This window comes from Somniosus microcephalus, chromosome 6, assembly GCF_052327205.1.
Source record: "Somniosus microcephalus isolate GS21.2 chromosome 6, FLI_Smic_1.0, whole genome shotgun sequence".
NCBI classification, from domain to species: domain Eukaryota; kingdom Metazoa; phylum Chordata; class Chondrichthyes; order Squaliformes; family Somniosidae; genus Somniosus; species Somniosus microcephalus.
In genome coordinates this window covers 6,583,419-6,718,049 of record NC_140992.1, presented here as the reverse complement: position 1 = coordinate 6,718,049, position 134,631 = coordinate 6,583,419, and the positions used below count along the sequence as shown (strand labels likewise).

At 48.9% G+C, this 134,631-nt stretch overlaps 1 protein-coding gene across 2 annotated transcripts; it reads left to right on the top strand.

Annotated features, from left to right (window-relative positions):
* The first annotated feature begins 13,004 nt into the window (after nucleotides 1-13,004).
* Nucleotides 13,005-88,480, top strand: LOC147115408 (ski-like protein). Of its 2 annotated transcripts, none has more exons than XM_085989657.1 (7): nucleotides 13,005-15,381; nucleotides 65,335-65,424; nucleotides 66,119-66,219; nucleotides 68,905-69,146; nucleotides 70,733-70,986; nucleotides 73,133-73,360; nucleotides 78,536-88,480. In XM_085989657.1, exons 1-7 carry the CDS (start codon nucleotides 14,266-14,268, stop codon nucleotides 78,716-78,718), a joined length of 2,214 nt encoding a protein of 737 aa, XP_085845783.1. In that variant the 5' UTR covers nucleotides 13,005-14,265; the 3' UTR covers nucleotides 78,719-88,480. The 2 variants fall into 2 exon arrangements, with proteins under 2 accessions (XP_085845783.1, XP_085845782.1); XM_085989656.1 differs by having other exon boundaries at nucleotides 13,006-15,381; nucleotides 65,332-65,424.
* The last annotated feature ends 46,151 nt before the right edge of the window (nucleotides 88,481-134,631 follow it).

Genomic DNA, 134,631 nt, shown 5'->3' with positions numbered 1-134,631 from the left:
CTCCCTCTCCCGCAGGTCCGCTCTCGTGTCTATTAACTTAGAGACCTTGGGTTCTGTGGCTCCACTCCTGCTTTTCAGTTAGACGTTTCACCCGCCTTCCTCCTCGCCACCGAATTGCTGCGCTCACCAAATTCTTCCACTCTGCTTGCGATCCGCTCTGTTTGCATTCTCCCAGCTCTGTCTCCAAGATCTGTGCTCAAGCTGCCGCGTTTCCTACATTACAACAGTGACTACACTTCAAAAGTACTTCATTGGCTGTGTCAGCTGTGGCTCAGTGGGTAGCACACTCGCCTCTGAGTCATGAAGGTTGTTGGTTTAAGTCCCATTCCAGGGACTTGAGCACATAAAGCTAGGCTGACACTCCAGTGCAGTGCTGAGGGAGTGCTGCACTGTTGGAGGTGCCGTCTTTCGGATGAGACGTTAAACCGAGGCCCTATCTGCCTTTCAGGTGGATGTAAAAGATCCCAAGGCACCATTTCGAAGAAGAGTAGGGGGGGGGGGGGGACAGAGAGCGGGTGAGGGAGGGAAAGAGGGAGGGAGAGCTCGCCGCCTTCCTTCCTTCCTTCACAGGGGTCCATCGGGCCAGGTCTGAGGCGCTCCTTCCCCCCCTCTCTCTCCAGGCTAATCCCGAACTAAATCCAGCACACTCAATTCAATTCAATTCCAATCTCTCCCCCATCTCTCTCTTCCCCCCGTGTCGCTCTTCCCCCCCCGTGTCGCTCTTCCCCCCCCCCGTGTCGCTCTTCCCCCCCCGTGTCGCTCTTCCCCCCCCGTGTCGCTCTTCCCCCCCCCGTGTCGCTCTTCCCCCCCCGTGTCGCTCTTCCCCCCCGTGTCGCTCTTCCCCCCCGTGTCGCTCTTCCCCCCCGTGTCGCTCTTCCCCCCCGTGTCGCTCTTCCCCCCCCGGTGTCGCTCTTCCCCCCGTGTCGCTCTTCCCCCCGTGTCGCTCTTCCCCCCGTGTCGCTCTTCCCCCCCGTGTCGCTCTTCCCCCCCCCCGTGTCGCTCTTCCCCCCCCCCCCCCCCCCGGGTCGCTCTTCCCCCCCCCCCGTGTCGCTCTTCCCCCCCCCCCCCCGTGTCGCTCTTCCCCCCCCCCCCGTGTCGCTCTTCCCCCCCCGGTGTCGCTCTTCCCCCCCGGTGTCGCTCTTCCCCCCCGGTGTCGCTCTTCCCCCCCGGTGTCGCTCTTCCCCCCCGGTGTCGCTCTTCCCCCCCGGTGTCGCTCTTCCCCCCGGTGTCGCTCTTCCCCCCCGGTGTCGCTCTTCCCCCCCGGTGTCGCTCTTCCCCCCCGGTGTCGCTCTTCCCCCCCGGTGTCGCTCTTCCCCCCCGGTGTCGCTCTTCCCCCCCGGTGTCGCTCTTCCCCCCCGGTGTCGCTCTTCCCCCCCGGTGTCGCTCTTCCCCCCCGGTGTCGCTCTTCCCCCCCGGTGTCGCTCTTCCCCCCCGTGTCGCTCTTCCCCCCCGTGTCGCTCTTCCCCCCCGTGTCGCTCTTCCCCCCCGTGTCGCTCTTCCCCCCCGTGTCGCTCTTCCCCCCCGTGTCGCTCTTCCCCCCCGTGTCGCTCTTCCCCCCGTGTCGCTCTTCCCCCCGTGTCGCTCTTCCCCCCGTGTCGCTCTTCCCCCCGTGTCGCTCTTCCCCCCGTGTCGCTCTTCCCCCCGTGTCGCTCTTCCCCCCGTGTCGCTCTTCCCCCCGTGTCGCTCTTCCCCCCGTGTCGCTCTTCCCCCCGTGTCGCTCTTCCCCCCGTGTCGCTCTTCCCCCGTGTCGCTCTTCCCCCGTGTCGCTCTTCCCCCCGTGTCGCTCTTCCCCCCGTGTCGCTCTTCCCCCCGTGTCGCTCTTCCCCCCGTGTCGCTCTTCCCCCCGTGTCGCTCTTCCCCCCGTGTCGCTCTTCCCCCCGTGTCGCTCTTCCCCCCGTGTCGCTCTTCCCCCCGTGTCGCTCTTCCCCCCGTGTCGCTCTTCCCCCCGTGTCGCTCTTACCCCCGTGTCGCTCTTACCCCCGTGTCGCTCTTACCCCCGTGTCGCTCTTACCCCCGTGTCTCTCTTCCCCCCGTGTCTCTCTTCCCCCCGTGTCTCTCTTCCCCCCGTGTCTCTCCTCCCCCCGTGTCTCTCCTCCCCCCGTGTCTCTCCTCCCCCCGTGTCTCTCCTCCCCCCGTGTCTCTCCTCCCCCCGTGTCTCTCCTCCCCCCGTGTCTCTCCTCCCCCGTGTCTCTCCTCCCCCGTGTCTCTCTTCCCCCCCCGTGTCTCTCTTCCCCCCCCGTGTCTCTCTTCCCCCCCGTGTCTCTCTTCCCCCCCCGTGTCTCTCTTCCCCCCCCGTGTCTCTCTTCCCCCCCCGTGTCTCTCTTCCCCCCCCGTGTCTCTCTTCCCCCCCCGTGTCTCTCTTCCCCCCCCGTGTCTCTCTTCCCCCCCCGTGTCTCTCTTCCCCCCCCGTGTCTCTCTTCCCCCCCCGTGTCTCTCTTCCCCCCCGTGTCTCTCTTCCCCCCCCGTGTATCTCTTCCCCCCCGTGTCTCTCTTCCCCCCCCGTGTCTCTCTTCCCCCCCCGTGTCTCTCTTCCCCCCCCCGTGTCTCTCTTCCCCCCCCGTGTCTCTCTTCCCCCCCCGTGTCTCTCTTCCCCCCCCGTGTCTCTCTTCCCCCCCCCGTGTCTCTCTTCCCCCCCCGTGTCTCTCTTCCCCCCCCGTGTCTCTCTTCCCCCCCCGTGTCTCTCTTCCCCCCCCGTGTCTCTCTTCCCCCCCCGTGTCTCTCTTCCCCCCCCCGTGTCTCTCTTCCCCCCCCGTGTCTCTCTTCCCCCCCCGTGTCTCTCTTCCCCCCCCGTGTCTCTCTTCCCCCCCCGTGTCTCTCTTCCCCCCCCGTGTCTCTCTTCCCCCCCCGTGTCTCTCTTCCCCCCCCGTGTCTCTCTTCCCCCCCCGTGTCTCTCTTCCCCCCCCCGTGTCTCTCTTCCCCCCCCCGTGTCTCTCTTCCCCCCCCCGTGTCTCTCTTCCCCCCCCCCGTGTCTCTCTTCCCCCCCCCGTGTCTCTCTTCCCGCCCCGTGTCTCTCTTCCCGCCCCGTGTCTCTCTTCCCGCCCCGTGTCTCTCTTCCCGCCCCGTGTCTCTCTTCCCGCCCCGTGTCTCTCTTCCCGCCCCGTGTCTCTCTTCCCCCCCCCGTGTCTCTCTTCCCCCCCCCCGTGTCTCTCTTCCCCCCCCCCGTGTCTCTCTTCCCCCCCCCCCGTGTCTCTCTTCCCCCCCCCCCGTGTCTCTCTTCCCCCCCCCCGTGTCTCTCTTCCCCCCCCCCGTGTCTCTCTTCCCCCCCCGTGTCTCTCTTCCCCCCCCGTGTCTCTCTTCCCCCCCCGTGTCTCTCTTCCCCCCCCGTGTCTCTCTTCCCCCCCGTGTCTCTCTTCCCCCCCCGTGTCTCTCTTCCCCCCCCCGTGTCTCTCTTCCCCCCCCCCGTGTCTCTCTTCCCCCCCCGTGTCTCTCTTCCCCCCCCGTGTCTCTCTTCCCCCCCCCGTGTCTCTCTTCCCCCCCCGTGTCTCTCTTCCCCCCCCGTGTCTCTCTTCCCCCCCCGTGTCTCTCTTCCCCCCCCGTGTCTCTCTTCCCCCCCCGTGTCTCTCTTCCCCCCCCGTGTCTCTCTTCCCCCCCCGTGTCTCTCTTCCCCCCCCGTGTCTCTCTTCCCCCCCCGTGTCTCTCTTCCCCCCCCGTGTCTCTCTTCCCCCCCCGTGTCTCTCTTCCCCCCCCCGTGTCTCTCTTCCCCCCCCGTGTCTCTCTTCCCCCCCCGTGTCTCTCTTCCCCCCCCGTGTCTCTCTTCCCCCCCCGTGTCTCTCTTCCCCCCCCGTGTCTCTCTTCCCCCCCCGTGTCTCTCTTCCCCCCCCGTGTCTCTCTTCCCCCCCCCGTGTCTCTCTTCCCCCCCCCGTGTCTCTCTTCCCGCCCCGTGTCTCTCTTCCCGCCCCGTGTCTCTCTTCCCGCCCCGTGTCTCTCTTCCCGCCCCGTGTCTCTCTTCCCGCCCCGTGTCTCTCTTCCCGCCCCGTGTCTCTCTTCCCGCCCCGTGTCTCTCTTCCCCGCCCCGTGTCTCTCTTCCCGCCCCGTGTCTCTCTTCCCCCCCCCGTGTCTCTCTTCCCCCCCCCGTGTCTCTCTTCCCCCCCCCCCGTGTCTCTCTTCCCCCCCCCCCCGTGTCTCTCTTCCCCCCCCCCCCGTGTCTCTCTTTCCCCCCCCCCGTGTCTCTCTTTCCCCCCCCCCCGTGTCTCTCTTTCCCCCCCCCCGTGTCTCTCTTTCCCCCCCCCCGTGTCTCTCTTTCCCCCCCCCCCGTGTCTCTCTTTCCCCCCCCCCGTGTCTCTCTTTCCCCCCCCCCGTGTCTCTCTTTCCCCCCCCCCGTGTCTCTCTTTCCCCCCCCCCCCGTGTCTCTCTTTCCCCCCCCCCCCCGTGTCTCTCTTCCCCCCCCGTGTCTCTCTTCCCCCGGTCGCACTTCCCCCCCCACCCCCCCCCGTCGCTCTCTCCCCACCCCCCACGCCGCTCTCTCCCCACCCCCCGTCGCTCTCTCCCCACCCCCCGTCGCTCTCTCCCCACCCCCCCGTCGCTCTCTCCCCACCCCCCCGTCGCTCTCTCCCCACCCCCCCGTCGCTCTCTCCCCACACCCCCCGTCGCTCTCTCCCCACACCCCCCGTCGCTCTCTCCCCACACCCCCCGTCGCTCTCTCCCCACACCCCCCGTCGCTCTCTCCCCACACCCCCCGTCGCTCTCCTCCCCACCCCCCCCGTCGCTCTCCTCCCCACCCCCCCGCCGCTCTCTCCCCACCCCCCCCGCCGCTCTCTCCCCACCCCCCCGCCGCTCTCTCCCCACCCCCCCGCCGCTCTCTCCCCACCCCCCCGCCGCTCTCTCCCCACCCCCCCGCCGCTCTCTTCCCCACCCCCCCGCCGCTCTCTCCCCACCCCCCCGCCGCTCTCTCCCCACCCCCCCGCCGCTCTCTCCCCACCCCCCCGCCGCTCTCTCCCCACCCCCCCGCCGCTCTCTCCCCACCCCCCCCGCCGCTCTCTCCCCACCCCCCCGCCGCTCTCTCCCCACCCCCCCCGCCGCTCTCTCCCCACCCCCCCGCCGCTCTCTCCCCACCCCCCCGCCGCTCTCTCCCCACCCCCCCGCCGCTCTCTCCCCACCCCCCCGCCGCTCTCTCCCCACCCCCCCGCCGCTCTCTCCCCACCCCCCCGCCGCTCTCTCCCCACCCCCCCGCCGCTCTCTCCCCACCCCCCCGCCGCTCTCTCCCCACCCCCCCGCCGCGCTCTCCCCACCCCCCCGCCGCGCTCTCCCCACCCCCCCGCCGCGCTCTCCCCACCCCCCCGCCGCGCTCTCCCCACCCCCCCGCCGCGCTCTCCCCACCCCCCCGCCGCGCTCTCCCCACCCCCCCGCCGCGCTCTCCCCCACCCCCCCGCCGCGCTCTCCCCACCCCCCCGCCGCGCTCTCCCCACCCCCCCCGCCGCGCTCTCCCCCACCCCCCCGCCGCGCTCTCCCCACCCCCCCGCCGCGCTCTCCCCACCCCCCGCCGCGCTCTCCCCACCCCCCGCCGCGCTCTCCCCACCCCCCGCCGCGCTCTCCCCACCCCCCCGCCGCGCTCTCCCCACCCCCCCGCCGCGCTCTCCCCACCCCCCCGCCGCGCTCTCCCCACCCCCCCGCCGCGCTCTCCCCACCCCCCCCGCCGCGCTCTCCCCACCCCCCCGCCGCGCTCTCCCCACCCCCCCGCCGCGCTCTCCCCACCCCCCCGCCGCGCTCTCCCCACCCCCCGCCGCGCTCTCCCCACCCCCCGCCGCGCTCTCCCCACCCCCCGCCGCGCTCTCCCCACCCCCCGCCGCGCTCTCCCCACCCCCCGCCGCGCTCTCCCCACCCCCCGCCGCGCTCTCCCCACCCCCCGCCGCGCTCTCCCCCACCCCCCGCCGCGCTCTCCCCACCCCCCGCCGCGCTCTCCCCACCCCCCCGCCGCGCTCTCCCCACCCCCCGCCGCGCTCTCCCCACCCCCCGCCGCGCTCTCCCCACCCCCCCGCCGCGCTCTCCCCACCCCCCCGCCGCGCTCTCCCCACCCCCCCCGCCGCGCTCTCCCCACCCCCCCGCCGCGCTCTCCCCACCCCCCCGCCGCGCTCTCCCCACCCCCCCGCCGCGCTCTCCCCACCCCCCCGCCGCGCTCTCCCCACCCCCCCGCCGCGCTCTCCCCACCCCCCCGCCGCGCTCTCCCCACCCCCCCCGCCGCGCTCTCCCCACCCCCCCGCCGCGCTCTCCCCACCCCCCCGCCGCGCTCTCCCCACCCCCCCGCCGCTCTCTCCCCACCCCCCCGCCGCTCTCTCCCCACCCCCCCGCCGCTCTCTCCCCACCCCCCCCCGCCGCTCTCTCCCCACCCCCCCCGCCGCGCTCTCCCCACCCCCCCCGCCGCTCTCTCCCCACCCCCCCCGCCGCTCTCTCCCCACCCCCCCCGCCGCTCTCTCCCCACCCCCCCCGCCGCTCTCTCCCCACCCCCCCCGCCGCTCTCTCCCCACCCCCCCCGCCGCTCTCTCCCCACCCCCCCCGCCGCTCTCTCCCCACCCCCCCGCCGCTCTCTCCCCACCCCCCCCCGCCGCTCTCTCCCCACCCCCCCGCCGCTCTCTCCCCACCCCCCCCGCCGCTCTCTCCCCACCCCCCGCCGCTCTCTCCCACCCCCCCGCCGCTCTCTCCCCACCCCCCCGCCGCTCTCTCCCCCACTCCCCCCGCCGCTCTCTCCCCACCCCCCCCGCCGCTCTCTCCCCACCCCCCCCGCCGCTCTCTCCCCACCCCCCCGCCGCTCTCTCCCCACCCCCCCGCCGCTCTCTCCCCACCCCCCCCGCCGCTCTCTCCCCACCCCCCCGCCGCTCTCTCCCCACCCCCCCGCCGCTCTCTCCCCACCCCCCCCGCCGCTCTCTCCCCACCCCCCCGCCGCTCTCTCCCCACCCCCCCGCCGCTCTCTCCCCCACCCCCCCGCCGCTCTCTCCCCACCCCCCCCGCCGCTCTCTCCCCACCCCCCCGCCGCTCTCTCCCCACCCCCCCGCCGCTCTCTCCCCACCCCCCCGCCGCTCTCTCCCCACCCCCCCGCCGCTCTCTCCCCACCCCCCCGCCGCTCTCTCCCCACCCCCCCCGCCGCTCTCTCCCCACCCCCCCGCCGCTCTCTCCCCACCCCCCGCCGCTCTCTCCCCACCCCCCCGCCGCTCTCTCCCCACCCCCCCGCCGCTCTCTCCCCACCCCCCCGCCGCTCTCTCCCCACCCCCCCGCCGCTCTCTCCCCACCCCCCCCGCCGCTCTCTCCCCACCCCCCCGCCGCTCTCTCCCCACCCCCCCCGCCGCTCTCTCCCCACCCCCCCCGCCGCTCTCTCCCCACCCCCCCCGCCGCTCTCTCCCCACCCCCCCGCCGCTCTCTCCCCACCCCCCCGCCGCTCTCTCCCCCACCCCCCCGCCGCTCTCTCCCCACCCCCCCCGCCGCTCTCTCCCCACCCCCCCGCCGCTCTCTCCCCACCCCCCCGCCGCTCTCTCCCCACCCCCCCCGCCGCTCTCTCCCCACCCCCCCGCCGCTCTCTCCCCACCCCCCCGCCGCTCTCTCCCCACCCCCCCGCCGCTCTCTCCCCACCCCCCCGCCGCTCTCTCCCCACCCCCCCGCCGCTCTCTCCCCACCCCCCCGCCGCTCTCTCCCCACCCCCCCGCCGCTCTCTCCCACCCCCCCGCCGCTCTCTCCCCACCCCCCCGCCGCTCTCTCCCCACCCCCCCGCCGCTCTCTCCCCACCCCCCCGCCGCTCTCTCCCCACCCCCCCGCCGCCCTCTCCCCCACCCCCCCGCCGCCCTCTCCCCACCCCCCCGCCGCCCTCTCCCCACCCCCCCGCCGCCCTCTCCCCCACCCCCCCGCCGCCCTCTCCCCACCCCCCCCGCCGCCCTCTCCCCACCCCCCCCGCCGCCCTCTCCCCACCCCCCCCGCCGCCCTCTCCCCACCCCCCCGCCGCCCTCTCCCCACCCCCCCGCCGCCCTCTCCCCACCCCCCCGCCGCCCTCTCCCCACCCCCCCGCCGCCCTCTCCCCACCCCCCCGCCGCCCTCTCCCCACCCCCCCGCCGCCCTCTCCCCACCCCCCCGCCGCCCTCTCCCCACCCCCCCGCCGCCCTCTCCCCACCCCCCCCGCCGCCCTCTCCCCACCCCCCCGCCGCCCTCTCCCCACCCCCCCGCCGCCCTCTCCCCACCCCCCCGCCGCCCTCTCCCCCACCCCCCCGCCGCCCTCTCCCCACCCCCCCGCCGCCCTCTCCCCACCCCCCCGCCGCCCTCTCCCCACCCCCCCGCCGCCCTCTCCCCACCCCCCCGCCGCCCTCTCCCCACCCCCCGCCGCCCTCTCCCCACCCCCCGCCGCCCTCTCCCCACCCCCCCGCCGCCCTCTCCCCACCCCCCCGCCGCCCTCTCCCCACCCGCCGCCGCCCTCTTCCCCCCCCCCCAACTCGCCCTCTCCCCCCCCCAAGTCGCTCTCTCCCCCCCCACCCCCCCCAGTCGCTCCCACCCCCCCCCAGTCGCTCTCTCCCCCCCCACCCCCCCCCAGTCGCTCTCTCCCCCCCCACCCCCCCCAGTCGCGCTCTCCCCCCCCACCCCCCCCCAGTCGCTCTCTCCCCCCCCACCCCCCCCCAGTCGCTCTCTCCCCCCCACCCCCCCCCAGTCGCTCTCTCCCCCCCCACCCCCCCCCAGTCGCTCTCTCCCCCCCCACCCCCCCCCAGTCGCTCTCTCCCCCCCACCCCCCCCAGTCGCCCTCTCCCCACCCCCCCGCCGCCCTCTCCCCACCCCCCCGCCGCCCTCTCCCCACCCCCCCGCCGCCCTCTCCCCACCCCCCCGCCGCCCTCTCCCCACCCCCCCGCCGCCCTCTCCCCACCCCCCCCGCCGCCCTCTCCCCACCCCCCCGCCGCCCTCTCCCCACCCCCCCGCCGCCCTCTCCCCACCCCCCCGCCGCCCTCTCCCCACCCCCCCGCCGCCCTCTCCCCACCGCCCCGCCGCCCTCTCCCCACCCGCCCCGCCGCCCTCTCCCCACCGGCCCCGCCGCCCTCTCCCCACCCCGCCCCCCCGCCGCCCTCTCCCCACCCCCCCGCCGCCCTCTCCCCACCCCCCCGCCGCCCTCTCCCCACCCCCCCGCCGCCCTCTCCCCACCCCCCCGCCGCCCTCTCCCCACCCCCCCCGCCGCCCTCTCCCCACCCCCCCCGCCGCCCTCTCCCCACCCCCCCGCCGCCCTCATCCCCACCCCCCCGCCGCCCTCTCCCCACCCCCCCGCCGCCCTCTCCCCACCCCCCCGCCGCCCTCTCCCCACCCCCCCGCCGCCCTCTCCCCACCCCCCCGCCGCCCTCTCCCCACCCCCCCGCCGCCGCTCTCCCCACCCCCCCGCCGCCCTCTCCCCACCCCCCCGCCGCGCTCTCCCCACCCCCCCGCCGCCCTCTCCCCACCCCCCCGCCGCGCTCTCCCCACCCCCCCGCCGCGCTCTCCCCACCCCCCCGCCGCGCTCTCCCCACCCCCCCGCCGCGCTCTCCCCACCCCCCCGCCGCGCTCTCCCCACCCCCCCGCCGCGCTCTCCCCACCCCCCCGCCGCGCTCTCCCCACCCCCCCGCCGCGCTCTCCCCACCCCCCCGCCGCGCTCTCCCCACCCCCCCGCCGCGCTCTCCCCACCCCCCCGCCCGCGCTCTCCCCACCCCCCCCGCCGCGCTCTCCCCACCCCCCCGCCGCGCTCTCCCCACCCCCCCGCCGCGCTCTCCCCCACCCCCCCGCCGCGCTCTCCCCACCCCCCCGCCGCGCTCTCCCCACCCCCCCGCCGCGCTCTCCCCACCCCCCCGCCGCGCTCTCCCCACCCCCCCGCCGCGCTCTCCCCACCCCCCCGCCGCGCTCTCCCCACCCCCCCCGCCGCGCTCTCCCCACCCCCCCGCCGCGCTCTCCCCACCCCCCCGCCGCGCTCTCCCCACCCCCCCGCCGCGCTCTCCCCACCCCCCCCGCCGCGCTCTCCCCACCCCCCCGCCGCGCTCTCCCCACCCCCCCGCCGCGCTCTCCCCACCCCCCCGCCGCGCTCTCCCCACCCCCCCCGCCGCGCTCTCCCCACCCCCCCGCCGCGCTCTCCCCACCCCCCCCGCCGCGCTCTCCCCCACCCCCCCGCCGCGCTCTCCCCACCCCCCCGCCGCGCTCTCCCCACCCCCCCGCCGCGCTCTCCCCACCCCCCGCCGCTCTCCCCACCCCCCCGCCGCGCTCTCCCCACCCCCCCGCCGCGCTCTCCCCACCCCCCCGCCGCGCTCTCCCCACCCCCCCGCCGCGCTCTCCCCACCCCCCCGGCCGCGCTCTCCCCACCCCCCCCGCCGCGCTCTCCCCACCCCCCCGCCGCGCTCTCCCCACCCCCCCGCCGCGCTCTCCCCACCCCCCCGCCGCGCTCTCCCCACCCCCCCGCCGCGCTCTCCCCACCCCCCCGCCGCGCTCTCCCCACCCCCCCCGCCGCGCTCTCCCCACCCCCCCCGCCGCGCTCTCCCCACCCCCCCCGCCGCGCTCTCCCCACCCCCCCCGCCGCTCTCTCCCCACCCCCCCCGCCGCTCTCTCCCCACCCCCCCCGCCGCTCTCTCCCCACCCCCCCCGCCGCTCTCTCCCCACCCCCCCCGCCGCTCTCTCCCCACCCCCCCCGCCGCTCTCTCCCCACCCCCCCCCGCCGCTCTCTCCCCACCCCCCCCGCCGCTCTCTCCCCACCCCCCCCGCCGCTCTCTCCCCACCCCCCCCGCCGCTCTCTCCCCACCCCCCCCGCCGCTCTCTCCCCACCCCCCCCGCCGCTCTCTCCCCACCCCCCCCGCCGCTCTCTCCCCACCCCCCCCGCCGCTCTCTCCCCACCCCCCCCGCCGCTCTCTCCCCACCCCCCCGCCGCTCTCTCCCCACCCCCCCCGCCGCTCTCTCCCCACCCCCCCCGCCGCTCTCTCCCCACCCCCCCCGCCGCTCTCTCCCACCCCCCCGCCGCTCTCTCCCCACCCCCCCCGCCGCTCTCTCCCCACCCCCCCCCGCCGCTCTCTCCCCACCCCCCCCGCCGCTCTCTCCCCACCCCCCCCGCCGCTCTCTCCCCACCCCCCCCGCCGCTCTCTCCCCACCCCCCCCGCCGCTCTCTCCCCACCCCCCCCGCCGCTCTCTCCCCACCCCCCCCGCCGCTCTCTCCCCACCCCCCCCGCCGCTCTCTCCCCACCCCCCCCCGCCGCTCTCTCCCCACCCCCCCCCGCCGCTCTCTCCCCACCCCCCCCGCCGCTCTCTCCCCACCCCCCCCCCTCCCCCCCCCGCCGCTCTCTCCCCACCCCCCCCGCCGCTCTCTCCCCACCCCCCCCCGCCGCTCTCTCCCCACCCCCCCCCGCCGCTCTCTCCCCACCCCCCCCGCCGCTCTCTCCCCACCCCCCCCGCCGCTCTCTCCCCACCCCCCCCGCCGCTCTCTCCCCACCCCCCCCGCCGCTCTCTCCCCACCCCCCCCCGCCGCTCTCTCCCCACCCCCCCCGCCGCTCTCTCCCCCACCCCCCCCGCCGCTCTCTCCCCACCCCCCCGCCGCTGTCTCCCCACCCCCCCGCCGCTCTCTCCCCACCCCCCCGCCGCTCTCTCCCCACCCCCCCCGCCGCTCTCTCCCCACCCCCCCGCCGCTCTCTCCCCACCCCCCCGCCGCTCTCTCCCCACCCCCCCCGCCGCTCTCTCCCCACCCCCCCGCCGCTCTCTCCCCACCCCCCCCGCCGCTCTCTCCCACCCCCCCGCCGCTCTCTCCCCACCCCCCCGTCGCTCTCTCCCCCCCACCCCCCCCAGTCGCTCTCTCCCCCCCCCACCCCCCCCCCAGTCGCTCTCTCCCCCCCCACCCCCCCCAGTCGCTCTCTCCCCCCCCACCCCCCCCAGTCGCTCTCTCCCCCCCACCCCCCCCAGTCGCTCTCTCCCCCCCACCCCCCCCCAGTCGCTCTCTCCCCCCCACCCCCCCCCAGTCGCTATCTCCCCCCCACCCCCCCCAGTCGCTCTCTCCCCCCCACCCCCCCCAGTCGCTCTCTCCCCCCCACCCCCCCAGTCGCTCTCTCCCCCCCACCCCCCCCAGTCGCTCTCTCCCCCCCACCCCCCCAGTCGCTCTCTCCCCCCCACCCCCCCCCAGTCGCTCTCTCCCCCCCACCCCCCCCAGTCGCTATCTCCCCCCCACCCCCCCCAGTCGCTCTCTCCCCCCCACCCCCCCCAGTCGCTCTCTCCCCCCCCACCCCCCCCAGTCGCTCTCTCCCCCCCCACCCCCCCAGTCGCTCTCTCCCCCCCCACCCCCCCCCAGTCGCTCTCTCCCCCCCACCCCCCCCCAGTCGCTCTCTCCCCCCCACCCCCCCCCAGTCGCTCTCTCCCCCCCACCCCAGTCGCTCTCTCCCCCCCCCACCCCAGTCGCTCTCTCCCCCCCACCCCAGTCGCTCTCTCCCCCCCACCCCAGTCGCTCTCTCCCCCCCCAGTCGCTCTCTCTCTTCCAACAACAACATGCCCTCAAAAAACCTTCGGCACCACCGGGCACTCCAGCTAGTTAAATATATTCAAGACGGAGTTGGATATAGTTCTTAAGGCTAAAGAGATCAAGGGATATGGGGAGAAAGCAGCGACAAGGTACTGAATTTGGATGATCAGCCATGATCTCATTGAATTGCGGAACAGGCTCGAGGGGCCGAATGGCCTACTCCTGCTATCTTCTATGTTTGTATGTACTTCATTAGCTGTAAACTGCTTTGAGCCATCTGGTGGTTGTGAAAGTTGCTGTAGAAGTTCTTTCTTTTTAAAACGTCTTTCTTTCTTTGTGTAACATCCTCGTAAATCTACTGTGTACCCTCTCTATAGTGCAATGACCTCTTTCCTGAACCGTAGGCGGTGCTCCAGCTGTGACCGACCCAGTGGGGTTTTTCTTTGGGACATTGCTCTTGCGCTTGTCACAGTGTGGTTGTCCCTTTAAATTTAAAAAACACGCCCACGGGCTGGATGACGCGGCGCGCAGGGCCCGGTCGTCTGACGTGAGCGTTTCGTGCGTGGGCGACGCTGACGTCGGCGCTTTGCGCGCGGCGGTGACGTCAGCAAGTGTCAGGCGGCGGCGGCGAGACAGACAGAGCGGCGCCGGGCCGGGGCGGACCACACCAGAGCAGAGCAGACCGCGGGCAGAGAGGCCGGGCCACACCAGAGCAGAGCAGACCGCGGGCAGAGAGGCCGGGCCGGACCAGACCAGACCGCGGGCAGAGAGGCCGGGCCACACCAGAGCAGACCAGACCGCGGGCAGAGAGGCCAGGCCGGGAGACTCCAGAGCAGAGCAAACCGCAGGCAGAGAGGCCGGGCCGGGAGACTCCAGAGCGGGAGCGTGTTTTTTTTTTAGCGTGAAGCGGCGGCGGCGCTCGAGCGCCAACAGTCCCGGGCGGACGGCCGGCCTCCCCTCAGTCAGACCGGGCGGCGGCTCCCGGCTCCTCACTCACTCGGCATTATATCGACAGGGAGGCGCCGGGCTGTCAGCCGGCCATCCTCCCCCCGGCCCTCCTCCTCCTCCCGGGCGCGCTCTGATCCGCAGCGGGAACCAACCGCTCCTGGAGCGCCGTCGTCAACCAACAGCTCGGGGCTGACCCGGGCCGAGGGTTCAGCCCGCAGACACTCGGGACATTGAGCCTGCCACAGGGAGAGCGGAGTGAGGGGGGAAAATCATCTTTATTCGGGAGAGTACAGCTACTGTGGGGTCCTGTTCCTTTTTTTCTCTCACCCCCTTTCGAATATAAGGAGCCCAATGCCGGTCTTCAGTGAGCCGCAGAGGTTGTGCTTCGGGTTGAAGTGCGCTCACATCCAGTTGTGAAAAGGAAGGCAGAGAAGATTGGCGATTTGAGAAGACTTTGCATTTGGCACATCCCACGTGAACCCTAGTGATCCAAGTGCTTGCTGGTTTAGAAGGTGTGTTTCCTCCCATCTGGCGGATGATCAAGATCAAATCAGTGCTGAGAAATTTCAAATGAGGACAGGTTGGTTCGCCACCTGCTGAGCAGAGTGTGTGTGTGGTCTTCAAGTCTGAATATTGTGAGCGGAATGGGACTGTAAAACTCGGCACTGTGCAGATTGGATTAATTCGACAGAGAAGTATAAATGTGGAAGCCTTAAGTAACTTGGTGACATAGAGATTATTGAGAAATTGTTCACGGCATTCCAGTCTTTTTCAGTGATGTGTGACTATAACGTGATGAAATGCTCACAGAACATAATTGTGTGCTGATTTTGTAGGAGAAAGCCGTTTAATCTAAAATTGTGGCTGTAAATTTTTAAAAAAACGCACATCATCTGGCAGTTTTCCCAGCAACGATGGCAAGTGTAAAAGGAGCTTTGAGACTGATGGATGCAGTAACCTTGGGTGACATAATGGTGAAAAAAGAGCCTGTGTGTGATGGAGTGGGAGAGAGAAAGAACACAGGAAAGGAATTGGATGGCAGAATTACAAATGTGCTCAAAACTCTAGGAGTGAAGCAGGAAAGTGGGCAGGGCCTTGGAGTGGAGGAGACAGTACACACAGACATGGGTGTGCCCAAAACATGCCTGTTGTCAGGTGTTCGTCCATTGGACCTTAACCCTGCCCTCAAACACACATTGGCACAGTTCCACTTGAGCAGTCAGAGCTCCCTAGGTGGGCCAGCAACATTCTCGGCCCGTTGTTCCCAAGAGTGTATGTCACCAGGAGGGCTTGTACCCATGACGTCACCCCCAGTGCTGCCAGGACCACTGCTTATACCCTCGGACAGTTCAACCGAGCTCACTCACACGTTACTGGAGGGAGAGACCATCTCGTGCTTCATGGTTGGCGGGGAGAAGAGGCTATGTTTACCACAGGTCCTAAATTCAGTGCTTCGAGATTTCTCTCTTCAACAGATCAACACTGTCTGTGATGAATTGTACATTTACTGCTCAAGATGTGCAGCAGAACAGCTCCAGATTCTCAAGGTCCTGGGCATCTTGCCTTTCAATGCTCCATCTTGTGGACTTATAACCCAGACTGATGCTCAGAGGTTATGTAACGCCCTGGTTCATCCAGGCATCCTCCCCCCAGACGCCAACAAACTCCCTGGCAAGGCTTGCCGTGCCCAGCTACAGAACACTGGCTTCAGCTTTGAGGTGGAACATTGGTGTCTTGGGAAATGCCAAGGTTTATTTGCGCCCCAATTTTACAACCACCCTGACGCCGCCTGCATTCAGTGTCTGGACTGCCACATGTTGTTTTCTCCCCCGAAGTTTGTGCTGCATTCGCACAGGTCTCCAGATAAGAGAACCTGCCACTGGGGCTTTGATTCAGCCAAGTGGCGCTGCTACATGCAGCTGAGCCGTAAATATGCAGAAACATCTGATGAAAAGTTCTTGCAGCAATATCTGGAAGAAATGAAAGAGAGGTTCAACTTCAATAACCAGCAGAAAAGAATGCTTGCAAAGGTAAGTTCCAAATTTGACTTCAAGGTTAACTTTGCTAATGATATAAATAACTTTTGAGCAAGTATTTCCTGGCCAACATTTGTCGCTCAACCACCATCACTAAAATAGATTTTCTGGTCACTATCACATTGCTGTTTGTGGGAGCTTGCTGTGCACAAATTGTCTGCTGTGTTTCCTGACATTACAACAGTGACTACACTCCAAAAGTACTACATTGGCTGTAAAGTACTTTGGGACATCCTGAGGCTGTGAACAGTGCTGTATAAATGCTAGTCTTTTCCTTTTTCTAAGATGACATAAATCTGTTGTGTGTGTGAACTGGGTGATGCAGCAGTACAGACACTGGCCTTTCACCTCTAACCCTAACCCTAAATGCAAGTTCAAACCCGGCCCAGACTGACGGGACGAAAGTCGTCTCCTCCTGCTGACTGAAGGGTCCTTTGTGCAAAGAGATTGGATAGTCACAGAATCACAGAATCCCCACAGTGCAGATAGAGGCCATTTCGGCCCATCGAGCCTGCACCGACACATATCCCACCCTATCCCCGTAACCCCACGTATTTAATCCCCTAACACTAAGGGTCAATTTTATCATAGCCAAATCAACCTAACCCGCACATGTTAGGGTTAGGGTTTTGAAGAAGGGTCCAACCCGAAACGTCAACTCAAATTTCTCTCCACGGATGTTGCCTGACCTGCTGAGTTTTTCCAGCATTTTCTGTTGTTATTCCGCACATCTTTGGATGCTCCAGTTCCCAGTGAGCATCGGCGCAAAACTGGCCCTAACCTGTCAATCTCACTCCGAAACCACAGGATTACTGGTGTGGGAAATGGAAAACCAAATGTCACATGGGTGCAGTTGCAGGTGCTCTGTTGAGGTTGGGGCTGAGGCATATTTGGGCAGAGTAGAGGCTGGGATATTGACTTTGCATCTGATTGTGTTATACCTGACCTGGGAGTGCTTGATGCTGACTGTGGGTACTTGAAATGGGAAGAGTTTCATTTCACAGAAACATAGAAGATAGGAGCAGGAGTAGGCCATTCGGCCCCTCGAGCCTGCTCCGCCATTCAATGAGATCATAGCTGATCATCCAAATTCAGTAACCTGTCCCTGCCTTCTCCCCATATCCCTTGATCCCTTTAGCCTTAAGAAATATATCTAACTCCTTCTTGAATATATTTAATGAATTGGCCTCCACTGCCTTCTGTGGTAGAGAATTCCACAGGTTCACCACTCTCTGGGTGAAGAAATTCCTCCGCATCTCTGTCCTAAATGGCTTACCCCTTATCCTTAGACTGTGACCCCTGGTTCTGGACTCCCCCGCCATCAGGAACATCCTTCCTGCATCTAGTCTGTCTAGTCCTGTTAGAATTTTATAAGTTTCAATGAGATCCCCTCTTATTCTTCTAAACTCCAGCGAGTATAAGCCCAATCGACCCAATCTCTCCTCTTATGTCATTCCTGCCATCCCAGATATCAGTCTGGTAACCTTGCATTTATCCACATTATACTGCATCTGCCATCCTTCTGCCCAATCACCCAACCTGTCCAAATCATGCTGGAGTTTCTCGGCATCCTCCTCACAGCACACATGCCCACCCAGCTTTGTGTCATCTGCAAACTTGGAGATATTACATCTAGTTCCCTCGTCTAGGTCATTTATATATATTGTGAATAGCTGGGGTCCTAGGACCGATCCCTGCGGTACCCCACTAGTCACTGCCTGCCACTCGGAAAAAGAGCCGTTTATTCCAACTCTTTGCTTCCTGTCTGCCAACCAGTTTTTTATCCAAGTCAATACCTTACCCCCAATCCCATGTGCCTTAACTTTACACGCTAATCTCTTATGCGGGACCTTATCGAAAGCCTTCTGAAAGTCCAAATACACCACATCCACTGGTTCTCCCTTATCTATTCTACCAGTTACATCCTCAAAAAATTCCAGTAGATTAGTCAAGCACGATTTACCTTTTGTAAATCCATGTTGACTTTGTCCGATCCTGTCACTGTTTTCCAAGTGCTCTGCTATTACATCTTTTATAATGGACTCTAGCATTTTCCCCACTACCGATGTCAGGCTTACCGGCCTATAATTCCCCGTTTTCTCTCTACCACCTTTTTTGAATTCCAACACACACATTTTTCACCTTGATGAGCACAAACATGGAGGTTGGGGAGGAGCCTATGGTTTACAGTAGTATAAAACATGGTGGGGTTGCCCATTTGGAGAGATACATGAAGAATGCACATGACTGTATAACATGAAGAAGCTATTCCTAAGTCTGCTTGACATTGGACCCAGATGTTTTGTAAACATTGCACACTGACTCCTTTGGGCTGAAAAATAAACTGTGGCTACAGAGGTTTACAGGACAACAACAACTTGTATTTATATAGCGTCATTAACATAGTAAAATATCCCAAGGTGCTTCACAGGAGCAATTATCAAGCAACATTTGACACTGAGCCACATAAGGAGATATTGGGGCAGACTTAGTCAAAGAGGTAGGTTTTAAGGAGCGTCTTAAAGGAGGAGAGAGAGGCGGAGAGATTTAGGGAGGGAATTCCAGAGCTTGGGGCCTTGGCGGCTGAAGGCACGGCCACCAATGGTGGAGCGATGAAAATCAGGGATGCGCAAGAGACCAGAATTAGAGGAGTGCAGAGATCGCGGAGGGTTGTGGGGCTGGAGGACATTAGAGGTGGGGAGGGGCGAGGCCATGGAGAGATTTTAAAATGAGGATAAGAACTTTAAAAATCAGAAGTGTGTAGTGCCTTGAGTTGAAGTTTAGAAGCACTATTGGACATGCAAGCTCACTTTTGTAATGAGTGGGCCAGTAGCTTACCTCGTGGACCACAAATCTGTGGATTTCAGTTTACTTAAAATGACACAATTTTTTTGTGTGTTTTATATAAATGCTGCTTCTGTATATTTATCCTGGATTCGCCTCGCCTCTTAGGAAGTCCCTCGGAACCGAGGATGACTTGCTTCCACATTTAAAAATGAGTCCTCAGGTGATTGATGAGTCCAATGTGGGACCTACAGTCTCTCACAGGTGGGGCAGACGGTGGTTGAAGGGGTGGGTGGGTGGGGTGCTTGGGTTGACGTGCGCTCCTTGCGCTGCCTGCGCTTGGCTTTCGCTTGCTCCCGGCGAAGAGACTCGAGGTGTTCGGCGCCTTCCCGGATGCTTCTCCTCCACTTTGTGCAGTCTTGAGCCAGGGATTCCCAGGTGTTGGTGGGGATGTTACACTTTTTCAAGGAGGTTTTGAGGGTGTCCTTGAAGCGTTTCCTCTGCCCACCTGGGGCTCTCTTGCCGTGCCGGAGCTCCGAGTAGAGCGCTTGTTTTGGGAGTCTCGTATCGGGCATGCGGACAATGTGACTCGTCCATCGGAGCTGATCGAGCCTGGTCAAAGCTTCAATGCTGGGGTGTTGGCCTGAGCGAGAACACTGACGTTGGTGCGCCTATCCTGCCAATGGATTTGCAGGATCTTGCGGACGCAGCGTTGGTGGTACCTCTCCAGTGCTTTGAGGTGCCTGCTGTACATGGTCCATGTCTCTGAGGCATACAGCAGGGCGGGTATCACTGCTGCCCTGTAGACCATGAGCTTAGTGCTGGGTTTGAGGTCCTGGTCTTCAAACACTCTTTGTCCTGGATTCGCCTCGCCTATTGGTTTGTTCACTCGCGGGAGACCGTTGCCCACTGATCGCAATTAAGAGTCAACAGTATGAAAGAAGCATTTTTCCTGAGACAGGCCTTCAACCAATCCCATTAATATCTTGAATATAATGAAATAAAATGTGCTGAAATAAATATATTTTTTGTGCTCTTTGGACTTCAGATATAGATTTTTCCCCCCACTGGGTCTACAGATTCTAGGCTGTGTGCAAGGATATTCCAAGGTGTCTGTGAGGTTGAAAAAATATCTTCTGCTTGAGTTTGGGAGAACTGTGACTGCAGTGTCTCAAGAATTCTCCATTCTATATTTTTCTGTAATTGCTGACCAGCATGTTATTTCTAATGCTGTGTACTAAAATGTTTCTTTGATGTTAGACAGAGTATGGTGATATTTGAAAAGGGTTCTTTGGAAGTTACTTACATAGAATGTGAAGCACACAAACCGTCCATTCAGCAGAACTGGTCCGTGCCGGTGTTTATGCTCCACATGAGCCTCCTCCCACCCCTCTTCATCAAATCATATCAGCATGTATAAAATTATGAGGGGCCTAGATAGAGTGGATAGGAAGGATCTATTTCCCTTAGCAGAGTTGTCAATAACCAGGGGGCATAGATTTAAAGTAATTGTTCGAAGGATTAGAGGGGAGTTGAGAAATATTTTCACCCAGAGGGTGGTGGGGGTCTGGAATTCATTGCCTGAAAGGGTGGTCGAGGCAGAAACCCTCATCACATTTACAAAGTACTTGGATATGCACTTGAAGTGCCGTAACCTACAGGGCTACGGACCAAGAGCTGGAAAGTGGGATTAGGCTCGATAGCTCTTTTTCGTCTGGCACAGACACGATTAGCCGAATGGCCTCCTTCTGTGCCTTAAATGTCTATGATTCTATATCCTTCTATTCCTTTCTCCCTCAATGCCTCCCTCAATACCTATCTAGTTTCCCCTCAAATAGATCGATGCTATTCACCTCAACCACTCCCTGTGGTAGTGAGTTTCACATTCTCCCCACTCTCTGGGCAATAAAAGTTTCTCCTGAATTCCCTGTTGGATTTATTAGTGACTAAAGAAAACAAGTGGAACAAGTGCTGTGAAGCCCCCTGCAAGTGCAGCTGCAGTACTTCATGATTAGCATTCATGGATAGACAAAATGGCTTCTGAAAATGTTTCAAACGCCTATCAAAATAAACTACCGGTGAGCTCATTATTAAACTAGAAACATCAGAAAGACGCATCAGCAATGATTGTTTTAGCTCCCAGATACAGCTTCCCACTGAGCGGTTCTTGGATCAGTTGCTGAGTTCAAATTGATTGCTCAGCTGATGTTTTATTTTCTTGAATGGGACTGCTTTATGATGAAGTTTGCACGAAGCAAAATTGAAATCTTTCTTTAGTGGTCCACAGTGGCATTCCCTTAGTCTGCTGAAGCCCTAAATTGTGGTTACATTGACTTTATTTAAGTATAAAGACAGTAGTAATTTTCTTCAGAATTTGAGGATCTGCTTACACTAACTGTCGTCTGTAGGATTCAGTTTAACGAGAGTAAAGTAGCAAAATACTGTTGGATTTTTTTGTTAGCCAGCATTGCATTTGCTGACGATGGTAACTGGAACAATTCACAAACCATTTACTGTGGTGCAAGTCCATTTTACTTTCTGTCCTTGGATGATCCATATGGTGAACATTGATCTGAGAATTTCTAGTAATAATTACAGCAACTGCAACAAAAGTATGTAATGTCTGAGAATGGTTCTGTTCAAGCCATGAGTCTAATTGGAATCACCGTCATGTTGTCTAGCCTATTTCTGAACTGCTCTCAGTTGCTCAGGTCTGTCTTGCTGTTCAGTGTTGTAGCTGAACTTGAGGCCTGTGTTGGTGCCTGTCTAGGATGTATGGTATCACTGGACACAGGGTGAAACATCATTCAGTGTATGGAGTATTTCTGTCGCATTGTAATAGACAAATTGTGTAGCAGTTATTTATAATGTAACCTTGGTGATTGATTGGTGCCAAATTGCGGCATGATAATTTTATTGCCCCTGTTTCTCAGTAAATCCCACTTAAAAAATTGTACTGATGTGCATTGAATTTCAGTACCTTTGTTGAGATATTTCATTTCTCAACAATGGTTAAGCAACGCCTGGATTTTAAAATTCGCATTCTCATCCTTGTTTTCAAATCCCTCTATGGCCTTGCCCTCCTCTACCCTACAACCCTCCAAGATATTTGCGCTCTTCCAATTCTGGCCTCTTGTGCATCCCCGATTTCAATCGCTCCTCCATTGGCCGTGCCTTCAGCTGCCAGGGCCCTGAGCTCCGGAATTCCCTCCCTAAACCTCTCTGCCTCTCTCCTCCTTTAAGACGCTCCTCCCTCCTTAAGACGCTCCTTAAAACCTCCTACTTTAACTAAGCTCCCTGTCCTAATATCTCTTTACGTGGCTCGGTGTCAAATTTTGTTTTACAACACTCCAGTGAAGTGCCTTGGGACGTTTTACTATGTTAAAGGTGCTATATAAATACAAGTTGTTGTTCAGCTGTTAAACTGTGTAGTTAAATATGCTGCTGACCTGTGTAAGGAGCTTTGTTTTAAATAACCTGCTTTTGCCGAATGTCCTTACTACATAGAGGTACTTTGTTGGTTCTGGTTTGGAAAGAAAGGGACTTCACTGGTGAGCCTGGTTTCACTGAATTTCGTGGCCAAGCTTCCCAAAGATAGGCTTGGCCAGAGGTAATTGCAGGAGTGGATTTGCCACTGACAGATGGAGGGGGTGCTTTAATTTTCGTATGCAGTGACTGGTTCCATAAACCTCTGAAATGGGCTACCACTCGCTGCATTATACTAGTTATGCTGCATTTGCTGTGTGACTTTGGAGCTCTGCCTGTGAGAGGCTGAATATGTCAGCTGTTTTCAAAACCAGTGGCTGACTGGTCAAATGCTAGCATTAGGTACAACATGTCGAGAAAATACAGAAAATTGTACACACCCTTATAGTTGTACTACTGAAAAGTGCTGATTTAAAAGGCTGGTTTTACATGCATTTCCATTTGGGAAGTGGAAAATTTTATTTTGGACTTTAGTGACCTCAGCCTTACAGGATAGGGCTGCTAACTGCAGTCAGACTGCTGGCTCAATCCGTTATGTTTTGGGATCTGTTCTGAGTTGGATTATTTGATTCTGTTCAGGCTTGGTATTCCACTGTAAGCAGTTAAATGATTATCGGTGTACGCTTGAAACAGTGCATTTGTGACGCACAATATAATCCAATTTTTCTTGCTTGCAGCAGTGTCCATTTATTAGTCTAAAGCAGATTTAGTCGTTAGCAAGCCAAGTCTATGACTGCCAGCTGTGTTAAGACTGACAGCTGGTACGACCGAAGAACAGCAGTCTGGAAGGCCACTTTTTGCTAGGCTTTGCTAACTGCTGCTGTACTGTGTGTTTTCAGTAAATGCACTGTTCCAGGTGCAGTACACTCACTCTTGATAATGCAGCGTCACTGTCAGCATGCTGGCACACACACCGGTTAAATGCAATGCTTTTTGCTCATCCACGGCTACACACGTGCTGATATCATGACGCCAGTACAGTGTGTGTGGACAAACTGTGACAGCCAGTGTGTGCACATCCTTTGAATACTGGGATTGAGTTTGCAGCCGGTTACGCAGAGGCTGCGCTAAGAATAGTATACATGGGCCACTCTTCCCCTGACCTGATCAACAATATAAAAACACCGTAGGACCTAGGCGCCTGAAAGCACAGCTGCCAGTGGTGGAACGGAAAGGAGGAATGTAAAGGAGGCCGTTCTTGGAAGAGTGCAGGACACACTGACGTGTAGAGCTGAAAGTTGCAGATGTAGGAAAGGGGCAAGACTGTGGAGGGAATTGTAAATAAGGACAAGAATTTTAAATTCAGTGCGGTAGATTTTCAACTTGGCGTTGGGGCGTAAAACCAGTGTCTGTTATCGGTGCCGAAACCATGGCATGTTGAAAATCTATCCCATTGTGTTTGGGGATGGAGGTCCAATCGAGGTCAGTAAGCACAATGATGGTAGGGGAGCAAGACTTTGTTCAGGATAGGATGTGGGCAGTGGAGGATTAGACAAGTTGGGTAACAAAACATGCAGGAAAGGCACAACCTTTGGCCACAGCATTAAGTACATTTTGCATCACCGTTCTTTGTTTCCCCTTTCATATTCATTTGCATATAGTTACTCTAAAATTAGTAATTTCACAGCTTATGAACTGCAATCTGGGGGGGGAGTTAGGGGTACGGGGCGAAGTGCTGTGCCCACCAGTGGTGAGAGCACTTGGTGTAAAGTTACAATTGTAATTTTGACCAGCATGATTGTGGTTGGTTTTTATGACCAGATGATTGTCATTGGTAGATTTTATGAACAAGCACAGTGAGAGGTGTGCAAACCTAGTGAAATTAATGTTAATTTTTACACAGTGGCATGGGTGGTGGGAATGTCACTTTAAGAACTTGCATTTGCTTGGTGCCTTTCATGACCTCGATGTTCCAAAGTGCTTTAGTGGGTGCTTTTGTAGTTCTGGCTGAAGATACCGTAATTCTCTGTGTTTGAAGGTGCTGTAAGTGTGTAAAACTGTTCTTGTGGTTGACAGTGCAAAAGAACAGGAAGCACAAGTGTCAATAAGTAATCTCTGTGGGCCTGATGTGTATCCAGTGGTTAGGGCTGTGACAACCGCAAATTTTTTTTCTTTTTACGTGGAAACCAGTGACTCATTACTGTCCTTTCCCACTCCTACCTGAAATCTGTCCTCCACCCCACCCCACCCCACACATACAGGTTCTGCTGACATCACTGGCATTTCCAGCTCATATAGAGGATGGTAGTCGTGCTTCCCCTCCCCCCACCATGGTTCCTTGTGTCTGGAGTAGGCAATTTACTGTCGACTGTTGAAAGATTGTCAGTCATGTGAGAGCTGAGCAATTCGGTCCAATATGTGGTGCCATTCATTCATGCTTTTCTCGCAACAGTTTTACCATGCTGTTGTTTTTAATTAAAATTCCTCAAGTAATCAAGCTGCAATTAAATGATTGAAATTCAATTTTATGTTGTTTGACTTACTTTATTTTTTAAAAAGTGTAATGGTTTTTGTAACCTGCTCCTGTCTCTGGTATATTTTATTCTTACTGCTGCAACATTTTCCTTGAAATAGTCCAATTTTTACTACCGTGTTATGATTTTAAATTGCTGCGGCCACCATTTTTTAAAAATGTTGTTACACCATGTCTTCTTGACACCAGTACCACAGCACCTCACCACTGAGCTAAGATTTAACCCCCTCTCCCTTAGTAAGCTATCAAATGTTAACAAATATGCTGGAGGAGGACATTTTAATTGCACAAAAAGGGGAAATCATGGAGAAATTGTAATCATAGGTTAGTATCATCCTGGGGGGACTTGCTCAAAAGTATAGCAGCTTGAACCCCGATAGTTATCCTTTTTCACACTCCCATACGAATTAGGAGCAGGAGTAGGTCATACGGCCCCTTGAGCCTGCTCCGTCATTCAATAAGATCGTGGCTGATCTTCGACCTCAACTCCACTTTCCCGCCCGATCCCCATATCCCTTAATACCTCGAGTCCAAAAATCTATCTATTTCAGCCTTGAATATACTCCGTAACTCAGCCTCCACAGCCCTCTGGGGCAGAGAATTCCAAAGATTCACAACCCTCTGAGTGAAGAAATTCCTCCTCGTCTCAGTCTTAAATGGCCGACCCCTTATCCTGAGACTGTGACCTCTGGTTCTAGACTCCAGCCCAGGGGAAACAACCTCTCAGCATCTACCCTGTCAATCCTCCTCAGAATCTTATGTTTATCCTCAGGGTATCCTCCCAGTAAGTAGGATATGACTATGTGGGTTAATGGTGCGCCATCTCGCTTTGTACAGTAGTACGATGTTGGCTCACATTTGCAATTTGTCACACTGAGTTGGAGCAGGGCTGATCACAGGTACATAAATTTGTACGGCTGCTCTGATGCCTTAATCATGGCTGAGTTTGCATGTCTACCACTTGTTTACAAAAGATCGCAAGGAAGTTAATATTTACAGGAAATATTTTTGCGCCTGGCATGTGTGGTATTTGTAGTTCTCTTACCCTTTCTGTATTTCCATTGGTATGCACTGTCCCTGGCTGAGAAAGTGAGTGACTTGTGCAGGGGCATCCAATGCTCCTCTAACTTGGTACTAAGAAGTATGCAAGAGCAGCTTCTGGTAGACCAATCCCCACCCTGCCAGCTCGCACTCTCCACCAAATCCTCCCTCTGGGGAATTGATTAAAAAATCCAGATTATGTTTAGCTCTTTATTCATCGGCATGTTTCTGATTATGGTCTCGCCATGTGGGAACGGGAGGCACAAGCCTGCACTTCACCATATTACACCATACAATGGGTTGAACCATGTCATCCTGGGACCCCTATTCAACTTTTCAGAAGTCTTAACAGTTTACAAGTTTAACTATGGAAATTACAAAGCATAGCAAACTGACTCAAATGAGATACTCTTTGATGTAAGTCATTATGCAAGAATGCTACATTTAGGCAGGACTGGAAAATGTTTTAAAAGTTACTCATCACTTGATCAGTCAGATATCTTTCAATGTTCCTAAACTAGCTCTGCAGTCAGGAAAACAAAACCCTTGCGCAGAATTCTTCCTGTGATGACTTACTGAATTTTTGCAGAAGAGACAGCATGAATAGAGATCGGGCCGAATTCTCCATTCGTGAGGTCACCTGACAGAGCTTCATGAGGGGCAACATTTTACACGGAACATTTTTATCAAGCTGCCTTTGACCAAATCAAAATCAAATCAAATCAACTTTTATTGTCATTGTTAGTGCACAAGTGCAGTACAACGAAATGTAGGCTTGCGGCTCCTGAGAGTGTACACTTAGATTAAGACATTTAAACATTCAACATACATTTGGCTTGTAATACATTAACATAAACATAACCATAATAAAGTGCATTGGCAGATGTGCAGGCTTTAGAGTTTATTTGTGGAGTTCAGTAGGATGACAGCCCTGGGAAAGAAGCTGTTCCTAAATCTGGTCGTACGGGTGCGAATGCATCTGTAGCGTCTCCCAGATGGCAGGAGGGCGAACAGACTGTGGCTGGGGTGGGCAGGGTCTTTGATGATGGACCAGCCATTCTTAAGGATGAAACCTAGGGATGAGGGGTGATTGATGGACATCCGTTAACTGTATAGATATCTTTCTATTAAAGGCAAATCATAGCAATCCAACTTGTTTTAATGGAAATTTTGTACGAAAGATGTAAATTAAACATAATTTTGGATTTAAAAACAGAAAATGCTGCAAATACTCAGGTCAGGCAGCATCTGTGAAGAGAACAACAGAGTTCATGTTTCAGATCGATGATCTTTCATCAGAATTGGAAAACGTTGGAGATGTAACAGGTTTTGAGCAAGTTCAGAGGCAGGTGGAGGGGAGGGAAGAACAAAAGGGAAGGTCTGTGATGGGATGGAGGGCAGGAGAGATTGAATGCTGAAAGGGATGATGGTGCGAGGCAAAAGGGGGTGGTAATGGGACAAGGAAAGAAACAAAAGATGGGTCTAGAGGAGGTGTAACTGGGAATAGCCGAATCATCAACAGCTGCCGTCCGAATTTGGATTTTACCGCTTGTATTTTCTTTCATGGTCTTTTGCCAATTTTCTTCACTTCTCTTCTTCTGAAGACTTTTGCTAGGGTGTGGATCCATGTGTGCCATCTACCCTTTAATTTCACCAAAGTGGTCATTCTTTGGGCCTAGACAATTAGTAGTTATTACTGTAGAGAGATTGTAGCAGAGCCTGATACTGTTCACGCCTGATGTCACTTCATGCACGCCTTCCAGCAGCAGTCACTGGATAGCGATCAGAAGCAGGAATCTTAAGTGTATTTTTTTCTACTTTCTAGCCCAGGGATGCTGAGGCCATTGGGTCCCAGTTGCAGCATCATCTGAAATCAGTCGAGATCGGGTATCAAAACTGGAATCTGCTGTTCTGTATGGTTCAGTAGTTTACCAGGTGGTGCACTACTTCTTCTTAGGCATTCCCTCGGAACCGAGGATGACTTGCTTCCACATTAAAAATGAGGTCCTAAAAGCTGAATATGGGGAGTTAGGTAAGTTAAAAAAAATAGGACCTCAAAGGTAGTAATCTCAGGATTGCTACCAGTGCCACGTGCTAGTCAGAGTAGAAATAGAAGGATATTTCAGATGAATACGTGGCTAGAGGAATGGTGTGAGGGGGAGGGATTCAAATTCCTGGGACATTGGAACCGGTTCTGGGGGAGGTGGGACCAGTTCAAACCGGACAGTTTGCATCTGGGCAGGGCCGGGACCGATGTCCTAGGGGGATTGTTTGCTAGTGCTCTGGGGGAGGGTTTAAACTAAAATGGCAGGGGGTTGGGAACCTCAGCAGAGGGACAGAGGAAAGGGAAACAAGGATAAAAGAAAAAGATAGGAAGGAGAAAAACAAAAGTGGCAGTCAGAGAAATCAACAGTTTAAATCAAACATGGCCACAGTAAATAATAATTCTAATAGGTCTAGGAGCATTAAAAAAACAAGCCTGAAGGCTTTGTGTCTTAATGCGAGGAACATTCATAATAAGGTGGATGAATTAGCTGCGCAAATAGAGGTAAACGATTATGATTTGATTGGGATTACGGAAGCATGGCTCCAGGGTGGCCAAGGCTGGGAACTCAACATCCAGGGGTATTCAATATTCAGGAAAGATAGGCAAAAAGGAAAGGGAGGTGGGATAGCATTGCTGGTTAAAGAAGGGATTAACACAATTGTAAGGAAGGATATTAGCTCTGGTGATGTGGAATCTGTATGGCCAGAACTGAGAAATACCAAGGGGCAGAAAACGTTAGTGGGAGTGGTATATAGACCTCCAAACAGTAATGCGGAGGCTGGGGATGGCATTAAAAGGGAAATTAGAGAAGCGTGCAATAAGGGCACAGCAGTCATCATGGGTGACTTTAATCTACATATAAATTGGGCTAACCAAATTAGTAACAATATTGTGGAGGAGGAATTCCTGGAGTGTTTACGGGATGGTTTCCTGGACCAATATGTCGAGGAACCAACCAGAGATCAGGCCATCTTAGACTGGGTATTACGTAACGAGAAAGGATTAATTAACAATCTTGTTGTACGAGGCCCCTTGGGTCGGAGCGATCATATGATAGAATTCTTCATAAGATGGAGAATGAAGTTGTTGACTCGGAGACTAGGGTCCTGAATTTAAATAAAGGAAACTACGATGGTCTGAGGCGCGCGTTGGGTAGGATTGATTGGGGAATGTCACTCAAAGGGTTGACGGTGGATAGGCAATGGCAAACATTCAAAGACCGCATGGATGAACTACAGAATTTGTTCATCCCAGTTTGGCATAAAAATAAAACAAAAAAGGTGACTCAACCGTGGCTAACAAGGGAAATTAGGGACAGCATAAGATCCAAGGAGAGGACATATAAATTGGCTAGAAAAAGCAGCAAACCTGAGGATTGGGAGCAGTTTAGGATTCAACAAAGGAGGACAAAGGTATTAATTCAGATGGGGAAAATAGAATATGAGAGTAAGCTTGCAGGGAACATAAAAACTGAATGTAAAAGCTTTTATAGATATGTGAAGAGAAAAAGATTGGTGAAATCAAACGCAGGTCCCTTGCAGTCAGAATCGGGGGAATTTATAATGGGGAACAAAGAAATGGCAGACCAATTAAATATATATTTTGGTTCTGTCTTCACAAAGGAGGACACAAATAACCTCCCAGAGATGTCAGGGAACATAGGGTCTGATGAAAGAGAGGAACTGAAAGAAATTAGTATTTGTAGGGAAGTGGTGTTAAGGAAATTGATAGGATTGAAGGCTGATAAATCCCCAGGGCCTGATAATCTACATCCTAGGGTACTTAAGGAAGTGGCCCTAGAAATAGTAGATGCATTGCTGATCATCTTCCAACATTCGATGGAATCTGTAACAGTACCCATGGATTGGAGGGTAGCTAATGTTACCCCACTATTCAAAAAAGGTGGTAGAGAGAAAACAGGGAATTACAGACCGGTAAGCCTGACATCGGTAGTGGGGAAAATGCTAGAGTCCATTATAAAAGATGTAATAGCAGAGCACCTGGAAAACAGTGACAGGTTTGGACAAAGTCAATATGGATTTACAAAGGGTAAATCGTGCTTGACTAATCTACTGGAATTTTTTGAGGATGTAACTGGTAAAATAGATAAGGGAGAACCAGTGGATGTGATGTATTTGGACTTTCCGAAGGCTTTTGATAAGGTCCCGCATAAGAGATTAGCATGTAAAGTTAAGGCACATGGGATTGGGGCAAGGTACTGACTTGGATAGAGAACTGGTTGGCAGACAGAAAGCAAAGAGTTGGAATAAACGGCTCTTTTTCCGAGTGGCAGGCAGTGACTAGTGGGGTACCGCAGGGATCGGTCCTTGGACCCCAGCTATTCACAATACATATTAATGATCTAGACAAGGGAACTAGATGTAATATCTCCAAATTTGCAGACGACACAAAGCTGGGTGGGCGTGTGTGCTGTGAGGAGGATGCCAAGAAACTCCAGGATGGTTTGGACAGGTTGGGTGATTGGGCAGAAGCATGGTAGATGCAATATAACGTGGATAAATGTGAGGTTATCCACTTTGGTAGCAAAAACAGGAAGGCAGATTATTATCTGTGGCTGTGGATTGGGAGAAGGGGAAGTGCAACGAGACCTGGGTGTCCTTGTGCACCAGTCGCTGAAGATAAGCATGCAGGTGCAGCAGGTGGTTAAGAAGGCAAATGGTATGTTGGCCTTCATAGCGAGAGGGTTTGAGTACAGGAACAAGGATGTCTTGCTGCAGTTGTACAAGGCCTTGGTGAGACCACACCTTGAGTATTGTGTGCAGTTTTGGTCGCCTTATCTGAGGAAGGATGTTCTTGCCATGGAAGGAGTTCAGCGAAGATTCACCAGGCTGATACCTGGGATGGCAGGAATGACGTATGAGGAGAGATTGGATCGATTGGGCTTGTACTAGCTGGAGTTTAGAAGAATGAGAGGGGATCTCATCGAAACTTATAAAATTCTAACAGGACTAGATGCAGGAAGGATGCTCCCGATGGTCGGGGAGTCCAAAACCAGGGGTCACAGCCTAAGGATAAGGGGTAGGCCATTTAGGACAGAGATGAGGAGGAATTTCTTCACCCAGAGAGTGGTGAACCTGTGGCATTTTCTACCACAGAAGGCAGTAGAGGCGAATTCATTAAATATATTCAAGAAGGAGTTGGATATATTTCTCAAGGCTAAAGGGATCAAGGGGTATGGGGAGAAAGCAGGGACAGGGTACTGAATTTGGATGATCAGCCATGATCGCATTGAATGGCGGAGCATGCTCGAGGGGCCGAATGGCCTACTGCTCCTATCTTCTATGTTTCTATGTTCTCGGGTGACTGAGTCCAATGCGGGACCTACAGTCTGTCACAGGTGGGGCAGACGGTGTTTGAAGGGGCGGGTGGGTGGGGTGCTTGCGTTGCCTGCGCTTGGCATCCGCTTGCTCCTGGCGAAGAGACTCGAGGTGTTTGGCGCCTTCCAGGATGCTTCTCCTCCACTTTGTGCGGTCTTGGGCCAGGGATTCCTCGGTGTCGGTGGGAATGTTACACTTTTTCAAGGAGGCTTTGAGGGTGTCCTTGAAGCGTTTCCACTGCCCAACTGGGGCTCTATTGCCGTGCCGGAGCTCCGAATAGAGCGCTTGTTTTGGGAGTCTCGTATCGGGCATGCAGACAATGTGACCCGTCCATTGGAGCTGATTGAGCATGGTCAAAGCTTCGATGCTGGCTTGAGCAAGAACCCTGACGTTGGTGCGCCTATCCTGCCAATGGATTTGCAGGATCTTGTGGAGGCAGCATTGGTGGTACCTCTCCAGTGATTTGAGGTGCCTGCTGTACATGGTCCATGTCTCTGAGGCATACAACAGGGCAGGTATCACTGCTGCCCTGTAGACCATGAGCTTAGTGCCGGGTTTGAGGTCCTGGTCTTCAAACACTCTCTTCCTTAGGCGACCGAAGGTTGCACTGGCACACTGAAGGCAGTGTTGGACTTCGTTGTCGACGTCTGCCCTTGTTGACAGTAGGTTCCCGAGGTATGGAAAGTGCTCTACGTTGTCCAAGGCCTTGTCATGGAATTTGATAATCGGGGGGCAGTACTGTGTGGTGGGGGCTGGTTGGTAGAGGAACTTTGTCTTACGGACATTTAGCATAAGGCCCATGCTCTCGTACTCTTCGGTGATGGTGTTGACGATGGTTTGGAGTACAACCTCCGAGTGAGCACAGACGCAAGCATCGTCTGCATACTGTAATTTGATGACAGAGGATGGGACGACCTTGGACCTGGACTGGAGGCGACGGAGGTTGAATAGTTTCCCGTTTGTTCTGTAAATTAGCTGCACTCCAGTGGGGAGCTTACTGAGGGTGAGATGGAGCATTGCAGCAGGTGGTGCACTAGCCCATCACTGACCCATTTTGTAGGGGAGAATTATATATTCGTTTAATTCTCTTTGGGGGGGAAAAAAAAACTTAATTTCCTCAGCTGGTGAAAGCATAAAACATCAAAGAGCAGCTTAGCTTAGCAGGCAATCATTGAGCGTGCTCCTTCATTGTGTGTGTCCCAAACAGCTCCATTATAAGCAGCAATGGCCATGACTTTATAGCAATCTGAGAGCGGTTAGATTCCAGGAAATCATGCTGAGCACTGCATCGCCAGCCTGTATTATGGCTTCCCAAGCTGCAGTTGAAAATATCAAAACGATTGATAGATTTTTGTTAGTTAAGGGGTTTAAGGTATATGGAACCAAGGCAGGTAGAGAGAGTTAAAATATGGAGCAGTCATGCCTAATTGAATGGCGGAACAGGCTCGAGGGTCTGAATGGCCTCCTCCTCCTGTTCCTATGTTCTTCCTTCCTATGATTTCCTCTGCTGCAGGTTGCTCCAGTTTGGTGATGTGATATGGAACAGCTTAGCAAATTGATGCTTCTTTAAAAAACCCACAGCAAAAATCTTGTTGGTATGCAATGTTTTCTCTAAAATAGAAAATACAGTAAATAAAAAATAATCCCACCAAACTTAGTTTCCTTTTAAACAGTTTAAAAAAAATCATAGTACAATAAGCCTTCGTTAGATGTATAAAATGTTTTACACCATTCATGAATGACACTGAATGCTGGTTTCACCTTTTTGTTCATCTTCACCACCTGTTTGACTGTCATCTTGACAATCTTCCAAGTGTGAATTTTGATAAAACAGTTTGGGATGTTAGACTTCCAGACGCCAGGGTTTTCATTTTACACATTTTTCAAATTCCCTCCCTTCTCTTTTTCAAGGCGCTGACTCATTCAGATTCCACAGGCAGTCTTTGACATATGGTGCCTTGCCAAAGTGGCCATTCTTCAAGCTTGTATTTAAACAGTAAGTTGGTAGCAGACAATTTGACTCTGCTGATAACCTAATGTTTTTATAAGATATCTGCTTATGTGTACTTTCCAGCCATGGTTACTGGGACACTGGGGCTGGTTGTAGCAACTCTGCTGAGATACGCCAAATCTGTAGAGAGCAGGGATCAAAACCAGAACCAATTTGTCTGTATTTGCCAAGGACTGCACAGTGCCAGCTGAGCCATTGGGGGTGCTGAAGGCTTGCTTCATATTCTTTAAAGTTGAAAACAAATGGTTTGTAAAATCTAGTGTTTAAATTCTTCCTTTTAGGTCTAGTTGTTAAGTCAGTAGGAATTGTATGCAGCTGCTTTGGACACATTTTATAAAGTGATCGCACATTTCGTACTTTTGAAATGGAACTGCAATCAGGAGCGATGGCCAAAAGCTTGGTTAAAGAGGTGATTTTTAAGGAGTCTCTTAAAAGAGAAGAGGGAGTTAGAGAAGTGGAGGGGGTTTAGGAAGGAATTCCAGAGAATGGGACCTAGGCGGCTGAAGGGACGGCCACCAGTTGTGGGACGGGGCGGGGGGAGTGCGCAAGAAGCCTGGGTCAGAGTACTGGGGAGGATAGTTTAAAAATAGATAATATTTTGAGTGTTTCTCTTCACTTATGCTTGCTTAAGAGGAATTGTCATTGGTGTTGCTGCTCTGTACAAGCAGTGGGTTTAACTGTAGTTTGCGTTTGTTAACCAGTATGAATCCATCAGTTTCAATATTTTTTCCCGCACTGGTTCAGATGTGTGCTCATCACAGAAATGCTTTTACATAAACACTGACATTTTCAAAGTGATCCGAGGAAAGCCATCACTGCTCTGAGTTGGTGTTAATGATCATGGTTCTGAATTTCCTCTGAGTAAACTGTATTTATGGATCGCTGTGCATTTACTCTAGGGCGGCTGATCATTTTTTCCACTACCGTTGTCACCACCGTGCTTTCCCGTCAGTGTTGTCGGGTAAAGGGCAGTTTTCTGTGAAAGCGTTAATTTTTCCGATTAGAAGCAAAATTTGAGTGTGTTCTTTGAAAATGAAGTGAGAAGTTTTGAGATTGTGGACTATTTCCATTGGAACAGAGAAATCTAAGAGAAGATATAATCGTTTTTTTTTACAATTAACAGTTCTGATGGAGTAATTAGAGAAATATTATTTTCTCTGGTTGGGGAGTCAATGGCGAGGGGGGGGGGTCATCCATTTAAATGTTAAGAGAATGAGGCGTTCGGAGAAATTTCTTTCCGCAGGGAGTTGTTAGAGCATGGAATGCTTTGTCACCGAGAGTAGCTGATGACAACACCAGTGCATCTTTGAAGGGAATGGTGGATAAATATTTCAAGCAGAGGAATAGAAGGGTTAAAGGGAAAGTGCAGGACGATGGGATTAACTTTGGAGTCGGTACAGACAAGATGGGCCACCTTGTCGGCTATGTACCTCCATGGCTCTATGACGTACCACATGTCCAAGTCAAATCATGGATGTGTCATGAATGGAGTATATTTGTCCATGGTTTATGGTTCTCTGTGCTGAGTTTTTAGTTTGAAAATAGGTTATTTTAAGAAAGATACCGCCCATAAAATCGTCTTTGCAAATGCTTGCTTGGAGAATGGCTTCTCCCCCACCAAACTCTCCATTCCTCAGAATTTGGCCTCTTGTGCATCATCCTCATTTCACCCTCCTGTGGTAGCCATGATTTTAGCTGTACAGGCCCCACACTCTGGAATTCCCCCTGTAAACCCTTCCACCTTTCTTAAAACCCACCTCTTTGATGAAGCTTTTGGTTCCCCCTCCTCATTTCCTTCCTTGGCTCAGTATCCACTCCTCGTTATGCTGCGATGTATAAAAACCGAGTTGAAGACAATTGTATCCGGAAAAGCAAAGCACTTAGTACATTTGAAACTATTAATGTGTATTTGAGCTATTAATTGACAATCTACTCATATCTAATCAATACTGTCCTAGCACTTGTCAGAAATCACAGGTAGCTATCAGTATATTTGTGTGTATTTGTTATGGAGCTTGCTGCTAATTATTCAAGTACTGTGCCTCTGTCTTGTAGACTGACTTACCAAAGGCGAGGCTGTATATCATAAGGGTTTACGGGTATAAAAAGCAGATTCTTGATGTACCAGGTAGAAAATAGGTACAGCTTTGACTTGACTACAACAGGCCAGAAGCAGCTCCATCGGTATTGATGCCAACATATTTCAGAAAAAGATTGTAACCAGCAGGAATGAGTGACTATTCTCCATTTTAAGAGGTGTTTATCTGGCTTACTTTTTTTTTAAAAAGGAGACAAAGGAATTCACCTGACAGGCCTGTCTATTTAATCCTTTCATGAGCCGGTTCAAAGCTGATGCGTTATTTGGACTGACTTTAACAGCTTGCTGTGGCTGCTTTCTGATGTAAATTGCTATCTGTTTGGTCGTCTAGTTAGTTAGGAAAGTGTCTGATGTGATGTGGGCATATATTGGAAATCGTACATGTAAAGCCAAAGACAATAAATGGATCTATTATCTCGAATTAATTTTCATCCAGCCTCTTACTTCAGTTCATATGAGGCACAAGCTTGCTTATAGGATCTGACTTTTGTATTGGGCACAAGTTAAAATATCTGGATAGTCTGACTGCTAACGATAGGTACTCAAGTGACTTCCACGAACCAATTGCTCAATCCAAATCTATTTGCAAAGACTTTGGCAAAGAAGACGTTCTCATTGCGAGGTTTACTCACTCTCCAGGGTGCTGAAGGGTTCGACCCGAAACGTCAACTCAAATTTCTCTCCACGGATGTTGCCTGACCTGAGTTTTTCCAGCATTTTCTGTTGTTATGCTGAATAGCTACTTGGTGTGAGATGGAGCTGTCTTTCCATAAACTGTGCTTCCCCTTTTTTACACCAGAATCCCCGGGTACTTATGTGAATGAACAAATCGGAGAGACACTCCTTGTATCTTCCAATCAATAACTTTGAGATCCACTCTTGAGCTTTGCAGAGCCATTAGGGACACTCGCCACCATAGTCCCATTCCTTCTGAAATACTTGCAATAGACACACCAATCCCATCCCTTATGATACTGAGGTGGGAGATGCTGAATAACCTGGCCGCACTCCTCCCTGGAGAGAGAGGTCCAGTACGTCGCCTCAATACCTTTGTGGCTTTTGGAGCTGGTGTACCTAGCCAGGATGAAATCCAAGCTTCGTCCATGCACTTCCATTTTCCTCAGGTTGCATGAGCTTCTGGGTTGAAAGCCTTACAAAAATGGTGGGACCTTGCTGTGCGCGCAACTTAGCTGCTGCGCTTCCTGCATTACAATAGTGACTACACTTCAAAAGTCCTGTAAAATGATTTGGGATGTCCTGAGGTCATGAAAGGCACTATAGAAATGCAAATCTTTCTTATTCACTGATCGTGTGTAAATTCCTAAGTCTCCTCATGTGGTCCTCATGGTAAAATAAATCTAGCCTGTTGCTTTTCGATTATACAGCGGCTGTCCCATGTATCTAATACGTGTCTTGATATGAAGAACCACCTTGGGAGCCACTGATATCAGCGAGATTCCTTGTTAATTTTAGGTCTCACTAGGATCCCTCTTGTTGGTAGAAACTAGGATCCCTCTTGTTGGTAGAAACCAGGATCCCTCTTGTTGGTAGAAACATTTGAGTTCTGTAGTTATGTGTTCCTCACACAGCATTGTATTCCTCTACCTCAGAGGTCCAACTCCAAGGATCCCCTTTGTTTTGGGTAGAAACCACAATTATGTTTTGTGTGCTGTGCATCAGAGAATTTTATTCTTCCACTTCAGTGGTGTAGCTCCAAGGTGAATCAGCAGTTCCTGGTATTGATTTCAAAGACCACTACCATTTCCGTCCCACTCCATACCCGCTTACAGCAACTTTAGGAATTCTACATGAATTCCATCCATGCATGGCACCTTGCTATTGACCAGGTACCACAGTACCGAGTCCAGCTCTCCCAGTGAACTGGTTCATTAAGACCTTCTATCTGCACTGCACACTCTGGTGGCTTTCTAACCTTACCAAGGATAGGTTATTACTACAGGTTGGACTCCAATTCAGTATAATGCACTTGTTGTGAGACCTGAGGATATTGAAGCGCATTGGACTTGACAGTGTCACTACCCCAGAGGAACACTTGCAATCATGATTGTCAGCAGAATTTTACCGAATGTAAAATAAATTTAGGATCACTTCTGTATATTAGTGAGCACCTGAGGAGGACTGCAATGCACTGAGCCCACTTTACACCCCCCCCCCCCCCCATGACCCTCTTAGTTTCATGACTTGTTAAATCATAATCTGCAGGTCTCGATTGCTTGAAAGAGGCTACAAGGACTATTTTAAAGGCCCCTCACTTTGCTCCATTTCTCTTTGCAGTTACCTTAACGGGATCATGTTTACTGAGAACGCAGCAAGGATGCATTAACTTCAGCTTGTTTATGACTCCGACTGCAGTAGCAAGAAAATCAGTTTTCTCAAAATTTAAACAGTTCCTCATTGGCTGATAATGTAGCGTATTAAGCAACAAAAGTAAAATTGGATATCCGATTCATAGGAAGATATAATTTTGCTCAGTAATAATTTTAAATGTATTTGGGTAATCACAAACCAGACTTTGGTGCCTGCATAAAGGTAGAAGAATAAGGGGTAATAACGGAGCAGAAAATCTGTCCTATTACTCATAACCATTTAGGAGAAATATCTACTGCTGGGAACTGCCCTCATTCAAAGGTTAATTCTGTGATGCTTCAGAAAATATCATCTCAATTTTCTTTGTGGACAGCCCTTCCATACGTACAAAGCTAAAGATTGCAGTTGGCTCCATTGTACAGCCTGCCAACACCACAGATGCACAATGAACCACGACATTATTTCACCTTTGCCATTCTGTGATTAACCTGACATGATCCATGATTCTGATGAATGTTTGAGAAACTAACCACCTGAGCTAGTAAAACCTGAAGAACGTCAGCATTAATGATACTTGGGATGAATTGTCACTTTTACTGCCGGGCGGGGAACGAGCGGTCGAAGATCGGCCCCTCGTTTTATACCCCGCCTGATTTCTGTTTCCATTAACTTCAGTTGGAACGAAAATTGGGCGGGGCATAAAACGGGTGGGCGATCCGCTACTGCCTGGTTTCTGCCTGGCGGTTTATGTGTAAAATCACTTCTTAAATTGGTGAGGACCTCAGATACTCATTGGTGTGAATCGTGAGGATTCCGAGGACACTGCCAGGTGCGCCCATAGATTTCCTAATGCTACCCTTAGTGCTCCTTTTTATATCCTTCAGTCTCGTGTCAGGCTTCTCCGAAAGCTTTGACCCTGGAAGGGCACCCCCCACCCCCCATGGCTCAGTGAGTAACTTTTTCTTTATTCGTTCACTGGATGTGGGTGTGCTGGCAAGGTCAGCTTTTATTACCCATCCCTAGTTGCCCTTGAGAAGATGCTAACGGGTCAAAAATGGCTTTGCGACCGGGCGCGGCGCTGACATCGACTCATAGAAACATAGAAGATAGGCGCAGGAGTAGGCCATTCGGCTCCTCGAGCCTGCTCCGCCATTTAATGAGATCATGGCTGATCATCCAAATTCAGTACCCTGTCCCTGCCTTCTCCCCTTGATCCCTTTAGCCTTAAGAAATATATCTAACTCCTTCTTGAATATATTTAATGAATTGGCCTCAACTGCCTTGTGTGGTAGAGAATTCCACAGGTTCACCACTCTCTGGGTGAAGAAATTCCTCCTCATCTCAGTCCTAAATGGCTTACCCCTTATCCTTAGACTGAGACCCCCTGGTTCTGGACCCCCCCGCCATCGGGAACATCCTTCCTGCATTTATTCTGTCTAGTCCTGTTAGAATTTTATAAGTTTCAATGCGATCCCCTCATTCTTATAAACTCTAGCAAATATAAGCCTTATCGACCCAATCTCTCTTCATACGTCATTCCTGCCATCCCAGGTATCAGTCTGGTGAATCTTCGCTGCACTCCCTCCATGGCAAGAACATCCTTCCTCAGATAAGGCAACCAAAACTGCACACACTACTCATATTCGGCGGGAGTTTTGCAGTGGTGCTACAGTGTTGCGCCTGGAGATCGTGATGTCATTGCCATGCACATCGTCCCGGTAGTGCCCCGGACCCGAGTTTGACTTCCGCCCCCTGCAGCAGCGGCGATTGAAAACACCGACAGCTGCAGGAGGTATGCATCAGGCATTGCATAGTGTGTTGTTGAGTACATACATGCCAGGAAGATGCTAGGTTGATCACTGCTTGTAGCCGAGTCGGGTGTTTCCAGTTGGGGCTAAAGAGCACAGAATTTTGCCCTGCAATAGGGAGGAAATCAGTCAGGGCGATTGCTATTCACCGACTCCTGATGATAAATGCACGTGAGTGGACATTGAATAAGGATAGGAGAGGACATTGGACCTTGCTGTGATATCCCCTGTGGTTGAATAGCTTTCTGATATTGGATAGGTTAACTCCCACAATGTAAGGTACCAGAAGACTGCCATGCTCATGAATAACATGTTGTTGGCCTCTGGATAGGAGAGGAAAGTGAAAGGAGAACACACAATATTTTGTTTATTTTGCATGTTTAGCCTCTGCCTGTGTGGATCTGTAGCTGGACCGCTAATCAGTTTTCACAATCAATGAAGGATTTTAATAGTGACAGACCCTGAAATCTGCTTTGTACAGATGTGTCGTTTCTATAACATGAAAGCTGTCGTTCTGGATAGATATCTGCCTTCCACTTGCATTCATACATACAAAAGAGAAGCATTTGTCTTGCGTTTTAATGGGTTGTAATAGAAACATAGAAACACAGAAGATAGGAGCAGGAGTAGGCCATTCGGCCCCTCGAGCCTGTTCCGCCATTTAATGAGATCATGGCTGACCATCCAAATTCAGTACCCTGTCCCTGCTTTCTCCCCATATCCCTTGATCCCTTTAGCCTTAAGAAATATATCTAACTCCTTCTTGAATGTATTTAAAGAATTGGTCTCAACTGCCTTCTGTGGTAGAGAATTCCACAGGTTCACCACACTCTGGGTGAAGAAATTCCTCCTCATCTCTGTCTTAAATGGCTTACCCCTTATCCTTGGACTGTGACCCCTAGTTCTGGACTCCCCTGCCATCGGGAACATCCTTCCTGCATCTAGTCTGTCTAGTCCTGTTAGAATTTTATAAGTTTCAATGAGATCCCCTCTCATTCTTCTAAACTCCAGCGAGTATAAGCCCAATCGACCCAATCTCTCCTCGTACGTCATTCCTGCCATCCCAGGTATCAGTCTGGTGAATCTTCGCTGCACTCCCTCCATGGCAAGAACATCCTTCCTCAGATAAGGTGACCAAAACTGCACACAATACTCAAGGTGTGGTCTCACCAAGGCCCTGTACAGCTGCAGCAAGACATCCTTGTTCCTGTACTCAAACCCTCTCGCTCCTTTTCCCAATCTACTGCATATGGTTTCCTTGGCTTAAAGGCACAACCATCTTCAGATCATTTTTATGAAGCTGCTGTCGACCTGACCAATTGTTGAAAGAAACGGCCGTAGAATTACGCCAAGCAATGTAGCTGATAAAGTAAAATCATAGTTTATTTTTTCTTCTCGTAGATAAAAGATTAAGATCAATGTTAATTGCTAGATTTTGTTGTTTGTTCATTTTAACAGTTTGATGAAAAGATTAAAAATTTATTTTGAAGCACAGGCAACAAATGAGCTGTACATTATTAAATTTAGCATTACACGGGTCAAGTTATTGCTAATGTTCAATGACCATCCACTCAATGTATATTGCACCTATTTTTCTATCACCTACACTTTACTATATATTTCCTTTTTTGTTAATGGTGTTGACCAATCAGACGGTAGGTAAGTAAGCCGACACCAGGTAAGTAAACAGTATGTGTACCTGTACCAGGATGGAGCAGCTTCCTGCTGATGTGGCTGTCTTTGCTGGCGAAAGCGGGGCAGGTTAGAAATGGAAGTTAGTTGAACCTGCATGTGGGTAAAAGGGCCTATCTGGAACGCTCCTGTGGATTAGACCAGTGTTTGCAATTTCAGAGTTTATCACCTTGGTTCAAAGTCAAAGACCAGGGTGGAAAAATTCGGTATCGACCATTTTGGGGTGCTAATTTTAGCGCCTGATGCTAGTTAGCGCCGGTGACCGTGAAATTGAGTTTTAGCGCCCCAAGAGGGAAGTGGAGCGCTGAAACAAGGGCTCCACTTCCTTCTTGGGGCGTTAACGTCGGAGAGCGGGGCGGAGACTTCAGCAGTGCTGCACACTGGGCCGTACAGCGCTGCTGTGTTTAAAGGCTCCATCCCTCCCTTAAAGAGAAGGGCCATCGCTGCAGGCTCTGCAATTTAAAAAGTACCGACCAGGACCACCGCGATGTGCCTGGCGATGACCTCACGATCTCCGGGCGAAGGAAATCAGGGCACAATGCCATAGTGCCGCCACAAAACTCCCGCTGAATATGCGGGAGGCGCAAAGGCACCCAATTTCACCCCTCCCCCCCCCCCCCCCCCCCCCCCCCCCCCAAAGTGCTTGTAATGATCACTTTTACAGCAGTTGCTATCTCCAGGGAAAAAAGGAGATTTTGTTCAATTACCAAGAGCTTTTTAAAGAGGAATTAAGAGTGGCGGAACTCATTTGATTGCGCACAACTTTTTAAATGAATCCCTTACAGACTTAGGCCTCGATATTAAACCCCCCCCCCCCCACCCCCCACAACAGGCGGGAGAGAGTTAGGGTTAGAGTTACATACGGAGAACAGGACTTCAACACGCCTCGCATGTGCTCGCTGCCTTTTTTGCGGCGGCAGATATTGTGGTGTCCGAATTTCCCACCATGGAGAGGTGGGACTATTAATTAACACACTTAAATTGGGCTCCCGCAGTGCAATTGAGAGCTGGATTTAATATTGACTGCTGCTGCACGGTTCCCCAGAGATCGGGAAACCCGGCAGTGAAAGAGAGGCGGGAGCTGCCGGCTTTACAAGGTAAGGGCGAGGAGGAACAGGAGTGCTCCCCCCCCCACCCTGCCCTCCTGATTACTGGCCTTTCTGCCCACGGCCTCTCTCCCCTTTCCCGATCGCGGGCTGTCTCCCAGCCCTCGATTGTCAGGGACCGTCTCCAAGGGTCCCTAGCTGTGGCCTCCTGCCGCTGGTGTTCCTTCCCACCCGCCGGCTTGGCTGTCCATTTAGCCAGCTGCTGGTTGGGAAATGGAGCTAAAAAATGTTAGAGTTCCTGCAGGACTTCCGTGTCCCTGGCCTTGTCGGGACCTAGTGTAGTTTTCGGCCGCTCCCGCACCTTCCCTGTAAATATCGGGGCTGTAGTAACTCGGATATTGATGTGTGGCTTAGACGTGTACATTTAACATGAGTTCGCATGCAGATCTTTTTATGGAAGACAGCTGGTATATTTTCCGTTCTGAAACCACCACTGAAATTTTAGTCGCTGTCTTTCTCTTAGTACTTCACGATAATTAGATAAATTGCCCCCTAAAAGAAGTGTCTCACAGCAGAGCTGCACCCATGTAGTGTTTCTCTGGGTTACTTTGCAGAATGCTGGACATACATTTACAGTAACCAGGAAGTTCCACTGTCCTACCCACCAAACACTGCATCCCGTCTCTGGGAGCGGGGAGGGAGCCCAGGTGGATAACTCACATACGCCAAGGCCTTTACCAATCTAATCTATATAAGAATGGCCTCATTGATTTACTTTTTTTCCTTCGTAATGAAAATGAATTTGAATCTAATAGTGTGATGACAAAACGCAAACCGTGTGTGAAATGGTGCCACATTGAACCGAATTTCGAGCAGCATGGAACTGCACAATTAAAAAAGACTTGTTTTTCAGAAAGAGATACCACTTTAATGTTTATAATTTCTATTAGCTTTTTAAAACTTTAAATCTGTATAATCTTAACTTGTGCAAAGGAACTTCATATGGAAAATTATTTGTTTTAAATGCTGTGATATTTACATTATATCGCCACAGCACAGACCAGCTCACATTGTTGGATTCCTTTAGACTTGCCTCACATCACTAAATAAATGAAATTTGGAAGATTGTGCTGTTAGGATTCTGTATTAGTACTGCTTGTAAATACATTGATATGTACTTTTCTGAAAGATTTTGAATCTATTCCTTGATCCAGCTAGTAATTCCCAGTTAAGAGTTAAATGTTGTGACTGCCAAGATGCACGAATTCAAGGCCTGAACTGAAAGAGAAGTTAATCAAAAATATTTACTCAATAGCACTTATTATTCAATTTTTACAGTGTTGGAATCAGTGTGGTGTTCAGGAAGTTTTCTTAATCTAGTATAAATAATAAAGCACTTCTGACCAGTTGGGAGCAAACAACATCAACTTGCATTTAGATAGCGCCTTTTTATATATAAAAAAATGTACCACGGCTGAGGCGTAACTCGACATTTACAATGTCAGCTAGCATGGGTAGTTTAATAGTCGAACAAAAACTCATTTCTTTCCTGGAGATTGGAACTGCTCAGTTTAAATAGAGGAAGAGGTTAATCATCGAATCAGAAATTTACAGCACAGAAGGAGGCCATTAGACCCATCGTGCCGGCTGAAAAAGAGCTCTCCAGCCTAATCACACTTTCCAGCTCTTGGTCCATATCCCTGTCAGTTATGGCACTTAAAGCGCATATCCAAGTATTTTTAAATGCGATGAGGGTTTCTGCCTCTACCACGATTTCAGGCAATGAGTTCCAGACCCTCACCACCCTCTGGGTGAAATAAATTTTCCCCAACTCCCCTCTAATCCTTCTACCAATTACTTTAAATCTCTGCCCCCCCCGGTTATTGACCCTTCTGCTAAGGGAAATAGGTGCTTCCTAGCCACTCTATCTAGGCCCCTCACAATTTTATACACTTCAATTAAATCTCCCCTCAGCCTCCTCTGTTCCAAAGAGAACAACCCCAGCCTCTCCAATCTTTCCTTGTAGCTAAAATAAGGGAGGACAGGAAGGCAGTGAGCATGCAGGAGAGAGTGCAAGGTGAGTTGAGATGGAGATTGAAATCACCAAGAATGAGGAGTTGCTCAGTGCAGAGTCTGAGGGAGGATATCTCAGTGAGAAACAAACAACCTTGTTGTTGATGTGATGATTCATTTTACAGTATCTTGGAGTTTGAAATGCACAGAACATTGTCAATGCGCTCCTGGAGTCTGAGTCTATTGGCTGATCACAAGGGGTTACTGGGACAGAGCAACAATGTTGTATCTCTTTAAAATAAAATTGATGATTTTTTTTTAAAGCATTTAGAAATTAAAAATGTGTTTTGACTAACCTTGATCCAGAAGATCTATAATTGTATAGTTGTCATCTTCTGGATTTCTTAATACCTGTGGAATACTTTCTGGTTAAGCGTATACCTACTTATAAAATGAGGTTGTAAATGATGCTGTAAAACTTGCTTTGGCAGTAGTTTCCCCGCACAGTCTCCACGGGTGAGATCCTCCCTGCTGTAAACTATACAACAGCTGGCCTTTATTACACTGGGGGTTACACCACCCTCTCTCGCTGTAGGAGCATCGTTGATTGTGACCTACTGTAACCTTTTGTTACTAATGCATAGCAGAAAGCTGATCATGGGAGAAATTGAATCCTAGCACAAGCAATTCATTTGTAACTTTGGCGGCAGCATTTTGCTCATGGTAAATGGCATCACCAGCAGCCATTCTAGGCTTCCAATAATGTTTCTAAAACCAAGTCAACAATGTAACATGATTACAAATGTTTAGTTTAATATTTACTCTAAGTTATTGTGTGAGAAACGTCCTATAGTACTGTGCATTTTGGTAATATTTGTTGCAGGCAAATGTGTTTTGCCGTTGGTTGGTGCAATGAAAAGACATCTTGAAAAGTGAAATATTCTGTCTGAAAGGCTAACCCTGTAGTCTTATCTTTCAGCATTTATGAATCTTCTGCTGTAAAGAACAGCAGAAATTACTTTCTGTAAATTTCTTTGATTTGTCTTATGAGGCAGTTAGCGAAGTGCAGAAAACTACAAAATATTCCGTACTTTTATTTTAAATAAAAAGCAGCAGCCCCAGTTATATTTTTGAATGTGATGTTGAAATATTACCACTTTGAAGGGTTAAGGAGGGAGGTGAAAGCTGGGCACAGTGCGTTGAAGCAATGTTGTGAGTCATTGCAGAGTGGTGGGATTCATGTGCCAGTTCCCTCACTTTAATCTCGATGGACACACTGTGAAGGCCAGAGAGGGAGAATCATTCTAGTTTGCTTTAATTTGCTTCCTTGTTGCCAATTAGGGCAGCATTGCCTTCTTGGCATCTGTTAGAACATGAGTTTTTTGAACCCTGTTGGTCCTATTGGGATAGAAAATTCTGCTAGCTTGAGGTTGTGCCTCTACTTTGTTTTGGATCCTTAACTGCAGAAAATAAAGCAGATTCTAACGCTGGAAGGCGACATCGAGGGGCACAGTTTGCTTCCATGTGCTTACATCTTAGAGTAAGTTGAGTGCTGCAGCACTCAATACTGAGTGAATCTGGTGTTGACACAGTCAGTATGTGTGCAACGATTAGGTGTGGATAACAACAGCTTGATGATGTCTCCACTTGGACAGTACTTCATATGTTAATAAGACCACTGATATTTTGAAATAATATTTTTTAAACTGATGCAATTTTTGAAATAATCCAAGGGCCTAAAGTTTTTCACAATACTGGAAAGGTGCAAAAGTCCTTTTGGAAATTTACCCATGTGCCCAGGACAAATGCCAGCAAAATCACATTCAGTATTCATCTCCAATATGCAAAGTATACCAGTGCGAGTTGCTCTCCCACTCAGGCACCCACACAGTCTGATCAATCCAGTCAATTGCCAACGCATTTACCTACCTACCCACTGAGTCATCTCAGCGCATACTGTCAAAAATCCTACAGATATTTAACCTGTTATTTATAAATTCCTTTTAAAGTGTTGTTTACTAGTATCTCCAAGTGTACCAAATCTCTCTCATTGTGGAGGATTCAGTTGTACATTGTCATGTGCTAAATTATTCTGAAGACAGCTGGTGCGTCTCTTTCTTGAAGGGAAAGTGTCTCATATTTAAGGAAAGGCGAAATTGCCGAAATGTGAATTTTGCCTCCTTCCATTGCCAACAAAAGAATCCAAATTAAACAGATGGTGGTTCAGTGTACTTTGATCTTGTACACACTCATTTTTGGTCTTCGTGTCGTACAATGTTGGAGACTTTCTATGATACCGGTATCCACAAAGTCTCACTGGTTCCAGTTGTATGGCATCGTGGTTTGTTTCAGGAATTCCCTTCTATATGACGTCGCTTAAAGATTTTTGACCATAAGCAGAGGCTAAGCTTGTGCCAGTTTTATGCTCCTTACCCCTGCAGGAGATTGCGACAATAGGAAAGGCAGAGCCTGAACATAAAATGCCTAGCAGAATGTCACAAAACAGGATATTTGAAATCTTACTAGAGCATTTCAGACTGTTAAACATTTACAGGTCTCAAAGTTACAACATTTAATAATTGTTTAGCAAAATTTAAATGTTTGGCCAATTTGAAACCACACAGATTTTTATTTTAAATGTTGTTTTGTGTGTCACTGACTACATAGCTACCACTAGACAGCAAATTGTAACTCTATACAGTATAGTTATGGAATGCTTATGAAATCATTAATGGTGAAAATCATTTGTAAACTGGTTTTGCAAGTAGGAAAACAATTTGAAGTTTCAGTCAGCTTCAAAGTAGTAGGAGTTTTAAAGAAAACTGACTTGACAGACTTTACAAAGCCAAATGTCGAGGATGCACAAAATGATTCATTTCCCTGCAATCAGCCAGAGTTTTGAAAACTGACCACTGTGTACCGGTGATCAGTTTACTGAAAGTAGGTGGGGAAATTCTTGGGTTGCTGACTTCTAATATTGTAGCACGCTGTAGGTGGCAGATATTCATCCACTATTTATGTGGGGAACCTCCCAGTCTCTCGCATACGTAATGTTTACTAGTTAAGCTTGAAAGGAATTAACTCGGGCTAGGCTCCAGTTTAACCGGCATGCTTTACTTTCTGGAATATCTTTAACAATTGTGAGCTAAATGCGGGACAGATGTCAAAAACCAAGATTGGAGGTATTTTCAAAGCAGATGATTAGGGTTTCTTGTAATGGACTTCATTATTACACTTTAACAGTGAAGCTGAACATTTTTAACCTGGCAACTGCTGCTCTGTCAAATACAAAGACCACAATTGGACCCCCTTCCCTCCATGAACCGACGCCCCCATCTCCTCATGGCCCGCGATCTCCTTTCTGGTTCCAACCCCCCCCATCTACTCACGGCCACTGATTATCTCACTGGTCCCCCCAGCCCCCTGATCTACTCACGGCCTATGTTCTCCTCTCCAGCGCCCCGGCCCCCCACCACCCACCCCACCACCATCATGATCCCTCCCTCCCCTCCGTTTCCCGGCTGTGGCCTGGTGCCGGGGGCCTTCCTGCCCGATAGCCAAGCCTCCATCTGGCTGGCTGGCTCCCAGCCAGGAAATGGAGTCACAAAATGTCAGTGAGGTTCTGCCGTTGAATTCGGCTGGGCCTCCGGGAAACCCGCAGTTCGAGGTTTCCTGGCCGCTGCACCTCCCTCCCCGCCTCTCTGTAAATATCGGTGCCTGTGAATCAGCAGAGCTGGGGGCGGTGTTAACCTCACTTCCTGTGAGATTTCACAAAGGGACAGTGTTAACTCCCCCCACTGTCGGGTGAGATTGAGGGGATTCCTGCATGTCTGTGGAGGTTGAGGTTCAATTATAAAAAAGACTGAGGAGCACTCTACCTATTGCAAATCTTCTATTTTTACCTTGCCACAGAATATAGTATTGAAAGATAATAAAAATACTTTGCCTGCAGAAACTAGTTTTGCTATAAATTTTTGTTGCATCATTTAGGTTTAATTCCATGTAGTACGGAAGGCTGATTTCTGCCTTTAACTTTCACTTCTCTAATTATTTTGACTTTGAAACTGTCGGTCGCTCTGAATGTATGAGTGTTATTTGTTACTCTGAATACTACATTAATAACTCTGCTGTTTCTCGATCACTTCCTTGTGTATATATAAACTCCAGCATGTAAAGGGTTCTATTTTACTAAAGGACCAAGAGAGCTAATTAAACCATAGTGTGAAGCAGTTGTTGGGTATAATTATTAACAACAACAATTTGCATTTATATAGCACTGTTAATGTAGAAAAACATCTCGAGGTGCTTTATACAGGAATAATCAGACAAAAATGGACAGCGAGCCAGAGAGGGAGATATTAGGAGGGGTAACCTAAAGCTTGGTCAACGAGGTAGGTATTAAGGAGGGTCTTAAAGGATGAGGTGGAGGTGGAGAAGCAGAGGGGTTTATAGAGGGAATTCCAAAGCATGGGGCCTAGACGGCTGAAGGCATGGCATGATAATGGATGACCGCACGTCCCCATTTTCCAGGGACAGTCCCCGGATGAGGTGCTGTGTCCCCGGAAGAGTTCCCGGATCACAAACCCATCCCCAAAGTACCCCTGGGCCGTGAGTGTACCCCCTGAACTGTCCGTTTGCGGCTCTGAGGCTAAATGAAACAACTTGAGCAATGGCCACAGTGACTCACTACACATGCGCGACTGGGCGGTCTTTCTGCACATGTGCCGGTTGTTGTTGGATTGTCGGCACTGGAAGTGCCTGGGAGCACGGTAGCTGGAGCAGGTGAGGGAGGGCCCGGTCACAGTCACTGGGGGGAGGGGCCAGGTGTGACCCCAGTCACTGGGGGGAGGGGCCAGGTGTGACCCCAGTCACTGGGGGGAGGGGCCAGGTGTGACCCCAGTCACTGGGGGGAGGGGCCAGGTGTGACCCCAGTCACTGGGGGGAGGGGCCAGGTGTGACCCCAGTCACTGGGGGGAGGGGCCAGGTGTGACCCCAGTCACTGGGGGGAGGGGCCAGGTGTGACCCCAGCCACTGGGGGGAGGGGTTAAAATATAGGCTGCTAATAAATGTTGTCTGGCTACGCTGCGCAACCTACATTTTCAGTCCTCGCTACTTTGCCATGCTCCCACCCTGTGTGTCACCAGATTTGGTTTAGGAAATACAGTTACCCTAGCTAATGGTGGGGCAAAGGGAGGGGGTGGGGTGGAATGCAGAAGAGTTCAGAGTGCTGTAGAAATGTAGGACTGGAGGAGGTTACAAAGATAGGGAGGAAGAGATTTAGGCATGAAGATCCAAATTTTAACTTCGAAGTGTTGGAGGGCCGGGCGCTAATGTAGGTTTTGGATTTGTGAAATTTATGCAAGGTGGAGGGTGGGAGGCTGGCCAGGTACGGTTGAGAGTTTCAGCAGCAGATAGGCTGAAGTAGTTGCAAAGATGGGCGATATTATGGAGGTGAAAGTAAGAGAGGCTGTGGGATCAGAAGCTCAGCTCAGGCTATGAGGTTCCCAACAGTCTGCCTCACCCTGAGACAATAGCATAGTATTTACGGATGAAACAATACTTTATTCTTAATTGCGCTAAGTGATTGGTTTCAGGTCCTGATCTCTAACACGAATTAGGGATTATATATCGGTCAGTTTTGCATTTTCCTTAACAATCCACTAATCTATATTAGGAGGGGTGTTCTCAGAATGCACAATGACCTGCTTCTGCACTAAAATGGAGAAGCTGCAATCGTAAAAACATAATTTATGCAACTATCTGCATCATAAAGTTTGAATTTATCCCCAAGGGCCAGATCCTGATCAGAAAACAAAGGCCAGCTGCTGGTTGTCATTTTCAGCCTCTCCGTTTAGCGGTTTATATCTGATCCTGCATTCTCACAAGAAGCTCTCGCTCTCTCTGCATCTGATTTTCTGTCTTCAGTGCTCGCTACTTTGTGGCTTAGTATTAATTCTGTGTCTGCAAGAATGAAAAAGCAAAGTAGAAAATGTGAGCGAGGGGGTTGGGAGAAAATGAAAGAATAAGCACAATGAATTGAAAATGAAAAATTCTATAAAAATGGGAAATGAAGAATGCAAAATTTGAAAAGGCACACTAAACTAAAGCAGGAAAAATAAATGGATGCAAGACAGAAAAACAGATTTGCTTTTGAGATTTCAATTGTCATCTGCAAAATCTGAGGAAGCTTCAACCTTTATAGTGTTCCCTTGTACAGTGAAACAAACTAGTTGATTCAGAACATAGAATGCCGATAGGATTTTAAACATTTACTGTATTTTTTATAATGATTTAGATTAGAAATTAGTGTCAGGTAGTTTTTTTCTCCAACAATGAGTGGTTTTCAGAAACCAGCAGCTGGAGAGTTTCCCTGCCTGTCCGTGTGGGATCACCTGCTAACTGAGGGGGCAGTTTTAAGGAAGGTTAGCTTCTGGTGTACATCTTTCATGCGTTTGCTGCAGATCTTTTTATCTCTTCATTTTCTTTCCGCGACCTTCCCATTATTAATATAGGCGATTGCTGCTCATGCTTGAATATGCAGCTTGCTGTTTGTGTCGGTCAGTTATATAATGTATATTTTAATACAACACTGCAGTGTGGGGATGGAAATAACTCGTGGTGCAGAGCAGTATTGTTCCACAGAAAAGTGTATTTACTGAGAGAAAGCTTTTCAACCTGCCTTTAAATGCCATCTCAAATTCTGCCGATTCAACCACGCCTTTGGTCATCCCTGCTAATTCTTATACTTTTGCTCCATGTCTGCTTTTCTGCAAAGCGCTTCGGTCATTTTTATCTTCATTTAAGTCATTATGTAACTGCCGGGTGGTAGTTGTTGAATTTTTAATTTCCAGCATTGCTCCCAGCCCTGTAAGATGATGTAATGACTATAAATGCAGAGTGCTTATGGATAACAGCCAATGACCTTGTAAATGATTAATTTTGGATGTCTACTACTCTAGTGATTGTTAAAAATAAGAATCCTTATTCAGTTTGTTTATATGTTTCTGTTCTCACCTTTGTATCAACTCGGAGTTTTCACCGAGATTCTGAAACTGGGGGAGGTGAAGGAGCAGTGGTGGAACCCGACGGGATCTGCTTCCATGTAAATGCTTTCAGAGAAATGTTTTGGCGCAGTCGCTGCGAAATAGTTCCACGTACTTGGTGCAATGACCGAATCTCTGGTCTTGCAATGAATGCCCTGTGACACTGGCAGCACTGGTAATTGCAGCATCTTTAACTGAAGGTATTAATTGGCATCTAAAATCCGCAGACTTCTTGATTTTTTCCCAAATATTTTTAAGTATTTCAAAATTTATATACGAGTGTCGACACACTGTCCCTGACCCGGGGTCAACACACTGTCCCTGACCCGGGGTCGACACACTGCCCTGACCCTGACCCGGGGTCGACACACTGTCCTGACCCTGACCCGGGGTCGACACACTGTCCTGACCCTGACCCGGGGTCAACACACTGTCCCTGACCCGGGGTCGACACACTGCCCTGACCCTGACCCGGGGTCAACACACTGTCCTGACCCTGACCCGGGGTCGACACACTGTCCTGACCCTGACCCGGGGTCGACACACTGTCCTGACCCTGACCCGGGGTCGACACACTGTCCTGACCCTGACCCGGGGTCGACACACTGTCCTGACCCTGACCCGGGGTCGACACACTGTCCTGACCCTGACCCGGGGTCGACACACTGCCCTGACCCGGGGTCGACACACTGTCCTGACCCTGACCCGGGGTCGACACACTGCCCTGACCCTGACCCGGGGTCGACACACTGCCCTGACCCTGACCCTGACCCGGGGTCGACACACTGCCCTGACCCTGACCCGGGGTCGACACACTGCCCTGACCCGGGGTCGACACACTGTCCTGACCCTGACCCGGGGTCGACACACTGTCCTGACCCTGACCCGGGGTCGACACACTGTCCTGACCCTGACCCGGGGTCGACACACTGTCCTGACCCTGACCCGGGGTCGACACACTGCCCTGACCCTGACCCGGGGTCGACACACTGCCCTGACCCTGACCCGGGGTCGACACACTGCCCTGACCCTGACCCGGGGTCGACACACTGCCCTGACCCTGACCCGGGGTCGACACACTGCCCTGACCCTGACCCGGGGTCGACACACTGCCCTGACCCTGACCCGGGGTCGACACACTGTCCTGACCCTGACCCGGGGTCGACACACTGTCCTGACCCTGACCCTGACCCGGGGTCGACACACTGTCCTGACCCTGACCCGGGGTCGACACACTGTCCTGACCCTGACCCGGGGTCGACACACTGTCCTGACCCTGACCCGGGGTCGACACACTGTCCTGACCCTGACCCGGGGTCGACACACTGCCCTGACCCTGACCCGGGGTCGACACACTGCCCTGACCCTGACCCTGACCCGGGGTCGACACACTGCCCTGACCCTGACCCGGGGTCGACACACTGCCCTGACCCGGGGTCGACACACTGTCCTGACCCTGACCCGGGGTCGACACACTGCCCTGACCCTGACCCGGGGTCGACACACTGCCCTGACCCTGACTCTAACTCTTTGCTCCCCTTTGAAATACTGTCATCGCCCCCTGACGCAAAATTCCCATTCTCGCCCTCTCTGCCTTTCCAACTACCGTCCAATTTCTAACCTTTTCTCTCCAAGGTCTCCACACAGGCCTGTGATAATACTTCACAAAACTCCCTTTGTGAATTCTTTCAGTCTGCTTTCCACCCCGTCCACAATTGCAAGTCCATTCTAGTCAAATTCACTGCTAAAGTACTTTGTGACTGGAAGCACAGCACATTGTCCTCATTTGCATCTCTGTGCTATTCATTATGATTACCGTTCTATCCTCCTCCACTCTCTCTGGTCAGCCCTCATGGGATTCCCCCTTGCTTTCTACTCCTATACGTCCTAAAAGATCGAGCACATTTTTATTGATATTTATTTTGGGATGTGGGCGAAACTGGCAATGACCATCCCGAGTTGCAAAGATGGTATTAAGAGCCAACCCCATCTACAGCAATGGCTTTTCCTCCTGCTCCCACATGTTCGTTCCAGAATATCCAAGATTCCATCTTTTGTCACTCCTTGTCTTTGGTTCCAAGGGGCAGCATGTAAACATTGTCCACAGGAGCGAGGTCTGTTTTCAGACAGAGTGCTAAACTCGGAATTTGGTGAGTGAGGGAATTTGGTGCGGGAAGTGGTGCTGTTCTGGTATTAAAGAACAAGGAGTGGTCCGAGAGAGGGGGCGTGAGACAGCGATACCCCAGAGTTGAGGTCTAGAGACATTAACTAAAATAAATTGTTTAAACAAGATACTAATTAGCTTCTGAAAGAGGGAATAGACATTTTTTAGATCATGAATGGGCAGCTGATACCTGTTGCTTGCAATTCCTGCACCATGTGGGAACTTCAGGACACCATGTGCCTTGGGGGACTATGTGTGTAGGAAGTGTTTCCAGCTGCTCGAGGTCAAGCTCAGGATTTCCGAGCTTGAGGGGCAGCAGGAGTCGCTGCGGAGCATCAGGGAGGCTGAGAGTTTCCTGGACCATCCGTTCCAACACGTGGCCACCCCGCAGGCAGAGAGAGTTCAGGATAGTAAATGGGTGGCGAGTTGGAAGAGGCAGGATGTGCAGGAGTCTTCGGGGTGTGTGTGTCACTGTGTACGTAGCATTGGAGACTGCTGGGAGTGACGACACCTTGAAGGAGTGCAGCCCAGACCATGGCACCAATGGGTAAGGGTCTGCACAGGGGGAAACAACAAAGCATAGAAATACAGTCGTTCTAGGAGATTCCATAGTTAGGGGGACAGACAGGCGTTTCTGTAACAGTCACCGTGAGTCCCACAAGTTGTGTTGCCTCCCTGGTGCCAGGTTAAAGGACATCCGAGAGAGGGTGCAGAATATTCTGCAGGGGGAAGGGAGTGAGCCAGAAGTTGTGGTACACGTTCGTGCCAATGACATAGAGGGGGCAGGTATTGAGGTCCCACAGTCAGACTTTCAGGAACTAGGGAGGAAGTTTAAAAACGTGGGACCTCAAAGGTAGTAATCTCTGGATTACTCTCAGTGCCTCGCGCCAGCGAGAGTAGATTTAGGAAGATAAGGAGGATCAATGCGTGGCTTGAGGCATGGTGTAGGAGGGAGGGCTTCAGATTCTTGGGGCATTGGGACCAGTTCTGGGGCAGGCGGCACCTATTCAAAACGGACGGGTTGCACCTCAACAGGACTGGGACCAATGTCCTCACGGGGAGGTTCACCAGTGTGGTTGGGGAGAGTTTAAACTAAACTGGCAGTGGGTGGGCACCAGCATATAGAAGTAGAAAAGAGGAAAAAGGTGTATAAAGGAGGGAGAGTGTTGGATAGTACTAGAGAAGGAAGTAGTACCATATTAGATGGGAGCAGACTAGAAAGGACTACGAGGAATACAAAGACAAGTAAACGCACAAAGTGTGGTGAATAAGATTGGTGAGCTACAAGCACAATTAGCTGTGTTGGAATATGATGTAGTGGCAATAACGGAAACGTGGCTTAAAAATGGTGAGGACTGAGTGCTTAATATTCACGGATACAAGGTGTTCAGAAAAGATAGGGGAGGAAAAAAGGAAGGTGAGGTGGCGGTGCTGATTAGGGAAGACATTGTAGTGTTGGAAAGGGAGGATGTCCTTGAGGGGGCAAGGACAGAATCCATTTGGTTAGAGTTGAGAAGCAAAAAGGGTATGATGACTCTATTGGGGGTATTCTACAGGCCTCCAAATAATGAGAGAGATAGAGGAGCAAATCTGCAGGGAAATCAGAGATGTGCAAGAGCTATAGAGTGGTGATATTGGGGGACTTTAATTACCCAAATACCGATTGAGATAATGCTAGGGTAAAGGGAAAGGAGGGGGAGGAATTTCTGAAATGTGTTCAGGAGAACTTCCTTGACCAGTATGTTCATGGTCCAATTAGGAAGGAGGCATTGCTGGATCTGATGCTGGGGAATGAGGTGGACCAAGTGTCTGTGGGAGAGCACTTTGGTACGAGTGATCATCGTATTACAAGGTTTAGATTAGTAATGGAGAAGAGCAAGGAACAATCTAAAGTAGAACTTCTAAATTGGAAGAGGGCTAACTTCAATGGGATGAGAGAGGATCTAGCCAGGGTAAAATGGAACCAAAGATTGACAGGAAAAATTGTAACAGAACAATGGGTGATCTTTAAGGAGGAGATGTTTCAGGTACAGGCTGGGTACACTCCAACAAGAGGGAAAGGTAGGGGAACCAAAGCAAGGGATGACGAGGGAGATAGAGAAGATGATGAAACAAAAAAAGAGGGTGTACGATGCATAAGTTGAGAGGGGATGTGAAGAGAAAAGTAAGACTGGCAAAGAGAGAATGAGAATAGAATGGCAGTTAACATAAAAGGGAACCCAAAAATAATCATCTGACATGTAAATAGTAAGAGGCGGTGTGGGTCCTATTAGGGACAAAGAAGGTGATCTATGCTTAGAGGCGCAGGGCAAGGCTAGGAAACTTAATGAGTACTTGTATCGGTGTTTGCTAAGGAAGAAGATGCTGGTAGAAGCGGAGATGGTAGAGGTAATCGATGGGGTGAAAATTGATAGGCCGGATATACTGGAAAGGCTGGATATGCTTAGAGTGGATAAGTCACCTGGTCTGGATGGCTTGCACCCCAGGTTGCTAAGGGAAGTGCGGGTGGAGATAGCGGAAGGGCTTGCCATAATCTTCTAATCGTCCCTAGATACGGAGGAGTGGCCAGAGGATTGGAAAGTGGCAAATGTGACACCCTTGTTCAAGGAAAGGGTGTAAGGACAATCCAAGTAACTACAGGCCGGTCAGTTTAGCATCAGTGGTGGGTAAGGTTTTAGAAACAACAATCGGAAAAAATTAACAGGCACTTGGAGAGGTTTAAGTTAATTAAGGAGAGCCAGCACGGATTTGTAAAAGGCAGATCGTGTTTGACTAATTGAATTTTTTGATGAAGTAACAGAGAGGATTGATGAAGGGAATGTAATGGATGTTGACTACATGGATTTTAAGAAAGCGTTTGACAAAACACCACCTAAAAGGCTGGTTAACAAAATTGAGGCTCATGGAATAGGAGGGTCAGTGTCAGCTTGGATAAGGAATTGGTTTAAGGACAGAAAACAGCGAGTCGTGGTAAATGGTTGTTTTTCAGACTGGAGCATGGTAGACAGTGGTGTTCCCCGAGGGTCAGTGCTAGGACCACTGCTTTTTTTGATTATATATAAATGACTTGGATATTGGAATACAGAGTAAAATTTCAAACTTTGCCGATGATACCAAACTTGGAGGTGTGGAAAACAGTGAGGAGGATACCAATCGACTGCAACAGGACATAGAAAGGCCAGCAGAATGGGCAGACAAGTGGCAGGTGGAATTTAATACAGAGAAGTGTGAGGTGATGCATTTTGGCAGAAGGAACAGGGAGAGACAATATACACTTAATGGCACAGTTTTAAAGAGTGTGCAGGGGCATAGATCTTTGAAGGTGACAGGACATATTGAGAGAGTAGTTTGCAAAGCATATGGGGTCTTGGGCTCCATAAATAAGAGGTATTGAGTACAAAAGCAGGGAAGTTATGCTGAACCTTTATAAAGCTCTGGTTAGGTCACAACTACAGTATTGCATCCAGTTCTGGCCACCACATTTCAGGGAGGATGTGAAGGTCCTTGAGAGGGTGCAGTGGAGATTTACCAGAATGGTTCCAAGGCTGAGGGACTTTAGCTGCAAGGTTAGGTTGGAGAAGCTGGGGTTGTTCTCCTTGGAGCAAAGGAGGTTGAGGAGAGATTTGATAGAAGTGTACAAGATTATGACGGGTTTGGATAAGGTAGACAGAGAAAGGTTGTTCCCATTAGCTGATGGTACAAGGACTAGGGGACACAGATTGAAGGTTTTGGGCAAGAGATACAGGGGGGATGTGAGGAAGAACTTTTTTACGCAGCGAGTGGTGAGGACCTGGAACTCGCTGCCGATGAGGGTGGTGGAAGCGGAGACGATCAATGATATCAAAAGGAAATTGGATAGGCAATTGAGGGAAATAAACTTGCAGGGCTACGGGATAGAGCGGGGGAATGGGACTGACTGGGTTGCTCTACAGAGAGCCGGTACGGACTCGATGGGCCGAATGGCCTCCTTTTGTGCCGTAATGACACTAACTCATACATACGCTCGTAACACCCTGTTCAATCTCTACTGCAAGCCTTGATTCCATGACCATCTCTATTGTCAGACTGCCTATGGGACATTTGATGTGTTGAAGGTGATCTCGGAATGCAAGTTGTAGTTGTAATTTAGGTGTCAAGCGTTGGTGACAATATGTTATGGAAGTGAGTAGCAAATGCATATTTGTGAAGTGACCATTCAGACATCTTTGAATGAAAATACAGGACACACCTTTGATAAGTTTGCATTCCTTTTGCTCGGACAATCCCACTACCTCTTGTTTACTCTTTTTCGTGTTCTGGACTGTTGCCCATTTTTACGTTGTAAATTCAGCCCTTGCCCTTGGTGAGCCAATGCCTCATCTATACATAATTTACTAACCAGTAGAGGAACGGTTTTAGGGAAACAGAGGGCCATCGTACATACTCTTCCATATATTTATCTGTTTCCCCGTGGATAAGTCAAGATGAAAACTTGACTTGGCAAACCCAAAGCTCTAGTGATACTGAGCGTGTGTGAATGAAATGAAAGTAATTGCAAATATGCCAAATGTTCTGTTGAGACAGATTTCCCCTTTGTTTTGTTTCATGGTTGCTGATGCTGGTCCTATTTCCTGCTGTGATGTAAGCAGAAATCAATCTCGCTAGTTTTAATTTTCTCCTGATATCAGTTGAGGATTTTAATGCTTTTTTTTTGCAGCATCCTAGGGAAATGCCTTTGAGCATCAAATTCATGACAATGTCAGTCAGGTGGTGTTAGCTATGGACCCTTAATGGTTGTAACATCTCCCGACTCAGCTCATCTGCTGAAATCCTCATCCATACCTTTGTTACCTCGAGTCAACTGTTGCAATGTTCTCCGGGCTGGCCTTCCACCTTACACACTCTAAACTTAAACTCATCTAAAACTGTGCTGCCCGTGTCCTAACTCGCACCAAGCCCTGTTCACCCATCACCTCTGTGCTCGCTGACCTACACTGGCTCCCGGTCCAGCAACATCTTGATTTTAAAATGATCATCCTTGTTTTCAAATCCCTCCATGGCCTCGCCCTTCCCTACCTCTATCACCTCCTCCAACCCGACAACCCTCCGAGATCTCTGCGCTCCAATTCCAGCCTCTTGCGGATCCCCAATTTTAATCGCTCCACCATTGGTGGCCGTGCCTTCAGCTGCCTGGGACCTAAGCTCTGGAATTCCCCCCCGAAACCTCTCCGCCTCTCATTAAAAGACGCTCCTTAAAACCGACCTCTTTGACCAAGCTGTTGGCCACCTATCCTAATATCTCCTTATGTGGCTCGGTGTCAAATTTTGTTCATTGCTCCTGTGAACCCCACTGGGATGTTTTGCTACGTTAAAGGTGCTATATAAATGCAAGTTGTTGTTGTTGTGTTGTAGCAAATCTACTGTTGAGGTGCTTGGAAACTGACTTCTGTCAAGTAAGGCTTTTTTTTCAGAAAGCTGCCGCAATAATGTCAAAAACGAATTTCTACCACTTGGCAGAATTTTTATATGTAAAAATACAGTCAGCCTGTTTTTTTTTGTCTCTTGGCTCATTCTACCCTGACCGTGAAGGACTGAAAGACTCCGGGTCAATCAGCTCGTGACACTGCATTCTCTGTGCATTCTTCAGCCTCTTGGTGGCTGCTGCCATTTCAAAATTGTTTTCTTCCTACCCCACCTCTGACAATATGGTCAGGTGGTGGGAAATTATGGTGGTGGGGGGAGGGGGTGTAGGAAAGAGGGAGTCTGTCAATATGGGATGCAGGAAGTTTTTGTTGACTGAAGAATCTGATGCTCAGACTGAGAGACTTCTGTGAATTCAGAAGCTTGTGGTGAGGAGCAAATCTACATGAAACCTTTTTCTTTGCTTTAGATTGATTTTACTTTCAGGATCTACAGTTAACTCTAATGCTCCCTCTGTTGTAATATTCTGGGATTGTTTTAGTAATGAAACTGCATTGTCTCACCTCCTGACTCCCCAAAGCCTTTCCACCATCTACAAGGCACAAGTCAGGAGTGCGATGGAATACTGTCCAATTTCTTGGATGAGTGCAGCTCCAACAGCACGCGAGAAGCTCTACACCATCCAGGACAAAGCAGCCCGCTTGATTGGCACCCCATCCACCACCATAAACATTTACTCCCTCCACCACCGGCGCACTGTGGCTGCAGTGTGTACCATCTAAAAGATGCACTGCAGCAACTCACCAAGGCTTCTTCGGCAGCACCTCCCAAAACCGCGACCTCTACTGCCTAGAAGGACAAGCGCAGCAGGCGCATGGGAACACCACCACCTCCAAGTTCCCCTCCAAGTCACACACCATCCTGACTTGGAAATATATCGGCCGTTCCTTCGTCGTCACTGGGTTAAAATCCTGGAACTCCCTCCCTAACAGCACTGTGGGAGTACCTTCACCACACGGACTGCAGCGGTTCAAGGCGGCGGCTCACCACCACCTTCTCAAGGGCAATCAGGGATAGGCGATCAATGCCGGCCTTGCCAGCAGTGCCCACATCCCATGAACGAATAATAAAAAAAGTAGAATTCAAGAATGAGTACATTAGGATAGCATGAAGCAGTGTGCACATATCTTCTCCAATTTAATTTGCTGAATTCATTTATTTTGAGGATCTAGAATAGTTTTGTTTCATACTGCAATCTGGAGTGGACATCTTTGTTGAAAGTACTGTCCCAAGATCCATTAACATGGTCAGTATTTTGCAGTACTCTGAATAATGAGAGTCACTTTAGGGAGATTTTGTAATTGGAAAATCTTGCCAAGTTGAGCTGAATTTGCCCTGTTGGTATCACAGCAAGAAAGAGAACTGCCCCTAATTGCGTGGCATAAACAGCAGCATTGAAGCTACATTTTTGCAGTACATTGATGAGAATACTTGACAAAGGATTAGGTTTGAGAGTATGCAGTTACTTTAAAGAAAAGGATTAGAATTTCCCTTTTTAAGTAGTTATTTTGACATCTTGCCCCTTTATGTAACCTGCAGATTTCACGTTTAATGGATTTCTATCTTTATAGAAAATCCCTGAGGGACTCGTACACAGGACTCGGATGACAACAACAACAACTTGCATTTATATTGCACCTTTTAATGTAGAAAGACATCCCAAGGCGCTTAAAAATAGTACAGTATTGTATTAGCCAGCTGGAAATGAGGGGTGTGTGTGGGGAAGGAAGATTGTCCTTCCAATGTGGTCCACTAGACATTACAGACTATCATAATAGCTGACCTTTTTAAAACCTTTTAGGAGACTTTGTTGTTTAAACAGATTATACATTCTGATAGAAATGTTAAAAATGCTAACAATGTGGCAGGTTATAGTGGCCACTGGGCACAATCACAGAAATCATCTTGGGTAATGGCAACACTTCCATTCCAGCTCGATAAAATTGCTTCCTCCTTAGATCGTATAAATTCCAATTGCAGAATTTTAGTAAGTATGAAAGCTATGAGACAACTAAAAACAGAATTGCTTCACATGGAATCTACTTGATCTGTGGGACAGAACTTAACAATGAGTTCACTGGATAAGTCAGTGTCGGGGCGTATGATGGAATAAGTGCTGTTTTGTCAACTGGGTTAGGATTTTAGTCATTAATTCTCCCGTTTAGTCAAAAGTTAGGCAAGATGCCTGCTTGTGTTCACATGGCATAACAAATTATTGACATGTTGTTTTTGAAAGAATGGGTTTCCGTGAGGTGGTGAGAGTGCCAACATGAAATACCGTACATGACCTCATCCTCACAATCTACCTGTCGCAGATATGTCTGCCCACGATAGCATCGGTAGACGTGATCACTGCACAGTCCTTGTGAAAGTAAATTAGAATTGCATCGAATTTACAGCCCAGAAACAGGCCATTCGGCCCAACGGGTCCATGCTGCTGTTTATGCTCCACTCGAGCCTCCTCCCACCAATGTTCCCGCTAACTTTCTTTTTCGTGAGCGGTACATTATTACAGTATAGGATATTTATCTTCTATTTCAAAACAATATTCTACACTTTGGTAACTTTCATTTGTTTCCCCCCCCCTCCTCCCCGCCCCCATTTTTAAGTGTGGTTCTCCCCCCTGCCCCCCCCCCGCCCCCCAAACCTGCCTTCAGAACCCCACCGTTTCAAAAACTGACCTCCAGAAGGTCCAAATATTGAAGTCTGGTCTGACCTGGTCACTGCGCAGACCTCTGATTCTCCACCCCCTCCCCACCCCTCCAGCGAGGGGCTTCCACCGGTCGCTAAGTTAGCTCGTCGATGGCAATACAAGGGTTAATCCGTTACAAAGTGTGATTTTTTTAAAACATGCGCCACTTACATTTGAAACCTCAAGCGTATTAATCCAACTGATTCTAAGAATAGATAGGAGCAAGTCACAGAAGGTGCACAGAAAGGCTTAAATGTTTCCTTTCTCTTTATAAATAAAGGCACTATCCGAGAGTTTATTTTACATTATCATCCAGTATACAACATCTTTAGACCAGACAAAATAAATGAACGTGTGAATAATGGCTCAACTCTTTCCTTCCAAATACTGAATAGATTACATCTTGGCTGGTATAATCTGTAAACTCACAAAGGGCAGTTTGACAAATACGATTCTATTCAAATGCATTGCAGCAGATGTGTGACAGGATAAAGCAATAAATTATGAAACATTGCAACTGTGACAAATAGGCAAATTTCTGTTTTGATTCTCGCTTCTACTGTGAGGGCATCCTCTATCAAGTAATGTAGAACTACCTCTGTGCTAAGTGGGACAGACGAAGGACTCTAGCAGCCCAAAGCTGGACATTGAGGAGGTGCTGTGGGCCATCAGCCGCAGAGGAATTGTGTAATACCACAATTTTAACCCTGTGGCTTGGCACATCTCTGCTTGTTGATCACCTTCAAAACAGGAGACCATCCCCGGTTAAGTGCGGGTTGTAGAAGGACACATCAAGGCTAGTACCGGCCATGAATTAGAATAACTTAGTCAAGCGTAACAGGTGGTTGAACACCAGAAGCAGAGGGGTATTGACAAAAAACTTGCAAGGGATGTCAGAGAAAACAGTAAAAGACCCAATTAAAGGTTTTCTTAAATGAGCGGAAGTAGTTCTGTAAATTCAGCAGGTGTTTGTCGCAAGTTGTTAAATTTCTACCTAAACTTTTACACTGGATTGTATTTTGTGTTAATTTGATTCCATTCTCTGAAGAATGATTCAGTAAGCATTCTGAGATCTGGATGAATATTCCCAAAATGAAGACGAGTGGCCGTCTGGCTAAATCTACCTTTGGTGACCTGCTAGTTACACGCACCGCCTCTCACCGCTCCAAATAAGTACAGTAAAATTACCTCAAGTACAGTAACAGTGATGCAAGAGCAGCAACTGGTGCCCTGTTACCATGGAAACACTGCTGTCACAAGACTTCTCTTTCTGAATGTGGCCAAAATCTAAATTTCTAGGTTGATTGAGCAAGCTTGCCTGCTGGCGTGTGATAACCCTTTCTCACAGGTTGCATGGAGAAGCTCTTGGAGGCAGTAGTTGTTTTTTGAGTGGAACAGAAAGTGCCATGAGGCTTGACCGTGAAGGAAAAAATAACTACACAGGCAGGCATCTTGTTTCGAACTCCCCACGTCCTCCCTGTTCTGCTTTCACACTCTATGAGCTGGGGTAGGTGGCTTTTGCGAAATGCTGCATCTTCACAATTTCACTTGAAAGAAAGACTTGCATTTTTATAGCGCCTTTCATGACCACCGGATGTCCCAAAGTGCTTTACAGCCAATGAAGTACTTTTGGAGTGCAGTCACTGTTGTAATGTAGGAAGTGCAGCAGCCAATTTGCGCACAGCAAGCTCCCACAAACAGCAATGTGATAATGTTTTAGTGATGTCGGTTGAACGGTAAATATTGGCCAGGACACTGGGGAGAACTCCCCTGCTCCTCTTCGAAATAGTGCCCTGGGATCTTTTATATCCACCTAAGAGAGCAGATGGGGCCTCGGTTTAATGTCTTATCAGAAAGTAGGCACCTCCAACAGTGCAGCACTCCCTCAGCACTGGCACGGAGTGTCGGCCTAGATTTTGTGCTCGAGTCTCTGGAGTGGGACTCGAACCCACAACTTTGTGACTCAGAGGCATGAGTGCTACCCACTGACACGTGAATTGTGTGCTGCCAGGTTGTTTCTAACCAGCAGTTTTAATGATTAAACATAATTCGGTGGGACTGAGACTCGCAAATAACAATGCAGATATCCATGATTATGTGATGGTGTCACGGACTGCACCACCGTTTAGATTATTGCATAATCCTAAAGGTGTTCAAGGCAAATACTGTAGGCGTCTCGGTCACCTCCTGGCCAATGTTATGCTTTACAATTGATGGTTAGAAGCTTCCTATAACATTATGAAATTCTGCTCTAGTGATGTTCTGAACAGGGAATTCTTCCACAATTGTATGTGGGAGTTCCGTGCAGATCACTTGCTTCCAGGCTCCCCCTCACCAGTTGTTATAAAGCAGGATGACGAGGGCTGACTCAGACAGAACATCAAATGCACATATATTTCCCTTCATTATATTTTGGATTATGGGCTAGTTCAGTAACCCTGGTGATATGTTCCGTGCATTGGAAATTGAGGGCATACTTTAATTTGAGCAACTTAAAACACACTTCGGGTTGATGGAACAGTCTGATCGTGGATTCCTGGCAGATGTAGTGCATTATCGGCTTTATTACTGAGATTAATCGCTTCCTGTGACTGCTGACAATAATCTGAGATGACCTTGCATCTTAAAAGCTAAATAATGTTTTAATTACCTTTCACCACATAAAATGAAACCGGAATCACCCACCTTTGCCCACAGTTGACCATTAATTTGAACCTGTAGTATGTTACAATATTTGAGTCACAATATGGTTCTGATCAGTCATTAAGTCCATAGGTATCGCCTTTCCATTTAAGGTTTATTGCCCTCTAATTTTTTCCCTATCTTCTAATTTCCCTGGGCACTGCCCCTCCTGCAGCCAAGAGAACACAGAAGTGAGTTACTCTTTGGGCTTTTAAGCTATCTGCTGGGAGGGTGAATAGGAGCAGCTTGGGGATAACTCGTGCGTCTCCAGGTTTTCTCCATCCCCAAGAAAACTGGCTTAGAATGTAAAAGCAGTGATAATTGTCCATGATACTGTCAGGTCACCATCACAATATTAACCCCCCCCCCCCCCCCCTGGTTTTGGCTGTGGATTCAAGTCCCCACTCCAGAGACTTGAGCACCAATAATCCAGGCTGACACTCCCAGTGCTCGTGCTGAGGGAGTGCTGCACTGTCCGAGATGTCGTCTTTCAGGTGAGACGTTAAACCGAGGCCACGTCTCCTTTCTCGGGTGGATGTGAAAGATCCCATGGTGCTATTTTGAAGAAGAGCAGGGGAGTTCTCCCCGGTGTCCTGGGGCCAATATTTATCCCTCAACCAACATCACTAAACAGATGATCTGGTCATTATCACATTGCTGTTTGTGGGACCTTGCTGTGCGCAAATTGGTTGCCGTGTTTCCTACATTACATCAGTGACTACACTTCAAAAAGTACTTCATTGACTGTAAAGCGCTTTGAGACGTCTGGTGGTGGTGAAAGGCGCTATAGAAATGCAAGTTTTATTTGCTTTTAGAAAATGCTGTTTGTATTGTCTTGGTTCACTCCGTTAAGTACTGACATTTAGCGTGCGAGGTAACTCCCTGGGGAATTAATTTCTGTTAAAGTCTTGTGCTACGTACCCATATTTTTTCTGTGTATTTATGAAATCAATCTCAATTTCTACTTTTCCAAAAAAAAAATGCTCTCTTTACATTTCAAGTATTTCCAGTGGATTGAAAACACAAAACTGGATAACTGGGTCATGTGTTAGGTTAGCTTACTCACTTGGCAACTCTTGTACGTGGACTGAATGGAGGGTAGATGGCTGTGATAAAAGCCTCTCCTCCCTGCTGGTTCCAGTGATCCTATGTGGAAAGAATTTGAACCAGTTTCAATACAGTTCCTGATGGGTGCTGGTCCACATCAGAAACTGGCCACAAATTAGGACTAAATTCACTGAAACTTTACCTGGAGAAGCCAGAAGGATGATCAGTGTGGGAAATATAAAAATTGGGGATCAGTGCAGCAGCAGGCACACTTTTGAGTTTGAGAGGCGTTATTTAGGTAGAGTGGGGAGGGTTTTAGTGTTGATCTGCGAGCACTTGATGTTGACACTGGGTGCCCAAAATGGGGAAAAAAGCTATTCCATTCTGAGCGCTGACCTCTTACCTTGATGAATGCAACATAATTGGCTAACATGGCGGAAGGAGGGGAAACTCTGCACTACATAGTCCTGAGTGCTGAATGTGGAAGCAATGAAGCACATTGCAGAATTTGAAGATGTCCAATCCTACTCTTGCAGGTTTGGAGGGGAACCAGGGATGTTACCGTAGCAAGTCCTTGCCAATAAAATTCTGGTTGATCAATATGATTTTTTCTTTTCAGATTAAATTTTTTGTTGATGTTTAAGAACTGCATCAATACTTCAGATTTAGTTTTTCATTTTCTCTTTTGCAGCAGTCTGCCTCTGAAGAACCCGAGCCAAAGAAAGCACGGCTAGAGCACACACAGCCCCAAGATGAGCTGCCCGAGAAAGGCTTTGACAGAAAGGTACTGTATAAATGCAATCTACAGTACTGTCTCTTTTTTGGGGGGGGTGGGGGAGATTTCAACAGTTTGGAAATTATTTTGCTGGACCAATCATCTTTTTCTTTATTTTGAAAATTTGTAAATAAATATGCCGAGGGAAGAAAATCAGCCACTGTGGACTCGTGACTTGCGGAGCAGTGCGGCCTGCCCTGTGCCTGGAGGATCTGACTGTGGAATCGTCAGTACAATCAGCAAGGATTTGTCAATGTTTTTTAAACTGTCAGAAACCTGTAATTCATGAGGGTTGTTTTGTATACTCCAAGTGATCCTTAAACTAAGGCAGCCTTTATATTATCTCTGGAATTTCTCACATGCATAATTATTACTTTTCACTCAACTGAATTGTCATTGCACTGAACAGCACAAGTATTCACTCCTGCACAATATATTCGCACAGCCTTTACCAATATTAGAATTGCTAAGCTGTACAATTATCATATTACCATTTCAGTAAAATACTGTCATAACATTTGGTTCCAGAGTGAATTGCTGATAGACAGCTGTTACTTTTGGTGCGATGAGAGGTGTTTCTAGTTTAGTGTCGCAAAAGGACTGGTACCCTCGTAAAGGAATTGGTGGTTTAAAATGGTAATGGACTGCATTGATTTTATTCTGAATTTGTTGATTTTCTTTCCCCCCCCCTTTTTTATTGCAGACTGACTCCCAGCATGCCCTGACATTCCAGCACTGGTACCCAGTCATCAAACAAGAAGTGGCTCATCTGACGCAGCAACATGCTTCAGTTATCCATCCCAGGTATAGATCATATGGAACAGATTTACTCAGTACAAGCGGGCGCTGGAGAAGATGACTTATAAAACCTTAGTCGTTTTGCTTCCTTCTTCTGGAAATAGATGATGCAAAATTGTCTGCAGACGGAGTAATATACTCGTGCTGTAATAGTTATAGCAGTGGACCCAGTTCTGACACAGGCTCATTGACCTGAAACGTTAACTCTCTTTCTCTCTCTCCACAGATGCTGCCTGACCTGCTGAGTATTTCCAGCATTTTCTGTTTTTATTTCAGATTTCCAGCATCCGCAGTATTTTGCTTTTGACCCACCTAATCTGTTGCCATTTTACAATCAGCAATTTATATTTATTGTGAACCTCGATGTCTTATTTTCTTAAATGTGCGCGCCTGAATTCGGCAAGCTTGCATGTTTTTTTCTGAGGAGCTTAACATTTTACCTTCATTACTTCCTGAAAATAATTTGTATAGGGAAATGTTCAACCCTGATTTTAGTTCGCCTTACTACCTAATTTTAATGTGGTCAAAAATCTTTCACTTCCATCTGGGGTTCTATAAATGAAATTCACGCCCAATTGATGCAATGGAGTAAAAATTTAAGTGAGCTTGTTGGTTCTGTTCTTGTTCTGAACTATTTTGCTGTGGAGACAATTAAGAGCTGGAGATGGAGATAGTTGCACTTGGATCCCACCCAGTGGCTGATGTCTGAATGACATTGGTGAAGGCGCAGTGTGTTAATGGGGAGGCAAAATGGAGCATAACCCAGAAAAAAATCAATTCTATTGTAACAATTATTTCAACAAAATGTTAATTATCGCACTTTCATTGTTGTGCTATATTCATTATAATGGCTGTTAGTTATAATAAGATCCAAAGATGATGTTTTATATTGAAGATATTATAGAGTGGGAACTTTTAAAGACATTTTTCAAGAAGAAAATCGAGCTGAAACGCAAGAACATGAGCTGCTTCAGTTCCAGGTTCTGTTGCACCGTTTTCACATTCACTGGCACGAGCACAGCGTCCATAAGTGGCTTTCCTGAAGAGTGCCAGGATCAGTGGATTTACAATGATCCTAATTCCAGTACAGCCGCATAGTCTCGTCCTGCATTCCCACACTCACTTCAGATAGACTGAAAATATTGCACACCGACCATACATTCGACCGATTAAAACAAAATTGGGTAGAAAAGAAAGACTTGCATTTATACAACGCCTTTCATGACCACTGGATGTCCCAAAGTGCTTTACGGCTAATGAAGTACATTTGAAGTGTGGTCACTGTTGTAATGTGGGAAACGTAGCAGCCAATTTGCGCACAGCAAGCTCCCACAAACAGCAATGTGATAATGACCAGATAATCTGTTTTTGTGATGTTGATTGAGGGATAAATATCGGCCCCAGGACACCGGGGAGAACTCCCCTGCTCCTCTTCAAAATCGTGCCATGGGATCTTTTAAGTCCATCTGATAAACTGATGCCCCGTCTGCCCTAATGTCTCATCCGAAAGACGGCACCTCCGACAGTGCAGCACTGCCTCAGTACTGCACTGGGAGTGTCAGCCTAGATGTTTGTGCTCAAGTCTCTGGAGTGGGACTTGAACCCACAACCTTTTGACTCAGAAGCGAGAGTGCTACCCACTGAGCCACGGCTGACACTAGAATTGTTAAAACGCTGTGGGGTAGATTTTCAACTCGCTGCCCGGGTGTAAACCTGGCGCAGTGGGTCAGCCCCCCATTCTAGAAACCATTTTGAGTTTCATTCTAGATATAAAGATCGGGTGGTTTCTGGAACAGGCAGCTGATCCACAACACCAGTTTTACACCTGGGTGGCCAGTTGAAAATCGACCTAGTGGGTTAATCCAAAAGTAGAGAGTAGCTCAGCTGGAATTTATAACATACCGTGCATCAATGCTCTCTCCAGTAGTTCGAATCCTGGGAATTGGCTCAGTGAATGTTAACAGTCGTGTCTTCATGTGCTCCTAGGTCATAGAATGTTAGGTTGAGCCATATCTCTTGGCTGGAGAATTTAAACTGTGTGGCTACATGCTCACAAGAGATCTTTTGTCTGAACAGCCTTCAGCAAGAACCAAGGAATCTGCAAACTGATTCTGCTTTTATCTGCTTATTTTCTTTGAAGAAGGAAAGCGGATGATTTTCAAAGATATTACCATACAAAATAAAATGGGTTAACACTTCACAGCTTTAGGATATTTTGTGGCAACGTCCATGGACACCAGCCAGCTAATTTGAACACTCGCCCAACAGTAAAACTACATCGAAGTCTGATGGGGCACAACATCAGCAGTCCTGGATTGAATGCCTGGGACCAATTTGCAGGATTGCATCCAATGAACTCCTGCAAAACACAGGTCCTCCCAAGTGCATTAAACATGTTAACCTAAATCACTAAAGTAGCTTCCCAAGGACAAATGCAGGTGACCCCTCCTTTGAGGTAAAGAAAACAATCACCTAATTTTAACCAAGGTTTGGCAGAATACGTAAAACAGCAGCAGCATCTTGCATTTAAATAGCGCCTTTAACGTAGTAAAACGTTCCAAGGCACTTCACAGGAGCAATTATCAAAAATGTTTGACACCGAGCCGCATTAGGACGGGTGCACAAATTTCACAATATGTGATCCAAGTGTGTGTGTGATTTTTACTAAAACTGTGTTTTGAAATTCTGCAGCTGTCTCCTGTATATGTACGATAAAGTGATCGCTCCAAACGTCTCATTGGCTCCACCTTTACAACGATGTAGAGATGCCACGAAGTCGGTGAATAAGGAATCTGTGATGAGCCCATCAGCAGCCTTGGAAGAGGAGGTGAAACATCAGCGGGATAACATGAATAAGAAGCTGATTTCCTGTTTTGCATTGTCTCCGGAGGAGGAAGGAAATCACATTCCAGTTGCAGATTCCTACAGTCTATGTGAGTTGAGCATGTTGCATGGCGTTTAGACAGTACAGTATGTCCTGCAGGGAAAACTATTTTAACTTGGTTTTTGAGTATCATATGGATGCTATAATTTTCAGGACCTTTTATAACATAGGGGCGTAAACCTTTGGTTCTGAGAACTTGTGCTTGGCTTGTTTGACAATATCTTAAAAAAATAAAATGGATTTCAAATTGTTTTTGTCATTTAATACTTTCCGCAATGTAATCTTAAACCAAATGCATCACAAGAAGTCAGGCAGGAAGTTTCACATCGGATATTATTAGAAAAAATGAGAGCACATGGAACTGGAGGTAACCTAGTGTGAAGGGTTGGTAATTGTTTGGGAGGCAGGAGAAGGGGATAAAGGTTTCATTCTCTGATTGCAAGGATGTCACAAGTGGTGTTCCCCAGGGATCTGTACTGGATCCTCAGCTTGCCACCACATAGATTAGCAGCTTGGATGAAGGAATAGAGAGTTGTATGTCCAAGTTTGCAGATGACACCAGGTTAGGAGGTGCAGTAAGTTTTGTAAATTTGAGGAGGAAGTTACAAAGGGACATAGACAGACTAACTGACTAGGCAAAGCTGTGGAAGATGGAGTTCAATGTAGGGAAGTGTGACGCCATCCACCCATCCACTTGGACCTGAGAAAGACAAATCAGGATATTTTCTTAATGGTGAGAGATTAGGAGGAGCAAAGAGATTTAGGTGTCCATGTACCTTAATCACTAAAATCTAGTGCACAGATACGAAAAGTAATCAAAAAGGCTAATGGAATGTTGGCCTTAACTCAAGGTGGTTGGAATTCAAAAGTGAGGAAGTGATGCTCCAGTTGTGCAGAAACTTGGTCAGACCCCAACTGGAGGACTGCGTTCAGTTACGGGCACTGAGCTTCAGGAAAGATATTTCAAACCTTGAAAGTGCCGATGTGCCAGAATGATACCAGGGCTTAAAGAGTTAAATGATGATTACAGGTTGTGTAAACTTGGTTTGTATTCCCTTGAGTTTAGAAGGTTGAGAAGTGATCTAATTGAAGTATTTAAAATGATTAAGGAATTCGATAGGGTAGATAAAGAGAAACTATTTCCTCTGGTGGGAGAATCCAGAACAAGGGGGCATGATTGTAAAATTAGGACATTCAGGAGTGAAATCAGGAAGCACTTTTCACACAAAGGAAGGTGGAAATCTGGAACTCTCCCCAAGCAGGGTTTGGGTTAGGCCATGATCTAATTGAATGGCAGAACAGACTTGAGGGGCTGAATGGCCTCCTCCTGTTCCTACGATGAAACAAATTATAATTTGAATCTTTTTATTATGTTCTCAGATTGTTACCAAATTTTCCATTTGTTTTAATGGTGACTTAATTTACAATCAGTGTCCTTTAAAGCTGCTTGCTTGAGATCTCGAATGTGCAACTTGGAGCTTTAATTTCTATTTTAATATGCTACTGTAAGTAATAAATTCTGTGGTCCCTTTTTCTATTGCCCTTTAAATGTAATTTCTTGATAAGTGTGATTAAGAGTAGCTGGGTAAAGAAAGGCTTAATATTGAAGTTCTTGTTTCTTTACCGCCTTCATAGGTTACCGAGCCTCAGAGTCGTCTTCTGCAAATGTAGAGGAATACATCAAATCTGAATATGTCAGCGACAAAAATAAACAGGAATTGAATAACAATACATCAAGTATGGATAGAGAGACTGGGAACTCACCTCTACGCGTTGGAATGAGTACAGAGGAAGAGAATGAAAAAATAGTGGAACAGATCATGAAAACGTACTGTAAACAGCAGGAGAAGCTGAATACCACAATTCAGCAGAAGAAACATCTGCAAATGGTAAAGAAGCGATACTTTAACTATTTACACCTGCAGATTGATGTATTGCTGCAGCTGACAATAGATAAAAGGCACCAGACTTGGGAGAGCGAGCTTATAGAAAAAAAAACATGGTGTTTTGGGCAGCAGCAAGCCTGAGCTCGCACCTTCTGCTGCCACTGGGCGCTGTATTGTTCTGTGAAAGAAATGCTGGAAATACGTAGCAGGTCCGTCAGCATTTTTAAAAAGAGAAGACAGATTAATATTTTGGCGTGGATCTTTCACCAGTCTACACCTGAAAATAAACCTGCCTTTTCTCTTTACAGATATTGACAGGGCTGTGAGTTTCCAGCATTTAGTTTGTCTTCAAACCATCATGTTTTTTCTAAATGCAGTGCCAAAGTCACAATACTGAAATAAAAAGTACATCATATCCCAAAAGGAAGGGATAAGTCTAGGGGGATTGTTCTTTGTACTCTTCTGTTGTCTAATAAAGAACAAAAGTACAAAGATATTTACATTCAAGCATCAGCCTTGGCTGAGTGGTAGCACTCTTGCCTCTGAGCCAGAGGATTATGTGCTCAAACCCCACTCCAAAGACATAATTGACAAACATGTCAGTGCAGTGCTGAGGGAGTGCTGCACTGTTGGAGGTGCCGTCTTTCAGAAGAGATGTTAAACCGAGGTCCCGTCTGCCCTCTCGGGTGGACAAAAATAATTCTATGACGCTAATGGAAGAAGAGCAAGAGTCCTCCCAGTGTCCTGGCCAATATTTATCCCTCAACCGGCATCATTGAGGTCGTTTATCTGGTCATTTATCATCTTGTTGTTTGTGGGAGCTTGCTGTGCACAAATTGGCTGCAGCATTTGCTTACATTACAACAGTGACTACACTTCAAAAATATTTAATTGGCTATAAAGTGCTTTGGGACTTTCTCTCCGTCTCCCTCGCCGCCGTCCCTCCGTCTGCCCCTCTCTCCCTCTCCCTCCCCGTCAAATGTCTTGTCCACTCTGTCAGAATTGATTGCAGTTGGACACAACGTTCCCTTTAAGCTGTGCGGCCGTGCAGCGCTCCAGGGGACCCTCGCAGCCGGTGAGCTGACTTTTAAAAAGGGAAAGCGCGCATTCGCGGAATTTTGAATGACCCGCACAGTCCGAATAAAGGGGCCGCGCGGGCCAAAAAGAAAATGAGGGAACATTGGTTGGGCAGTGACGTTTGGGTCTGGGAGCCAGTCCTGAGTTCCCCATGCTAGTAACTTGCTGTTTTAAACAGAAAGTACTGTCACTGGACATTAGTTCTATTTTAAACAGTTTAGTATGATATTACACTAGTTAGTCAATTATATCAGCTTTACAATTTGCCAGTGTGAAAAATGAGACCCCTGAGTTAACTGTTGTATCAGAAGTAGAAAGTAGCCCCTGTGCCACGACAATTTGTTTAAAAAGATAACAATGAAGGTAAGCATCATTTGCCCCATGTTTCTGAATTCTTTAGATCGGTTTGGAGACCGTCGCCCGTTTAATATGTATTTCAGTATCAATAATTTCACACCTGTCTTTTTTAAATTCATTTATGGGATGTGGACATCACTGGCAAGGCCAGCATTTATTGCCCATCCCTAAACGAGAACATACATGTTCGGTGGGTGACGGTCTTATAAAAATGATCGTGTCAAATTTTTTGTCTTCTAACGCTCCTGTGAAGTGCTTTGGGATGTTTTACTATGTTAAAAGCGCTATATAAATAAATACAAGTTGTTGTTGTACTGAAGCTATTTTTCTAAAATGAAGTAACTACAAATCCCCATTTTCCCCCTCAGTTTTCAGCAGTAATAACTTTTAAACTATTTATAAAATTAGACCTTTAACCAACAACAACTTGTATTTATAAAGCGCCTTTAACGTAGTATAGCATCTCGAGGTGCTTCATAGGCGTGTTATCAGACAAAAATATGACACCACGTGCATAATAATGTATTTTGTGATTTACTGGCCAGAATTTGTGGCCGGGATTTTCCTTTTCTGTGTACACCAGCCCATGATTTTCCGCCCATTCACTTTAAAAGGTGGGAAATCACAGACTGGAGAGTGCAGAAGTAGAAAACCTGGTCCATGTGACCAAATCTATCAGGAGCACGAGTTAAGTCTTCGCTTCTTCTCTGTTCAGGAGGTGGAATTATTGCAAGCCACGAAGCGGATGAAACTCAAGGAACTGACGGAGGAGAAGCTGGGGCTGCAGCAAGAGCTGGATTCCCTGCAGTCTGAGCATGCTCAGAGAATGAACGCAGTCTGCGATGAACAGGCAGAGTTAGAGTGGCGACTGGAGCACCTGAAGCAGGGCTGTTTGTGTGATCATACAACAGAGAGGAGCCAAGAGGCTGAGTACACTGCACAGGTACCTGTTTGCTGAATGTGTCGCCTACAATAGAAATAAAAAGAAACCAGAACACGTTAATCCACAATTCAACAAAAGAAATATACAGGCATTCGCAGCTGAAGATGACCTGTTTGTGTAGCACATTGGCTAGGGGGAATTTCTAAATTTGTAGGAGCAAATGCAGGCTCCACTGTACCTGGAAGTTGTCTGTGAATTCTCCGATACATTCAGGTTCTGTATAGCAATACAAGTTACAATAATTCTGGTCATTACACCATAAAGGGGCGACGTAGTATGAGAGTATCGGGTGATTTTATAAGTCTGCATTGCACTGCAGGTGGGGAACACTTAATTTTAACTGTTGCAAGTTCATGGGCAGCGTGCGGCTGAATTTCTGGTTGAGGCAAAAACTATGGCCCGTAATTTGCAGTCAGTGGCGAAGCAAAGGCACTCACTGCTGGCCCCAAAGAAAGTGGCCCTCCAACAGCTCGCGATCTCAGCGACGAGAAGTTTGTCCTTTTCGAGATTCAATTGATTGCTGTGCTGGGAATCGGGGATTTGCAGCGAAAAGCTGCTGTGACGTCAACAAGCTGCCTAAGTAACCAATCACATTGAAGAATTCTCAGACAGGAAACGAGAAGCTGCTTTTATCCTGACTTTTTTAAAAAAAACTTTAGAGAGCGAAATAAAGATCGGGACTTTCACATGGGGACAAGATTGAAGCTGAAATATCAGGAACAAACTTTAAAAAAAAAAGTTCAAGTTTAAATTTAAAATTTTTTTTATCATAAAAAGAAAAAGAAAAGAAAGACTTGCATTTATATAGCATCTTTCACAACCACCGAACTTCCCAAAGCGCTTTACAGCCAATGAAGTACTTTTTGAAGTGTAGTCACTGTTGTAATGTAGGTAATGGAGAAACTTGACACTCCACAAATATAAAAACTGTTTTTCAGGATCAGGACATTTTTTTACCAGTCTATATGCTGTTAAAACCCCCAGTTACACCTATTCCCAACAAGGTTTAACACTGAATTGGGTATTTAACAGTGACATTACCATGGAAAAGCCCAAGTTTTCCTCCGTTTCACTGATTACACTGATTGCCGGCTATGGTGGGGGGGGGGGGAAAGGGTCCACAGCACAGTCCGTGTCGGAGCAGTAAATGACTGACCACAACTTCAGGATTTCTGCGTTGGGATGCTCATGCGCTAAATCCTGAAGTTGCGGTCAGTTTCAGAGGGGTAATGATGAACGCTGGTAGTTCGCTGTCAATACCCACCGCAAATTCCGGGCCAGTGTCAACACTCAAGGTTAGAGTGGGTAAGTCGATGAAGGAAAAGAGAATAATGGGATATGGGAACAGGGTGTACAAACGTGATTCGGACGGTTTGCTCACATGGCTGGTAGGCACTAGCACGACTGGTTGGGCCGAGTGACCTGTTTCTATGTTGTAACTTCTGTGCATTTTTATGTATTTCTGATATACATTGCTGGTGGGCGAGGCTCCCAGCTGGCAGTGTGGACGTGTAAAGCTATTCAATTGCTCTCAACATGTTAAACCTCTAGTGTAAAGTGTCCGGACACCATCAACTGCAAGGAAAGGGTCAGCTTTCATGAGTATGCTCATGTGTGTGCAGCTCTGCTTTTCTGCCACTTCTCTTGATTCCTCAGAGTGAGACTTATGGATGAGGATTTTGAAATTAATGCATTGGGGGAATTAAAGTGCTGCTGAAAGTCAGTGACGAAATGGGCGAGGGAGAGACTAGTGCAAGACAAGACACAAGTGGCAGAGTTTTGGATAAGTTGGAATTATGGAGGGAAGCCAGCAAAGAAGGATAAGACAGGTTTATGGGTTATCGCACCAGGTGGAGGAAGTCGATGGTTCAGAGACAGAAACAAGTAACCACGATCAATGACCGTTTGTGGGGTTTAAGTGTTGGCCGTGGCTCAGTGGGTAGTACCAGAAAGTGTGTTCAGGTCCTGCTCCAGAGACTCCAGCTGACACTCCAGTGCAATATTGAGGGAGTGCTGCACTGTCGGAGGTGCCGTCTTTCGGATAAGATGTTAAACACGTCTGCCCTCTCAGGTGGACGTAAAAGATCCCATGGCACTATTCCGAAGAAGAGCAGGGGAGTTCTTCCCGGTGTCCGGCCCAATATTTGTACCTAACCAACATCACTAAAAACAGATGATCTGGTCATTATCACATTGCTGTTTGTGGAAGCTTGCTGTATTAGAGTTCATAGAGTTCATAGAGTTTTACAACACAGAAAGAGGCCCTTCGGCCCATCGTGTCCGCGCCGGCCATCAAGTCCTGTCTATTCTAATCCCATTTTCCAGCACTTGGTCCGTAGCCTTGTATGTTATGGCGTTTCAAGTGCTCATCTAAATGCTTCTTGAATGTTGTGAGGGTTCCTGCCTCTACCACCCTTTCAGGCAGTGAGTTCCAGATTCCAACCACCCTCTGGGTGAAAAAGTTTTTCCTCAAATCCCCTCTAAACCTCCTGCCCCTTACCTTGAAACAATGCCCCCTGGTTATTGACTCCTCTACTAAGGAGAAAAGTTCCTTTCTATCGACCCTATCTATGCCCCTCATAATTTTGTACACCTCAATCAGGTCCCCCCTCAGCCTTCTCTGCTCTAAGGAAAACAAACCCAGCCTGTCCAGTCTCTCTTCATAGCTGAAGCGCTCCAGCCCAGGTAACATCCTGGTGAATCTCCTCTGCACCCTCTCCAATGCAATCACATCCTTCCTATAGTGTGGCGGCCAGAACTGCACACAGTATTCCAGCTGTGGCCTAACTGTATTTTGTACAGCTCCATCATAACCTCCCTGCTCTTATATTCTATGCCTCGGCTAATGAAGGCAAGTATCCCATATGCCTTTTTAACCACCTTATCTACCTGTGCTGCTGCCTTCAGGGATCTATGTACATGCACACCAAAGTCCCTCTGATCCTCTGTCCTTCCTAGGGTCCTACCATTCATTGTGTATTCCCTTGCCTTGTTAGTCCTCCCAAAATGCATCACCTCACACTTTTCAGGGTTAAATTCCATTTGCCACTGTTCTGCCCATGTGACCAACCCGTCTATATTGTCCTGTAGCCTGAGGCTTCCCTCCTCTTTACCACCCCACCAATTTTCGTGTCATCTGCGAACTTACTGATCATACCTCCTACATTCATATCTAAATCATTAATGTACACTACAAACAGCAAAGGACCCAGCACCGATCCCTGCGGTACACCACTGGACACAGGCTTCCAGTCACAAAAACAACCTTCGACCATCACCCTCTGCCTCCTGCCACTAAGCCAATTTTGGATCCAATGTGCCAAGTTGCCCTGGATCCCATGGGCTCTTACCTTCTTGACCAGTCTCCCATGCGGGACTTTGTCAAAAGCCTTACTGAAGTCCATGTAGACCACATCAACTGCGCTACCCTCATCCACACACCTAGTCACCCCCTCGAAAAATTCAATCAAATTGGTCAGACATGATCTCCCCCTGACAAAGCCATGCTGACTATCCTTGATTAATCCTTGCCTCTCCAAGTGGAGACTAATTCTGTCCCTCAGAATTTTTTCCAATAATTTCCCTACCACTGATGTTAGGCTCACTGGCCTGTAATTCCCTGGTTTATCCCTACTACCCTTCTTGAATAATGGTACTACGTTAGCTGTTCTCCAGTCCTCTGGCACCTCCCCTGTGGCCCGAGAGGTTCTGAAAATTTGTGTCAGAGCCCCTGCAATCTCCTCCCTTGCCTCACACAGAAGCCTGGGATACATCTCGTCTGGGCCTGGGGATTTAACCACTTTAAAGCCCGCTAAAACCGCTAATACCTCCTCCCTCTCAATACTAATTTGTTCAAGTATATCACAATCCCCCTGCCTGATTTCTATGCCTACATCGTCCTTCTCACGGTGGCATAGTGGTTAGCACTGTTGCCTCACAGCGCCAGGGACCCGGGTTCGAATCCGGCCTCGGGTGACTGTCTGTGTGGAGTTTGCACATTCTCCCCGTGTTTGCGTGGGTTTTCTCCGGGTGCTCCGGTTTCCTCCCACAGTCCAAAGATGTGCGGGTTAGGTTGATTGGCTATGATAAATTGACCCTTAGTGTTAGGGGGATTAAATACGTGGGGTTACGGGGATAGGGTGGGATATGTGTTGGTGTAGGGGTTACCGGGATCGGGTGGGATATGTGTCGGTGCAGGCTCGATGGGCCGAAATGGCCTCTATCTGCACTGTGGGGTTTCTGTGATTCTGTGATGATTCTCGATAGTGAACACAGATGCAAAATATTCATTTAAAACCTCACCCACATCTTCTGGCTCTACACAGATTGCCACTTTGGTCCCTAATGAGCCCTACTCTTTCCCTGGTTATCCTCTTGCACTTAATATACTTATAAAACACCTTGGGATTTTCCTTTATTTTGTCCGCCAGTGTTTTTTCATGCCCCCTCTTCGCTCTCCTAATTTCTTTAAGTACCCCCCTGCACTTTCTATACTCTAGGGCTTCCACTGTTTTTAATCCTTTGTATCTGCCAAAAGCCTCCCTTTTTTTCCTAATCCATTCTCGTATATCCCTTGACATCCAAGGTTCCCTGGGCTTGTTGGTCCCACCCTTGACCTTTACGGGAACATGTTGCCGTTGTACTCTCTATTTCCTGTCGCAAATTGGCTGCCGCGTTTCCTACATTACAACAGTGACTACACTTCAAAACGTACTTCACTGGCTGTAAAGCGCTTTGGGGTGTCTGGTGGTCGTGAAAGGTGCTATAGAAGTGTAAGTCTGTCTGTCTTTTTAAAGCTGAGCTCTGGGTCAAGCAAAGCTGCAAACTATCTGTCTCAGTCCAAAAGAGTGGCCAGAGATGGAATCAGTGGCGAAAGACCGCAGATTGTAGCGGGGGGGATGCTGATTGCTGAGTTGTGCATCGTTCTAGACTTGATGTTCACGCAGTCTGACAGGCTGTTGGAAAAGGAGGAATCAAAAGCAGTGACGGCACGTTATCAAGAGCACATTTCAGTTTTGTCATTAGGAATCGGCAGATAATTTTTAAATTTTTGTGAAACATTCCTGGAATATTCATTTGAGAAATGAAGATGCTGCAGAAATGGTACTGTACGGCTGGAAGTTCAGTGTTAACTTCAGTTTATCTTTTCTCCCCTTCTTCCATTATGCTGTACAGTTAGCGGAGTTGAGACAGAGGCTGGACCGAGCAGAGGCAGATCGCCGAGAACTTCAAGAAGAACTGAGGTGTGAACGTGAAGCGCGAGAAAAACTGGAAGCCATGGTGAAAGAACTGAAGCTGCAGATCTTAGAAACGTCTGGGAATAAAGCCGGCACCGAGGTGAACTCTGTCGCGGACTGATGACGACTAAAGCTCTTCTGAGGCACCAGCAGTTTGGTGTGAAGTAATTTTTAGAATTGCTTTAAAATGAAGACACAGAATTCAGGACTTGAACCTGTAGCTGCAAGAAGTCTATGCGACTGAATAACAGTTGGGTTGGAGATACTGGAGTTAATTGTAACTGATCCAGTTTAGAACAAAATGTAGAAACCCTAGTTTAAACTCCTTGAGTTTTGTGTATATAATGCAGACGTTAGATATCGACAAAACTAAATGGCATAGCATGGGAACAATGTTATTTGATAACTTTTGACAATTTATATGCATGTAGAGCCAGTCAAAGATAATCTGTTTTCTGTCCTCTTTCCCATCGCCTTTATAAATGACTTTGGTTAAAAGCCTCCGCAGCATCGGTCCCAGTGCTTTTGTTTGTTGCAGAATCCTGTTTACTTTATAAATTGCACAGATATGCAGGAAGCTTGTTTTGTAATTTGTTACCGTCTGATAGCTCAGAAAACCTCAGATTTATTGTCTGGATTTGCATGTGTTCTTATTGGTGCTCCTGCCTCTCGGCTCTTCTGAACTAGTTCCAATACACAGGACAGACCAGGGCTTCAGATTTTGAATAGTCCAGAAGGGTGTGATTTCTTCATGGAACAGCTAAAAAGTCCCTAGGCAGATGGGTTTCACTATTTTCAAAAGGTAGATATGTGATCCCTGAATTGTCACTTGCTATCGGAGAAGTTCTGGAAACGTTACAGTATATAAACCTCAACTGGCACGGTCACAGTTTTATGTTGTCTCCTCCAAATGTTGAGGAATTGTATAAGGACATTTAACAAATTCTCCAATTTTTATTTGCCAGTTTCTTTGCGATGTTTCTTGCCACCCTTCTTTCCTGAAGGCACCGACTCCTTGCTGGGGTGCATTCCCACGGCCACTGTTTTCCCTTTGGGATTTTGCCCGGCTGGCCAATGTGAGCCTTGCCAATGAATGCCAGCTGGCTTTTAAACTATTCACGCCTGAGCCTGATTGTGTCCTCGCTCAACGTCCACACACCTGCTCTTGCAGTCGGAGCCACTGGACTGTGATCAGGAGTGGAAACCCTGACTGGCTTTCAATTTGCCTACCCACCCCCCCCCCCCCCCCCACAAAACTCGGGGAGCTAGGGCTAATTGCCGTGCCCCTTGCTGCCACTCCACTTGAGATTAGCCAACACAGTATCGACCTGGCATTGAACCTGGCAGCTTCCTGGTCTGTACGGCAAATGGGAGTGTGCCGTCTGTAACAAATCATTTCAATAGATTTTACACGGATCTATGACAAAAGATTGATCGTTTCTCTAAAATATGAGATGGTGCCGATAGAAACCTATGGAATAAATACACGGACGGGAACTAAATTACTGAACTATATTGGTTTTAATACGAATGTAGAAGCTACTGGTACACTGGCTTTTCACTGCAGATGCAACTTGTGTGCTTGTACATATTTCATATGCTGTACATATAAATTCTTACTGAAAAATAGGCCATTTCATTGTGAACTTATGCAAAGGAGAGCTTTTGATCTCCATATGTGAGGTTACACATCTGCCTCTTTTACTGACCTTTCAGCTGGCACAGTGACAAATTTAAGCTGGCACCATTCAGATCCAGTATTTGTGTGACATTACCATGGGCATATTGTACCATACAGTGCCAATACTGCTGGCAAGATAAGTAACTAAATTATTGTTTCAATTCCGGTTCAGAATTTGTAATTTCCTTAAAATTTTACATATCAGTCATTTACTCAACAATGCCCTACCCGCCCTTCCACACCAGTTCTGCTCTCCTTCAGTGCACATTTGGTAGTATTAACTTTCACACTGGCACTGCCAAAGGGCTGGTATTTGTACTAGTTGTCCTAATGCCTTGTTTCAGTGTTTTATGTTTTGTTTATGTCCCAGTTTCTGTACTTTTTCTTTGTTTGTACAGAAGCGCTTGATGGGAAACTGAAAATGAATATTGGCCGGCAGATGTTTATATAATTGTACTTCAAACAGTTTCTTTGATGTTATAAACCTGGCCTTTTGTACAGAGATCCCTTTGTGCATAAGTTCATCCAATATCAGCATTTAAAGTTAACATGATCTATTAGTAAACATGCTAGGAGCTATTCAATTTACTGTTGTAAATTTTGTTTTGTAACTGTTACTTGTGGGTAAGGACATATTCAAACTTGAAAAGTGGCCTGGACTTTAAAAACACAGAAGGAAGATTAGATTAATAAAATAGTACAAAAAACATCAAGTATTTTATTAGACCTGAATAAACTTTGAGTTAACTAAACAAATCAACTCACAAAATTAGCTACTAGTCTTCAAGATTAATCTTTACGTTAAATTGCATACCACAACTTCAGGATTCTTTGCTTTTTAGTGACTTTAGTAGAAAAAGTAACATGGGACTATAATTTGACCCATATTCATTGCCAAAAGACTTCCATTGTACATGACTTTCTGGTAAATTAGGCCAGCAAAGCACTGTGTTCAAAAAAATTATAGCTGTTGTATAATGGATGCTCAAATGCACAATAACATGCATTTTGGTTTATTTAATCTTATTTTTCCCTGCGTTAAACCAATAGAATCCTTTTTGGAACAGCGGAAGTCTACATCATTAAAATCAAAACCAGGGGACTAACTAAACTGGGTCGGTGGGAGGTTTGATTCCTGCTCTCTGGTGAGTTTGCGAATCCAGCTGGGACATCATAGGGGTGTTAGAATTGCCGTTCGCCTCTTTGGGACTCGAGACAGAAAAAAACAGCCATGGTTACCACTCCTGATCACTGTAAATTCTCTCTTGCTGGGAAGTGGCGGGTGAGAGAGGACAGGATCAGACTTAGCTGGTTGAATAACTTACTGGCACTCATTGCGCAGGTATCAGAAGTTAAGGCCAGTTAGGTGAGGCATTGAAGGGTGTTACTAGCGTCAATAGAACAGTCAGTGGCTTCAGGACCTACCTAACAGTATAATTTCCAATCTTTATAACATTTTCTTGCATAAGCAGCTTTCCTTTCTTTCACCCACTCCCTTGTGTTTTGTCATCATTTATTCATTTCACTGCAAAAAGAGGTGAATATAAGTGTATTTTGACACTTAGTGACAACATTACTCAGAGCTTCACCAGTAACACAATCTCCTGCGTCTTCAGCTCAGCCAAATGCCAATTTCCTTTTGGAAATTTGGGTATGATGTAATTTACACTTCTGTAAGCACTGAGGGATTTGAATCAGAGTTTTAATGGATCAGTTAGATTTTCACCAGACATGATGTATGAATTTCCCCTCATTCCCCTCTTGATTCCTGTTTTAAAGCAGCCATGCTGGAGGAGGTCAGTGTTTCTGACTATACGGTAGTATAGTGGTTATATTACTGGACTAGTAATCCAGAGGCCTGGATTAATGATCTGGAGATATGAGTTCAAATCCCACCACGGCAGCTGGGGAATTTAAATTCAGTTCATTAAATAAATCTGGAATAAAAAGCTAGTGTCAGTAATGGTGACCACTGGATTGTCGTAAAAACCCATCTGGTTCACTAATGTCCTTTAGGAAAGGAAATCTGCTGTCCTTACTCAGTCTGGGCCTACATGTGACTCCAGACCCATGGCAATGTGATTGACTCTTAACTGCCCTCTGCTGTTCAAGAAGACGGCTCCCCACCAGCACCTCGTTTAGGGCTGGGCAATGCCAGCGACGCCCACATCCCATGAACGAATGTTAAAAAGCAGTAATTGAACACTAATTAGCTGCTCAGTGACTTGCCCTATCAGTTGCTGCAGATTGGTAGGAGACTTGATGGGCGCTAGGTGTAGCAAAATCGTCAACTCATTTATAAAGAATGGATTGAAGATTTGGCTGCATCCAATATACAGTGAAAATGTGGCCCCTTGGAAAATGAGTTGTACTGAAAATCAGGCGCATGTATAAAATACCAGGAATATGGACTTATTCCCTCAGTAATTTACCAAGTTTAAAGAAAATATAATCAGATTTTTGTATTCAAAATGCACTCGTTTAAAAAGAAAGGAATCTTTCTGTCTCTTCAGTTTGCAAATGCTGAGCTTGATCTAGTTAAACAAACGCTATATTTTGTATATTTGCACATTCAGAGCAGACTGCATTCGCTTTTACTCAGAAATTCAGGACAGGGCAGACAATGTGATTTTGGGTGGGGCAGGGAAGAGGTACTGGTGTATGTCCTTCATATTATTTAGGCTTCAAATTGATTGGGAGAGAGAATAAGCCTTTTCCTAGAAATAATTAAAGGTTACTGCTGCCGGCTCATAGCAAAGTGAATGGTTTGTGTTGCATTGATGTACACGTACCTTATATGTGCCGCTGTCTAAACACAATCCATGGAACCTGTCTGGCTTTAAGCGTCAATGATTAAAATCCGGTTAATGGAATGGGGGAGTAGCCTATTCAGAGAGGCGAGGTACGGTATGCCTTTTTACGATAGATGTACAATAAAGGAGGGGGATCAGTGAGCTTGAGAAATCTGATGGCATGCTCCTAAATGGTATGCTGCTGAGGGAGATGGACAATCTTCTCATTTCGCCTTCTTTAGAAGATGCAATATAAATTCCCTCGCACCGGAATGAAGCAGGAGTAACAAGTTCCTAAATCAAATGAGTTGGTGCACTAGTAGATTTCTTTCTTGCATCTGATCACCGTTCAGTAATTGTGCAGTCGCACATCGTGCTGAAGCAGTAACCCCGTTTATCTTTTGCTTAGTTGCATCCGACACTGTTGTCACATTGACAAATAGCCACATCCTGTGTGGAAATCCATTTTCAGATGAGGAGGGGGAAAGCTCACTTCTCTAGTAGCCTAATGTGCCCATTATAACATTGAGCTGCATTCCCAACCTCCCTAATGGTTTCTATCTGTACTACAGACCTGGCAGAATATTCCAAGCATTTTATCACTTTTTGAGTAAAGAAATTCTTCCAAATACCTGTCTTAATTTACTTTTTAACAACTTGCATCGATGTCCTAGGATTTGGTTTTCCTGGCTGAATTTGAAGTAATAGTCTGGGGTTGCTTGCGTGTAGCATTTAATATGAAAGTTTCGGGTGACACAGACTCATTTGTTGGATGAGCGACAGAACATTATATTCATGATAACATTTACTATTCTGACAATGAGCATTTGGGATCATCTCTACATCGTGTTTGCTGTCATAGTCGAAGTTATGTTGTTATCCACTTGGTGTGTTTGGAAGGCCAAAGTTCACTCCAATTTACCTACAGTTAATGTGTGAATGAACTTCATGCTCTTTCCACTGAGCCGGGGTTTGAAATTTCTTGTCATCGCGCCCACCGATACCCCACACTCCGTTCTGCTAATTCAGCTAATCCTTTGATTCCTTCATTCATGTTTTGCACAACATTCCTTTCTTTCACATGTGCCGATTCTCTTTCATTTTTCTTTTCGTTTATTTTTTTAAAGAATGTTTTGCAATCAAATTGGAACTGGTGAAGTGATCTTCTGTATAAGGTTAATCAGCTGTAAATAGGTTTGTGGGAAATGCTTTAACTTTTGAAATGTAAGTTATAGAGAAAAATGGATGACATATTGTCCTTTAACTATGTATAGCTTTAAATCTTGTTGTGGACATTTCAGTTATAATAGAGACAAGATTGAGAACCCATTGTCTAGTTTTTATACGTGATGTGGTTTTGTGATGTTGCACTACGGGCTGTATTGTTTGGCTGAGATTTGAACAAAGTTTCATCAAGCACTGGAGTTCCTGTGTACTGGGGCAATTCTGTGTGAATGAGAATTATTTTTGATGCTGAAACTGATTAGAAAAGAAAACAATTCTCCGATTCTTCAGCACAAACTGTCGCTTGATGGTGGTCCAGAACAGAAACAAGAACCATTCTGAAAATACTACAATCTGGCTGTAACTGAAATCCATAATCGCATTGGCCATTCTTTTTGTACTCGAGGTGCTGGGTCACTGTGCATTTGCACTGTGAAAGAACAGTGCATAGTTTATTTAGATTTGTATGGAATGAATTGACTGGTAAAATTCCTTTAACATTGTAATTTGAACTGGTTAAATCGATTAGCCAGTCCAGGTTAGGTTATGAAATAACAACAGAAAACACTGGAAAAACTCAGCAGGCCAGAGCAGCATCCGTGGAGAGAGAAACAGAGTTAATGTTTCAGGTCAAAGACCCTTGTCAGAACTGGGGGAAAAAAGCAAGAAAAGGGATAGATTTTAAAGCAAGTGGGGGCTGGGAAAAGGGGGAGGGGATGAAAGAACAGGGAAGGTCAGCGATAGGATAGAAAGCCGGAGAGATTGAGAGACATTGAGATAGTCAAGGAACAAAAGATGGCTCTGCATGAAGCATGAATGAAGGACAGCTGCCATGTGGGAGGGAAGAAACAAGCCTAGACCAAAGTGTGGATTAAAAAAAGAGATAAAATATATATATATATATGATGATGATGGGGGGTGAGGTGATGATCTGAAATTGTTGAACTCTATGTTGAGTCCAGAAGGCTGTAAAGTGCCTAATCGGAAGATGAGGTGCTGTTCCTCGAGCTTACGCTGAACTTCTGTGGAACAATGCAAGAGGCCGAGGACGGTGAGGTCTGAGTGGGAATGGGGCGGTGAATGGTCTTGGGGCCGAAGGGGTATGGGGAGAAAGCAGGGACCGGGTACTAAATTTGGATGATCAGCCATGATCTCATTGAATGGCGGAACAGGCTCGAAGGGCCGAATGGCCTTCTCGTGCTCCTATCTTCTATGTTTCTATGAATTAAAGTGACAGGCGACCGGGGATGATGTGCTCCTGCACCTTTTTTGATCCATTTTAATGGTATTTAATTTTGTTTTGCATCCTTAAATGCGATTGGGACAAATTCTTCAGAGTGGCCTTGTTTCAGAATGGTTTAATGGGACTGTCACTGTGTTTATTAGGCAATAGGTAGCGGCAGTACTCCTGTGATGTGATAGTCTGGGTTGCATATCGATTAGAGGGTGGTGCAGTGTTCCAAATATGCAGTTATAGAGCCAAGTATGGGGAGCGACAGCAGCACATGTGCTTCCAGCAGTGGCTATTATTGGCGTACGTGTCCAGAGCTGGGTAAAAGAGCCGATATGTTACCATTTTTGCATTGATTGTTTTTGGGCAAGGATTGGCGGGGAAGTGACGGCATTAATCAGGAGACCATCAAAAGCACCAAAGTGAGGCGTCAGACTCTCTCCAGGAGAGCCCCTCACACTGGTTTAAGTTCGCACTGAGTGCAGTACAACACCAGCCATTATTCCACAAAATGACACACGATATACTCCTTTCCAGGCGTAAAGTTAGATGTAGGATGTTGAAACTAGATCATTCCCGCTCTCATTTTCAGGAATCCATTGTTGGATTCAAGGAGTCCTATGCACGGTGGCATAGTGGTTAGCACTGTTGCCTCACAGCGCCAGGGACCCGGGTTCGAATCCGGCCTCGGGCGACTGTCTGTGTGGAGTTTGCACATTCTCCCCGTGTTTGCGTGGGTTTCCTCCGGGTGCTCCGGTTTCCTCCCACAGTCCAAAGATGTGCAGGTTAGGTTGATTGGCTATGATAAATTGACCCTTAGTGTTAGGGGGATTAAATACGTGGGGTTACGGGGATAGGGTGGGATATGTGTTGGTGTAGGGGTTACGGGGATCGGGTGGGATATGTGTCGGTGCAGGCTCGATGGGCCGAAATGGCCTCTATCTGCACTGTGGGGTTTCTGTGATTTCTGTGATATTGAAAAGTTATTGCAGTACAGATCTCCCTATGGATGTCGTTAATATTCTTCAGAAATATATATTTGTAAATTGCTGTTTGCATCTAATGCTAGCTAGCAATGCGACAGTATTTTATATTGTATTGATTGGCTGTCCAATCTAATCACCTTTTGATTTCTCAGTGTTATCTAATGGAAAGGCAAGCATTCACTGGACATTTGGATTGAAGTCTAAATCTTAGTGTTACTAAGTGACAAAAAAAACCTCTGGCATACTGGGAGATATTCTCCCACAGCTTTGAAGATGTCTAAATTGGAATATATACACGATTAGTAAATATCCCAGTGAACCCTTTCATCTTGCCACATGACGGAAAGATATGCAGCATAACTTGACACTAATGGAAAGTGGTAATGGAAAGCTTTCAGTGTAACACAAGCTGTGAATTTCACAGCAAATAAAACAAAACCGGTTGTAAGAATATGTAACCGGGAGCCTGTTACTCAGTGTAGCAGCGCCCAGATTGTCTTGTGAACCTTCGCATGCACATAGGGGTTGAGGTAAGGAGAGTCATAACGCATGAAAGGCCCGAATATTTTTTAAACTACACTGGCGGGCGCCTTGTGCAATTTTAAATCATCTTTTTGAATTTGCTTTTAAAAAGTTACAGTAAATATGGAGTGCCTGGATTTATCTGAAACCTGACCAGCAGCGACCCAATCCCATTAACTATTTTGTCACAGTTCCACTTTGAACTCCAAATAACAATGACGTGTGAAAAGTAATAACGAGTGAGTTTTCATCGAGGAATTTTGATATCAAACTTAATAGTATAGTGATCTAAAAGTAGTTTGTATCTTTCTTCAACCATTTGATTTTCTGGGGGGAGGCTGCAATTTGTGTCCGAGCTGTTGCCTGGGGTCAGGTAATACATCTGCAGTGTTTGGCCAGTGACATCCCCGCCACTGTGTACATTATCCAAGAACCATTGGTCATGGACCGCACAGCTAGGAACAGTTGACACACGAGATGTACCCATACATGATGCAGTGTTGGCACAATGAGATAACACTTCCATTGATGCACTTAACTGAGAGAGGTGCTTCCACTCACACGATTAAATCTTCGAAGACTGCAGGTAGCGGTCCTGCAGCAATAAATACAATCTTTATCAAGGCAGTTCAGAAAATACAGTACTGTGAAATAAAGAGCAATTCTACGTTTAGATTCCAGTGATTGTATTTTGTAATCCACTTTTTAAATGTGCACAATTTCTACAGATGCTATGTAACAGATGATGTGTACAGGAGAATGATATGCAATATGTCACCATGTTGCTTATATCTAAACTTGTATATAATGGGAATGGTTAAATCAATACAGGCAAAGCCAGGAACACGCTTGGAACTGGGTAAACCCTTGCTTTTATCAGGTACCTCCTTATATCAGATTGTACATAAGTAGATTTTGACTGCATGTACCTGGGAAGCTGGAAAAGGGGCATTTGTTACTCAGAGGGTGGCGATAAACAAACCAACAAATGTTGATTTATGTTGGCCACTCTGTGCGTTCCCAACACATTAACCCAAAGAGGCCTCCTGTTGAAGGAGTGGTCTTGCGATTGCCTGCAATGCATTATTACATGGACATTTTCCCTGTATTTACCTCATATGAAATCGATGCAGATTTTCTATTGTCTTGTCAACATAATTGCAAAGTGGTAAACATGAAATATTTACAGATGTACAGTCCCTGGCTCTTGTAATGTAAAATGTCTGTTGTATTTATTTTCCAGAACCTTGTCTAAGCAGCAAACTGAACCAAAATGGTGAGAATTGAAGCTGTGCATGTAACAGACAGTTTACATTTTTTGTACATTGTTCACCTTTGTAAGATTCCATATTTAAATCATCAAAAAAAATCATCCGAAACCAAAACAATTTCAGAAACTGCATCAACAGTCAGTCTGAAGCACAACGATTAAAACTTCCAGAATAACCATAGTAGTTCATTGCTGTGTTTTGTACCAATCTAGGATGGGTTGGGGGAATCTGGGAAGACTTTCCTTATTTCAAGCTGAACTAAACATGGAATAATGGGATTGCAACCACATTGAGCAGAAAACAGTGCAATAGGAGCGAGGTGGCTTTATTGGTATATTTCAGCTTTGAAGTCATTTTCTACATAATTTGTTTTCCAAATAGATTATATTGAGTTATATGATATACGGGAGAATGTCTTAAACTATTGCTTCATGTTGGTAATTGTATCTTTATTTTAAAAACAAGTAATTTAGTATCACCTCGCATATAAAATCAATAGAGTCAGCAACTACACTATTTTTGATGTGTGCGCTGTCTGTTTCTGCTCATTGAGGTAGGGACAACCTTATTGGGCAGTTGAACCTTTCCCTTTTTGTACTCTGGAGTAGCACCTTTTATAGAATCATAGAATGCTTACAGCACAGAAGGAGGCCATTCAGCCCGTCAATCCCGTGCCGGCTCTCTGCAAGAGCACTTCAGCTAGTCCCACTCCCCCGCCCTTTCCCTGTAGTCCTGCAAATATTTTTCCTTCAGGTACTTATCCAATTCCCTTTTGAAAGCCACAATTGAGTCTGCCTCCAGCACCCTTTCAGGCAGTGCATTCCAGATCTTAACCACTCACTGCGTAAAAAAGTTTTTCCTCATGTCGCCTTTGGTTCTTTTGCCAATCACCTTAAATCTGTGTCCTCTGGTTTTCGACCCTTCTGCCAATGGGAACAGTTTCTCTCTATCTACTCTGTCTAGACCCCTCATGATTTTGAACACCTCTATCAAATCTCCTCTCAACCATCTCTGCTCTAAGGAGAACAATCCCAGCTTCTCCAGTCTATCCACGTGACTGAAGTCCCTCATTCCTGGAATCATTCTCGTAAATCTTTTCTGCACCTTCTCTAAGGCCTTCACATCCTTCCTAAAGTGCGGTGCCCAGAATTGGACACAATACTCCAGTTGAGGCCGAACCAGTGTTTTATACAAGTGGTTCATAATTTCCACGCTTTTGTACTCTATACTTCTATTCATGAAGCCCAGGATCCCTTGAGCTTTTTTAACTGCTTTCTCAACCTGCCCTACCACTTTCAATGATTTGTGCACATATACACCCAGATCTTCAGGATTGTGCCCTTTATTTTATATTTTCTCTCCTCATTCTTTCTACCAAAATGTATCACTTCACACTTTTCTGCATTAAATTACATCTGCCACATGTTCACCCATTCCACCAGCCTGTCTATGTCCTCTTGAATTCTATCACTATCCTCCTCACTGTTCACTATACTTCCAAGTTTTGTGTCATCTGCAAATTTTGAAATTGTGCCCTGTACACCCAAGTCCAAGACATTAATATATATCAAGAACATCAGTGGTCCTAGAACCGACCCCTGGGGAACGCCACAGTATACCTTCCTCCAGTCCGAAAAATAACCGTTCACCACTACTCTCTGTTTCCTGTCACTTAGCCAATTTCATATCCATGCTGCCACTGTCCCTTTTATTCCATGGGCTTCAACTTTGCTGGCAAACCTATTATGTGACACTTTATCAAGCGCCTTTTGGAAATCCATGTACACCACATCAACTGCATTGCCCTCATCAACCCTCTCTCTTACCTCATCAAAAAACTCGATCAAGTTGGTTAAACACGATTTGCCTTTAACAAATCCATGCTGGCTTTCCTTAATTAATCCACACTTGTCCAAGTGACTTAATTTTGTCCCTGATTATGGTTTCTAAAAGCTTCCCCACTACCGAGGTTAAACTGACCAGTCTATAGTTGCTGGGTTTATCCTTACACCCTTTTTTTGAACAAGGGTGTAACATTTACAATTCTCCAGTCCTCTGGCACTGCCACCATTTCTAAGGAGGATTGGAAGATTATCGCCAGTACCTCCGCGATTTCTCCCTTCACTTCCCTAGGATGCATCCCATCTGGTCCTGGTGACTTATCTACTTTAAGCACAGCCAGCCTTTCTAGTACCTCCTTTATCGATTCTTATCCCATCCAGTACCTCCTCTACCTCCTCCTTCACTATGTCTATGGCAGCAGCAGCTTCCTTGGTGAAGATAGATGCAAAGTTCTCATTTAGTACCTCAACCATACTCTCTGCCTCCATGTGTAGGTCTCCTATTTGGTCCCTAATTGTCCCCACCCCCCTCTTACTACCTGTTTACTATTTATATGCCTATAGAAGACTTTTGGATTACCTTTTTATGTTAGCTGCCATTCTATTCTCATACCCTCTCTTTGCCCCTCTTATTTTCTTTTTCACTTCTCCTCTGAACTTTCTATATTCAGCCTGATTCTCAGATGTATTCTTGACCTGACATCTGTCATATGCGCTCTTTTTCTGCTTCATCTTACTCTCTATCTCTTTTGTCATCCAGGGAGCTCTGGCTTTAGTTGCCCTGCCTTTCCCCCTTGTGCGAATGTACCTCGACTGTACCCGAACTACTTCCTCTTTAAAGGCAGCCCATTGTTCCACTATAGTGTCGCCTGCCAATCTTTGATTCCAATTTACCCGGGCCAGATCCATTCTCATCCCACTGAAAGTTGCCTTCCTCCAGTTAAGTATTGTTACTGTAGATTGCTCCCTGTCCTTTTCCATAGCTAATCTAAACCTTATGATATCTAAACCTTTGGATCAGGGTTAGTGTAAATCTCGCTGCAGATTACATCTAAAGTTCAAGCTCTGAGAATCGGTGCGAGTGTTCCTTCTGTTTTCGCAACTCCAAAATGCTTCTCTGAGTGAGATTGTTAAATTTTATGCTACTTGTAGTAACTTTGACAACAACTTGCATTACTACAGCGCCACTAATGTAAAGTCCAAAGGTGCTTCACAGGAACGTTATCGGTCAAAATTTGACACCGAACCACATAGAGATATTGGGACAGGGTCAAGGAGGTAGGTTTTAAGGAGCCTCTTTTAAGGAGAGTAGGGAGGTGGCAAGGTTTATGGAGGGAATTCCAGAGGTTGGGGCCTCAGCAGCTGAAGGCACGGCTCCCAGTGGTGGAGCGATGGAAATCGGGGATGTGCAAGAGGTTGGAATTGGAGGAGAGCAGAGATTGTAGAACTGGAGGAGGAAACAGAGATAGAATATAGGAACAGAAGAATTAGGAGCAGGAGTAGACCATATGGCCCCTCAAGCCGTTCAATAAGATCATGGCTGATCTTTGACCTCAACTCCACTTTCCTGCCTGATCCCCATATCCCTTGATTCCCCTAGAGTCCAAAAATCTATTGATCTCTGCCTTGAATATACTCATCGACTGAGCATCCACAGCTCTCCCGGGCTGAGAATTCCAAAGGTTCACAACCCTCTGAGTGAAGAAATTTCTCCACATCTCAGTCCTAAATGGGGTCCCAGTTCTAGGCTCTCCGGCCAGGGGAAACAGCCTCTCGGCATCTACCCTGTCAAGCCCTCTAAGAATTTTATTCGTTTCAATGAGATCACCTCTCGTTCTTCTAAACTTTAGAGAATATAGGCCTAGTCTACTCAATCTCTCCTCGGAGGACAATCCACCACCCCCCATCCCAGGAACTAGTCTGGTGAAACTTTGTTACACCCGCTCCAAGGCAAGAATAACCTTCCTTCAGTAAGGAGACCAAAACTGTGCACAATGCTCCAGGTGTGGTCTCACCAGGGCCCTGTATAATTGCAGCAAGACGTCCTTATACTTATACTGCAACAACCTCGCAATAGGGAGGGGCTGAGGCCATGGAGCATTTGAAAGTCTCATGCTGTCAACTCTCTGAGTGATACTGTGTAAGTTTATTTAATGATCACATCTGGATACGCCATGCCCAGCTACCTTCCCGCTGAATGATGTAAAGGAATATAAAGAAATCCAACCTCTTAGAAAATCAACAAAGCAAAAATCCTGAAAAAGTTTGTGACTTCTCCTGAAGTTAGAAATACCTGAAATATTGTTTAAAAACTGGAAATGAAAAGTGCAAATTTCAGCAAAATTTAAACATTAATTTAAAAAAAAGAGAAATTTAAACTAATTTACAAAAAAAAAAATTAAAAATTAAACACTGTCGGGATAGGCTTTCAAAGAGCCGGCACGATTGGCTGAATGGCCTCCTGATTCTCCATTCTGTGAATGGGCAGGTGTTTTATGCAAATCAGCAACAACTTGCATTTATACAGCGCCTTCAACATACTAAAACGATCCAAGATGCTTCACGGGAATATTATCAAAGAAAATTTGACACCGCGCCACAGAAGGAGCAGTTAGGACAGGTGGACAAGAAAGCAGTCTCCATCCGGGGAAAGTGCAGGCGAATGGGACTCATTGGATCGCTCTTTTAGAGAGCTGGCATAGGTGTGATGCGCCAAATGGTCTGTGCATTGTCAAGGGCACGGAGGAAGGTCAATATGAATTTAAAAGGCCAGTTTCCACATGGTAATAAACGGCATTTTGTCATAAAATCAGCCTATCTAGAAATAGGCAATTGCTTTAAGCTTTGCTTTATTTGGCCAGCACAGGAGGCCCACTTAAGCTGTGTTTTGATTTTGATGTATTTTGATGCTTTGGCAACATAAGATGTACCTTATCATGCCAATAAAGCGATTTGTATTGTATTGTACTGCAGCACGTTTACAGCCCACCATCCCAGCGAGCTGCAAATGGCTTGTGCGCCTGCCCGATACGTGCAGAGCCCTCTGCCTGTGGGAAGTCTAACAACCTGAGGGACGCAACATGTGGGAGATCTGCCTGGCCATATTTAATGCATTGGAGCAGGATCAGAGGAAATTCAAGTCCCGACTGTAAGCAGCTGACGACATTTGTATCGAGCCTCTCCCATCCTCAGGATGTCTCAAAACACTTCAGCCAATTAATTATTTTGAAGTGCAGTCACTGTTGTAATGTCGGCAAACGTGGCAGATAATATAATAGCAAAATACTGCGGATGCTGGAAATCTGAAATAACAGAAAATGCTGGAAAAACTCAACAGGCCAGGCAGCATTCATGGAGAGAGAAACAGAGTTAACGTTTCAGGTCTGGGACCCTTCATCAGAACTGGAAAAAGCTGGAGATGTAACAGATATTAATCAGGTGGGGGGGGGGGGGTGCGGTTTAGGAGGGGAGGAAGGAATTGAAGGAATATATTGTGCTTTTGTAAAAGGCAGGAAAGATAAAATGTTGCAAATGGGAATGGCAAAATCATACAGCATGAAAAATGGGGGCAGAGGTTATAGTTTGAAATTGTTGAACGCGATGTTGAGTCCGGCAGGCTGTAAAGTGCCTAATCGAAAGATGAGGTGTTGTTCCTTGAGCTTACGTTGAGCTTCATTGGAACAGTGTAGGAGGCCAAGGACAGAGAGATCAGAGTGGGAGTGAAGCGGAGAATTAAAGTGACAGGCGACCGGAAGCTCAGGGTCACCCTTATGGACTAAACGGAGGTGTTTCACAAAGCGGTCGTCCAATCTACGTTTGGTCTCCCCAATGTAGAGGAGACCGCATCGTGAGCAGCGAATACAGTATACTAGATTGCAAGAAGTACAAGTAAATCGCTGTTTCACCTGGAAGGGGTGTTTGGGGCCCTGGACAGTGGGAAGGGAGGAGGTAAAAGGGCAGGTGTTGCATCTCCTGCGCTTGCATGGGAAGGTGCCGAGCGAAGGGGAAGGGCTGTTAGGGGTGATTGAGGAGTGGACTAGGGAGTCGCGGAGGGAGCGGTCCCTTCGGAATGCTGAAAGGGGAGGTGAGGGGAAGATGTGTTTGGTGGTGGGATCACGTTGGAGGTGACGGAAATGGCGGAGGATGATCCGTTGAATGTGGAGGCTGGTGGGGTGAAAGGTGAGGACAAGGGGAACCTTATCGTGGTTCTGGGAGGGAGGGGAAGGGGTGAGAGCAGGAGTGTGGGAAATGGAACGGACACAGACAAGGGCCGTGTCAACCACAGTAGAGGGGAATCCTCGGTTGAGGAAAAAGGAAGACATATCGGAAACACTGGTATGGAAGGTGGCATCGTCAGAACAGACGCGGCGGAGACGGAGAAACTGGGAGAATGGAATAGAGTCCTTACAGGAGGCGGGGTGGGAGGAAGTGTAGTCCAGGTAGCTGTGGGAGTCAGTGGGCTTGTAGTGGATGTTTGTCGAAAGCCGATCGCCAGAAATGGAGACAGAGAAGTCAAGGAAGGGAAGGGAAGAGTCGGAGATGGACCATGTGAAGGTGAGGGAAGGGTGGAAATTGGAAGTAAAGTGAATGAACTTATCAAGTTCAGGGCTAGAGCAGGAGACAGCACCGATACAGTCATTGATGTACCGGAAAAAGAGGTGAGGGAGGGGACCTGAGTAGGACTAGAACAAAGAATGTTCCACATATCCCATGAAAAGGCAGGCATAGCTAGGGCCCATGCGGGTTCCCATAGCAACACCTTTAATTTGGAGGAAGTGAGTGGAGTCAAAGGAGACATTGTTCAATGTGAGAACAAGTTCAGCCAGGCGGAGGAGGGTGGTGGTGGATGGGGACTGTTTGGGCCTCTGTTCAAGGAAGAAGCAGAGCGCCCTCAGGCCGTCCTGGTGGGGGATGGAGGTGTAGAGGGATTGGACGTCCATAATGAAAAGGAGATGGTTGGGGCCGGGAAACTGGAAACTGTTAAAGTGATGGAGGGTGTCGGAAGAGTCGCAAATGTAGGTGGGAAGAGACTGGACAAGGGGAGGAAAAAATAGAGTCGAGATAGGAAGAGAGAATTTCTGTGGGGCAAGAACAGGCTGAAACGATGGGTCTACCAGGGCAGTCCTGTTTGTGGATCTTGGGAAGGAGGTAGAAGCGGGCTGTGCAGGGTTGGGGAACTATGAGGTTGGCGGCCATGGAGGGAAGATCTCCAGAGGAGATGAGGTCAGTGATGGTCTTGGAAATGGTGGTTTGATGTTCGGTAGTGGGGTCATGGTCTAGGCAGAGATAGGAGAAGGTGTTGGAGAGTTGGCGTTCAGCTTCCGCACGGTAGAGGTCGGTTCTGTTGTATCCGTGTATTAATGGAGACACGGAATGCAGGAGTTGGTTTAACAGGTGTTTACTGAACAAAGTCTGGAGGTGAACTAAAAGATACAAGACACTATACAGGCTTATATACCCGAGTGGTCACTACCGGTATTACAGTACACAGGGGCTCTTAAAGGTACATACACTACAATTCCTCCCCTTTTAGATAATTAGTACATAACATTTTAAGTAACCATTAATTAACATGTTTACAAGAACAATAATCTACACATTTGCTGCAGTTAATCAATTATAAGTCAGTCTCTCTGGAGGCTTCCTGACTCGGTCCAGATAACGCCTCGGTGGTGTAGTAGTTTTCGGTGGTGTAGTAGGTTCTTTTGGCAAGGTCGATTCAGCTTGAATGCCAGTGTCGGGTTCATCTGGTTCCAGTATCACCGGATCGGAGGTAGATACTATGGGTATCTCTGCTTCATCATTAGGCGTATAGAGTTGTGGTGTAGGTTGTCCCTTTTCGGATGACTCTATGATCTGGTCAGCATGGCGCCTTATTATGCTTTCTCCAATGTCCACGGTATACATCAGCGGTCCTAGTCGTGTGCAAATAGTTCCAGGCTGCCATTTCTCGGTACGGTAGTCCCGGGCCAAAACTTGTTGACCTATCTGGAAGGTTCTAGTTGGCCTTTCATTCATGCCTTGAAATTGCCGGTTCTCTACGTCCCTTCTGATGTTTGGCTTGATCAAATCCAGACGGCATCTTAGTCTTCTATTGAAAAACATCATGGTGGGAGTTTGGTTTGTAACCACATGTGTTGCATTCCTGTACGCAAACAAGAAGTTATCTACCTTATGTTGTAGATTTATGTCTTCATTACCCATGGCCTTTATGGCCTTCTTGAAGGTCTGGACAAACCTTTCAGCTAATCCATTGGTGGCGGGATGGTATGGGGCGGGCGTGTAGTGCTTACCCCCATTGTTTTTTAAGAACTTCCTGAATTCTTCGGACACAAATTGCGGTCCATTATCAGAACAGATCTGTTCAGGCAGCCCATTCCTGGCAAATATGGTCCTTAATACTGTGATGGTTTTTTCCGTGGTGGTGGAGGACATCTTTATTACCTCCGGCCACTTGGAGTGTGCATCAACCGCGATTAAGAACATTGAGTCCATAAATGGACCAGCAAAGTCGATATGTACCCTTTGCCATGGAGATGAGGGCCACTCCCATGGATGTAGAGGGGCTTGTGGTGGGGCGTTTTGGACCTTCTGGCATCCTAGACAGCTCTTGGTCATTTCTTCGATGTCTCCATCGATACCTGGCCACCACACAAACGCTTTGGCTAGGTTCTTCATTTTCACTCCACCCAGATGCCCCCCGTGAAGCTCCTTTAGCACTTTATCCTGGAGTTTGGGTGGAATCACCACTCTGGATCCACACATCAAGGTTCCTCGGCACACTGGCAGCTGTTCTCTTCTTTGCGAGAATGCTGGCAACAGTGGTTCGCCATGTGCTGGCCATCCCTTCACCGTTAAATCGTAGACTCGTGAGAGAGTCGGGTCATTTCTCGTTTCCTTTTCAATGGTAGAATTTGTTACTGGTAGACATTCCACTATGGTTGAGTGGAACATCTCCACTGGGTCCACTGTAGGTGCCTCTTCTACAGTTGGCAACGGTAGGCACGATAAACCGTCAGCATTCCCATGCTGTTTTGATCCTTTGTATTCTATGTCATATTGGTGTGCCCCTAGGAAAAGGGACCACCTCTGTAGCCTTTGCGCTGTCATAATGGGAACGCCCTTTTTAGGGTTGAATATGGAGACGAGGGGTTGATGGTCAGTCAACAAGGTAAATTTTTGTCCGTGTAGGTAATGGTTGAATTTCTTCACTCCCCACACCAGGCTGAGTGCTTCCCTGTCAATCTGGGCGTAGTTACGCTCAGCTGAGTTCAATGAGTGTGACGCAAAAGCTATCGGCCGCTCCGAGCCATCAGGGAATCTATGCGATAATACCGCTCCTACGCCGTAAGGGGATGCATCGCACGCCAGTCTGATTGGCAGTGATGGGTTGTAATGAGCCAACACTTCTTTGGACGTGATCAAGCCTTTGCATTTATGGAAGGCACGTTTACAGTCTTCGCTCCATTTCCAAATTACTCCCATTTGTAGCAGTGCGTTAAGAGGGTGCAGAACAGTTGACAAGTTCGGTAAAAATTTATGATAGTAATTTATCAATCCCAGGAACGACCTTAATTGTGAGACATTTTCAGGTGCTGGAGCTTTTATGACCACTTCAATTTTTTCAGGTGACTTATGCAACCCTTCTTCATTAATTATATGGCCACAATATGATATTTGTTTCTGGAAAAATTCGCACTTGGGGCGATTTGCTTGTAGGCCCCGTTCTCTCAGTCTAGTGAGCACCTGCTCCAAATTGGCAAGGTGCTCGTTGTCGTTTTCTCCTGTTACAAGGATGTCGTCTAGGTAGCATTGAGTCCCCGGAATCCCTTGGAGGACTTGCTCCATAGCTCTTTGCCAGATAGCTGGAGCTGATGCTATTCCGAAAACCAGTCAATTATACTGGTACAGGCCTTTGTGTGTGTTTATCGTGAGATACTTTTTAGAGGCCTCCTCAACCTCCATCTGTAGATATGCCTGTGCCAAGTCAATTTTGGTGAAACGTTTCCCTCCGGATAGTGAGGCGAAAATATCTTCTATCCTCGGAAGAGGATACTGTACCGTGTGAAGGATTGGGTTTACAGTCACCTTGAAGTCCCCACAGATGCAAATTTTTCTCTGTTCTTCAGATTTATCATTATTCAACGTTTTCTTCATGACCAGGACGATGGGTGTTGCCCACTCGCTCCAATCTACCTTGGATAACACGCCTGCCTTTTCCAAATTCTCCAGCTCTGCCTCGACTGCTGGACGAATTGCGTATGGCACCGGCCTTGCCTTAAAAAACTTGGGAATTGCCGCATCTTCCACTTTTATTGAGGCGGTGACGCCTTTCAAGGTTCCTAGTTCCTGTTGAAACACTTCTTTGGCGTTGGCCAAGATGTCTTTTAATCGTTCAGGTATGACATCATCATTTTTTTTCTTACTGGTCACCGTCAGTGCCTGAATGGAGTGCCAGTCTAAACGTATCTTCCTGATCCATTCACGTCCCAACAGCGGTGGACCACCATCTTGCAGAACGTATAAATACAACTTCTGTATTTCCTTGCCGTTGTATACAACAGGCACCCTTATTTTCCCTCTGGGGTATACTTTCTGCCCCGTATATGTCTTCAAGATAATGGATGTGTCTTTCAAAGGTATATGCGGAAATAGCCGCTTGTAATCCCGTTGACTTATGACGGTCAGAGCTGATCCTGTATCTAGCTCCATTTTAACTGGGGACCCCGCTATCGTGAGGGTAACCCAAATGGTCTGGTAATCTTCTTTGGCAATTATATTATGTAATTTGAGACAGCTTAGTCTCTTGTTTCCGGAGTTGCTATCGCTCTTCTGGTCTTCGGCGCTACTGTCCGTCATCATTTGTACCTTTCTGTACTTTTCCTTATTGATTTTTTTTCTGTCAGTGGATTTTTTGTTTCCAGATCGGCATACACGTGCAATGTGTCCCATCTTTCCGCATTGCCTGCATGCTTTGTCCTTGAACCAGCAGTCCCTCTGGTCATGGGTGGATCTGCCCCAGCGATAACATCTCTCGAAACCCTGTGTCATTTCATGGGTGCCGAAGTCCTGTGGCTTTTGCTGTATCTCTGCAGCTCCTCTTGCTGCTGCTTCGTATGATACAGCCACACTGAAAGCCTTGTCCAGTGTCAAATCTTTCTCAGAAAGTAGCCTTTTCTGTGTTCCTTCACTTAGGAGACCGCAGACGAATTTGTCTCGTAGAGAATCTGCCAGTCCTGCCCCGACTTGGCAGTGCTTTGACAGCTTTCTTAATTCAGTAAGGTAATCAGTGTTACTTTCATTCTTGTGCTGATTCCTCCTGAAGAATTTGAATCGTTCCGCTATCAGCAGCGGTGTTGGGTTTAAGTGCTCTTGTAGGGTATCAACAATCTCCTTAAAATTCTTGTCCATCGGTTTGGCTGGAGTGATTAAGTTTCGTAACAGCCCGTATGTCCTTGCGCCCATCAGATTTAGAAGTACCGATGCCTTTTTATCATCCTCTACTTCATTCGCTGTGCAATATACCTCCACTCTTTCCACATATGTGGTCCAATCCTCTATATTACTATCGAAAGCAATAATATTGCCAGTCTTAGGCATCCTGAAAATCAAAAATGGCGCCTCCCGCGCTTTCCTTTCTTCCCTGCCAAGAAAAAAATGGCGCCTCCCGCGCTTTCCCGCCGCTGCCGCTGCTGACGGCGCTGTTCTCCGCGGTTTTTATTTACACAGATATTTTTAATAGTTGGAGACTCGTTCCCGCTGGACTCTCTGGGATTTTTCCCTCCCTCTGCTTGGTCCGAACGCCGACCTGCTTTGCAGCGCCGGCCGTCTCCCGAGTGCTCCACCCTCCGTCTCTGTTTGCCTCTGCCTTCCGACTCGCTGCTCGGCCCCACTGCAGAGCCACCCGATCGAGCCCCAGCCCGCCGCCCAGGAAGGATTAGTGCAGTACCTGCCACCAGCCCGGCTAGCTGGTGAAACCACAGTTTTTTTTTCTTTGACCTTCGTCTGAGGAATCGATCTCCTTGAGGTGCTGCCGAATTGCAGGTTAGTCCGTTTCCAATTCGTCGCCACTGTTGTATCCGTGTATTAATGGAGACATGGAATGCAGGAGTTGGTTTAACAGGTGTTTACTGAACAAAGTCTGGAGGTGAACTAAAAGATACAAGACACTATACAGGCTTATATACCCGAGTGGTCACTACCGGTATTACAGTACACAGGGGCTCTTAAAGGTACATACACTATAGGTTCGCCAAACAACAACAGCACCACCCTTGTCAGCAGGTTTAATGATAATGTTAGGGTTGGATCGGAGAGAACGGAGTGCTGCAAGTTCAGAGGGAGGTAGGATAGCAAAATACTGCGGATGTTGGAAATCCGAAATAACAACGCAGATTGGGTGACCGCTTTGCGGAACACCTCCGTTCAGTCCGTAAGGGTAACCCCAAGCTTCCGGTTGCCTGTCATTTTAATCCAACGCTCCATTCCCACTCGGACCTCACCGTCCTTGGCCTCTTGTATTGTTCCACGGAAGCTCAACGTAAACTCGAGGAACAGCACCTCATCTTCCGATTAGGCACTCTGCAGCCTTCCAGACTCAATATCGAGTTCAACAATTTCAGATCATAACCTCGGCCCCTGTTTCATTTTTTCTTGTAATTTTTCCACTCCTTTCCCCCCCCCCTTTCCTTTTGTTTCGCTCTCACACCTGGCAGCTATCCCTTGCCCTGCCAGTACACTTTACACCCAATCTCAGTCTATTACCATCTCGTCTAGCTTCTAACACCTTTTATTGTCTCTTTTTTACTTCTTTTGTTTCTTTTATTCTTTTGTCCGATCGCAGCCCTGCCTCCGATCTATCTTTTCTTTCCAGTTTTGAAGAAGGGTTCGACCCGAAACGTCAACTCAAATTTCTGTCCACGGATGTTGCCTGACCTGCTGAGTTTTTCCAGCATTTTCTGTTGTTATTTCAGAGGGAGGTAGGTTGGAGTGAGAGAGGGGAGCAGAGAAATTGAGATGGCCGATGTCACGTCGGCAGTTAGCAATGAAAAGATCTAGAGAGGGTAAGAGGCCAAAGGGAGGGGTCCAGGTAAAGCGGGAGAAAGGGTCAGCTGTGTGGGGGGTAAGACTCCTGGCCAAAGAAGTGGGCATGGAGACGAAGGCGACGGAAAAAGAGCTCAGCATCGTGCCGAGCTCGAAATTCATTGAGATGGGGGCGTAAAGGGATGAAGCTCAGGCCTTTGCTGAGGACTGATCGTTCGGGGTCAGAGAGGTGAAGGTCAGAGGGGATAGTGAAAACACAGCAGGGGGTAAGATTGGGAGAAGGGGGGGTCAGAGGAAAGTGAAGGGGAAGAAGGTTCCGGAGGGGCGTTGGTGTCCAAGAGTTGATGAAGCTTACGATCCTTGACATCGGAAAGGAAGAAAAAAAGTTTTTTGTTGAAGCGTTGGATGAGTCGAAGGATGAAATGGAACTGTGGACCCGGACAGCTTTGAGATAGAGTGTGTCGGTGCTGCTGAAGGGAGGTCGAGAGTGTTCATGTGGCGCCGCATGGCGTTGAGCGTGGATCTCAAGATGCGGTGAGAGCAGTAGTTCAAGGAACGCTGACTATCTTGGAGATAATAAATGAGCAGTTAATCTATTTTGGTGATGTTGGTTGAGGGACAATTTTCGATCAGGTAACCCCTTCTCTTCAAATAGTGCAATTGGATTTTTACTTTTACTTGAACAGACATTTAGGACCTCAGTTTAATGTCTTATCCGAAAGATGGCACCTTCGACAGTGCAGCACTCCCTCAGTACTGCACTCTGCCTTGACTGTGTGCCCAGGTTTTTGGAGTAGGACTTGAACCCACGACCTTTTAACTTTGAACTAGGCTGACATTTGTAGAAAAAATTGAAAAATTGTATAAAATATGAAATAATTCAGGGAATTTCTGTTTTTGAAGTTCCAACAAAATTTGTAATTTTAATCGGTTTAATTTGGGCGATGTTTAATCAACTACTAAATGACAATGCTACTTTTATATAAATGACATAACGGTAAGATACATTTTTTCTCTTCTGGTGAATTGGGTATCTTGAACGATTACTACAAAATCTGGTTAACAAGATTGCCTGTTTTGGTGGCCCTGTTTTCCTGACACTGTCGGTGATGGAAAGTTGTAGGAGGTCACCATCTAGTGGTAGTTGTTTATATTACAGCACTATTAGCAGCAGTACTTTAATCAACACTGTTGAGGGGGTGTGTTCAGAGCTACAGAAAAGTGCCTATTTCTTACATTCTTTTTATTCGTTCACGGGATGTGGGCATCGCTGGCAAGGCCGGCATTTATTGCCCATCCCTCGTTGCCCTTGAGAAGGTGGTGGTGAGCCGCCTTCTTGAACCGCTGCAGTCCCGTGTGGTGAAGGTACTCCCACAGTGCTGTTAGGGAGGGAGTTCCAGGATTTTGACCTAGTGACGATGAAGGAACGGCCGATATATTTCCCAAGTCAGGATGGTGTGTGACTTGGAGGGGAACTTGGAGATGGTGGTGTTCCCATGTGTTTGCTGCCCTTGTCCTTCTAGCTGGTAGAGGTCGCGGGTTTGGGAGGTGCTGCCGAAGAAGCCTTGGTGATACACCTTTACTTCTTTGCACATACATACTCACTTCACAAAGGCTTTTCTCAGTGACATTTAATATAAATCCATGCTCCCTCCCAGTTCAGGATCAGACTGAATTTCTATTTATTCAGCTCTTCTCCACTTTGCTCGATTTTTGTTACATATACCAAGCATGGAAGCAGCTCATTTTCTATGAAATTTTGTGAGAATTAGGAAATAAAATGCACAAATTATATCACTTTGGTGGTGCAACTCTAGATTTGGAAATGCGAGATGCCATTTTGATAAATATATTTCCATAAGCATATGGAGGGAATCATGGGAGAGCCTGGGTGCAGCCCTGCACCTCTGTGCTGTGCTTGTCAGTGTTTGCAGCACCTCAGTGCTGTGGAACACTGACAGCACAACTGTCAAAGTAAATTTGGACATGACCCCTTTAAGGAAACCAGCTGCTGATGTGTCATCAAATGATGTCACCAGACCGGCTTCCTCTAATTGTCCTGGGAAACGCACTGGGCGGGACTAACCAGCCCCACCAATGGAAATTCATTTCACAGAGCGGGATGGAGCCAGCAGCGGGGTCAGGGGTCGGGGGTCGGGACCCGCCACCCACATCGTCCGCCCCGGACACACTGAAGTCAGCAAAATCCCCATCTTCCTTTTTTGGGGCCTAATTTGGGTCTAATTTTCCCGTTCTGATTTTCCCCTTTTTACGTTAAATAAACCCTGAAAAACATCCAAAAAAACCCACCAAAACAACCCTCTTTTAAATTGGCAGCGGAACCTGGGATCTTAATGGATTATTACAATAATATCCTTGTATGTATATCGTGCTCTCTCAGCTCGCACGGCCTCAAGGTGTTTCATGCAATGAATGACTTTTTATTTGAAGTACAATGGGGGTGAAATTGGCGCCATTGCAGTCAACGGGAAATAAATTTGGGCGCGGCGTGTAACGGTTGCCGACTCACTTTGAGCTTGTTTGCCGTACACCGATTTCACCCCCGGGGACTGCTGTTATGCAGGTGAACTTTTCCAATAGTGTGAAGGGCCTATTGACAAGTGGGAGCAAATATGAAGGAGTCATTGGGGGTCGATTGTGACATTTCTGCGATTGAGCGAGGCTGCACCACGATCGCCCTCCCCCGTTCCAGCACCATAGAGACCCCCCCTCATTTAAATCTGGCAGATTCACAGGGCAACGAGGGATGGGCAATAATTACCGGCCTTGCCAGCGATGGCCACACCCAGGAATGAATTTTTGAAAATTTCAAAATGACATCACGCTCCCATTTTAGTTAAAACTCAGAAATTAACCATATTAATGACCATTAATGCCACATTGTCCTTTGTACGGTGCTGTTGGTTTGGCAGTGAGATTTCTGGTGATTAACTTTGAGTTAGTAATTGCTTAGAGAGTTCAGAGATCTGACACAAACTGCCAGGATAATCCTGAGCTGATCTGATTTAACCAATTTCTTACGAGCCGTTAAATAAAGTGAGGATTAGTCTGGAAACAGAGTCAAACCGACAATCAAAGGCCAGGTTTTAATACCTTCCCAGTAAGTGGAGGTGCTGCAAACAAGTAACCCAGTGATGCCAAAAGCAAGTTGCTGTTGCTGTCAGTTTGAGGATTCCGGTTTCCTGAGCAAGTGTGAAATGATTGGGATATTTCTCCACAGACTAAAAAGGTGCGATAAGGAAAGGCTGTCAGACCCATCGCTGCCGGCTTGCCCCATCCACGAGCCACTGCATCCTCGGGCATCTTCCTCCTCTGCCCCAGGATGTCTGACCCAAAGTTCAGAAGAACGTCCCACTGCACCAGTGTGGCATTTACATTTCTCACAACCACCTTCCTCGTGGTCTCTCTAGTTTTGTCTTGTGGCCAGCACCCATTCCTGAGGTCAAACATTCCTCCCATCAGTTCGGGCTAAATTCAAACTCAGTCCGAGAGGGGAAAGGACAGTAAAATAAAGAGAGATTTGCATTTATATAGTGCCTTTCTCATTCTCGGGACGTCCCAAAGTGTTTTACAGCCAAAGAAGTACTTTTAAATTGTAATCACCGTTGTAATGCAGGAAAAGTGGCAGCCAATTTACGCACAGCAAGCTCCCAGAAACAGCAATGTGATAATGACCAGATTTAGTGATGTTGGTTGAGAGATAAATATTGGCCCCAGGACAGCAGGAAAACTCCCCTGCTCTCTGAAACAGTGCCATGGGATCTTTTACCTGAGAGAACAGGCGGGGCTTTAGCTTAACGTCTCATCTGAAAGACGGCACCTCTGACAGTGCGGCACCCCCTCAGTACTGGCACCGCGAGTGTCAGCATTCAGGTTTGTGCACCGAACCTCAGGAAGGATCTATTGGCCTTGAAGGGGGTGCAGCGCAGACTCACCAGAATGATACTGGGTCTCAAAGGGTTAAATTTTGAGGATAGTTTGCATAAACCCGGCTTGTATTCCCTTGAGTTTATAAGGTTGAGGGGTGATTTCTTTAAGATGTTTAAAATGATAAACGGATTTGATAGTGTAGATACAGAGAAAGTAGTTCCTTTGGTGGCGGAATGCAGAACAGGGGGACATCATCTTAAAATTAGAGCCAGGCCTTTCAGGAATGAAACCAGGAAGCACTGAGTCCCAAACGGTGGTAGAAATCTGGAACACGATCCACAAAAGGCTGTGGATGCTGGGAGGACAATTGAAATGATCAAGGCCGAAATCAATAGAGTTTTATTAGGTTGGAGTGATATGGATCAAAGTGGGGTAGCTGGAGTTAAGATACAAAACAGCCATGGCCTAACTGAATGGCGGAACAGGCTCGAGGGGCTGAACAGCCGACTCCTCCAACTGTGTTCCTCATAAACCATGTCCCTCGAGAACCTCACTTGAACCCAACTAAACAGGAACATCAGAAATGGGGAAAGACCTGCTTTGAGGACAATTCCCTGTAGAAAGCAAAGCCAGGCAAGGTTGGCTTACAGCTGTGGCTGTCAGCAGACAGATGTTGTTGGTATGGGGCTGTTTTTGTTAGCACACAGGAGAGTGTGGGGCGATTTGATCGAGGTGGGCGTTTAAAATTATGAATTCCCTCGGACAGGGTGAATAGAAACAGATTTTCAACTTGCTGTCTGTGCCTGAAACTGTTGATGTAGATCGGCCATCCTTACAGACACCGCCCGATTATCATTTCTATTGATTGATCTTAGATACAAGATTAAATATACGAGCAGGAGGAACTGCCTTACACAGACGATTGTGAGGCTACGGAATGTACTACCAGATTTAGAGACCACTTAGGACCATTCAAGGCTAAAGTGTCAGCCTTGGCTCAGTCAGCTCTTTTCTTATTCATTCATGGGATGTGGGCGTTGCTGGCAAGGCCGGCATTTATTGCCCATCCCTAATTGCCCCTCAAGAAGGTGTTGGTGAGCCACCATTTCAGAGGAAAGTTAAGGGTCAACCACATTGCTGTGGGTCTGGAGTCACAGATAGGCCAGACCGGGTAAAGACAGCAGATTTCCTTCCCTAAAGGACATTAGTGAACCAGATGGGTTTTTTCAACAATCCGGTAGTTTCATGGTCACCATTACTAGCTTTTTAGTCTAGATTTATTTAATTAACTGAATGCAAATTCCACAGTTGCTGTGGTGGGATTTGAACTCATGTCTCTGGATCATTAGTCCAGTAATGGTCCAGTAAAATAGCCACTATACTACCGTCCTGGTTCAGTGTTCATGACCCACTGCAGAGACTTGAGCACATAATTCAGGCTGACACTCCAGTGGAGTGCTGAAGGAGTGCTGCACTGTCGGAGGTGCCGTCTTTTGGATAAGATGTTAGTCTGAGGACCCATCTACCCTCTCAGGTAGACGTAAAAGTTCCCATGGCACTATTTCAAAGAGCAGAAGGGGCGTTCTCCCCGGTGTCCTGACCAATGTTTGTCCCTCAACCAACATCACTAAAACAGATTATCTGGTCATTATCTCATTGCTTGCTATCTCTGTAGCCTCCTCCAGATCTCTGCGCTCCTCGAATTCTGGCCTCTTGTGCTCCACCATTGGCGGCCGTGCCTTCTGCTGCCTGGGCCCTAAGCTCTGGAATTCCCACCCTAAACCTCTCCGCCTCTCTACCTCTCTCTCCTCCTTTAAGATGCTCCTTAAAACCGACCTCTTTGACCAAGTGTTTCTTCACCTGTCCTAAAATCTCCAATGTGGCTCCTTATCAAATTTCGTTTGATAACACTCCTGTGAAGCACCTTGGAACGATTTACTACATTAAATGGTGCTATATAAATGCAAGTTGTTGTTGTTGTTGCTGCTGCTGTTAGTGGGATCTTGCTGTGCGCAAATTGGCTGTTGCATTTCCTACATTACAACAGTAACTACACACCAAAGAAAACTTCATCGACCACAGGGGAAATCCTAGGGCAAAATAATCTCCACGGAGCAAAACATCTTGATTGGCTGTAATATCATATTAGAGTCATAGAGTCATAGAGTAATACAGCACGGATAGAGGCCCTTCGGCCCATCGTGTCCATGCCGGCCATCAAGCCCTGTCTAATCTAATCCCATATTCCAGCATTTGGCCCGTAGCCTTGTATGCTATGGCATTTCAAATGCTCATCCAAATGCTTCTTAAATGTTGTGAGGGTTTCTGCCTCCACAACCCTTTCAGGCAGTGAGTTCCAGACTCCAACCACCCTCTGGGTGAAAAAGTTCTTTCTCAAATCCCCTCTAAACCTCCCGCCCTTTACCTTGAATCTATGCCCCCTAGTTATTGACCCCTCTACTAAGGGGAAAAGCTCCTCAGCATCCATCCTATCTATGCCCCTCACAATTTTGTACACCTCAATCATGTCCCCCCTCAGCCTCCTCTGCTCCAAGGAAAACAAACCCAATCTGCCCAGTCTCTCTTCATAGCTGAAGCGCTCCAGCCCTGGTAACATCCTGGTGAACCTCCTCTGCACCCTCTCTAACGCGATCACATCTTTCCTGTAGTGTGGCGACCAGAACTGCACACAGTATTCCAGCTGTGGCCTAACCAGTGTTTTATACAGCTCCATCATAACCTCCTTGCTCTTATATTCTATGCCTCGGCTAATGAAGGCAAGTATCCCATATGCCTTTTTTACCACCTTATCCACCTGTTCCGCCGCCTTCAGGGATCTGTGTACCTGCACACCCAGATCCCTCTGACCCTCCGTCTTGCCTAGGGTCTTTCCCTTCATTGTGTATTCCCTTGCCTTGTTAGACCCCCCAAAGTGCATCACCTCGCACTTTTCCGGGTTAAATTCCATTTGCCACTGTTCCGCCCATCTGACCAACCCATCTATATCGTTCTGCAGACTGAGGCTACCCTCCTCGCTATTTACCACCCTACCAATTTTAGTATCATCCGCGAATTTACTGATCATACCCTTTACATTCATATCCAAGTCATTAATGTAGACCACAAACAGCAAGGGACCCAGCACCGATCCCTGTGGTACCCCACTGGCCACAGGTTTCCAGTCACAAAAACAACCTTCGACCATCACCCTCTGCCTTCTGCCACTAAGCCAGTTTTGTATCCAATGTGCCAAGGCACCCTGGATTCCATGGGCTCTTACCTTCTTGACCAGTCTCCTGTGCGGGACTTTATCGAAGGCCTTACTGAAATCCATGTATACCACATCCACTGCGTTACCCTCATCCACACACCTAGTCACCCCCTCAAAAAATTCAATCAAATTAGTCAGACATGATCTTCCCTTGACAAAGCCATGTTGACTATCCCTGATTAATCCTTGCCTCTCCAAGTGGAGACAAATTTTGTCCCTCAGGATTTTTTCCAGTAATTTTCCTACCACTGATGTTAGGCTCACTGGCCTGTAGTTCCCCGGTTTTTCCCTACTACCCTTCTTGAATAATGGTACTACATTAGCGGTTCTCCAGTCCTCTGGCACATCCCCTGTGGCCAGAGAGGTCCTGAATATATGAGTTAGAGCCCCCGCAATCTCCTCCTTTGCCTCACACAGCAGCCTGGGGTACATTTCATCCGGGCCTGGGGATTTATCCATTTTTAGGCCAGCTAAAACCGCCAATACCTCCTCCCTCTCGATGTTAATATGTTCGAGCATATCACAGTCCCCCCGCCCTATTTCTATGTCTACATCGTCCTTCTCCATAGTGAAAACAGATGCAAAAAATTCATTTAGAACCCCTCCTACATCTTCCGGCTCCACACACAGATTGCCACTTTTGTCCCTAATGGGCCCTATTTTTTCCCTAGTTATCCTTTTACCCTTAATATACTTATAAAACATCTTCGGATTTTCCTTTATTTTGCTCGCCAGTGTTATTTCATGGCCCCTCCTTGATCTCCTAATTTCTTTTTTAAGTATCCCCCTGCACTTTTTGTACTCCTCTAGGGCTTCCTCCGTCTTTAGCCTTTTGTATCTACCAAAAGCCCTCCTTTTTTTCCTAATCCATTCCCGTATATCCCCTGACATCCACGGTTCCCTGTGGTTTTTGGAACCACTCTTGACATTTATGGGAACATGTTGCCCTTGTATGATCTCAATCTCCCTTCTGAAAGCCTCCCATTGCTCCGATGCGGATTTTCCTACAAGTAGCTGATCCCAGTCCATTTTGGCCAGATCCTGCCTTATCCTATTAAAATCCTATTAAAATCGGCCTTCCCCCAATTAGCAAAAAATAAATAAAGCGCAAACTGCTATCTCTTAAGTGAAACATGCTGATTGGCTCAAATGTCCATTGACTAATTAAAACCAAACAATCAATAAACCACTAAGAATCAGTTAATGAACTAATTGCAATCACCCCAAAAAATAACCAATCAAATTTCTGATAAAAAGTTTTTTCAAACACGTATCGAATAAAATCTCAGTCATACAAAGATATTTAATAGCACAGGTACAGTTGATGACCATTATAGGGCTGGAGGAGATTACAGAGATAGGGAGGGGCGAGGCCATGGAGGGATTTGAAAACAACGATGAGAATTTTTAAATCGAGGCGTTGCTTAACTGGGAGCCAATGTAGGTCAGCGAGCATAGGGGAGACGGGCGAGTGGGACTTGGTGCGAGTTAACACATGGGCGGCAGAGTTTTGGATGACCTCAAGTTTACGGAGGGTAGAACTAGGGAGGCCGGCCAGGAGTGCTTTGGAATAGTCAAGTCTAGAGGTGATAGAGGCATGGATGAGGGTTTCAGCAGCGGATAGGTTGAGGTAAGGGCGGAGACGGGCGATATACAAAAGGTGGAAATGGACGATCTTAATGTTAGAGTGGATATGAGGTCAGAAGCTCAATTCGTGATCAAATATGATCCAAGGTTGCGAACAGACTTGGTCAGCCTCAGGCAGCTGCCGGGGAGAGAGATTGAATCAGTGGAAAGGGAACGGAGTTTGTGGCATGAACCGAAGTCAATGGTTTCGGTCTTCCCGATAGTTAATTGGAGTAAATTTCTACTCATCCAGTGCTGGGTGTCGGACAAGCAGTCTGATAGTGTAGAGACGGTGGAGGGGTAGAGAGAAGTGGTGGTGAGGTAGAGCTGGGTGTCGTCAGCGTACATGTGGAAACTGACGCTGTGTTTTCGGATGATGTCGCCAAGGGGCAACATGTAGATGAGAAATAGGAGGGGCCAAGGATAGATCCTTGGGGGACACCAGAGGTAACGATGCGGGAGCGGGAAGAGAAGCCATTGCAGGTGATTCTCTGGTTATGGTTGAAAAGATAAGAATGGAACCAGGCGAGTGCAGTCCCACCCAGCTGGACGACGGTGGAGAGGCGTTGGAGCAGAATTCTGTGGTCAACCGTGTCATAGATACATAGATACATAGAGATAGGAACAGGAGTAGGCCATTCGGCCCTTCGAGCCTGCTCCGCCATTCAATGAGATCATAGCTGATCTTACCAGTTCAGTACCCCGTCCCCGCCTTTTCTCCGTAACCCTTAATCCCCTTAGCCTTCAGAAATATATCCAATTCTCTCTTGAAAATATTTATTGAATTAGCCTTCACAGCCCTCTGTGGCAGGGAATTCCACAGGCTCACCACTCTTTGAGTGAAGAAATTCTTCCTCATCTCTGTTTTAAATGATTTGCCCGCTATTTTTAGACTGTGGCCCCTGGTTCTGTGCTCCCCGGCCATTGGAAACATTCTCTCTGAATTCAGCCTGTCCAGGCCTGCCATAATTTTATATGTTTCGATGAGATCCCCTCTCAATCTTCTAAACTCCAGTGAGTACAAGCCCAAACTATTTAATCTCTCTTCGTAGGTCATTCCCGCCATTCCAGGTATCAGCCTGGTGAATCGCCGTTGCACTCTTTCCATGGCAAGAACATCCTTCCGCAGATGGGGCGACCAAAACTGTACACAATACTCCAGATGCGGTCTCACCAGCACCTTGTACAGCTGTAGTAAGGTATCCCTATTCCTATACTCGAACCCCCTTGATATGAAGGCCAACATACCATTTGCCTTCTTAATCGCCTGTTGCACCTGCATGCTCTCCTTCAGTGACTGGTGCACAAGAACACCCAGGTCCCTCTGCACTTCCCCATCTCCCAATCTATTGCCATTTAGATAATAATCTACCCTCCTGTTTTTACCCCCAAAGTGGATAACCTCGCATTTATCCACATTATAGTGCATCTGCCACGTATCCGCCCATTCCCCCAACCTGTCCAAATCGCACTGTAGCCTCCTGACATCCTCATCAGAGCCCACCCCTCCTCCTAGTTTAGTGTCGTCAGCGAATTTGGAAATATTGCATCCAATTCCCTGATCCAGATCATTTATATATATTGTGAACAGCTGGGGTCCCAGGACAGATCCTTGCGGCACCCCGCTGGTCACTGCCTGCCACTCCAAAAACGAGCCGTTTATTCCAACTCTCTGTTTTCTATCCGCCAGCCAGTTCTCTATCCACGTTAATACTTTGCCCCCAATTCCATGAGCCTTAATTTTGCATGATAATCTTTTGTGTGGAACCTTATCGAAGGCTTTCTGGAAGTCAAGGTACACCACATCCACTGGCTCTCCCCCATCTATTTTACCAGTTACTTCCTCAAAAAATTCCAGCAGATTAGTCAAACACGATTTACCCTTTGTAAATCCATGTTGACTCTGTCCGATCCTTTCCCCATTTGTCAAGTGCTCCGCTATTTTATCCTTAATAATGGACTCTAGCATTTTGCCCACAACCGATGTAAGGCTTACTGGTCTATAATTCCCTGCTTTCTCTCTACCCCCCTTTTTAAATATTGGGGTAACATTAGCTACCCTCCAATCCACGGGTACTGTTCCCGAGTCAATGGAGTTCCGGAAGATGATCCTTAGAGCATCTGCTATCTCCAGGGCCACCTCCTTAAGTACCCTAGGATGTAGTTTATCAGGCCCCGGGGATTTGTCGGCCTTCAGTCCCCTCAACTTACCCAACACCATATCCCTAGAGATACTAATTTCTGTCAGCTCCTCCCTCTCATTAGTCCCCATGTTTGCCGATATTCCTGGGAGGTTATTTGTGTCCTCCTTTGTGAATACAGAACCAAAGTATGAGTTTAATTGGTCTGCCATTTCCTTATTCTCCATTATATATTCTCCCGAATCGGACTGCAAGGGACCGACTTGGGATTTTACCAGTCTTTTCCTCCTGATATACCGATAAAAGCTTTTGCAGTCTGTCTTTATGTTTGCTGCAAGTTTACTTTCGTATTCTATTTTCCCCTTCCTGATTAATCCCTTTGTCCTCTTTTGCTGTATCCTGTACTGCCCCCAATCTTCCGGTCTGGTGCTTTTTTTTGCCAGTTGATATGCCCTTTTTTTTGATTTTATGCTGTCCCTAATTTCCCTCGTTATCCACGGTTGAGTCACCTTTTTAGGTTTATTTTTATGCCAAACCGGTATAAACATGTTCTGGAATTCTTCCATTCTATCTTTGAATGCTTGCCATTGTCTCTCTACTGTCAATCCCCCCAGAAACACCACCCAATCAATCTTACCCAATTCCCATCTCAGACCCTCGTAATTCCCTTTATTTAAGTTCTGGACCTTAGTCTCTGATTCAATTCCCTCACTCTCCATCTCGACTGAGAGCTCGATCATATTATGATCGCTCTGACCCAAGGGGCCTCGTACAAGAAGATTGCTGATAAGTCCCTTCTCATTGCACAATACCCAGTCTAAAATGGCCTGATCTCGAGTCGGCTCCTCGACATATTGGTCCAGATAACCGTCCCGAAAACATTCCAGGAATTCCTCCTCCTCAGAATTTTTACTAATTTGGGTAGTCCAATCAATATGTAAATTAAAGTCACCCATGATGACAGCTGTGCTCTTATCGCACGCTTCTCTAATTTCCCTTTTTATGCCTTCCCTCACCTCCATATTACTATTTGGAGGCCTATATATCACACCCACTAACGTTTTCCTCCCCTTGCTATTTCTCATTTCTACCCATACAGATTCCGTTTCATCCGAGTTAATATCCTTCCTTTCCATTGCATTAATCCCCTCCTTTACCAGCAATGCTACCCCACCTCCCCTACCTTTTTGCCGATCCTTCCTAAATATTGTATATCCCTGGATGTTAAGTTCCCAGCCTTGCCCACCCTGCAGCCACGTTTCTGTAATCCCAATCAAATCATACTTGTTTACCTCTATTTCCACAACTAATTCATCCACCTTGTTCCTAATGCTTCTAGCATTAAGATACAAAGCCTTCAGGCTTGCTTTTTTCACACTCTCATTATGAATTAGTTTGGCCCTTTGTGTTTCTCTCCTTTGCTTATTGCTTCTCACCTTTCTACCATCTATTTCTGACTTCATATGACTTCCCTCTTTTCCACTACCTAGGTTCCCATCCCCCTGCCAAATTAGTTTAAATCCTCCCGAACCGCCCTAGAAAATATTACCCCGAGGACATCGGCTCCCTCACAGTTCAGGTGTAGACCGTCCCCTTGGTACAGGTCCCTCCTCCCCAAGAACTGGTTCCAATGCCTCAAGAATTTAAATCCCTCTCCCTTGCACCACTGCTCAAGCCACGTATTTAGCTTATCTATCTTACTCTCTCTAAACTTATTAGCTCGTGGCACTGGTAGCAATCCAGAGATTACTACCTTTGAGGTCCTACTTTTCAATTTAGCTCCTAACTCCCTAAATTCAGCTTGTAGGACCTCCTCCCTCTTTTTACCTACATCGTTGGTACCTACATGTACCACGACAACTGGCTGATCCCCCTCCCCCTTCAGAATGCTCTGCACCCGCTCCGAGACATCCTTGACCCTTGCACCAGGGAGGCAACATACCATCTTGGAGTCTCGGTCTCGGCCACAGAAACTCCTGTCTATCCCCCTTACAATTGAATCCCCTATCACTATAGCCCTATCCCTCTTTTTCCCGCCCTTCTGTGCAGCAGAGCCAGTCATGGTGCCCTGAACCTGGCTGCTGGTGCCTTCCCCTGATAAGTCATCTCCCCCAACAGTACCCAAAACGGTAAACCTGTTTTGGAGGGAGATGACCGCAGGTGACTCCTGCACTACCTTCCTGCCTTTACCCTGCCTTTTGGTCACCCATTTACTGTCTGAGCTAGCCTTTACCTGCGGTGTGACCAACTCACTGAATGTGCTATCCACAAGATCCTCAGCATCGCGTATGCTCCAGAGTGAGTCCATTCACAGCTCCAGCGCCACCATGCGGTCCGCTAGGAGCTGCAGCTGGACACACTTCCTGCACACATAGTTGTCAGGGACAGTGTCCCTGGCTGCAGACAGATCCAGAAGGACGAAGAGGGATAGATCACCTTTGTTGCAGTATTTGTAGAGGCACTGCTCGCCCCCGCTTGGTTCAGCGGAGTGTCCTTGCTCTGGGTCAGGAGGTTGGGCTCAAGCCCCGGAGTGGGATTTGAGCAGCGCTGAGCGTGCGCTTCATTGTAGGTGTGGCAGTGTTTTGGACGAGATGTTGAGCCGAGGCCCTCTCTGCCTTCTCGGGAGGACATGGCATTACTTTAAGATAGTCAAGGAGTTGTCTTGGACAATAGTTATGGCTCAACCGAAACAGATTGACTGGCACCTTTTATCATTGCTGTTTGTTGGACTTTGCTGTGTGTGAATTGGCTGCTGTGTTTGTCAATATAACAACAGGACTTGGGGATAATTTTAACCAACAAAAATGGGTGGGTTTGGGTTGGGTGAGAATTTAAAATGTAAAAAAATCTCAAACCCGAACCCAACCCACCTTGAACCCGCCCACTTCCTCTTTTATCGGAGGCGGGTCGTGGGTTGGGCAACCAACCTGCGTGCCTAAGATTTTATCAGTGTTCCAGCTTTAACATGGGCTGGCCTGGGAAACCTGGCAACTAAAGGGAGGTGAGGACTGCTGCAGGGAAGAGGTGAGTGCTTTCCCAGCACTGCTTGGGGGCCAGGAGGAGCAGGTGTGGGTCCCCCCGACCCCCAGGCAAACCTGTTAACCTCCCTGTTATGGCAGGCCTGGACAGGCTGAATTCAGAGAGAATGTTTCCAATGGCAGGGGAGCACAGAACCAGGGGCCACAGTCTAAAAATAGCGGGCAAATCATTTAAAACAGAGATGAGGAAGAATTTCTTCACTCAAAGAGTGGTGAGCCTGTGGAATTCCCTGCCACAGAGGGCTGTGAAGGCTAATTCAATAAATATTTTCAAGAGAGAATTGGATATATTTCTGAAGGCTAAGGGGATTAAGGGTTACGGAGAAAAGGCGGGGACGGGGTACTGAACTGGTAAGATCAGCTAAGATCTCAGAGGAAGATCAGCCATGATCTCATTGAATGGCGGAGCAGGCTCGAAGGGCCGAATGGCCTACTCCTGTTCCTATCTCTATGTTTCTATGTTTCCCCAGTGATCGGACAACCCGCAATCACTGCCCGCCACAATCACCCCCACCCGCATCACTGACCCCCGTGATCACCGACCCCCGCAGTCACCGACCCCCACGATCACTGACCCCCGTGATCACCGACCCCCGCAGTCACTGACCCCCACGATCACTGACCCCCGCAGTCACCGACCCCCACGATCACCGACTCCCACGATCACTGACCCCCGCAGTCACTGACCCCCACGATCACCGACCCCCCGCGATCACCGACCCCCGCAGTCACCGACCCCTGCGATCACTGACCCCCGCGATCACTGACCCCGCAGTCACTGACCACCGCGATCACCGACCCCCGCAGTCACCGACCCCCGCGATCACTGATACCCGCAGTCACCGACCCCCACGATCACCGACCCCCGCGATCACCGACCTCCGCAGTCACTGACCCCCACGATCACCGACCCCCGCGATCACCGACCCCCACGATCACCGACCCCCACGATCACCGACCCCCGCAGTCACCGACCCCCACGATCACTGACCCCCGTGATCACCGACCCCCGCAGTCACTGACCCCCACGATCACTGACCCCCGCAGTCACCGACCCCCACGATCACCGACTCCCACGATCACTGACCCCCGCAGTCACTGACCCCCACGATCACCGACCCCCCGCGATCACCGACCCCCGCAGTCACCGACCCCTGCGATCACTGACCCCCGCGATCACTGACCCCGCAGTCACTGACCACCGCGATCACCGACCCCCGCAGTCACCGACCCCCGCGATCACTGATACCCGCAGTCACCGACCCCCACGATCACCGACCCCCGCGATCACCGACCTCCGCAGTCACTGACCCCCACGATCACCGACCCCCGCGATCACCGACCCCCACGATCACCGACCCCCACGATCACCGACCCCCGCAGTCACCGACCCCCACGATCACTGACCCCCGCGATCACTGACCCCCGCGATCACCGACCCCCCGCGAGCACTGACTCACGCGATCACTGACCCCCGTGATCACTGACCCCCGCGATCACCGACCCCCCCGCGAGCACTGACTCATGCGATCACCGACCCCCGCAGTCACCGACCCCCCCCGTGATCACTGACCCCCGCGATCACCGACCCCCGCAGTCATCGACCCCCCCGCGAGCACTGACTCACGCGATCACCGACCCCCCCCGTGATCACTGACCCCCGCGATCACCGACCCCCCCCGTGATCACTGACCCCTGCGATCACCGACCCCCCCGTGATCACCGACCTCCGCGATCACCGACCCCCCCCGTGATCACTGACCCCCGCGATCACCGACCCCCCCGTGATCACCGACCTCCGCGATCACCGACCCCCCCCCCGTGATCACCAACCCCTGAGATCACCGACCCCCGTGATCACCGACCCCCCCAATTTATTACCCATCCCTAATTGCCCTTGAGAAGGTGGTGGTGAGCTGCCTTCTTGAACCGCTGCAGTCCATGTGGTGAAGGTACTCCCACAGTGCTGTTCGGGAGGGAGTTCCAGGATTTTGACCCAGCGACGATGCAGGAACCAGCGATATATTTCCAAGTCAGGATGGTGTGTGACTTGGAGGGGAACTTGGAGGTGGTGGTGTTCCCATGCACCTGCTGCCCTTGTCCTGGTAGAGGTCGTGGGTTTGGAAGGTGTTGTCACAGAAGCCTTGGTGAGTTGCTACAGTGCATCTTGTAGATGGTACACACTGCAGCCACAGTACGCCAGTGGTGGAGGGAGTGAAGGTGTAAGGTGGTGGATGGGGTGCCAATCAAGCGGGCTGCTTTGTCCTGGATGGTGTTGAGATTCTTGAGTGTTGTTGGAGCTGCACTCATCCAGGCAAGTGGAGAGTATTCCCTCACACTCCTGACTTGTGCCTTGTAGATGGTGGAAAGGCTTTGGGGAGTCAGGAGGTGAGACACTTGCTGCAGAATACCTAGCCCCTGACCTGCTCTTGTAGCCACAGTATTTATATGGCTGGTCCAGTTAAGTTTCTGGTCAATGGTGACCCCCAGGATGTTGATGGTGGTGGATTCGGCGATGGTAATGCCATTGAATGTCAGGGGGCAGTGGTTAGACTCCCTCTTGTTACCTGCCGCTTATCAGCCCAAGCCTGAATATTGTCCAGGTCCTGCTGCATGTGGGCATGGACTGCTTCTTTACCTGAGGAGTTGTGAATGGCGCTGAACACTGTGCAATCATCAGTGAACATCCCCACTTCTGACCTTATGAATGAGGGGAGGTTATTGATGAAGCAGCTGAAGATGGTTGGGCCTAGGACACTGCTCTGAGGAACTTCTGCAGCAATGTCTTGGGGCTGAGATGATCTTGGCCCTGTTCCTCCCAGCATCACCTGCCTTTCCTAGAAGGCTGGCCCAGATCCTGCAAACTCGGCATTTTAACCGCTGGGAATAGGAACTTTGACGCAAAAATTGGTTAAGAAGTAATAAATGTTCCATTTCAAGTCAAAACAGGAACAAGATTAAAATTGGTCTCCAATTGATGTTTTATTTATTACTCTTAGTTAACCTATTTTAACCACATAATCACTAAACTACGACATGTTGCTGTCCGAGGATCTATCCTTGGCCCCCCTCCTATTTCTCATCTACATGCTGCCCCTCGGAAACATCATCCGAAAACACAGCGTCAGGTTCCACAAGTATGCTGGTGACACCCAGATGAGCTTCCGACCACATATCCGTTCCGTCACCAAGACCGTCTACTTCCACCTCTGGAATATCGCCCGACTCCGCCCTGCCTCAGCTCATCTGCTGCTGAAACCTTCATCCAGGCCTTTGTTATCTCTAGACTTGACTCTTCTAACGCACTCCTGGCCGGCCTCCCATTTTCCACACGACATAAACATGAGCTCATCCAAAACTCGGCTGCCCGTGTCCTAACTCGCACCGAGTCCCGTTCACCCATCACCCCTGTGCTCACTGACCTAAATTGGCTCCCAGTTAAGCAACGCCTCAATTTTAAAATTCTCATCCTCATTTTCAAATCTCTCCATGGACTTGTTCTCCCTATCTCTGTAATCTCCTCCAGTCCTACAACCCTCCGAGATCTCTGCGCTCCTCTAATTCTGGCCTCTTGCGCATCCCCGATTTTAATTGCTCCACCATTGGTGGCCGTGCCTTCTGTTGCCTGGGCCCTAAGCTCTGGAATTCCCTCCCTAAACTTCTCCGCCTCTCTACCTCTCTCACTTCCTTTAAGACGCTCCTTAAAACTTACCTCTTTGACCAAGCTTTTGGTCGCCTGTCCTAATATCTCCTACGTGGCTCGGTGTCAAATTTTGTTTGATAATCGCTGCTGTGAAACGCCTTGGGGTGTTTTACTATGTTAAAAGTGCTGTATAAATACAAGTTGTTGTTGAAAATGATTCATAATTTTTAACATATGTAATAATTTGATAATTTTATGTCACCTTGTTTGGGACACGATTGCTTCACTAACTCATAGCGGGTAAATTTTAAACTTGCCAGCTGGGTGTAAAACTGATATTTAAATTGGCTGCCCATATAGAAACCGCCCGATTTTCATTTCCACTCATTTCAATAGCAGCTGATCCACTTTGGCAGCTTTACCCCATTGGGTCCTGTTTGGAAAGCAGAAGGGGAAAGGCAGCAGATTTCAAGCCGTTCTGAGTGCTAAACATAGAAATCGACAACATAACTTGTTGCTATTTTACTACGAACTGAAGTCATCTATGTTTAGCCTCCCATAGCAGCGTGCCCAGCAACTGAAATCGGCTTTAGTGTTAATGGTGTCTTTCTAACCAATAGGGGAAGTGGGCTGTGTGGGTAATCTCAGCGTGAGACCTGTTACTGATAAATGCTTCACACAGATCACCTTCGAGTGGTTTCTAAAACTATCTAAAGTCTTCCTTTTTAAAATATCTCTATGTATGATGGTTTGTACCTGGATTTATATTTAATATAAATATAAATAGTTTGTATCTATTTATCCATTCGCCACAACACTGGGTGACTCCCAGGGACTTGCTCACCTAACTGTGCACCACGATGCCCCCACCTCTGGTAGGCCACGCCTCACTCAGAGACGGTCCAGATGTTGGTGAGGAGGACTTTGCAGGTTCAGCTGGACAGGGATTGCCTGGGTTGTTGCAGATCCATCTGTTATTTCTCTTATTGTTGTGTTTTGTCGCAGTTTTTGTTTTACAATCGGCTGGCTTGCTTTCAGATGAGACGTTAAACCGAGGCCCCGTCTGCTCTCTCAGGTAGAGGTAAAAGATCCCGTGGCACTATTTTGAAGAAGAGCAGGGGAGTTCTCCCCGGTGTCCTGGGGCCAATATTTGTCCCTCAACCAACATCACTAAAACAGATTATCTGGTCATTATCACATTGCAGTTTGTGGGAGCTTGCTGTGCACAAATTGGCTGCTGTGTTTCCTACATTACAACAAATGTAAGAAATCACACAACACCAGGCTATAGTCCAACAGCTTTATTTGAAATCACAAGCTTTCGGAGCGCTGCTCCTTCTTCAGGTGAAGTGGAGAAATGCATAAAGACATAGCTTATATAGTCAGAGAATCATGTCAGATGTTTACAGGTAACCTTTCCAACTGCCATTTATCGCACCTCGGCAGAGAGATAATCACAGCAGTCAAAGGTGTGAATGGTGTCCAAACAGGTCAGTCAGGGAAACATTACATCAAAGAACAATGAGGTGGGGTCACAAGGGGTCAAATATTGCAGATGCTGGGGTCTGTATGAAAATCAAAAAAACAGACAAAAAACATTTTTTTTGGCTGGAAATCACAGCAGGTCCAGCCGCATCTGTGTAGAGAGAACAAGCCAATGTCGACTCGAGTCTGGATGACCCTGCATCAGGTGGGGTTACATGTAGCGTGACATGAACCCAAGATCTCGGTTAAGGCCGTCCTCATGGGTGCGGAACTTGGCTATCAGTTTCTGCTCGACGATTTTGCGTTGTCGTGTGTCTCAAAGGCCACCTTGGAGAATGCTTACCCGAAGATCGGAGGCTGAATGTCCTTGACTGCTGAAGTGTTCCCCGACTGGGAGGGAACACTCCTGCCTGGTGATTGTTGCGCGGTGTCCGTTCATCCGTTGTCGCAGTGTCTGCATGGTCTCGCCGATGTACCATGCTCCGGGGCATCCTTTCCTGCAACGTATGAGGTAGACAACGTTGGCCGAGTCACATCAGTATGTACCATGTACCTGGTGGGTGGTGTCCTCATGTGTGATGATGGTATCTGTGTTGATGATCTGGCATCACACACGGAACAGCCATGGGGACCAAATTCGCACCCCAATACGCAAACATCTTCATGCACAAGTTCGAGCAAGACTTCTTCGCTGCACAGGATCTCCAACCAACGCTATACACCAGATACATCGACGACATTTTCTTCCTATGGACCCACGGCGAAGAATCACTGAAAAGACTACACGATAACATCAACAAGTTCCATCCCACCATCAAACTCACCATGGACTACTCCTCAGAATCAGTCTCATTCCTGGACACACGAATCTCCATCAAAGACGGACACCTCAGCACTTCACTCTACCACAAGCCCACGGACAACCTCACGATGCTTCACTTCTCCAGCTTCCACCCTAACCACGTTAAAGAAGCCATCCCCTATGGACAAGCCCTGCGAATACACAGGATCTGCTCAGACGAGGAGGAATGCGATGGACACCTACAGACACTGAAAGACGCCCTTGTAAGAACGGGATATGACGCTCGACTCGTCGATCGACAGTTCCGACGGGCCACAGCGAAAAATCGCATAGACCTCCTCAGAAGACAAACACGGGACACAACCAACAGAGTACCCTTCGTCGTCCAGTACTTCCCCGGAGCGGAGAAACTACGCCATGTTCTTCGCAGCCTTCAACATGTCATCGATGACGACGAACACCTCGCTAAGGCCATCCCCACGCCTCCACTACTCGCTTTCAAACAGCCGCCTAACCTCAAACAGACCATCGTTCGCAGCAAATTACCCAGCTTCCAGGAGAACAGCGACCACGACACCACACAACCCTGCCACAGCAACCTCTGCAAGACATGCCAGATCATCAACACAGATACCATCATCACACGTGAGGACACCACCCACCAGGTACATGGTACATACTCATGTGACTCGGCCAACGTTGTCTACCTCATACGTTGCAGGAAAGGATGCCCCGGAGCATGGTACATCGGCGAGACCATGCAGACACTGCGACAACGGATGAACGGACACCGCGCAACAATCACCAGGCAGGAGTGTTCCCTCCCAGTCGGGGAACACTTCAGCAGTCAAGGACATTCAGCCTCCGATCTTCGGGTAAGCATTCTCCAAGGTGGCCTTCGAGACACACGACAACGCAAAATCGTCGAGCAGAAACTGATAGCCAAGTTCCGCACCCATGAGGACGGCCTCAACTGGGATCTTGGGTTCATGTCACGCTACATGTAACCCCACCTGATGCAGGGTCATCCAGACTCGAGTTGACATTGGCTTGTTCTCTCTACACAGATCCGGCTGGACCTGCTGTGATTTCCAGCCAAAAAAAATGTTTTTTGTCTTTTTTTGTTTTTCATACAGACCCCAGCATCTGCAATATTTGACCCCTTGTGACCCCACCTCATTGTTCTTTGATGTAATGTTTCCCTGACTGACCTGTTTGGACACCATTCACACCTTTGACTGCTGTGATTATCTCTCTGCCGAGGTGCGATAAATGGCAGTTGGAAAGGTTACCTGTAAACATCTGACATGATTCTCTGACTATATAAGCTGTGTCTTTATGCATTTCTCCACTTCACCTGAAGAAGGAGCAGCGCTCCGAAAGCTTGTGATTTCAAATAAAGCTGTTGGACTATAACCTGGTGTTGTGTGATTTCTTACATTTGTCCACCCCAGTCCAACTCCGGCATCTCCACACCATGGCTACATTACAACAGTGCCTGATGTAAGAAAAGTACTCGGCACTTGGTCTAAGCGTTAAACAAAGCTTTAATCAACTGTTTTTCAACATGGAGGTCTAGTTGTGTCCTTCACTAGTTCCTGTTAAAGAATGTCCTGAGCAAGCTAGGCCCATGCCCGAGTATTTATACTCTCCCTGGACAGCGCCACCAGCAGGCTGCCCAGTATCATTTCATATGTCATTTTCAAATGAGTGACAAGATTCATGTCAGTGACTACACTTCAAAAGTGCTTTATTGGCTGTAAAACGCTTTGGAACGTCCTGAGCTCCTGAATAGTGCTGTTGAAATGAAAGTTCTTTTTTTTTTGCTAGACCACTTCAGAAGGCATTTAAAGTCAGACCGTGAATCAGGGTAGTGAATTGGTTGGGTTTTTCCAATAACATGGTTAATTTTCTGATGCTAGATTACCAGATTTATTGAATTCAATTTCATATTTTGCACATGGCATTTTGATTCATGATTTCTGGGTTGCTGGTCCAGTACCATAACCACCTGGCTACCATCTCCGAATGCATTAAACATTTGGAACTATTATCCCACAGCCTAACTTAAAGACTGAAAGTTCTGAGCGGTTACCAGCAAGGCGAGTAAGTTTTAAGACCAAAAACTGCTTGTGTATTACAGAATATTTTCTTGTTATTCATTCTCGGGATACGAGTGTCGCTGGCAATGCTGGTATTTATCGCCCATCCCCTAGTTGCCCTCCAGAGGTGGTGGTTTGCTGTCTCCTTGAACCGCTGCAGTCCATGTGGTGAAGGTACACCCACAAGGCTGTAGAATTTTTACCCAGCGACGATGAAGGAACGGCGATTATGTGTCCAAGTCGGGATGGTATGTGACTTGGAGGGCAACTTGGAGGCGATGATGTTCCCATGCGCCTGCTGCCCTTAAGTGGTGGAGGTCATGGGTTTGGGAGGTGCTGTCAAAGAAGCCTTGGCGAGTTGCTGCAGTGCATCCTGCAGATAGAACACACTGCAGTCAGAGATGGAGGGAGCGGATGCTTAAACAAAGGGAACAGTGGGGGCAATTTTGACGGTGCGATAATGTAAAATGGATGATAGTGAATCGGCAGCCCATTTTACATTTCTCCCGAATTGAAATCAGTGGGAATACTCTATCGCACAAAGTCAAAATTACCCCCAGTCAGTGCTTTGATGGCTCAGCATGGCATGGAACTGAGCCACACTGACCAGTGAGGCCCTGGGCTCAGTCCCTGGTCAGTGCGGAGCGATCTCCTCCATTGTTGCAGCAGTAGGGTTGGCACAATTGACAGAGGCAGTGTCCCTGTGTTAAGGAACGGAAAAAAAAATCACGGTGCCCATTTTTGATGATGTTTCGTGCCACATATTGAGACACGCAGGTACGTGGACATCAGGTGAGCACAGGGTGTGATACTCCCCCATGGACATGCTGGCTGGCCTCCACTGTCAAGGCTCATGCATGAAGCATGGGCACTTGGGTGAGGCTCTCGGAATCATAGGCCAACACGAGTCCGATAGCTGTAGGTCCGAGCACACTGCAAGTGTTTAGTTTACTCATTCTCGGGATGTGGGCGTCGCTGGCAAGGCCGGCATTTATTGCCCATCCCTCGTTGCCCTGAGAAGGCAGTGGTGCACCGCCTCCTTCAACCACTAGGTGGTGGGTTCATACAACTAAGTGGCTCCTCAGCCACTTCACACACGGAGCTCAGAGTCAACCATGGCAGTGTTGGACTGAGTGAGGCAGCAGCTTTCCTTAGTGAACCAGTTGACTCTTTACGACAATGCGATAGCTTCATGGTCACTCTTACTGACAACAGCTTTTTAGTTCGAGATTTTTAAAATTGAAATTAAATTCTCAAACTGCCAAGGTGGGGTCTGACCTTGTGTTCTTCCAGTAACGTAACCACTACGCTTTCATACCCTATACTTCTCTGCCAGATCTGGTTAGACAATGCTATGAAATAACACAGCGCCTGGTCTGAAGGGGAGGAGGGGGAAAAAACTGGGGGAAAAAGCAATTGTAGTCGACATCCTGGTTCATTTGTATGAGAACAAAAGAGACTTACACCATCAGTAGGGGAGATGTGCTCATGCATTGTTGTTTAGGAACCCAAACGTGTTTTTCTTGCCAATTATGTTGTTCTCTTCTGAGGTCTGGGGTTACGTACTCTTACTTCTCCCAGGTACTCGGCTATTTACAGTGTTCGAATGCCAACAGTACAATTAATGCAATTCCTTTCTAACTGGGTGCTCTGTCAAGCAGATCCATTAAATGAGAGATGAGGAATTGTAACCTGCGTCACCTCGGAGTCAGGAAATTATCTCTTAACCCCTGGGCAGCTCAGCTGGCTTTTTCTCATTTTCATCACCTCTGTTTATGCACATTACCTGTTCCAATCACTAGAGATGCCTTTGTCTAAATGAATATTAAATTGTTATTAAGTCCTGACTGCTTTGTGGCTTTAAATCCTTCAGAGACACTGAGGTAGCGAGAGGTTAACAGAAAAGCTGCTATAGCATTTCAGTGCAAATAAACAATCTCAGACAATATAATTCTATGTTGACAATAAAACCTGCCCTTTATCAGGTCACACATTGGCTCCAAACTGTCCTTTGACTTACGATAGTAAATACTTGAAGTATATATTAAGGGGAACGGTAGCATCGTGGTTATGTTACTGGACTCGTGATCCAGAGGCCTGGCCTAACGATCCGGAGACACGAGTTCAGTTAATGAAATAAATCTGGAATAAAAAGCTCGTATCAGTAATGGTGACCATGAAACTATCGGATTGTCATAAAAACCCATCTGGTTCACTAATGTCCTTTAGGGGAGGAAATCTGCCGTCCTTACCCGGTCTGGCCTATCTGTGACTCCAGACCCACAGCAATGTGGTTGACTCTTAACTGCTCTCTGAAATGGCCCAGCGAGACACTCAGTTGTACCAAACCGTTAGGGAAAACAATAAGAATAAAACCGGACGGACCACCCGGCATCGACCTAGGCACTGGATTCGGACACGACAACGGCACACCCAGCCCAGTCGACCCTGCAACGTCCTCCTCACTAACATCTGGGGAATTGTGCCAAAATTGGGAGTTCTCTCCCCAGACTAGTCAAGCAACAACCTGACATAGTCATACTCACAGAATCATACCTTTCAGCCAATGGCCCAGCCTCCATCACTATCCCACCGGCAGGACAGACCCACTAGGGGTGGCGGTACAGGGGGATACAGTTGGGAAGGAGAGGTCCTGGGATTCCTCAGCATTGATTCATGGCATCAGGTCAAACATGGGCAAGGAAACCTCCTGCTGGTTACCACCTACCGCCCTCCCTCAGCTAATGAATCCATTTTGAAGACCACTTGGAAGAAGCACTGAGGGTAGCAAGGGCTGGGTGGGGGACTTCAATGTCCATCACCAAGAGTGTCTCAGTAGCACCACTACTGACCGAGCTGGCCAAGTCCTGAAGGACATAACTGCCAGACTGGGCCTGCGGGAGATGGTCTGCCGAGGGAAAAACCTACTTTACCTCGTCCTCACCAATCTACCTGTTGCAGATGCATCTGTCCATGACAGTATTGGCAGCAGTGACCACCGCACAGTCCTTGTGGAGACGAAATCCCGTCTTCACACTGAGAACACCCTCCATCGTGTTGTGTGGCACTACCACCGTGCTAAATGGGATAGATTCAGAACAGATCTAGCAGCTCAAAACTGGACATCCATGAGGCATTGTGGGCCATCTGCAGAACCAGAATTGTATACCACCGCAATCTGTAATCTCACGGCCCAGCATATCCCTCACTCTACCATTACCATCAAGGCAGGTCTGGTTAAATGAGTCAAAGAGCAAGCCAGGAGCAGCACCAGGCGTACTTAAAAATGAGGTGCCAATCTGGTGAAGCTGCAGCACAGGCATGCAAAAGTCAAGGTTGAAATGTTTGCAACTATCTTCAGCCAGAAGTGCCGAGTGGATGATCCATCTCGGCCTCCTCCTGAGGTCCCCACTATCACATAAGCCAGTCTTCAGCCAATTCGATTTACACCATGTGATATAAAGAAATGGCTCAGTGTACTGGATACAGCAAAGGCTATGGGCCCGACAACATCATGGCTGTCATGCTGAAGACTTGTGCTCCAGAACTAGCCACACCTCTAGCCAAGCTGCTCCAGTACAGCTACAACAATGGCATCTATCCGACAATGTGGAAAACTGCCCAGGTATGTCCTGTCCACAAAAATCAGGACAAATCCAATCCAGCCAATTACCGCCCATCAGTCTACTCTCAATCATCAGCAAAGTGAAGGATGGTATCGTCGACAGTGCTATCAAGCAGCACTTACTCACCAATAACCTGCTCATCGGTGCTCAATTTGAGCTCTGCCAAGACCACTCAGCTCCAGACCTCGTTACAGCTTTGGCCCAAACATGGACAAAAGAGCAGAATTCTAGAGGTGAGGTGAGAGTGACTGCCCTTGACATCAAGGCCGCATTGGACTGAATGTGGCATCAAGGAGCCCTAGTAAAACTGAAGTCAATGGGAATCGGGGGGAAAATTCTCCACTGACTGGAGTCATACCTAGCACAAAGGAAGATGGTTGTGGTGGTTGAAGGTCAATCATCACAGCCCCAGGACATCGCTGCAGGTGTTCCTCAGGGCAGTGTCCTAGACCCAACCATCTTCAGCTGCTTCATCAATGAGCTTCCCGCCATCATTAGGTTAGAAGTGGGGATGTTCATTGATGATTGCACAGTGTTCAGCACCATTAGCAACTCCTCAGATAATGAAGCAGTCCATGCTCGCATGCAACAAGACATGGACGACATTCAGGCTTGGGATGATAAGTGGCAAGTAACATCCGTGCCAGACAGCTGCCAGGCAATGACCATCTCAAACAAGAGAGAGCCTAGCCTCCTCCCCTTGATATTCAACGGCACTAGCATCACCAGTTCCCCCACCATCAACATCCTGGGGGTCGCCATTGACCAGAAACTTAACTATACCAGCCACATAAATACTGTGACTACAAGAGCAGGTCAGAGGCTGGGTATTCTGTGGTAGGTGAGTCACCTCCTGACTCATCAAAACCTTTCCACCATCGACAAGGCACAAGTCAGGAGTGTGATGTACTCAGTCAGTGCAGTGGTCTGCACAGAGCAGGGTTTAATGGAATGGACTTCAACTGAGTGTTTTATTTGGGTATTTGGAAAGAGTGGGAATTTCTGGTAAGTATTGGGTAAGTAGAAGCTGTAAAAAGTGAAATTTAGTTTAAGATTGTTGAGATACCGCAGCAAACGTGGGAGTCGAGACCAGAGTTAGTAAAACACAACTGCTTTAATCAACCTCATGGCAAAGAGAAACTGGAAAAGCCCGCGCATCCACTTAAATACTCCCCAGACAGGAAGTGCTCCCGGCAGCCTGGCCCTGCGGGAAACAAGTTGCTGGAGGAAAGGGCCCCCGGCTGGGGGCGTCTGCTTAAACTGTCCGTGCCGCTGTGAGCGGATTATGTCCAGTGGTGGCATGTTGCCACAGAGCTCCCCCCAGAATCCGCTTAGGAGGAGTGGACGAGTCGTGACGGTGGTCTGATGGCTCTGCCGGAGCGGCTCTGAGTGGTCGCCGGTCTAGTTGGTGGGGCCGGGCGGTTCGCCGCCGGCTGTGCTGGCTTGCTGGCGGGACGGCCTCTAGTTGGAGGCCGAGCCATGGAGACCTGTTCCCCTGGTTCTGTGTGTGCTGGTTTGAGCCGGTCGATGGAGACTGTGTCGACCCTGTCGCCGAGTCGCAGCTTGAAGACCGTGGCCCTGGTTTGTAGTACCTCGTACGGTCCGTCGTACGGAGGTCGCAGGGGCCCGTGGTGCGCGTCGTGTCGCACGAAGGCGAAGCGCGCCTGCTGTAAGTTTGGCGGGACGTGAGGTGCGAGTTCGCCGTGTCAGTTGACCGGAAGTGGGGCGAACTGCTGAGCGGAAGAGAAAGAGTTGAGGCGCTGCTGTTCGGCCGACCAAGGCGTGGTAGCCTCCGGAAGGAATTCGCCTGGGACGCGCAGCAGTTGTCCGTAGACTAACTCCGCTGCTGAGGACTGGAGGTCTACCTTGACTGTGGTGCGTAGGCCTAGTAGCAACCATGGTAGGCGGTCGGTCCAGGTACTGTCTTGCAGACCAGCGTGGAGTGAGGCCTTGAGTGACCTGTGGAAGCGTTCACACAGCCCATTGGCCTGTGGGTGGTACGCCGTGGTTCAGTGGAGCCTCACCCCGAGGTTGCGTGCTGTGGCCGTCCAGAGTTCGGAGGTGAACTGGGCGCCTCTGTCGGAGGTTATGTCGGCTGGTAGGCCGAACCTTGCGACCCAGGTGTTAACGAACACCCTGGCGATGTCGGCTGTAGTGGTGGAGGGCAGCGGCACTGCCTCAGGCCAGCGTGTGTAGCGGTCGACCATCGTGAGGAGATAAGTTTGGCCTTGCGATGGCGGCGGACCGACGATGTCGACGTGTACGTGGTCGAAACGGTGGCTGGGTACCTCGAAGTCTCCCAGGGGTGCTTTTGTGTGTAGCTGTACCTTAGCCCGTTGGCAGGCGAGGCAGGAGGTGGCCCAAGTCCGAACATCTTTGCTGAGGCCGCGCCAGACGAAACGCTGGGAGAGGAGTTTGACGGATGCGTGGGCACCCGGATGGGAGAGCGCGTGTAGCGCGTCGAAGATGCGGTGGCGCCAGGTTGCAGGGACGACCGGCCTGGGTTGGCCGAGTGAGACGTCGCAAGTGACTGCTGTGGCTTCGGGCCCGTGCGCGACCTTGGCTAGGCGTAGCCCTGGCAGGCTGGTAGCCGCCGAGAGGAGGTCTGGGTCCGTGAGCTGGGCCGCTGCTAGTTGCGTGTAGTCGACCGCGAGGTGATTCGCGCAGATGGCGGGATGGGAAAGGCAGTCAGCGACAACGTTGTCTCTACCGGAGACGTGCTGGATGTCCGTAGTAAACTCGGACATGGCCGCGAGCTGGCATTGCTGCCTAGCGGACCAGGGCTCGGTGTGCTTGGCCATCGCGTATGTGAGCGGCTTGTGGTTCACGTACGCGGTGAAGGGGCGGCCTTCCAGGAGGAACCTGAAATGGCGGACCGACAGGTGGAGCGCGAGAAGCTCGCGGTCGAAAGTAGAGTATTTGACCTCCGGGGGGCACAGTTGGCGGCTGTAGAAGGCAAGTGGTTGCCACGCACCACTGACCCACTGCTCGAACACGGCTCCGACCGCGTGGCCGGAGGCGTCGGTAGTGAGCACAACCCGGGCATCGGCCCTCGGGTGCGCGAGCAGGGTGGCGTCGGCGAGCGCGTTTTTGGTGGCGTCGAAGGCGGCTGACATGTCAGTGGTCCAGGCTACGTCCATCTTGCCGGATTTACCTCGGAGGGAGTCGTATAGGGGCTTCATGAGGGCTGCAGCTCTGGGGATGAACCTGTTGTAGAAGTTCACCATCCCGAGGAACTCCTGGAGGCCCTTGATGGTTTTCGGGCGGGGGAATTGCTGGACGGCCTGCACCTTGTTGGGCAGGGGGACGGCCCCAGCAGGGGTGATGTGGTGACCGAGAAAATCAATCTCGGTTAGGCCGAATTGGCACTTCGCCGGGCTGAGGATGAGCCCGTGTTGGGCTAGGCGCCCGAACAGGATGCGAAGGTGTTCGAGGTGTTCCTGTTTGGAGGAGCTGGCCATGAGAATGTCATCTAGATAGACGAATAGGAAGTTCAGGTCCCGGAGGACTGAGTCCATAAGGCGCTGGAAAGCCTGGGCTGCATTCTTGAGGCCGAAGGGCATCCTCAGGAACTCGAACAGGCCGAATGGGGTGATGACGGCCGTTTTGGGGATGTCCGTGGGGTGTACGGGGACTTGGTGGTAACCGCGCACCAGGTCAACCTTGGAAAAGACGGTTCGTCCGGCCAGTCGGGCCGAGAAGTCCTGGATGTGTGGCACCGGGTATCGGTCGGGGGTGTTGGCGTCGTTGAGGCGGTGTGGAGGGGCGAGGCCCAAGGGCTGCTGGAGCAGCGGATGGTGCCGAGTTGTTCCATGGTGGTGAACTCGGCCCGCGCGATTTCCAGCTTGGCCGGGTTGAGTCTGCGGGCGTGGGCAGAAACCAGGGGGCTGGTGGTGGGGATATAGTGCTCCACACTGTGTTTGGCGGCTTTGGCCGAAAAGGTCGGGTTAGTGAGGGCGGGAAACTCGGCTAGAAGTGCCGAGTAGTCGCCCGTGGCTCTGGCGAGGCAGTAGGTCGTCAGGCCGGCCGAACGGGCCGGGGTGAATGTGCCGGGGATGGGAGCCATAGTGTTGATGTCGACGAGGCGGTGCCTCGGGATGTTGACAAGGAGGCTGTGGGCGTGTAGGAAGTTGGCGCCGATGAGTGGGCAGAGGACCCTGGCTGTGAGGAACTCCCAGCAGTAGCGGCGGCGTGCGAGGTCGAGCGTGACCATGCGGGTGCCATATGTGCGGATGTCAGAGCCATTGGCTGCAGCCAGCGTGATACCCCGTGCGCCGCATTGGATTTCGAGGGCGGAGGCGGGGGTGATGCTGTGCTGGGCCCCTGTGTTGCACAGAAATCGGCGGTTGGTTCTGTCGTCGGTGACGTACAGTAGAGGCCCCTTTTGCCCCGCGGCCATCACAGGGGCCGGTGCGGGGGGGGTTTGAAAGTGCACGGTGGCGTGCAGCGTTGGGCCCTAGTGCCAAAACGGGTGTGGTAGTAACAGTGACCCGGAGTGGTAGGGCGGTCGGGCCTAGTGGGCCGGGAAGACCGCGTGGTCATTGCTGTGAGGTCGGGCGCGACGTCGCGAGCGGACTGCGCAGAGAGCAGCCGGTCGGCCTTTTCGGCTATTTCATTCAGGTCCATGGAGCCAGACTCCACAATGAGCAGGCAGATGCTGGCGGGGAGCTGCCGAATGAAATGCGTGCGAAAGAGGGCGCTGGGGTTTTTGTCGTCCGAGAGGGACAGCATGTGGGAAAGCAGGTCTGATGGTGAAGCATCACCAAGGCCGGGGAGGTCAAGTGGTAAGAGGACGTTTGAAATTTTTTAAGGAGCGCAGCCTTCAGATGTTCGTACTTGCCTTCCACTGGTGGAGCCTGCAGTGCTGCCCAAACCTTGGGGACTGTGGTGAAGGTGAGAGAGGAGACGAGGTGGTCGTACTTTGTGGCGTCGACTGTAATGTGTTTCAGCCGGAATCTGGACTCAGCTTGAACAAACCAGGCTTCGGCCAGGTTCTCCCAAAAGTCCGGTAGTTTAACCGTGACTGCGTTTGTATCCGCCATGCTAGCTTAGGATTCGTCCTGAGCGTCGGGGTCACCAGTGTTGAGATACCGTGGCAAACGTGGGAGTCGAGACCAGAGTTAGTAAAACACAACTGCTTTAGTCAACCTCATGGCAAAGAGAAACTGGAAAAGCCCGCGCATCCACTTAAATACTCCCCAGACAGGAAGTGCTCCCGGCAGCCTGTCCCTGCGGGAAACAAGTTGCTGGAGGAAAGGGCCCCCGGCTGGGGGCGTCTGCTTAAACTGTCCGTGCCGCCGTGAGCGGATTATGTCCAGTGGTGGCGTGTCGCCACAAGATTTTGATTTTAATCTAGAACTTTAAAAACTGTAGTTAACAGAAGCTGCCTGTCAGTGGAAGTTAACTGTCGGTCAGCTGTAAGTGTTTGTCTTGAATAGGCGCAAATCACCAGGAGCAGGAGAGCTGAGTCAACACTTGTAAATTGGGTGAGGCTCCTAGTGTATAAAAGTAAACATTTCTGCAGAGCACAGAGCGGGAATTAAATGGAGTGGACTTGAACAGAGTGTTTTATTTGGGAATTTGGAAAGAGTGGGAATTCAGAGAAGTGGAGGAAGGAGTTGTTGCTTTTTACCTACACCACTCGATCAAGTAATTAGTCAAGAAACTACACTGGAAACTAAGCTACCTAATGACATATTTAATTAAATTTAATGAAATAAAACAAGATCATATAGGGATGGCAGTGCAGGCGGTGTGCCACAACTGCAGCACGTGGGAGTTCGTGCAGAGCATTGTGATCCCAGACAACCACTTTTGCAGTAAGTGCCTGCATCTTGAGGAACTTCAGCTCAGAGTTATTGAGCTGGAGTCTGAGGTGCAGACATTGCGGGGCATCAGGGCTGGGGAGAGTTACCTGGAAACTTTGATCCAGGAAGCAGTCACACCCCTTAGGTTAGGTAGTGGTACAGGTCTGACTAGTGGTCAGGGACAGGAGGGTGTGACTGTGACTCAGGCAGGTAAGGGGACCCCAGGTGCAGTGCTGGAGGAGCCTCAGCCTTTGCCCTTGTCCAACAGGTATGAAGTTCTTGCTGCCTGTGTGGATGAGGGAAAAGCCTGCAGGATGGATGAGCAAGCTGACCAGGGCACCATGGTGCAGGAGGCCATTCAAGTGGGGGGAGTGAAATGGAATGTAGTTGTGTTAGGGGACAGTATAGTCAGGTGGATAGATACTGTTCTCTGCAGCTGCGACCGAGAGTTCCAAAGGTTGTGTTGCCTGCCCGGTGCCAGGGTTAAAGACATCTCCTCGTGGCTGGAGAAGAACTTGGAGTGAGAGGGGGAGGATCCAGTTGTCGTGGTCCATGTAGGAACCAATGACATAGGTAGAAGTAGGAATGAGGTTCTGCTGAGGGAGTTTGAGGAGCTAGGATCCAAATTGAAAAGCAGAACCTCAAAGGTAATCATCTTTGGATTGTTAGCTGAGCCACATGCAAATTGGCAGAAGGACAGACAGACTAGAGGTTTAAATGCATGGCTCAAAGAGTGGTGTGGGAGGAAGGGGTTTCAGTTAATGGGGCACTGGCACCAGTACTGGGGAAAGAGGGAGCTTTTCCGTTGGGATGGACTCCAATTAAACCAGGCTGGGACCAGTGTCCTGGCGAACTGAATAACTAGGGCAGTAGACAGGGCTTTAAATTAATGAAGGGAAAGGGTGTTGGGGGGGTGGCGGTTGGGAGGATTCAGGAAAGAGTAAATTTAAAAGCAGCGAGAGAAATGTCAAGGCTCTAGAGCAGAGTAGAGTTTTGGGTAAAAATAAGCAGAGTGGGTCAGGAAGGGACACAGAGTAACAAAGGTAATGAGGCATCAGTGACTAAGGTGACATCAGGGAAAAATAGAAATAAGTCAAAGCTAAAGGCACTATATCTGAATGTGCGAAGCATTCGCAACAAAATAGATGAATTAATAGCGCAGATAAAAATGAATAGGTTTGATCTAATAGCCATAATGGAGACGTGGTTGCAAAGTGACCAAGGTTGGGAACTAAATATTCCAGGATACATAACCTTTAGAAGAGATAGGCAAAATGGAAAAGGAGGAGGGGTAGCCCTGATAATAAAGGATGGAATAAAGACTGTAGAGAGAAAGGATCTTAGCTCCGAAAATCAAGAAGTAGAATCAGTTGGGGTGGAGCTAAGAAACAGCAAGGGGCAGAAAACATTGGTGGGAGTTGTTTATAGGCCCCCCAAACAATAGTTGTAATGTAGGGCAGAGTATAAATCAGGAAATTAGAGGCACATGTAACAAGGGTAATACAGTAATCATGGGGAACTTTAATTTACATATAGACTGAGCAAACCAAATTTGCAGTAATAGTGTGGAGGACGAATTCATGGAATGTATGCAAGATAGTTTTCTAGATCAGTATGTTGAGGAACCAACTAGGGAACAGGCTATTTTAGATCTAGTATTGTGCAATGAGAAAGGGTTAATTAATAACCTTGTAGTAAAGGGGCCTTTAGGGAAGAGTGACCATAATATGATAGAATTTTATATTGAGGTTGAAAGTGATTTAGTTAAATGCAAAACTAGGGTCTTAAATCTAATCAAAGCAAACTACGTAGGTATGAGGGGCGAGTTGGCTAAGGTAGGTTGGGAAACTACATTAAAAGGTATGATGGTAGACAAGCAATGGCTGGCATTTAAAGAATTAATACATAATTTACAACAAATATACCTTCATTTGTTGCAGTGTCCTAGGCCCAACCATCTTCAGCTGTTTCATCAATGACCTTCCCTCCATCATAAGGTCAGAAGTGGAGA

Excerpts from the sequence above, each read along its gene's own strand:
- LOC147115408 (XM_085989656.1), top strand. The coding sequence starts at position 14,266 with ATGGCAAGTGTAAAAGGAGCTTTGAGACTGATGGATGCAGTAACCTTG. Across the intron at positions 15,382-65,331 it reads AGAAAAGAATGCTTGCAAAG|CAGTCTGCCTCTGAAGAACC; the intron begins GTAAGTTCCAAA and ends TCTCTTTTGCAG. Across the intron at positions 65,425-66,118 it reads AGAAAGGCTTTGACAGAAAG|ACTGACTCCCAGCATGCCCT; the intron begins GTACTGTATAAA and ends TTTTTATTGCAG.